This window comes from Callithrix jacchus, chromosome 7, assembly GCF_049354715.1.
Source record: "Callithrix jacchus isolate 240 chromosome 7, calJac240_pri, whole genome shotgun sequence".
Lineage (NCBI taxonomy): Eukaryota > Metazoa > Chordata > Mammalia > Primates > Cebidae > Callithrix > Callithrix jacchus.
The window spans coordinates 91,940,825-92,072,921 of NC_133508.1; the positions used below are offsets into that span (position 1 = coordinate 91,940,825).

The following is a 132,097-nucleotide window of genomic DNA, read 5'->3' on the forward strand; positions in this document are numbered from 1 at the left end:
GAGGCAAGGTGGGAGAGATGAATGCCTTTGGGGACAGGAAAGGCAAGAAAGGAAACAAAGACAGACTTCAGCAACCTGTAAGTTTTGCCAGCAGATTGCCTTAAATTCAGTTTGTTTGTTTAAGGAAGGAGAAGAAAGAAATGGGTTCCCAGGCTGGTGGGCACGGTGGCTCAAGCTTGTAATCCCAGCACTTTGGGAGGCCAAGGCAGGCAGATCACGCAGTCAGGAGTTCGAGACCAGCCTGGCCAACATAGTGAAACCCTGTCTCTACCAAAAATACAAAAAATTAGCCAGGCATGGTGCCAGGCACCTGTAATTCCAGCTACTCAGGAGACTGAGGCAGGAAAATCGCTTGAACCTGGGAGGCAGAGGTTGCAGTGAGCTGAGATTGCACCATTGCATTCCAGCCTGGTTGACAGTGCAAGACTCCATCTCAAAAAAGAAAAGAAGGGAAAGGAAAGGAAAGGAAAAAATAAGTGGGTTCCCATCCTAGGGATGATCATGGGTCACAGTCTTGGGCAGAGGAGGAATGGGGGTGGGTGGGGTGGGAGTGAACAGGGCTGTGTGTAGCCTGCTATTGAGTCACCTTCTGGCCTCTGCTGTAGTGGCCGTGAGAGGAGAAGGAGGCGAGAAAGAATGTCACCATTGAAAATGGTGAACCATGGTGAGCCATGAGGTGGAATTCAGGATCCTTAGACGGGTCTCACTGCCAGATTTCACAGGTACCCGGAATGCCACCATTAGTGTTGAAGCATTGTCCCAGTGGATCTCAGAGTGACATGTAACAAGTGACATACAAGCCTTTAACTTATAAACACTGAATACTTTAGTGTTGATCAGTTTATTAGTATTTTTCCAAACCTGAAGAAGGGTGAAAGTAAGTTGGAGGTACAGTGTGGGGAAAACAGTAAGTGTGGCTTTGGACAAGCCACTTCCCTTCTACAGCTCTGTTTTCTCCTCTGCACAGTGACGGGGTTGGAGTGTTGATGTCTATGGCACTGAATTTCAGCCTGTTCTCCATCCGTCAGTGGATATGTGGGATGCAGTGCAGGGGTGCTGGCCTGTCCATGGTATGAGTGAGGGTATGAACAAAGCAGGGAGTACAGCCTGGAATCGCAGCTACTCGGGAGGCCGAGGTACAAGAATCGCTTGAACTTGGGAGGCTGACGTTTCAGTGAGCTGAGATCTGGCCACTGCTCTCCAGCCTGGGCAACAGAGTGAGGCTCTGCCTCAAAAAAAAAAAAAATTCTATATGACTATGATTCCAAAAGTGTAAAATTCCAAGAATTTCTTTAGAATTAGTAGAATGGTCAAGATTGGGGCAGGGCTGGGCGTGGTGGCTCACACCTGTAATTCCAGCACTTAGGGAGGCCGAGGGGGGTGGACCACTTGAGGTCAGGAGTTCGAGGCAGCCTGACAAACATGGTGAAACCCCATCTCTACTAAATATACAAAATTAGCCAGGTGTGGTGGTGCATGTCTGTAATCCCAGCTACTTGGGAGGCTGAGGCAGGAGAATCGCTTGAACCCAGGAGAGCTGAGATAATGCCACTGCACTCCAGCTTGGGCAACAAGAGCAAAACTCTGTTTCAAAAAAAAAAAAAAAAGATTGGGGGTAGGTGGCACCTCTTAATGGGTGGGTCCCCCAGGTTCCCCTAAGAACAGAGAAGTCAAGTGAAGATTCTGTTGATGGGCTGTGTTTCAAGCGTTTGGGAGGCCTTTCCGGCCAAACTGACCAAGGAGGAGGCCTGCTGGAAGAGTGGCAGAGAGGCAGGAATGAGCCCTGAGCACCAGGCTTAGGCTAGGGCCCTGTCCGCTAACTCACTAGCGGTGCAATCTCGCCCTCTGCTTTAGCCATAGCTTTTCTGGCCGCGGGAGCTGAGACGCCACTCCAGTCAACTAAAGTAAAGGGGCTTTCACATAAGGACAGAGTGTGGCCCACGGGAGTCCAAGGACAGGCGCTCAGACCTGAGGGACAGAGCGCCTGGACTAGAAAACGGCCAGTTACACTGAGGTAACTGTCTTGTGTTTCTCTCGAGGGCCTCACAACCCTGTTGTCTAGAAGATTCTGTCCCTCAATTGGCAGCTTCGCGGTGTTCTCTAACCTCTGCTCCCAGCCTCTTCTGCTCTGGCGAATCAGGCCTCCAGTCTGGGTGGTCATATTTCAAACCGCCCGGTGTGGCAACACCCCCATTCACAGTTCGACAGAGAATCGAACTGGCTCCTCTCCCCCGCCAGCGAAGGCAGGGGGGCCCTCCGGACCAGGCTGCATCAGCCTCGGGGGCCGCGGCGGGGTACCTGGGAGCCTCCGGCCTGGGCGCCCACGCCCTATATGGAGACCGCCCGGCGGTCCCGCGGCGCGCTGGCGCCCTCGCCCTCGCGCTCCATGGTCTCGAAGAGCAGCCGCACCAGCGCGGGCCGTCCCTGGGCCACCAGGGCCCGGGCCAGCCCCAGCACCTCGTCCGTATGCCCGCGCCACACGCGCTGCAGCTCCTGGCGCAAGCGCGCCGCGGGGTACTTGTCCTGGGCGCGGCGCAGCCAGGCGTCCACCTCGCGGCCCAGCTCGGCGTCGCTCAGCTGTGCCTGGCTCCACTGCGCCAGCAGCGCCTCCAGCAGGCAGCCGAAGCCCTCGGTGTGGCTGGAGCCCGCGTCGTCCAGCTCCACCGCGCGCTTGAAGCAGGCCGCCGCGTTGGCATCCTCGCCCTTGATGCGCAGGCACTTGCCCCGCAGCAGCTGCAGCTCCGGCAGAGTGGCGCCCAGCTCTGACTCGCCCGCCTTGGCCAGGAACACCAGCGCCTGGTTGAGCGCCGCCTCGTCCACCGCCAGCAGCTCCTGCACCGCGTCCACGCCCATGTAGTAGTAGACCTGGGGTGGGGGACAAGGTGTGAGCCCTTCACCTTAGGCGCGGTCCCCAGCTCATTCCCGCCCCACGCTTGCTTTAAAACAAATTGCACTCCTTCGTTCATTCCCACCCTCCCTCCATCGACAATGATGAATCACACGTTTTATTCCTGCGCCTCTAGAAAAGGGTACACTGATTCCAGTTGCAGCCCCTTCACACCTAGCCGTGTAACCTTGAGTGAGTCGGTCTCTGGATCTCGGCTTTCTTGTATCTAAAATTATGATATTGTCACTCGTTGGTGGTCATTCCCAGAATACAGATAGAGAATAGACATCATCTAGATAAAGAATAATGCCCACACTTCCTGAGTGCTTATGAAGAGCAAGGCCTTATTCAGTCCTCACCATGGCTGAAGGAGGTGGGTGCTGTTACGAGGGGTGCATCTTTTTCCTCTGTGTCCTTGGTGCCCAGGCCTAGCCTGGCAGGGAGTAAACAGATTCTTGCTCAGCCATTGGCTAAGCCAAGAGACTGCCTTACCTGGCCGATGTCCAGGTATGTCCTGAAGCCTGGGCACACCCTGACCACTTCCTCGAGGTCAGCTTTGGCACAGGCCAGGTGGTTCCTGTCAGGCATGCCCCCGAGACCCATCTTGGCCCGCTCCAGGTCGTGCAGGTATGTTCTGATGTGGATCTGCCAACAGAGAGCCAGTGTAGGAAGGATGATCCAGGCACGGGCCTCTGCCCTCCTCTCTGCTCTAAATGAACCCAGTCCGTTTTTCAACAGCAACCAGGGAGGTTCTGCGATGCAGTAGAAAGACCCTGAGGCCAGGACCCAGGAGTCCTAGGTCCTACTCTTGGACCAAGTTGGGCTAGCCACACCCCCTTTCTGGTCCTTAGTTTCCCTGTCTGTGCAATGAGTGGGTAGGACGAAGAAAGAGCCCCTCACTCATTCAACAGATATATATTGAGTGCCCACCATGTGCCAGTCCTATGCTGGGTACAGGAGGTACCGTGGTAACAAGATAGATAAGGTCCCTGCTCTGGTAGAACTTAACATTCTGGTAGGGGGCAGTCAGTAGTAAGCGGTGCCATTTCAAGTGGCAAGTGCTACGACAAAATAAGCAGGACAACAGGATAGAGGTGATTGGGGAGGGTTCTTTTAGGTAGGATGGCAGCACCTATTTTGTGAGTTTATGTCGACAAGCAGTTTGGGCAGAATGGCAGGCAGCCCCAACTGACAAGTGTCACAAGTGATTTCAGACCGTTGCTTTCCCGACTTCCTCCATTTTCCCCACACTTAGAGGATTTACAAAGTTTGGAGGTTTAGGAGGGGTGGGGTTGGGTGGGTAGGAGGAAGCAAGGGAAAGGGGTCATTGTTGTTGAAGGTATTAATGCTTTATAGTCATCAGAAGGGCTCTGGTTACAAGGCAGCATCATGGGGGCAGGAAGAGATGAATCTCTGGATTTGGGGTCAGTTGGACTAGGGTTTGAATTCCAGTCCTCCCTTTAACCCCTGGCTGTTGGTCATGTCATCTGGAGGGAGTTCCGCAACTTCTACGAATCTCATTTCTATAAGTGAAAAATTAGTACATGAATGTCTTCCTTGCGGAATTACCATGATGACTGAAGGAACATATTCTAGCCAGGACCTAGCATATGGTAGGTGCTCAGTTCATTCATTCCTTCAGCAAATGTTCACTAAGAGCCTTCTCTGTGCCAGACACTGTTGCAGGCACTGAGAATACAGTAGACAGCAAAACCACAAAAAATCCCTGGCCTCAAGAGGCTTCTGTGCTTTGCGGGAGAGAGACAATGAACATGATAAAGATGTGAATAGTGTGTCAGGGAATGATTAGTGCTAAGAAGAAAACCAAACCAGGAAAGGAGAACATAAAATGTTGACGGTGGCTAGGTGTGGTGGCTCACGCTTATAATCCCAACACTTTGGGAGGCTGAGGCTAGAGGACTGCTTGAGCCCAGAATTTGAGACCAGCCTGGATAACATAGAGAGAACCCTGTCTCTACAACAAATAATTTTTTAAAAATTACTGGGCAGGTATGGTGATACACCCCTGTGGTCCCAGTTACTTGGGAGGCTGAGATAGGAGGATCACTTGATCCCAGGAGTTCGAGGCTGCAGTGAGCCATGATCACGCCACTCCACTATAGCCTGGGTGACAGGGTGAGACCCTGTCTCTAAAAGAATTTTTAAAAGAAATAAATTAATAAATTAAATGTTGGCCAGGCTTTAACAAGACCAGAAGGAAGTGACGGAGGAAGCCAATCAGATATCTGGGAGAAGAGCATTCCAGGCAGAGGCCCAGGCCTGTAGGGTTGGAAGGCTGAGTGAGGCATGAGCAGAGGGAGGTACCGTAGAGAGGTCATGGGCCAGGGCCGTGCTTATGGGCCGCAGCGTGGACGGAAGTACTGAAGCTTTTACAAAGATAATGTGAGTTCCCTCCTCCTCACCATCTCTTTTCCACCATCCTGTGCTCCTCTGGTCATCTGAGTAGTATGTATGACCTTTGGAGCCACAGAGAGGCCAGGATCATATGACACCAGATAGTGATGGAGGGAGGAGGGTAAAGTTGGAGTTTCTGATAATTAAATGCAGTTGCTAGTGGAAGTTCACTGCCTCCCTTGTCCTCTGTGGCCTCATTTGCAGAATGGCACATGTCTGGCCTCTCTCACAGGATTCTTGTGAATATTAAATCAGACCATGAACATGAAAAGTGCTTGGTGAAATGCAGAGTTTTACAGAAATATTTTATTATTTACTATTATTGTTAGTATCATTAGTGTCTATAATAATGACCACATCAACAACAGTGAAGGAATTTCACTCCTGCCTTGTACCTGCTGGCAAAGTAATGAAGCCACTGAGACCAAGACTGGGATCAGATTTGCCACCAGGTCATGTGGAAGGTAGAAGAGAAGATGAGGGCATGGGGGGACTCTTCGGCTTGCAGCGAACTAACCTTGGAGATCTGAGTCTGCTTCCTCAAGCATATGGGCTCTGTGTGGGCTCTAGCAGGAAGGTCTGGGACTAGTATGGGAAGCTAGCGGGAGGCAACGCCCACCTAAGTGTGTAACTTGCAGAGCTAAATAACTATGTGGTGGGCGCATCAAGAGACACTGAGACAATTAAAAAATATACCTAATATTAGAATAGTTGCAGTCAGTCTCCTATGAGATCTTACTGTGTGCTTGATGCTGAGTTTTACATAATCTAAGTCTCTAAGAGATTAACAGCTCTACGAGATGTATTATCTTCTCCAGTCTACAGATAAAGAAACTGAGGCTCAGAATCTGGGCAAGAGTATTTTGCCAAAGGTCCCATAGCATGTGGTGTTGTGGGATGTGAATCAAGGCTGTCTGTGTTCAGAGCCAGAGCTCTGATCCACTGTATTAAACAATCTCTACTGCCTTTCAGAAAAGCACCTCCTATATCCAAGGCACTGTGCTTTAGATGCCACCTCACTGAGTCTGTTGACAACATTTTAAGGAAAGTGTTGTTATTGATATTTTACAGATTTGGGAGCTGAGGTTTGGAGGAGTAAGTGGCTTGCTGCAAGTTCCACAAGGCGGAGATTTCAACTCTGGTCAGTCTGATTCCACTTGTGCCAGTACAGAAGTCTGGTGGCTCACTGACCAGGCACTGTAGAAGGGATTCCTGCAGTGACTGGCGGCTCCTGCATTCTTTCACTCAAAAACCTTACAGGGCTGAGTGCAGTGGCTCACACCTAAAATCCCAGAATTTTGGGAGACCGAAGTGAGAGTACTGCTTGAGCCCAGGAGTTTGAGACCAGCCTGAGCAACATAGCGAGACCTCATCTCTACAAAACAAAATGAAAATTAGCCAGGTGTGGTGGTGTGCGCCTGTAGTCCCAGCTACTTGGGAGGCTGAGGTGGGAGGATTGCTTGCACTTAGGAGATCTAGGCTGCAGTGAACCATGATGGCACCACCATGCTCCAGCTGGGCAACAGAGCGAGGCCCTGTCTCAAAACAAACCAAAAACTTTATAGAACCCAACTATGTTTTCTAATGGCTCCTAAGCTCCCTTCCACCATGGGGACTCCCTGACCTTTGGGCCCTGGCAACAGGGTCTTGGCCTCTGGCCCTTGTTCTCTGATTCCCGATGGCAGGGTAGGGTTGGCTTCAGGTTGACCCACCTTGGCCCGTGTGCAGTACGCCTGCCAGTTGAGCTCTGGATCTCGTAGGGCATCCAGGGCCATGTTGCAGATTCCAATGGCCATATCCTGCTTTCCTAGGAAGTGGAAGATTTTGGCCAGGCGATTGAGGATGGGCGGTTGGTTCTTGGCAATCTCGATGGCCTAGGTGAGGCAGGAGTGAAAAAGCAAACCACTTGCCTGGCTGTCAGCCACAGCGGGCTAAATGGTGCTGAACCATAGGAACCCCATCTCTGGATACGGCCATATCACCATGGTGCCTTTCCCCATATCCACCTTATCCACCTGCCAGTAAATTGTCCTATCATGGAACCCAACATCTTGGGGCACAACCCATTGGCACTCAACTCCTCAGAGCCCGACCCATGACATCACCCGTCACATCCAGTAAAGCCTTCCAGACTCCAGTCAGACCCCTCCTTCCCAGTGTATGCTCCCCCGTCTTCCTGGGGCACATGAGAGGAAGCGCCAGAGGCATTCTCCATCCCCCATCCTTACAAAGTACAGGGTTTCTACCTAGGTGATAGCAGTTACCCCTACTATTGTCATTGACTGCTTCCCGTTGTAAGCAACTTGCCTTAGTGTCACACAGCCTATGGGGAGGGCTGGCAGGGAGACCCCAGCTAAACCCGTCTTTCTACTATGCCATTGGGGGTGGGGAGGTAGGGAACTCCTGGCAGAGGGAATACTGTGAATGAAGGTCTTGAGGGAAAAAGTCTAAGGGTCTATTTCAAGGCTGGAGAAATGGGGTGGGGCCAGATTGGATATGGGGAGGGTCTCTTTTGTATTGAATGAAGAGAGGATGGAGAGAAGTCTGGAGTAGGTGTACTTCCTGGGCAGGCCACAAGGTGGGGGATGATACCCAGAGAAGCCTGTGTTCTGGGCAGAGAGGCTAGGGCACCAGGGTCCATCTCAGTTTAGAGGGCAGGTGTGGCTAGGGGCACGTACCTTGCCGAAGCAGTCCAGAGGGTCGGTCCCCGAGTACCCACAGTCGTGGATGCCCATGGGGGTGGTGGAGAAGGTGTCCTTCCGCTCCAGCAGCATCCCGAGGTAGCACCAGGCCAGGGCTGGGGGTGAAGGGTGGGAGAGGGTCTCTAGGAGGCAGCAGGGTGGAGAGAGGGAAGGGGCCATCTCCATCCTAGGTGTCGCCCATGAAGACAAAGCAAGGGACAGTAGTGTGAGATCACTGAGGGCAAACCCGGGACAGAAAGAAGCAACGGTGGAGAGAAAGGGCATGTGAGGGGTGAGTGAACCTATTTTTAGCGCTTATTCTGTGTTCAGTGTGTCATTGGGGGGACCTCTTTTCAGGTACGTAGGTCTCTTCTGACTTCAGCTCTCACTGGCTCTGGTGGTTCTACTCCTGGCTGTGCAAAAACAAAAATGACTCCTCTCCAACAGAGGATTCAATCTCCTGACCATAAGTAGGTGGAAATGGGGTAAACTGCCGCTCACCCTCCAGGTCTCAAGCGGCAGAGGGGAAGCCTGCAGTCACAGTGACTTGTAGTTGGCATGTTCACTTGGGCAAGGCTCCTTGTGGTGCACAGATGAGTGTAGGTAACAGGGTGAGGGGGAAAGAAAAAGGAGCCAAGAGGGGGAGGTAGTGCCAGAGGTGGGTGGCGGGGGCAGAGGATGCTGTCCCGCCCTCCCCTGGGCCCTACCTCGGTGGTGGGGGTCCTCAGACTTGAGCACTTGCCGGAGCAGGGCCAGTGTGCGGTTAAAGGTGGGCAGCCTCTTCTGCTCCTCACTGCCCAGCTCCAGGAAGATGCCATCTAGCCTGTGGCCGAGAAGGAGATGTGGTTGGGTGGCACGCCCTGCCGGTTGTCCTGTGTACTGCCAGCTCTGCCCAGTCCCATGGCAGGTGGGGAGGCCTTGAGGATCCCTTTCCAGTAGGATGGGCCCAGCCACCTCTGCCCTTGCCCTGCTGGCTGTGTGCCAGGCCACACCTCTCCCTCCCCCATCCCGTACCCCCCGCCCCCCTCTTGCCTGACCTGATGTAGAGTGTTGCCATGGTGAAATACCAGCCCCTTTTCTCCTCCATCGGGATCTAGGGAAGCAGAGAACAGCCCTCACTGCCATTACTGAGGTACTCTGGCCATGGTCCTTAAACCCCCCCTCTCCCTGAACTCCAAGAGGCAGCAAGCACAGTGGGAAAGGCTTTGACCTTAAACACCCTTGATTACAGTCCTGGCTCTGACGTGACTGGCTGGGTGGCCTTGGGCAAGTCACTTCACTCCTCTGACTACAGAGGCTTTGTGAAAGCCCCCAGTGAGATGGTCATCCTAGAGCAGGTATGGTGAGCATTTTCTCCCCACCTTCCACAGGCCCCCCAATGCCAGGGCGCACAGCTGACTGCCCACCCTGTCTGCATGCCCACCTGCCTCCCCCTTTGGTGCCATCCCTGCAGCCTTCACTTCCTGAGAAAGCCCCTTTGGGCATGTTAAGTGAGCCCAGCTCAGCTGAAGCCCAACCCCCCCCGAACTGTTTTGCCATTATTATTCCTGCCAACCTTGCTGTGTGACTTGGGCACCAGATAAAATATTTATGCTGTTATTTATGGGAGTAGCTGCTCCAGCTTCGGGAAGGAATTTTAATGAAAACCAATAAAACCCCCAGTGCATATCAGCAGCTCTCCTTCAGGCTCCAGCCCCTCCCTCCACATTCATCTCCTGTCCCCGACTGGAGGCTTCACTCCACTCGATAACCCCCGCCCCCCCACCCCCCGTGGCCTCCTCAGCTGTGGGGGAGGGGGACCCATCATCTCTCTACCCCATCCTCAGCAGCTGGGGTGAATGCATTTGTGAGCACCTACGGCATAAGGCTCTGTGTGGGGTGCTCTGGGAATGTGGTACTGAATGGGACCTGCACTCTGACCCAAACACGCTCAAACCTGGCTGGGGAAGCAGACTCAGGCTTAAGTAACGGGACACGACTGAGTGCCTGCGTGTGCCGGGATCCTGACCCCCATCCTCTCCATCTCACAACAAACCTATCAGGCAGTGGTCACCTGCCTGATAGAGGAACATATTTTATAGAGGAACATATTGAAGCTCAGAAACATAAAGTGACTTGCCTGAGGTCACACAGCTTTTGAGGGCCAGAGCTGGGATTCAGTCCCATCTGTCAGCCTCCAAAGCCCATGCTTCTTCCCCACAGTGGGTTGCCAGTAGCTGTGGTAGGAAGCCAGGTCTGATCGAGGCCGTGTGAATGGTACAGAGGAAGTACTGGGCATGGGCAGGCTACTCCCAGCCAGGGAATGGGGGATTACGGAGGGTCTTGAGTCACATTGGCACTACAGAGGGTGGGCTCCAGATGTAGGGCTCCGGGAACAGAGGCCTGGAGATGTGGGGGATGGGCAGCTGATGGGTATGCAGCACAGTGTGTGTCTGAATGGGGAGCTGGGGGGAGCCAACGCTGGCAGGTTAGGCTGTGGCTGCTCTGAGGATACCCTTGATGAATGTTGAGGGAGGAAGGGTGGGAGGGAGGGGTCCTTGTGAGTCAGATCCCACCAACTGGTGTGACCACCCATCAAGACAGGGTCTGGAACCCAGGTCCCAGTCAGACCACCCAGAGGGGGCCCCACTAATTGCATTTCTCAGTCAGTAATCCCTGAGTATCTTCTCTGTGTGGCTCTTGGCTGGGCAATAAGGACAGGCGAGGAAAGGCAGGTCCCACCTTTAGGGCTCTGGGTCCTGCAGGAAGGCCAGCCCCAAACACACAATTAGAGTAGAAGGAACACTAGGAACACTGGGACTATGTGAGTCGGAGGAGGTATCCTATACAATCCAGGAGTATCCCCAAGGCTTTCTAGAGGAGGAGGTACTAAGGCAGGGTCCTCAAGGACAAGTAGGAATCACCCAGGTGGATACAGTGAGAAGAGGCACTCTAGGAGGATGGGACATCAAGTGCAAAAGCTCAGAGATGAGTGAGCAATGCATGCTGGGGTCTGCATGCAGCCCTAGGGCTGGAACCCTGGTGGTAAGGGGTGGAGGGAGGAGCCAGCAAGGGCATACCAGGAGGGGCCCCTGAGGGCCAGGGTCAGGACTTACAGCTCATCTGCAGGGTAGTGGGTAGAAGGAGACAGAGCTAGGGGGTTGGGTACAGTGGCTCATGCCTGAAACCCCAGCACTTTGGCAAGCTGAGGCAGGAGGATCTCTGGAGCCCAGCAGCAGTTCAAGGCCAGCCTATGCAACACAGCAGTCCTGTCTCCTCAAAAATCAAAATTAAAATAGCCAGGCATGGTGGTACACATCTATAGTCACAGCTATTCTAAAGCCTGAGATGGGAGGATGGCTTGAGCCCAGGAGTCTGAGGCTGCAGTGAGCTATGATAGTACCACTGTTCTCCAGCCTGGGCAACAAAGTGAGATGCTGTCTCTTTAAAAAAAAAAAAAAAAAAAAAAAAGAGGCTAGAGTTCAGAAATAACAAGATCTGACTGATGTGTGTTTTGACATTTATATCACCTTGAAAGGTAATCCTGTTTCTTAGGTGGGAATATGTATATTGGGACATTAGCTGAGGAATAGGACTGTCTGGAGGGATGAGAGGATTGCCTCAAGGCTTAAAGTGCATCCCTGAGAAGTGGGGAGCATTTCCCACAGCAAAAGACGGGGATAGGGCTTTGGATACCCTTATCTGCTTTACTTACACTGGACCTAGGAAGGAAGAAGGAGACTGGGATTTAGGGAGCACCTAGTGTGGGCCAAGCTGGCAAAAGCCTGACCACGTGAAGGGTTAAGAGTACATGGTTCTCGGCTTCCTGGCTGCTGCTGCTTTTTTTGTTGTTGTTGGATGTTGTTGTTGAGATGGAGTCTTGCTCTGTCGCCCAAGCTGGAGTGCAATGGCATGATCTCAGCTCACTGCTACCTCCACCTCCTGAGTTCAAGTGATTCTCCTGCCTCGGCCTCCTGAGAAGCTGGGATTACAGGTACAGGCCATGACACCTGACTAGTTTTTGTATTTCTAGTAGAGATGGGGTTTCACCATGTTGACCGGGCTGGTCTCAAACTCCTGACCTCAAGTGATTTGCCCGCCTCAGCCTCCCATGCTGGGATTACAGGCATGAGTCACCGTGCCCGGCCCCCCGATTGCTTCTATGTGAACAATCCCATGACCTCTGGTCCCGCTCCTGCTTTGTGGTTGGCTCAACTGAGTCATGGTGGGGAGAAAGAGAACCCACTCTCCCTGCCTTGCTCCTGGCAAGGGAGCCTAGCGTCCAGTGAGAACAGGTGTAGTAGACTTGTCGGGTGGGAATGTGAAGAGCTGAGGCTTGTGTGCCTGGCAGGTCTGGCTGTATGAGATGGGTTACCTTGGGGGTTGAGTTAACCCTGGCAGGCTGTGTCCTTGTCTGAAAAGGAGAATAATCATATGAGCCTCTCAGGAGTTGTGAGGGCAGTGCCTGGCCCAAAATAGATGTCTGTTCCCTTCCTCTTGGTCTAGGTAGAGCTGAGTGGGGTTAGAGTTCTCTAGGAGGCTGCTTTGCCCACTGTGTCATGTTTCAGTGCCCAATGGGGCAATGTGGCCTTTGGCCCTGGAGTCTGAAGCTATCCCGTGGTACCCTGCTGTCGTCTCCCCACGATGCTCCCAAGACCTCAGGACCTCCGGTCCCCAGGCACCTTTCTTGCCTCCACAAGTCCCCAGTGTTGCAGACTAATATGTTGTCCTCAGGGCTCTCTCAGCCATTCTCTTGTTTGGTATTTAAGTGGCAAGAAATCAAATTATATGTCCAAACCACACAGTTAGTACATGATAGAGCTGGGACTTGAACTCATACCTCTATGATCCTATTCTCAAGCCTTGTCCACAACACTCAGTCATCCTGATCAATCTCCTTGCTAGATATCTGAGGACACCGAGACCAGAGAGGCCAAGTGGCTTACCTAGGGTTCCACACTAGTTAGCATCAGAGCTTACCGCCCAGTGGTTTCACTACCACTCTGTGTATTGTTGAATATTACTGGTTATGGTTTTCACTAAGCAAGCAATACCACCACCTGGTGGCAGTATGCCTGAATTACAGGGGCAACTCCTGAGGGTCAACTCTCTCCTCCCTTTCAACCTGATGACTAAAATTGATTTTCGAAAAAGTACCTAGCTGGGTGACATCTGTGTGACAAATTCCTAAAGTTGTCCTTCATCAGATCCCGCTTGAGAGCAGCATTTGTAGGAGGGCTTGTGGGGTTGCAGATGGGGTCAGTGGATACGGAACAGAGTTAATGGGATGCACAGATCTAGTCAAAAGCCTCATTGTGCCTGGACCTTACCCCTCTATCCCTGTGGCGAAACCCGTTTTGGCTGTTCACTCTGCGGTGCAATGCTGGCTCTAAAATGGACTGTCTCTCCTTTTTTAAAATTTTTCTTGAGACCAAGTTTTGTTCTTGTTGCCCAGGCTGGAGTGCAATAGCGTGATCTCGGCTTGCTACAACCTCCGCCTCTCTGGTTCAAGCTATTCTCCTGCCTCAGACTTCTGAGTAGCTGGGATTACAGGCATGTGCCACCATGCCCAACTAATTTTGTATTAGTAGAGATGGGGTTCCTCCATGTTGGCCAGGCTGGTCTCAAGGTTCCAACCTCAGGTGATCTGCCCACCTCAACCTCCCAAAGTTGGGATTACAGGCACGAGCCATCGTACCTGGCCCTGGACTGTCTCTTTAAAAATCTTTCTGGTTGTAACTGAAGCGGTAACCGAAGCAACCGCTGAGGCTGTTACCAAGGGCAACCTGGCAAGCCAGAGTGCGTTAAATTAAATTAAACAGGCTTGTGAGTGCCCCTCCCCTCCTGGAGAAGGGAGGGGTGTTCCACCTCTCTCCCGGAGAATAAAGTTGCTGTGAAACCTCTTATGGCTGCAAGGAATTCAGTTACAGAGTTTACGACTCCCAGAGGCAAGATGTTTGGAGGCAGCCTGGGAGGAGGCTCACAGGACTTCTGCCAGAAGAGGAGTATTTACAGTGAGCCTGCCTGGGGTGGGGGGCTCCGGTGAGGACACCCCCTCTTTCTCTCCTTATCACAATCCCATGGGCTGGAGATTCCATGGTCTGTGAGAGAGGCTGGCCAGTGAGTCCAGGCTTTATGCCGGAGGAACTTACATCAGGCTGCTGTTCTGTGGCAGGTTCATGGGAGGAAACTAGGCAAGGCCCATGCTGTCAATAAATGAAGTTCCTAGACCCTGGTATGGGCTGAAGGTGAGAGTGAGAGACAGACCTCAGGTGAGGTGTTCTCAGCACACTTCCCAGCTCTTCTGAGGCCCTGGCTATTACTTTCCTCACTATATTAGGGATGGGGAAACCGAGGCTGACAGAAGCAGAGACTTGCCTACTTAACCTGGTCCTTCAGGCCTGGTCTCTCTGACTTCAGTGCTCTTCCCACAAGATCTAGTTGCAAGGAGCTAGTGTTTGTACAGTGTTTACCATTTACAAAGGGCTTTCACACAGATTCCATGTGATCCTAGAGCAGTCTCATGGAATGTATCATTATCCTCTTCACACAGATGGGAAGACTGAGGCAAGATGCTATTTTCAGAGTCACACATCCAGTGTGAAAGCCTCAACTGAAGCCTGGAGGCGATGCTCTTTTGCTATACTAATAACAGCAATTTTTATTGAACACCTACTATGCACGGGCACTTGGTTTGCATGTGTTACCCCATTACACTTTATCAAGGGTTACCTATGGGGTAGTGATTGTTATTCTCCCAAGTTTACAGATGAGGCAACTGTGGCACAGAGTGGTTAGGGGCATGTGCCCAGAATGACACAGGTTGCAGGGCTGAGAACTCTGCGACAGCTCCAGAGTCTTTGCCTCCAACTACCCTAGATAGTCGTTCTCAAAGTGTGGCCCCGGGGCCAGCAACCTCAGCAGCATCGCCTGGGAATTTAATAGAAATGCAAATTCTTGACCCACTGGATCTAACACTCTGGGAGTGGGAGCCCAGCAACCTGTGTTTTAACAGACCCTCTCCTGCATGCTGAAGTTTCAGAACCGTTATGCGAGGCTCTCGCTGTACTGCCCTAAGGTGGAGCAAAAATGGGCTAGCAGTTTTCTCTCTTTTTTTAGTGAGTAAAAGGATGAGAAATTGTGATCCTCAGCTGGGTGCGGTGGCTCACGCCTATAATCCCAGCACTTTGGGAGGCCAAGGTGGGCAGATCATGAGGTCGAGAAATCGAGACCAGCCTGGCCAACATGGTGAAACCCTGTCTCTACTAAATATACAAAAATTAGCTGGGCGTGGTGATGTCCTTTTCTGCCTCAGCCCGCCTGCACCCAGGTGAATAAACAGCCATGTTTCTCATGCAAAGTCTGTTTGCTGGTCTCTTCATTCAGAGCGCACATTTCAGCACTTGGGAGGCCGAGGCAGGAGAATCTCTTGAACCTAGGAGGTGAAGGTTGCAGTGAGCGGAGATCGTGCTACTGCACTCCAGCCTGGTGACAGAACAAGACTCCGTCACTAAAAAAAACGAAGAAGGGCTGGGCACGGTGGCTCATGCCTGTAATCCCAGCACTTTGGGAGGCCGAGGTGGGTGGATCACGAGGTCAAGAGATCGAGATCATCCTGGTCAACATGTGAAACCCCGTCTCTACTAAAAATACAAAAAATTAGCTGGGCATGGTGGCGCGTGCCTGTAATCCCAGCTACTCAGGAGGCTGAGGCAGGAGAATTGCTTGAACCCAGGAGGCAGAGGTTGCATTGAGCCGAGATCGCGCCATTGCACTCCAGCCTGGGTAACAAAAACGAAACTCCGTCTCAAAAAAAAAAGAAGAAGAAGAAGAAAAGAAATTGTGATCCTCAGGGAAGCATGAAGATCGAAGCTCCTGTGGGCTGGGTGAGTAAGCAACAAAGGTTAGCGAGCTGGCAGAAACTGTAGGAAATGGTAGGATTAGGATAAGCCATTACCGGAGTAGGTATGTCTTAACTCGGTTGCGGTACAAGGTTGGATCTCAGCATCCCATTTATTTCAAAAGATGGCCCCAAAAGAAGGAAATGTTGGGGTGCTCGGCTATTTTAAGTGATTCCAGTAGAAGATCTTTTACTACACCAATGACTTTCAAATTTGTACGCATTTGAATAGGTCATGCAGAGCTCTTGCTGGTTCTTAAAGAAAATATTTGCTTTGCGGTTTGCACTTTGCTCCTGATGAAGGGCTGTCCTCTAGATTCAGAGTCAGTTCCTGAAAGCTGACAAATTTTCTTTCTGGGGAGGAGGAATGACAAGCAGGAAAGAGAATGAACATTTCTGCAGTGTCATTGGGATCCTCAGTGCATTGTGGCACTGGGTTCTCACAGCAGCGTTGGAAAGTATAATGCATCTTCCTCCTTTTGCAGACCAGGAAACAGAGACTACAGAAAAAGCCACCGGCCCGGCCACATAGCTCAGGGCAGAAGCGCCAGGATTCCAGTTCACATCTGCCTCCCTCCAGTGCCCCTGCTGTTTCCACCTCATCGTGCTGACTCTGTGAAGGCTGACACTGCAGGAATAAAAGTCACAAGGTGGCAGGCCTGTGGACGTGTCCTTCCTGCACAACTGGAATGTCCTCTGTGATGACACGGAACAGCCTTTCTGCTCCTGCAAACCCAGCCCCACCCCATCTGGCCCCAGCCTACTGCCTGTGGGGCATGCACAACACAGGCAGGGAAGGGGGTGTCTCTTCCCCACACCCAGCTGCCAGTGGCGATGCGTCGTGCTCCTGCCTTGTCAGCTGTGGGGAGGAAACACAGGATGGGATTGGAGTCCCACCCCTGCCTCTCACTCCTCCAGGGGTCCTGGAGAGCCCACTGGCTTGGCTCAACTTCTACATCTGCAAACAGGGGTGACCCCACGTGCTCTGCCGGTGCCACAGGCATGTTGGTGGGGTGGTGTGCGCACAGGCGGGGAGAATTTGGGGGTTGGGTGTTATGCCATGGAAGCAAATATTCAGCCCTGTCTTGGACTCTCTGGGCAGTTCCCTGTGGATTTGAAGCTTTGAGCAGCTCCCTGTTGCCACCTCCCTTCTGGTCCTAGGCCTGTCATGCAAACACTGGCCCTGTGAATCAACTTTGCTATGTGCGGGGACCCATACTTGCTGGACTGTGTTGAGCCACTTCTCAGTTTCATTGTCCCTAGTGAGAGGGCCATCCCTTCCTGGTCCAGAGTCCAAATCCAACTCTAGCACTGATAGTAGCTGAGTGGCTCTGCAGAGCTCTTTCCCTCCGTGTAACAACAGTGATGCCTGAATTTGCTCAGCTTCTCCCGTGGGTCTGTGCCGTGCTGCACTCTAATACACATCATCTTTCTCCTGTAGAAGAGGTGGTTGGGCTGGATGATGCTAAAAGCAGCTTTGGCTCTGGGCTTCTGGGAACCCAGTTCTCAAACTTCCCAGCTAAGTGGGGAGAGAAGCCAGTAACAAGCCTAGAAGACACTGATAGGCAAAGGTGAGTGCCCCAAGGCCACGGAAGTCTGGAGCCAGACCCTGAGGAAAGCTGTCCTTCCGCCTGGGCTTTGATATCCCGCAGACCTGAGTTCAGTTCCTGCCAGCCACATGCGCCCTTGGGCAAGTCACAGCACCTCTCCAGCCTTAGTTTGCCATCTATAGAATGGGGTTAATAACAATGTGGATTTGGCAGCATTTCTGTGAAGATCAAATGAGATCATTGATGAAAAGCACTGTGTGCACAGTGCCTGAGATCTCATCCAGCTTCATCTACCTCCTCTTGTAGCTAACCAAGTCAAACCATTCAGAATTGTGGACTCGTGTGTGTGTGTGTCTGTGTGTGCGTGCACACTCATGCATGCATGCATGCATACCAGGGATCCTGGGGTTGCTTACCTATGGCACTTTCTTGGCCCTTCCTGCCAGGTCCCCACCCCGCTGGGAGGAGTGATAGACTGGAATGCCCACACCTTTGTTCGTGAGACTAGCCACCTCCCTCCCCAGCTGCCTCAGCTGGCTGGTGAAGTGTGGACAGCCCTGGGTGCACTGGGACAACCTGGACAAACTTCCCCTCCCTGAGCCTGTTATGCCCAGGGTATGAGGAGGAACCACAATACCTGGCAGTGTGTCTGTGAGGTTTGAATAAACATAAAATGGGCCGGGTGCAGTGGCTCACACCTGTAATCCTAGCACTTTGGGAGGCTGAGGCAGGTGGATCACAAGGTCAGGAGTTCAAGACTAGCCTGGCCAAGATGGTGAAACCCTGTCTCTAAAAATTAAAAAAAAATTAGCCAGGAGTGGTGGCAGGTGGCTATAATCCCAGCTACTTGGGAGACTGAGCTGAGATAGCAGCACTGCATTCCAGCCTGGGTGACAGGGCGAGACTCCACCTCAAAATAATAATAATAATAATAAATAAAATGCACGAAGGCAGGTGAGAGCCTGAGCTCAATGCACAATGCACAGACACCATTGCAGGTGTGGCTTCTGTCATCACTCAGGGCCTGCCCTGGTGTGTGTGAGTGACTGCATGTGTGTGTTAAGGCACCAGTGTTTTGGGAAAATGGGAAGAAAATAACATAACTGAGTTGGCTTGGGACAGGTATATTATTTTTTTTTTTGTTTTAGACAAATACAAACTTAAGTTACCCGATTTTTAAAAAATAGGGATTTTAAAGACAAAATCTAGTTATTCGACTAAATTAAATTTCACGATGGTTGCAAACTCCTCCTGGGTGTTCAGCTGTATGTCAGACATTGAGGAAGGTGGATGGGGAAGAGAGAGAAAAGCCCAAGACAGAGTGCTCACACTCCAGGGGCAAGAAAGAAACCATGTGGTGGTAAGCCAGAGGCTGGGAAGGCTCTGCTGAAGAGCAGCGGCAAAGCGCTGTGGGCCAGGCAGGGAGAAGCCCGGGCGGAACCTCATGTGCCCCTGCCTGGAGCTTTTTCATGTTCTCTCAATCCTCACAGCCACCATGTGAAGTTCATGTTAGAATCCCATTTTACAGAGGAGGAAACTGAGGCTCAGAGGAATAAAGACTTGCCTATAGCCAGCTAGTGATGAGGCAGAATTCTAACCAGGTCTAACTCCAAAGCTTATACTCTTAATAGCTATTCAGTCTAGAGATTTGCCACCGAGAGTCCATCTGTGAGTGTATATATGTGTGGGAGATGGCGTGTGTATACACGTGTGTGTATATTTAGAGGGGTGGTGGGAGGAGGCGGGGGAGTGATCAAAGCAATCTGCCTCCTCATATTTTTTGTAATTTAGGAAAGAGAAACGTGGCTGGGTGTGGTGGCTCACACCTGTAATCCCAACACTTTGGGAGGCCGAGGCAGGTGGATCACCTGAGGTCAGGAGTTCAAGACCGACCTGGCCAACATGGTGAAAACCACTCTCTACAAAAATACAAAAATTAGCCAGGCATGATGGCGGGTTCTATAATCCCAGCTACTCAGGAGGCTGAGGCAGGAGAATTGCTTGAACCTGGGAGGCAGAGGTTGCAGTGAGCTGAGATCACACCATTGCACTCCAGACTGTCTCAGAAACAAAGAAGAAGAAGAAGAAAGAAAAATGGTAGGGAATGAAGAGTAAAGAGAGGAAGTCACAGAGACACACCCCTCCATACAGACACTGATTATTTTTGGATTACAGGCTGAATGATTAACTTTTATAATTTATCTTTTTTTTGTAGTTTAGGTTAGCAGATGAGCAGCTCTTCACGGTTCTTCAGCAGCTCTTTGTCCTTCGAGATTCAGAGGTTCTTCCCCACCTGGGAGAGTCCCAGCCCCACGAGGATGGAAAATCTCTCAATGCAGCGCAGGCTGGCCCAGATCACTGGCTGCCCACCCCTGCTGTGTGCCTGCGGGTGGCTACTCTCTCAGTTGGGGACCCTCCTCCTCCGCCTTCCCTGGCCTGACTCTGACTTCACCTTCTGCCTCATCCTCATGTCCTGCCGGACACATGGCAACCTACCTACCTCCTCTCTCTCCATACTCCTCTGCCTTAGATTTCCAGGAGGACGCCTGCGAGGGGTCTCCCCTCACCATCCTGCTAGCCATCAGCATTATACCCCACTTCTCTGAACTCTCCAGAAAAAGCAAAGGCTTTGCAGTCAACCAGAATAGCATGAATTTAACTGCCATTTACTCGCTCTGTGACCATGGGCAAGTCTCATTCCTTGCCCCAGTTCAGCCGGCGCTCAAGCTCCCGTGCTCTGCAGGTTCCACCATGGGACCTTCGCATGCACTATGCCCCTTCGAGGTGTGTTCCCCTCATTCCTGCCTGGGAACTCCTTCTGAAGGGGCATGTTTCCTCCCTGACTCAGTCACTCCCACTGAATCCACAGGGCCCGGACTTCCCGGGTCACTGTTGATGCCAATCTTTCTTCCCCACATCCCGAGCGTGTACTTTCATTATCAGCCCTTGGGGCCCTGTTTTAGGTTCAGAAAGTGTGACCTCTGGGTGTACAGTACTTAGAGATGACTGTCAATGACAGGCCTGTGATGAATGCCTGTGTCCTCAGCCAGTTGTAGACAGGACCCTGATTTGTCCCTTTGCCCCCCCGCCCCCAGAAGAGGGGCTCAGGTAAGCACAGTTAATGTGCAAATTAACTGTAATGTGCAAATTAAAAGTAATGAAGGAGCAAATGTTTGCTTCTCCTTTTGTTCAAGAGTTTCTTTAAGAAAACAGAGCCTGGCACATAGTAGGTATTCAGTTAATGTGAAGATGCTCAGTAAACGCCTCTCAGACATGCCCAGACTTTTCCAGTTTGTGGGCATTTTACTCCTATCATTTGCTGCATCATCCCAATGCACCTGGAGCTGATCAATATTTATGAAGCAGATACTCAGGCAAGTGACAAGATATAACACGGGACTTGTCCACAGCCATACAGCACAAAATAATAACAGAGTTAGGTGTTCAGAACCGAACCTCTGGACTATGAAAATGATGCAACCACCGTTATTATCATCCTGCCTTCAACTCTTTCTTGAGCTCCTACTCTGTGCCAACTACTTTATAAGCATAATGTCACCTAATCCTCAGATGATAAATGGGGTCTCCAAATCCCCACTTCTCTCTGGAGGTTTGTGTAGGGGGCTGACTACAGCTGCTCTGTGCAGAACTATGGAGCAGCTGCTGGGCCAGGCCCCGGGACACAGCACAGGACTGGCAGCCACACTCCCATGAAGCAATCAGCTCCCTCCCTGGAGTGCTGGCCACATTGCTTAACACTCTGTCATCTGGATGTTCACTCACTGAGAAGTCCCTACTGTAGCCATGTTCCCAGAGAAGGAAGAGCCAGCCTCTGTTTGATAGCTATTCCTGAATCTCTGCCTCCCTGATCATCTCCTCCAGGAAGCCTTCCCCTAGTGAATGGCCTCCTAAGAGCAAGAAAGTGTCTCAGAGACCATATAGTTCCCACTTCCTGCACCCATTTCACAGATGAAGAAACCACAGCCCGGGGAGAAGAAGGCGCCACTGTAGGGACTGTTGCAGCTGAGACAAGAACCTAAGCTTCTAGCCCAGGGCTCTTCAGGCCCCTCTCTGCTGCCATGACCACACTCAACACATCAGTGTTGGCTGTGCCTTCCACTGAGGGCAGCTGCCATTCAGGACTACAGGCTCGGGATTGAAACAAGAGACCTGGGTCCTTGTTGACCTCATCAACATGGCCCTTGTTGGCCATCAATGGTCACGTCCGCACCCAGCTTAGGAGCAGAGGAAGCATTCCCAGCAGGGAGAGGGAGGGGTCATCTGTGACCCTACTCATCCCTGTGCAAGCTCTTTCTAGGTGCTTTACAAATAGTAACGCTTAATTATGACATCAGCCAAATGAGGGATATCCCCATATTACAGATGAGGAAGCCTATGACATGTGTAACATTATTATCTCCATTTGACAGGGACAGAAAAGGAGCTCGGTGGTGCTAAGCACTGATTTGAAGTGAGTGAGCATCGGGGAGCTGGAATTTGGACTCAGACCATCTGACTCAGAGTCAACTGTCTTAACCTCTATCCTGCAGGCTGGCCTTCAGTCAGGCCCATGCCCTCCAACCTGTGCTCTCTGAGGTCTTGACTCTCACATCTTCTCTTACAGAAGCCATGAGCATTTGTGGAAAAGGCACTGAGGGGAGTGTGCGGAGCCTTTGTGAAGGGTGCTGTGCTACCCATGTGTGAAGGCTTGTTATTTACATATCACAAATCTGAAACATTATAAGACATCATTGTCGTCAACTTAACCCTGTCTGTGCTGTGCCTTCATAGATCACCTCCAAACCGTGGTTTCCTCTTCTGTAAAAGAGAATAATGCTCTCCCACATCATTTGTCTGTCATCCAGTGCCTAGTGTGGCAGGCTGCCTCTGAGAGAGCCCCAGTGATCCCCACTCTTAGGTATTCATGTCCTTGTGTAATCCTCCCCTTTTGAGTGTGGGATGAACCTCTGACTTGCTGCTAATGAGCAGAAAATGGCAAAAGTGATGAAATGTCCATGAGGCAAGAAAAAGAGGGAAGCTATTGGCAGGAGCCAGTGAGGAACTGAATCCTGCCACCAGCAGGTGAGTGAGCCTGGAAGCAGATCCTCCAGTCAGGCAAGCCTTCAGATGAGACCACCATCCAGAGGCACTGAGTGAAGCCATGCCTGGATTCCTGACTCACAAAAACTGGGCCATAATATATACTTATTATTTTAAGCTGCTACATTTTGGGGGTATTTGTTATGCAGCAGTAGATAATATACCTAGTATTTGGCTATTGAGTGCTAGGCCCTCTGCTGCACATAGATCCATTCATTTATTAGATACATTTATTGGGTGCCACTGTGTGCCAGGTGCTGTGCCAGTGTGTATTGGGTTTACAGTGGTAAACCAGACAGACATTGTCTCCACTCTCAGAGACCTCATGGTTGAACTGGAGACTTGGAAATGGACAGTGTGAGCAGTGCTATGGGAGCCCAGAGGAGGCACCTGACCCAGCCTGGGGAGTTAGTGGAGGCTTCCTAGAGCAGGGGATATCTGGGACCAACCTGAGACTGAAGAGAACCTTCCAGGCAAAGGTGGAGCCAAAGGGCACCCCGGGAAGGGGCCAAGAAAGGGACAAGGTGAGCTGTAAGGAGACCTGGCCCATGGATGAACAAGGGGAGGTAGAGTGTGACAAAAACCTAGCGTGGAAGGGGGAATGTGGCAGAGGAAGGACAGAGAGGTAGATCATGGAGTTTGTCAGATGCCCACCAAAGAGCCTAGGGCGTATCTGCCAGGCAGCGGGGACATGGCTAGCAAGATGGAGCACCACCACATTGGCAGCAGACAGGAAGATGAGGCAGAAGGGTCAAGCTGGAGGGCAGGACCCCAAGGGTGGGTGACAGCAGCTGCACTGGTGCAGGCAGGAAGGTATGGAGGCTGGGCTGGCAGAGGAAGACTGGAGAAGTGTGGAGAGACCAGAGATAAGAGGAGGTTGAGGGGACGAGATTTGGGGACTGAATAGGTGGGGATGGAGGTGGGAGGGGAGAGAAGAGGTGGGAATGCTACCCACGTTTCTGGCAGGATGCCCGATTGTCCCTTTTACTTAGGTGGGTGTGCACAGGCGCAGGAACAGGCACTTGCTGGGTGGAGCAAGATAAAAAGGATGAATCGTCCAGGTTGGACTTGGACGTGTGCTGTTTCCAAAAGAGAGGCTTGGGCTGGCAGTCCCTCTAGGAAGTGGTTCCACTCCCTAGACCAGGAGACAGCTACAGGCCTAGCCTGGGGCGGGCGGAGATGCACATTGGTAAAGTATTCGGAACCTGGCTGAAAGACCAGGGTTGAGGGAGAATCAAGGGTACCGGCCCATCTCTGCAGACAGAAGGGAGCATGATCACAGTAGGGAGACAGGAGTCTACCAACCTGCTGCCCGTAGCCCAGCGCCTTGTCGTAGAGTGCGATGCCCGCCGCCAGTCCTCTCGCGCGCTCCTCTGGGCTGACGCAGCCCACGTCGAAACCGTGAGCGTAGCCCTGCTCTGCCAGGCAGCGAGCGGCGCGGAGCTGGGGGTCCCCGGCGGCCTCGGGCTCCCCAGCCAGGCCCATGAGGCCCGCCAGCCGCGCAGCGCACGCCTCCTCCTCTTCCTCCTGGCCCAGCCGCCCGTACACGTGTGCCAGATTGGCCCAGGCATTGAGGTTGCCCGGGTGCTCGTGGGCCACCTCGAGGAAGCGCTCGCGGGCCTCGTCCAGCTCCTCCAGGTAGAAGGCGAAAGCGCCCAGGAGGTGATGCACTGCGGGGCGCTGCGGGGCGGCCGCCAGCTCGAGCTCCTGCCGCAGACCCTCCCGCTGCAGCTTCAGGTCCCGGGCGCGCTGCGGGGTCGGCGAGCGTGGCTCGAAGTTCAACTGCATCTCCAGGTGAAAGTGGCCCGGGAGGTAGTCCAGGTCGTCGATGAGGGCGTCTAGGTCGTCGGCCGCGGCCTCCGGCTCCGCCATGGCGGCTCCCTCTGCTCCCTTGGCCTCGCCCTGATCCCTGAGGCTGCGGAGAGCAGTGGATGGCGCCCTCCGAGCGAGCTCCGTGCGGGAGGCCAGGGGCAGCGCGCAGAGGCCCCGGGCGCGGCCGCCTCTTGGTCTCGGGGCGCCTCCCGCAGGTGGGTGGGCCCGAAGAGCGCCCTGTGGGTGTTTCCGCTTTCGCTGCTCAGCGGCTTCTAGACGCTGACATTGCACAACCAGGTGTGCCAGAAAAACAGGCGCATTGTCAAATACGGGGCGCACAAACCTTGGTGCAAGGCAAAAGGCGTGTTTTTAACTCTGCTAAGCAGAGGAGGAAACCGAGGCTCGGAGGAGAAAACTGAGGCTCAGAGGAGGAAGAGAACTTGCCCAGGTCACAGAACCGAGGCGTACCCAAATAGGTAGGGCCGGGACCCCAGTTTGCTGAAGGCCGGGCCCTGCCTCCAGGGACGCTGCTCCGCCGTGTCTGCTTGAGCTGAGTCAGGACTGGCTGTTCCAGCTGCGGCAGCCACCCTCACTCCTGCCGGTGTCCCATCTTCTCCGCAGGTCCTCAGTGCCCTTCCTCTTAATGGAGCCTGCCACTTCCCTCCTCTCTTCCTTCGGCCATTACTTAGGCTTCCTACCTGGGATTTCTCTGAGCCCTCTCTGCTCAGCAGTGAGCTCCTGTGCAAAGACCATGGGCTGCATGTGCTGGTTCTAATCCCGCTTCTCCACCCCTAATAAAGTATGACCCGCCTTTCATCAGCTGTGACATGAGGATGACAGCCCTTCCTCATTTATCAGGTAAGCCTGAAAAATTGCCACTCTGGATAAATGTCAACTGCCACTCCTCCAGCTTGGATCCCATCCCATCCTGCACTCCACCTGTGCTCCCAGCTTTCTTGCTCTGGCCAGCTTCCCTCCCAGGTCTAGAGTGGTCCCCTAACCTCTAGCCTGGAGGCTGGATGGCAGTGCTCCCTGTGGCAGGAGCTGGTTCCTCCCGCTCCTCCTTCCACCTGGGCCTGGCTCCCGCCATCCCTGTTGTTTCATCTTGATAGATAGATGAAATATAAATCTAGATGAAATCTAGGTGCAATATGTATACATGTCTATAAAGATATAGATGTAAATATCTATATTTCACATAGATGAAATGTAGATATATTTCAGGACGAAGCAACAGAGAGCAGCATTTCAAGACCGAACAACAGAGACCAAAAGAGGAAATAGAACCAATTAGTAAACTTGGAAAAATATTTGACATTATTGAAAAAAGAGTTAAATTAAAACAACATCCTGGTGATATGTTTCACCTGTCAATTTTTAAATATAAAATTAATTTTAATAATTTGTCATTGAAAAATTTGCTATATATGGCTGGTGATCCTGAGATGAAACTTGTTCTCTTCCCTGCTTGAGAGTGTCAGGGACGGATTCCCAGAGGGTATGGCTTTGAAAAAAAAATTGCGACAACATATAGTTAACAAAAAATGTATGCTGTTAACCATTTTTAAGTGTACAGCTCAGTGGCCTTAGGGTCATGAATGCTCTGCTGGCCTCGCCCTTGTCCCTGAGGGCACTGTTGAACCACTGTTCCTGCTTTCCATCTCCAGAACTTCTTCATCTTCCCAAATGGAAACTCCATACCCATAAAACAATAACTCTCATTCCCTCCCCACCCAGCACCTGGTACCCACCATTCTATTTCTGTTTCAGCGAGTTCAACTACTCTAGTTACCCTACATAAGTGGAATCATATAACATTTGTCCTTTTGCAACTGGCTTATTTCCCTTAACATAATGTCTTCAAGATTCATCCATGTGGTAGCATGTGTTAGAATTTCCTTCCTTTTAGCCAGGCCAGTGGCTCATGCCTGTAATCCCAGCACTTTGGGAGGCTGAGGCGGGCAGATCACGAGGTCAAGAGATTGAGACCATCTTAGCCAACATGGTAAAACCCCGTCTTTACTAAACATACAAAAATTAGTTGGGTGTGGTGGTGCGTGCCTGTAGTCCCAGCTACTCGGGAGGCTGAAGGAGGAGAATTGCTTGAACCCAGGAGGGGGAGGTTGCAGTGAGCTGAGATTGCACCACTGCAGTCCAGCCTGGTGCTTGGTGACAGAGTGAGACTCTGTTTCAAAAAAAAAAAAAAAAAAAAAGAATTTCCTTCCTTTTAAAGGCTGAATAATGTTCCATTGTGTGACTATATCACATTTTGTTTATCTGTGTATCTGTCGATGCGCACTTGTGTTGCTTCTACCTTTTAGTTGTTGTGAGCAATGCTGCTATGAACGTGGGCGTACAAATGTCCGTTTGAGTTCCTCCCACCTTTCATTCTTCTGGGTATATGCCCAGAAGTGGAATTGTTGGATCATATGGTAATTCTATGTTTAATTCTTTGAGAAACTGCCATACTGTCTTTCACAGAAGCTGGACTATTTTACTTTCCTCCCAGCAATGGCCAAAGGTTCCAATTTCTCTACAGCCTCACCCACACATATTATTTGCTAATTTATTTTAAATAATAGCCATCCTAATGGGTGTGATGGTGATTTGACTCTGAACAAGATGAGTAGGAGTTGGGTGGGAAGGGTAGGTTGGTAGGGGGTGCATATCATCATCAGCAAATACATGAAAAAGCCAGAGGTTCTCTAGTGGGGGGGGGTATACTAGGGACAGAGCACCTTGTGGCTGAAGCTTATAGAGCATGGGGCAGAGATGGTAGGAGATGAAAACTGAAGGCAGTGGCCATAGCCCCTTCACAGAGGCCCAAGACCTGGCTGAGAAGCTTGACTTGACTCCACTGACAACAGGTGGCTCTGGAGTCTGGATGGGTTAGACGCTCTTGCAGCCAGGGAGCTCTTAAATGTCTTTATGAGTCCCACATTTGTGGTATGATCCTACAGCTCTTGGGAAGTGCAGGTCAAGTTATCCTCCCCGTCTGAGCCTTAGTTTCCTCCTGTGTACACTGAACGTGTAATGGTGCCTATAAAAGAAAATGGGTGAGGTGCTACGACAAGGAAGCTGCTGTAATGGGAGACCTTGGACTCACCAGGGCAGTGGACTTGCTGCAGAGCTGACTCACTTGGCCTTTTCTGGCCTCCCTGGCAGCCAGGACTCCCAGCCCAGTGGACCTTGGCTTATAGCCTTTGGTCACTCCTCCATGAGTCCTGGAGCCAGGAGGCTCAGGCCAGAAGACAAGCAGCAATGTAGCTGCAGGCATGTCTGGGCCACCCTGAGAATACCCAAGCAGATCCAGGGCTGGCTGAATTGCAGGGACTGGAGCGTGTGCATGTCCACACCTCACTGACACCTCGAAACAGCCCTCCTGGGAAGCTACAGTCATATGTCCATGTCACATTACTTTCAGGGTAGGGACCACATCTGGGTCCCAGGCACTCTGCACGATATCTGCCCAGAGTGGGTGGCAGAGGTGTTCCAGTTGAGTCCTGACTATCCCTGTCACAGAAGAGGAAATCCAAGTTGGCAAGGGTAACTTGCCCAGGGCCAACAGCCAGGAAGTGGCAGAGCCGGATTTAAATGTCTCTTCAAGGATTTATGTGTTATTGGGTAGTTGGACTAGATGCATGTATTCATTCACTTGTCATTCAACAAATATTTCCTGAACATTTACTATGTGCTGGATGCTGCACCAGGAGGAAATGAGACAAGTCTCTGTCCTCAGGCCTCTGTAAGGTCCCTATCCAAGGGCTAGGAATGACCTTCAGTTGAGCTCCTGCTGTGTGCAAAGGGTATTACCTAAATCAGGTCATTTCATCCTCCCAGCAGCCTGGGAGACAGAGATGATTAGTTTCACTTCATAGAATGAAACTGATAATGCTGAGACTCAAAGAAAGAAATGGCTTGCTCAAGGTCCCATGGCTGGGAAAGGCAGAGTCTGCTTAGATGACCCAGGCTGCCTGTTCCTGAGGCCTGACACCTCTGACCATCAGCTCAGTGGTGTAGTGCAGACGCTCTGCCAGCTGTGGCCACGTGCCCATCAGGCCATGTTCCCAAGAGTCCAGCTCTTAGCTGTGCTGGGGAGCCACCCTTCTTATTTAGTTACTGGCTTGCGATGTCAGAAGGGCATTGGGTGGGGCCTGGCAGAAGACCCACTGTGCCTCTGATCCAGCTTCACCATGGGCCAGAAGCAGGACCTCTGGTACAACTTACACCTTTCTGGCTTCAATGCTGTCACCATGGAATGGGGTATGGATCTCTGCCCCACCTTTGCCTAAGACCTTTGGGAAGATCACAGGCCATCATGGGAGAAATTAGGCAATCTCAGAGCATGGCTGTGGAGCACTGGTGGAGGGGGTAAGGAAGGAGGGAAGAGAGAGCTGACTACTGAATTGCAGGTATATGTGGGGCACATACCCTCAATTCCTTTCTTTACTTGGAAAGTTATCCATATGCTTTAATATTGAGTTTGGAATTCTCCTCCAGGAAGCCTTTCCTGACCAACCTACCCACAAGCTGGGTTAGAGGCCTCCCTCTCTCATAGACCTGACCACAGTATGTGGTCATTGCTTCCCCCATTACTTTCAAGGCAGGGGCCACATCTGGGTCCCAGGCACTCTTGCACGATGTCTTCCCAGATTGGGTGCCAGGGGTGTCTAGGGCCGGGTTGAGCCCTGGCTATCCCTGCAGTCTTGCCCAGCCTTCCACCCTCTGGCTTTCCTTGCCCCGTCCCTCTTACTTCTACTTCCCTGACTCCCGGAGTAGAGAAGGAGCTGGATGTCCTCTCTGTGGGCCTCAGTTTACCATCAGCACGAGGTGAACATTAAGAGGTTCTTTCAGAGCCTAGGCAGGCTCCATGCAGGGCTCTGGGACAAAGCCAGAAATCGGAAACACTTCCTCAACAAACAACCCCACTCGATGACATCCATGTTATTATTATTTTTTTTTTTTTGAGACGGAGTTTTGCTCTTATTACCCAGGCTGGAGTGCAATGGCGCGATCTCGGCTCACCGCAACCTCCGCCTCCTGGGTTCAAGCAATTCTCCTACCTCAGCCTCCTGAGTAGCTGAGACTATGCGCCACCATGCCCAGCTAAGTTTTGTATTTTTAGTAGAGACGGGGTTTCACCATGTTGACCAGGATGGTCTCGATCTCTTGACCTAGTGATCCACCCGACCCGGCCTCCCAAAGTGCTGGGATTATAGGCGTGAAACACCGCGCCCGGCATCCATGTTAAATACAAGAAGGTCCATTACATCTGCAGGGGCCAGGGAAAGCCCCTGGAAATGTGCATGGACAAGTGAAAAATCAGCAGGCTACGTGTGCACGCTGGTGCGGGGAGGGGGGGGGAAGGGGGCGGGGCCACGTGGGTGAGGGCGTGGCCCACTGCTCCGAGGTGCATCACAAGGCCTGGTCACCGTGGCAGCGGCAGAGGCGGTCGCGGAGGCCGGCGGTGTGGGAAGGCCAGGACCCCGCAGGAACTAGTGGCTAGTGGCTGGAACAGCACCGGCGCCATGGCCACCAAGTGGTTCACTGGTGCGCCCTTCGGGGTGCAGAGCCACAGGTGGGGTCTGTTTGTGTCCTGGGCTCATGCCTGCGGTCCAAGGCAGCCACTGCCCACCCCGAAGGCACCCTTGACCTCGGGAGAGAGGGTGTCCACTTACACAGGGCTGAGCCTGGCAGGGAGGGGAATAAGGGGAGAAGGGTCTGGCAGTGAGAAGGGGCTGGACTTACTCTTCTCCCCATACTTACTGCTCTTCCCTGCCCAGGGTTCTTTTACCATCTCGGTGAGTTCTTTAAAACCATTTCCAGAGCAGCTACTCTGTGCCAGGTTTAGAGAGGCCACATGGCCTGGTCCATAGTAGGCCACTCAGCTCAAACGTGGTGGGTGAGATTTCAGCCCAGGTGTCTGTCTCCCATTCATTCATATTCCACTCTGTCTCTCTCTCTCACCTACTAGGATCCAGGCACTGTTCTAGGATCTGGGGCTACAGCAGTGAACACAACAGCAAACTTCTGTACTCACGGAGTTTGCTTTCTTCTGTGGGGGTGGGGGTGGATAATAAAGAAAAGTATGTATATTTGTAAAATGATATTGATAAGGGTTGTGGAAAAACATGAAGCTGGGGGGAGGAGCTGGCGGGTAGGGTGGGGTGGGAGTGACCTGGAACATTTGAAGCCACTGCAACTCTGCTACTTTTCCTTCATGGGCTTGTTCCAAAGTCACCTCCATGGGCAACCAACTCCCCCATGCTCCAGGACTGCTCAAGTCAGGGCCTGGGGCCAGGCACAGGCTCTCACTGGGCCACTGGCCCCTCAGGTTTGACATCTCTGCTGTTTATCCCAACCGGAAAAAGCTCTGCACCTTCACTGAGGCCCCGTACTCCACGCGTTATTCTGTGGAAGTGGTAAGTTTGCACAGCTTTCCCGATTCCTCCCACAGCGTCTGGCCGCTGTCCCTCTGAGCCCCCTGCTGTGGTGGATGAGCTGAGCTGTAGAAGGAGCATACCTTCTGCATTCTTCCAGCACAGAGCTGGCCCGCTGGGGGCTTCCAGTGTGTTTGATAAGCGAGGGACTGCGTCACTCCCAGCTTGTGCACTGACTAGCTGTGGGCTCTTGAAGGAGCTGTTCTACCTCCCTGCAGTGTGAGGAGCAGTGATAGAGGATGTGATGATTGCACCTTGAGTGCCAAGCCTGTTGGTGTCAGCCGCGGTGTTGAGGATGGGAGCCACAGGGGAGATTGCCTCCGGGCCAGGGTGGTGGCTTGGTAAAGACCTGCTCTGTGGAGCAGTCCTCTATGGAGGACTGCAGGTGTGGTGGTCACAGCTCTGACCACACTCTGACTCAGTCCCACATAGGCCCTGGGACCTACAGCTCCAAGGAGACCTGCTTCAGCAAGAAGAAGCTGATGAAGGAGGTGGACACAGGCTCGGCTAAGGCCCAGGAAGCCACGCGGCTGACCCAGCTACCCCACTTCCAGTACCAGCCCATCATGAAAGAGAAGCGGCTGCAGGTGAGGCCTCTGGGGCCAGGCCTCTCCCTCTCTGGTGCCAGGTCTTCCTGTCCATTGCAGCTGCTCTGTGTGGCCGTCAGTGTCCTCCCAGGGCCAGATGGAGACTATCCTTTAAGGAACACCATCATGCCTTGGGCTTCTTTCTGTGTGGACTTTCCCAAGTTTAAGGCTCTTATCTTCTGCTCTTTTCTCTTGGCACAGGAGCAAAAGCTGGGGCCTGGCTCCTACAACCTCAAAGACTTCTTAGAACAGCTGCAGGAGAAACCATGTAGCACCCGGGGGCTGCTCAGCTCTGGGGAGGTTCGCTTCCGAGGACTCATTGGGGTAGGTTCTCATGTCTGGAGTCCTGAGCAGAGATCCTGGCATACATGGGGTGCCCAACAAATTCATTCACTTGTACATCCATCCAGCAAGCCAGGAATAAGGGTGAAGTACCTCCTAAGTGGCATATGCTGACCTAGGCCTTGGGGATCTAGCAGTGACAAAGACAAGGTCCCTGCTCTCATGAAGTAGATGTCCTAGTGGGGGAAACAGTGGTACAAAGAAGGAAATAGAATACATATATAAGCAGGGCTGTGAGCAGAACTGAGACAGGGAAGAGACAGACAGCGATGGTGGTGCAATTGATAGAGGGTAGTCAGGGCTCTGGGAGGAGGTAACATTTGAGCAGACCTGCAGGTCATGAGCAACGGAGACTTGCAGTGTCTGGTAGAGCATTCTAGGCATTGGAGCAGCAGAGGCTAAGGCCCTGAGGCGGGAACATGCCTGTCGAATCAGACCTGCAGGCAGGAGGCCAGTGTGGCTGGAGGGCACTGGGTGAGGGTGAGAGGAGGAGAGTGACAGGGCAGAGGAGTGAAGGGCTGGGTCATGAGGACCCTGCAGCTGACGTGGAGCTTTGGTGTTATTCCAGGTGCTGCCGGGGGGGCAGGCAGTGGAGGGCTTTGACAGGGGGACCTGACTTACCTTTTTAGAGGAATACCCTCATGAGGGCTAGGGTTGGGAGGAGGCAATGGTGCTGAGAGGTGGGGGTGACAGCACTGGGGGATGATGATCCCATCAGGAAGACACTGAGTGATGCTGAGGCTCAGTAAGGGCACAAGGGAGAAGGCAGGAGTCACCCCCTTCCAAGGGAGCCAGCGCTGCAGTTTTTAGCCTGGACCTCTCTGTGATGGATGCTGGTATCCTTCTCCCAGCCCCTCACACAGGCCATGCCATTTCACACGGGACTTTGCTCCTGCTGTTCCCTCTGCTTGGAATGCCCTTCTTCTCTCAGCAGCCTTTTCTCCTAGGGCACGCCTACTCATCCTGCAGCTCTCAGCTTCCAGAAGCCTTCCTCGGTGCTGCTAGGTGGCGTCTCAACTCCCTAGGCGTCTCAATTGTGGTTGTGTGTTTATTGTCCCTCCCCACTGGATAGCAGCCCCTGAGGGTGGACCACATCTGCTTGGTTCCTTCACTGCAGCATTCTGGGGTTCTAGCAGTGCCTGGCACACATAGGCACGCAGGAAATATTTGTGGACTGAATAAGTGCATGCATCCGAAGTATCAGGTGCTCCAAAACATTCTCTTTAATTCTTTGCAACCACTCCAGATGAGGCCCTGGCCACTCAGAAAAGATAAGCAGCTTGCCCCAGCTGCTGACATGCAGACATGGCAATGTCCAGTCCCAGAGCCGGGGCCTTTCTCCTACACCTCAACACTGGGAATGCTTCTGTGAAGGCTGGAAATTCCTCCTGACATGATCGGGGGATGAGCAGATGCATCTTCAGGTGCAGAAGCTGTACTGTAACTTAGGGAGAGGGGATGCCTGGAACATTTAAAAATGCCATTACTGTCCAATCCAAAGTACTAATAGTGGACATGTAGCATAGCACTTACCATGTACTAATTAATTTCATGTTCATGACAGCCCTGTGAAGTAGGCCCTATCATTACGTCCATTCTACAGATGAGAAAAATGGAGTATAAAGTGGCTAAGTAACCGACCGCCCAAGGTCACGAAGCTACCGGCTTGCAGAAGCAGACTTCAATCCCAGGTGTCCAACACGTACCTGGCATTTCACCCACAGGCTTGGCCCCCACAGTTCTTGGACTTTGCTCCCTGAGTCTCTGTGGAGGCCAGGGTCTGGGTGTGGGAACTTAGCCTCGCTGATGGCAGGGAACTGGGGGGACAAGCTGACTGTCTTTCCTTCCTGCCTTTGCTTTTTTCCACTGGGGGACCTTCCCACCCTCCCTCCTACCTGTCTTTGGGAATCCTTCTCATTCTTCAAAGTCCAGCCTGGAAAAAAAAAAAAAAGAACAACTTAAAAGTGATGATTCATTCATTCCCACACTCCCCCTCTCTAAGTCCCCAAAGCTCTGGCAACATAACGTTCTAGTTAAAACCATGGGCTTTCCCATCAGCCCAAGTGTGGAACTGAACGTCTGAACCTGAAGGTTTTAAGGAAGAAATGGGATTATCCTGACGAAGTGCCCAGCACTGCGCTTGCCCCTGGGCTCCAGGAGCAGGGCGACTCTGACCCTTGGCATAAACCTCATCTTCAAAGTCTCCCAGGACCTGTGGTGACCACTGCTAACCCACCCAGTGCCTTCCACGGTGCCTGGCAAACAGTAGAGGCTCAGAAAGGTTATGGACTTTGGAGTTGAAACCCTCATGCTGTCCCTTTCTGGAGGTGGGACGTGGGACATGCAGTTTGCCTCTCTGAGACTCAGTTTCCCCATCTGTTAGTTGTGGATGGTGCTGACTTGATCTCCCTCAGTCACTGCCAGGACCAAGATGCTGAGGCTTGTGAAGCACCTAACACACCATGCAACTATCCTTGGGAGTTTTCTCCAGAACATACATGGGAACCACGGAAGGAGACTTGTAGTCCCATTCCTCTGGGAGCGAACAAATTGGATGCCTTTAGTGGTCTGACTCCCCATGCAGAGGTCCCTGCCCTCTCTGCCCCATCATGCTTCCCCAGGGTCAGATGCCAGGTTCAGAGGTGGGTACGGCTGAGCCATCTATGGAGCAGCAGTGACCCCACGTGGCTAAAAGGTGCAGAGCAGCAGAAAGTGTCCTGCCAGGTGGCTACCCAAGGTGGACTTCTCTCCTCACTCTGCTTACAAAATCACGATTCTGACCCTGGCAGCCCAGGTCCCAGATGGTCATTCCAATCAGTTCTTAACCTCTCCTCCTGCCCCCCAAGACCTTCAGCCACCCCAGCCTGACTTATCACGTGTCGGTGTCTCTATGTGCCAGGCACCTGTGAGCCTCCACTACTGCTCGCACCTTTACTTCCAAGTTCAGCCTCTCCTGCAGGGCCCCACTGGCCCGTCCATGCTGTCTCACTGCTGCCTCCCTGTATCCCATGCTGCTACTCCTGAAGCACACATCATTCCGCCCAGCCCCCTTCCCTTGCTTGCAGACATTATCTTACAGACACTCTTTAACTTCATCGTCATCACCTGGAAGAAAACATTCCTATCCCGTGGTACCAGTATGGACCATGAGACTCAGAAGGCCCGCGGTCACTCAGCTAGGAGCCGGGATCTGAACTCAGAACGGCAGTCCTTCCCTGAAACAGCACACTGAGAAAGCCCTCATGTCACACAGGGCTGTGGTGCAGGGGTGTGAAGACTGGAATTGCCAGATCCACCAAAGCAGGCAACAGTCTCAGGTGTTAAGGCAGGAAGGCTTCATTTCCAGGAGAGATGACGTTTGAGCTGGCTTCACAGGAACAGTGGAATTGTCCAAGGCAAAGAGGGCAGGAAGGGCATTTGGCATAGTGGTTACAGCACGAGCCAACGAGGGAAGGTTGGGCAGAATGGTGTGTGCTTGGGGAGCAGCAAGGAGCCCACTGTGTTGGCCAGAGTGTGTGATATGAGGAGGAAGCAGGGAGATGTAACTTGGACAGGCCATCGGAGCCCAGGGAAGAGGCTGAGCTTGGAGGTGAAGGTGTGAGCAGTGGTGGAGGCTCATGGGCAACAATGTTGTGTGTCGGAGGGCAAGTAACAAAGGGTCACCCTGAAAACCCCGTTCCCTTCTTGGGGATGGCAATCCCAGATGTCTCTCAGGAGCATGCTCAGCACAAGGAGTGGGTCTGACGGCCTCTATGCCCCTACCCCGCCCCACAGAACTACTATCCGGGCCCTGGAAATTATGGGGAGAAGGGCAACCCATACACCAAGCTGGAGGAGAATGCCTGGAACCGGTCCCATTCCGAGGGCCTCATGTGCAGGATGAGCAACAAGCCGCACCCCCGGGCTCATCAGGTACCCCCTTGGCTGGCCAGACCCAGCCTGCCTTCCCGTCCTGGAGGGGCATTCCCAGGGCAAAGGGAGAAGCTGAGCTGTCCTGCAGGCCTCATTGCCTCTGCTGTGCTCTAGGGCAGTGGTCTGGCACCTGGCACCTACTCCATCAAAAGCGGCATTGATACGTATGTGGCACAATCTGTTGGCACTCGTGGTCCCTATGACACTTTCTCTGGTGATCGGAGCAAGCCGCTGCCCTATGGGCACTACTCCATGCAGGTGTGTACCTGGGGGGTGGAGGGTGTTCGCCCATGCCCCAGCAGGATGACAGGCCCCACTAGTCAGCACCAGGAACACCAGCCTGTGCACCAGGCTCTGCACCGGGCTGTTTCCACACACCCTCACTTCACCCTCACAGCCAGGCGCATCCGGCTTCCTGTGCTAGGTAAGGGAAGGCTGGCCACATGGCTGGAAGGAGCAGAGCTGGGATTTGAACCCAAGGACGTCTTTCTGACTTTACTGCCAGCTCTCGCCTCTGCATTGGCTTGACGTGCCCAAGAGGCGAAGATGGTCCACAGTGCCAGGGGAGGTTGGCCATGAGGAACCTTGATGACACAAGGCGGGGCGCCCTCCTATTTTGGAGACAGCAGGCATTGTAGACCAAGCTGGCTGGGTTAGTGCCAGTGCTTTGTTAACAAAGCAGAGAACAAAGAGGCCCAGGGGGAGAAACTGAGGTAGAATTTTATCTTGATGGGCTCCTTTCTGCCCCTGTGATGTGATCTCATAGTGCGCTGCACTTTGCTTGTTTTGTGCTCATAGCCGATGGAATTAAGTTTTGTCTAACTGCCTGTTTGTCTTGTCTCCATTTTGCATCTCGCAGTGGGTATCATCAGGCCAGGTAGTAGGCGAGGTGCAGGGGAAAGCAACCTTGTGGAACTTACATTCTGTGGGAAAAGAAACTCAGTTATCAATGAATTAAAAAAAAAATTCTCGAGTGTGAGCAGGTGATGAGTGCCATGGCAGAGCTCAGGAGCGCTTAGCAGGGTGGTGGTTAATGCAGAAGGACTTTGGGGCTATAGCTAGTAGGTAGCCATTGAGCTAAGGCCTCGACCTGGCTGCTCCCTGGAGCCTCCCAGACTTCTCCATGACCAGCTACAGCAGGGATCGAGGGACCCTCCACAGGCACTGCGACCAGTGCTCAGGCCACGCTGTTTGCTTTTGTTTGTAAAACCTTTTTTTTTTCGGGGCAGTTTTGCTCTTGTTGCCCAGGCTGGAGTACAGTGACATGATCTCGGCTCACCACAACCTCCACCTCCTGGGTTCAAGGGATTCTCCTGCCGCAGTCTCCTGAGTAGCTGGGATTACAGGCATGTACCACCACACCCAGCTAATTTTGTATTTTTAATAGAGATGGGGTTGGTTTCTCCATGTTGGTCTGGCTGGTCTCGAACTCCTGACTTCAGATGATCCACCTGCCTTGGCCTCCCAAAGTGCTGGGATTACAGGCGTGAGCCACCGTGCCTGGCCAAACTTTTTTTTTTTTTTTAAGATCAGTTTTAGGTTCACAGCAAAATTGAGTGGGAAGTACAAGGAGTTCCCATATACCCACTGCCCTCCCCATAACATGTACAGCCTCCCTGACCATCAACATCCCACAGCATCCTGGTTCGTTTGCTGCAGTTGAACAACCTACACTAATATGTCATTATCACCCCACCTCCGTGGCGTGCCTTAGGGTTCACTCAGGTGGTGTACATCCTGTGGGTTTGGACAAATGTGTGACATGCAGCCACCATTTTAGTATCATATAGAATAGTTTCACTGCCCTCCAAATCTGCTGTGCTCCTCCAGTCGTGCTGGTTTTAAATATTTAAGGTATCATTCCTGCTCAGAACAGTGCCAGACTTAGTACATGTCCAACAAATGAAAGAAAGAAATGGATGAAAAGGAGCCAGGCTGTAGGGTGCAGCAGGTACAGGGTGCAAGAGACTAACTCTGCCCCGGCCTGATGGTTGGGGGAAGGCTGGCTGTTTCCACCAGCCCAGGTCAAGGGGCCCTTGAGACTGGCCTGGCCTCCGGGATGTCTGCACAGCAGGGTAGTAAGTGATGTCCCATAGCTTTTCTCTGGTTGCAGGGGAGGGTTGAGAAAGAAGCTCTTGATTTTCTTGGCATAACAGATTCCTCTTTCTCTCTTTTTCTCAGAAAGAAAAGCCCAGGGAACTGATGAACTTCAAGAGCTTCGTAGAAGAACTTAACTCACGTCACAATAAGAAGCGTGGGGTTTTTTCTAAACTTCCCCGCAACCCGAAAATCCCTACAGAGAGGATTTACTGGTCTAACCCTAGCCAGTGCCCCCGCCTTCTGGTCAGTTCACTGCTATGGCTGGCCTTCCTCTCTTGGAGGGCAGCTGTCCTTCTGGGGCTTGGCATGGGGCAGGGTGGTTAATTTCATGGGGAATAGCTCAGTCTTGGGATCAGACTGACTTGATTTCTAGTCCTGGTCTTGGACATTGGGACACTTCAGATGAGACCCTGTTCAGGCTTCGGTTTACACCCCTGTCCTATGAAGATGGTGAAGTGGTTATGAGAATTAGATGGGGCTGTGTACTCAGAGCTTGTAGCATGGTGTGTGGTGCCCAGGAAGGGCCTACCCAGTGCTGACCTTCCCCTTCCTCTGGCCTCAGAGTGCTGGAGGATGGGCAGAGGAAACTGGAGCAGGGCAGAGTACAGCTCCCTACTGGAGGGCCTGCCCACCTGCTCCACCCAAAGGAGTGGTGCGCTTGGCCCTGGTGTCAAAGCAGCCCTCTGGGGGTCTGAGCAGGCCCCCCAAGCAGGGTTTGCCCCTGTGAGGCACTTTCCAACCCTCACCCCAACCCGCTGAGGTAGGCATTATCATTTGCATTTCACTAAAGGAAACTGAAGCCCAGATCTGGAAAAGGATTTGCCAAAATTCTCCCAACAAGGGTGAGAAGGGGCTGGGATTGGAACCCAGCTCATCTGGCTCCAAGTCTGGTGTGGCCTCTTTCCTCAGAAATGGGGCCTTCAGCTGTCTGGGCCCCACTAGACCATGAAGGCCCTTGGGCACCTGAAAAGAGGCGTCAGGATGTGGTGGGGGGTGCTAGAGTGGGTAGCATGGGTCATGAGGGCCCCTTTGCTGGGAGGTAGCTGGGTGCCTCCCACCATCCTTGGCTCAAGACCCAGGGCTGCTGAATGGGCAGAGTCAGCTGCCAGGAGCCCTCACCTGCCCTGGGCCCAGGCTGACACTGCCACAGCCTTCCAGATTTCAGCCTTCCTTCCTTACTCACAGGCCACATCTGGCCCTGGTTTCTGGCTTCCACAAGAGAAGAAATGCAAATCTGTCAACCAGCCACCATTCCTATTCTCCTCCAAGGGGTCAGGTGCAAAGGCCTGCCAGATGATTTTGGGAAGCTGGGTGAGTGGGTCTGGGGTGGGGGATACGTGGGAATGCTCTTCTGCCTCTACAGCCAACACTAAAGCCTCTTTGTCCCCTGCAACCCATGCTTTGAGTGAGCCACATGCCTCCCCTTTCTTTTCCCCAAGGGGCCCGAGATCCACTCCCACTCTTCTTTTCCTAAGGCATTGGTTCTCAGACTTGAGCTGGTATCAGCCTCACCTGCAGGGCTTGTTAAAACAGATGGCTGGGCCCCATGTCAGAGCTTCTAATACAGTAGGCCTGGGTTGGGACCTGGGAATTCGCATTTCCAACAAGTTCAGGTGATGGGGATGATGCTATTCCAGGGACCACACTTTGAGAGCCAGTGAGCTAAGGAACATCACACGGCAGCCATGCCATTCTCTTATTTTCCCAGAGAAACGCTCCTTCCCTTTGCTCTTTGTGTTTGTCTTGGGTTTCAAGGGCAGCTGGTGAAGCTGGTCCATTTCCCATCCTTTTCCTAGCAAGGCCCCCTTCCGGCCCCTTGCCTTTCCCATTCTCTTCCTTCTCTCCAGAGGCATCCCCAAGTGTGCACTGTAACCTTTAGTGTCTTGTAAACCAGCTAAATTCTTGGCCTTGGGCTTTGACCTCATTCTGTTTCTTATTCCACCCCCTCTTCAGTTTGTAAACGCACCTTTTACTGGAGTCTAATAATCATAGAGAAAGGTGCTGAATCCTAAGTGCACAGCTCCATGAATGGTCACATAATGGCCTGTAGCTAACCCCCAGAGAGTTTAACAGCTCTCATTTCCAGCACCCCAAGAGCCCCTGCAGTTCCCACCCCACCCGCAATTAGCCTGTTGTCCTGTCTTCCAGTAGCACAGGTTAGTTTTGCCTGGTTTTGAACAGTTCCGTTTTTAAGGTCTCTCCTGGGTAGGCCTTGCTTGTAACTTACCTGCCTTCCCATCGTGCTCCATCCTACTGCCCCATCCTGCACCCCAACATCTGAGCTTTTCCTCTGGGGAACATGCCAGCCACCTCACCTCCCTACATGGTGGCAGGGTCCTCAGCATGCCCAGACCCCAATGACTAATTCTTGTAAGGACCAGCTGGTTGTCTCCGAATCCTTCCTTTTTTCACCTCTAGCCTGCACCCCACAGGGGAGTAGTCTTTACCTGAGAGCCCCCTAATAAAATCTTTAGACCAGAGCCAAATGACCCTGCTGCTACCACAGGGCCAGCCACCATGAAGTGGGAAGGACTGATGTGAGGTCCGGGTTCTGGTGGCTCAGCTGGCCGCACCCCACAGGGTGGGAGAGCCCCTTTGCTTGCACCCCCAAACCTGATGCCTCCTGAAACAGACTTCTCCCTTGTGGGAGGCAATTTCTGTTTGGCATGGGACTAGCTTCTGGGTCCTAACATCTCCCCAGCCCAGCCTTGGGACTGCTTCTCCGCAGATGGCTGGGTTCTTGTCCTGCCTTTATTCTGCCCTTGCTACGTCACCTGGGGCAAGTTGCATCTCCTTTCCCAACCTCTCTGTTGCTATCTCGAGGATCTGCGACCCAGACAGCCGGGTGGGATGCTGTATTCCCTTCCTAGGGCTGCCACAAACTAGGTGGCTTAAAGCAACAGATATATATTCTCTGACAGTTCTGGAGGCGAGAAGTCTAATGAAGGTGTCTGCAGGTCTGTGCTCCCTCCAAAACCTGTTGAGAAGAATCCTTCCTTGCCTCTCATAGCTTCTCATAGGTGGCCAGCAACCCTTGGTGTTCCCTGGCTTGTAGCCATCTCTCCAGTCTGTCTTTCTGCTTGGCTGTCTTCCTGTGTGTCTCTTCTTATGAGGACACCAGTCACATTGGATGAAGGACCCACCTTACTACAGTGTGGCTTCACCTTCACTAATGATGTCCTTAGCAACCTTATTTCACATTCTGAGGTACTGGGGTTACTCGGGGTGGGGACCTCAACATCTCCTTTTGGGGGATGCAATTCAGTTCATAACAGATGGAGTAGGGAAGAGTCTGAGGGGAGGAGAGGAGCTGTCTCCAAGCCAGGCTTGCTACTGGCCTGCCACCATCTCCCTGTTGCAGAACCCCGTAGGTGTGGGCCGCTACCTCAACACCTGGCTGATGGAGACAAAGGACAGGCGGCAGCGGTATCGGTCCTTATACCTGCCTGGATCCAAACGCTACCTCTCAGACCTGGCCCGGGACAGGCTCATGCAGTGAGTGCACTGGAGCTGCAGGAGAAGCGGGGAGGGCAGTGGTGGGGGTCTTACTCTGGGGTGGGCTGGTGGTGTCCCATGTTTGGTTCCCACGGGAACACAGCTTTGGCCCCTGAGGCCAGCCAAACAGCAGAGGCAGTGGAGGGATGTTCGCATTCAGATCCTGGCTCTGCCGCTTACTGGATGTGTGGGGTGGGGCATGTTGCCAAACTCCGCAGAGCCTCATTTCCTTCAGCTGTCAAAAGAGCAGATGGTGGAGGAGACCCAAATGAAGTGATCTGTTGAAAACACTTGGTAAGGAAAAGGTACTCCATCAACCCTAAATCCGTCGCCCGCAGCCCATGCGGCCGTCGGCCCTCAGTGGCTTCACCACATGGAATCTCTTTCTTGGTGTTCATAATGGGGTTGGTAAAACTCATTTCAGGAGATTGCGAAGCCTAAGAAGGAAAAGGTACGTGAAATACTGTGGCAAACTATACAACAGCCTGCAAATGTAAGCTGCTGCCATATTTTATTGACCTAAGAGGCCATCAATTGCAATGTCCACGAAGCCCTTGCCCTCCTTGGGCTCCTGGCTCAGAAGAATTATGCCAGGAGGCACAGAGAACAGATAACAGGAATGAAGGATTTTTTAATGCACTATTTCATTGACTGATTCATTTGAAAAACCTGCCTTGTGCTTGGTTCTGTGCTGAGCGTGTCTGAGCTGCTAATTGTTTTCAGGTGACCAGAAATAGTCTGCCATTCCCTCGGTGAAAATTTCATTTCTGCATTCATATTTTTAACTTTTTGTTTTTTTGCATGTTCCTTTGATAACAATATGCTCTAGTTTCATGGAGGCAGCACTTCCTCATCTTTTGAAGATACTAAGACACATGTCTTCAAAGGATTAAAGCTTAATGTCTTCCTTTTGAAGACGTTAAGACTGTTTGCTTGGCATTGTTACCACTTTTTTCCAAATCTCATTTTTCTGCATTTTGGCCTCAGTCTTCCACATCAGAGGTTTTTCCTCAAATGTCTGGTGATCCTTGGCTATGCACCCCTGTCCAGCTGTAAACGCTTCTGAAGGCTCGGGGGCACTTGTTGATTATTCATGGACTACCACGGTACGATCAAGCTGGGAGTTGTCACTGGGTGAACTGCCAATGTCACTATTGTCAGAGCTTTCCTCTTGGCCTTGGTCAGAGCGAGCTTCTCTGGGGGATGTAAGCTTGGCTGTCCAAGCTCTAGAATCTAAGTGGAAGGGAAGAGGCTAGAGTTCTCAATATTTAGTAATTAAACTTCTACTTAATTCCATTTTTTTTTTTTTTTTTTTTTGCGGTGGAGTTTCACTCTTGTTGCCCAGGCTGGAACTGCAATGGCACAATCTTGGCTCACCACAACCTCCACCTCTCAGGTTCAAGTGATTCTCCAGCCTTAGCCTCCCAAGTAGCTGGGATTATAGGCAGGCACCACCATGCCCAGCTAATTTTGTATTTTTAGTAGAGACGGGGTTTCTCCATGTTGGTCAGGCTGGCTTTCAACACCCGACCTCAGGTGATCTGCCTGCCTCAGCCTTCCCAAGTGTTGGGATTATAGGTGTGAGCCCCTGCACCTGGCAAGGCTTCTAAGAGAGAGTCCACCATGTTGGCCAGGCTGGTCTCAAACTCCTGACCTCAGGTGATCTGCCTGCCTTGGCCACCCAAAGTTCTGGGATTACAGGCATGAACCACATGCCCAGCTCAATTCCCTGTTTTAAATATGGTACTCATGATTTCAACTATGCCTGGTGCCATCCTGAACAGAAATCTGTCTCCAGAGAATAAATCTCCAGGCTAAATGAAGGGCACTCATCTGACTGCAGTCATTGGGCAGGGGCGGGGGTGGTGAGAAACTGAGATACAGACTTTCAAACTGATATTCAAACCCCGTTTTTGGTTTCACCTTCATTCTCATTTCCAGAGGTACCTGGTGCTGCCAATTCCTTAGTCTTTTGGAGTTGGGGGGAATCTTAGCTTTGCCCTCTACTGATTTAGGGGTCAGCTTTCTTGGGTCTATGAGGTTAGTTACCATTCTTCCATCTGCTTTTCAACTTCTAAAATATTTTTTCTTTCTGCTGCTGCTTCTGTTCTTTTTGCCTTTGTGGGTATATGCCTTATCATTTTTATTCCTTTATTTTGTTTTAGTGAGGTTTCAGGAGGGAGAGAGATTAATGTAACCATTCAATCCATGAAAAGTGTGGTGAAATTTCTGGGTTTTAAAAGGCAAAATAAAAATCTTGCAATCTGTAAGATTTTGATTTAGATTGCAATCTGCAATCTTAATCAAAGACAGGCATATTTCATACTTCTCTTCTGAAACACAAATGATAGAAAACACTGTTTACAGAATTCTCAAGAAAAATAATTGGGACAATGTAGAGACAATGTAGGTAGCTAACCAATCATTCATGTGCAAGGCAAATGAGAGATGCATAAGTGTTGGGATTTATACCAAATGCATGTTTTCTGAAAATATTACTGGAGGATATACTCCAGTCAAATGAAAAATGAATTAACATGGAGAGCTTAAGAAAGGTGAAGACATGGCCAGGTGCAGTGGCTCACTCCTGTAATCCCAGCACTTTGGGAGGCCTAACGGGGGGATCACCTCAGGTCAGAAATTCGAGACCAGTCTGGCCACCATGGTGAAACCCCCATCTCTACTAAAAATACAAAAAAATTTTGCTGGGCGTGGTGGTGCACACCTGTAATCCCAGCTACTGGGAAGGATGAGGTAGGAGAATTGCTTGAACCCAGGAGGCAGGGGGTGCAGTGAACTGACATCGTGCCATTGCACTCTAGCCTAGATGACAAGTGAAACTACATCTCCAAATATATATATATATCTGGCTATTGTATAAATGGGCTCCTGGCCATATATATGTAACCAACAATGAAAAGAAAGAGTAGTAATATACAAACACTAAGCAAAATAGAATTCAAGGCAAAAATGTTAAGTGGAACATAGATGAGTATTTAATCATGATAAACAATAAAATCCATGAAGAAATTATAATAACCATGAACTTTTTGTTTTTTTTGATGAAGGGTCGAGCTGGAGGCTGGAGCGCAGTGGCACAATCACGGCTCACTGCAACCTTGACCTCCCAGGCTCAACCATCCTCCCACCTCAGACTTCCAAGTAGCTGGAACTTCAGACACATGTCACCACACCCAGCTCATTTTTGTATTTTTTGTGGAAAGGGTTTTAGCACATTGCCCAGGCTGGTCTCAAACTCCTGGGCTCAAGTAATCCACCCACGTTTGCCTTCCAAAGTGTTGGGGTTACTGGCATGAGCCACCATGCCCAGCCTAACTATAAACTTTTACACACCCAAAATAACAGTAACAAAATCCCATAGTAATAATGAGAATTCTTAATAGACCTGTCTGAAAATTTGACAGCAGGGCACTGCTGGCCTGTGGGAGGGGTGAGGTGCCTCTTCTTCATGGCGAAAGACTCTCCTGTCCAGTAGGATGGTTAGTGTTCCAGGTGCCTGCCCACTGGCTGGGGAGTAGTGGCTCCCAGTCTTTGGGACAATTCCCAAACCCTCCTGCATGTTTTCACGGCCCTCGAAGTAGAAAATGCCACCCCCAACTTAGCTGATTCAATTCAGGATATATTTATTGAGCGCCAAGGATGTGCAAGAAAGTCTGCTTAGATCTCCCTTGAAGGGGGCTGTGTGTAATGTTGGATGGAGCAGAGGCCTGGGAGGCAGGAGAACAGACTTTCTCTCCCTCTCCTATACAGATCATTTCATCTTTTTCTGGCTTTGAGTATACATCTGTAATGGATACCTACGTTTAAGGCTATGGCTGTTTTTCCAAATTGCTTCTAGTTGAGGATAGAGTGTATTGGATGGGGAGAGGGCAAGTACTGTGGGAGTTCAGAGGAGGTAAGTATTACATTGAATTTGGAGCCTTCCAAGCAGGGAAGGCTGCTTGGAAGAAGTGGCATTTGATCTGGTTCTCAAAAGCTGGATAAGAGGTGGGCTTGGAAGGGCAATAATGACTGTTAATCAAAGGTTGACTGTGTGCCAGGAACTATACGCAGGTCCATATAAACATCATCTCTTGGCCAGGTGCGGTGGCTTACACTGGTAATCCCAGCACTTTGGTAGCCTGAGGCAGGCAGATCAACTGAGGTGTGGAGTTCAAGACCAGCCTGGCCAACATGGCAAAACCCTGTCTCTACTAAAAATACAAAAATTAGCTGGGCATGGTGGCAAGTGCCTGTAATCCCAGCTACTAGGGTGGCTGAGGCGGGAGAATCACTTGAACCCAGGCAGCAAGGGTTGCAGTGAGCTGAGATTGCACCACTGCACTGGTGACAGACAGAGTGAGACTCCATCTCACTCTGACAGACAGCCTGGGTGACAGACAGAGTGAGACTCCATCTCAATTAAAAAAAAATTAAAAAAATAAATTTAAAAAAATCATCTCTCATGGACATCACAAAGCCATGTGAAGTATGTAGTATTGCCTTTATTATCTAGACGAGGACACTGAGTAACGTTCTAGGGCCACAGCGAGTTACTGACTGTAGCAGTTAGCTATTGCTACATAACAAACCACCCAAAAACTCAGTGGCTTAAAACAATAGCCATTTGTTATTGTTCATGAGTCTGTGGGTTGGCTGGAGGCTGGCTGGTCTGGGATGTTCTTGGATGGAACAACCAGACTCTCTTCCACATGGACTCCAGCCTTCAGCAGGGTAGCCCAGGCTTGTCGCCATGGAGGAGGCTGGAGTTTGAGTGAGGAAGTGTGCAAAGCCTTTTGCAGCCCAGGCTCAGAATGCCACACCATTATTTCTACCACATTCTGTTGGCCAAAGGAAGTTCCACGGCCAGCCCAGATTCAAGGGGAGGGGAAGTGGACTCTGCCTTGTGATGGGAGAGGCTGAGAAGTTACATTGGAAAGGGCTCCAATACAAGGAGCTGCGGAGGCCTGGGCCATTTTTGCTCTCTGTCTAGTACAGTCTCAGAATAGGATTGGATCTCTAGTCCAACTGGCTCCAAGCTGTGTTCTTTCCTCAAGGGTTTTCTTCTTCCAGGGAGGAGAAAAAAAATAGGACAGAAGGAAGAGCATGAGTGAAGGAAAGGAAGCAAAAAGTTCAGGGCATATCTGGGAAATACTGAATGGCCCATTTTGAATGATATGTGTGGGGTGTAGAAGGGAATAGTGGAGAATAAGGCAGGAGAGGTGGTTCCGTCAGTCCTTAGAGGCCTGGAATGCATAGCTAAACTGCTTAGACTGAATGTGAGAAGCCACAGTATTCTTTAAAAGTTCAATTTATTTATGAACATATTTTTTCGAGATGGAGTTTTTTTTTTTTTTTTCTCTGCTGCCCAGGCTGGAGTGCAATGGCACGATCTAGGTTCACTGCAACCTCTGCCTCCTGGGTTCAAGTGATTCTCCTGCCTCAGCCTCCCTAGTAGCTGGGATTACAGTCATGCACTGCCATGCCCGGCTAATTTCGTATTTTTTTAGTAGAGATGAGTTTTCACCATGTTGGCCAGGCTGGTCTCAAACTCATGACCTCAGGTGATCCACCCTCCTTAGTCTCTCAGAGTGCTAGGATTACAGGCATGAGCCACTGTGCCTGGCTTAAAGTTGAATTTATTATAGTATAACTCACATGCAGTAAAAGTCATTCTCTTTAGGTATACAATTCTATGAGGTCTTGTTGTTTTTTGAGATAGGGTGAACACTCTTATCACCCAAGCTAGAGTGCAGGGGTGTGAACACGGCTCACGGCAGCCTCCACCTTCTGGGCTCAAGCAGTTCTCCTACCTCAGCCTCCCAAGTACTGAGACAACAGTTGTGCACCACCACGCCCAACTAATTTTTAAATTTTTGTAGAAAATTGCTTCTGCCATTCTGCCCAGGCCGGTCTTGAGCACCTGAGTTCAAGCAATCCACCAACCTCAGCCACCCAGAGTGCTGGAATTACAGGCATGAGCCACCATGCCCAGCCCGATTCTATGACAAATGCATGTAGTTGTCATGCATATCACCACAGGCAAGATCTAGAATATTCTTATCCCCTTTGTGCTATCTGTAGTCAGTCCACTCCTCCCACTGGCCCCTGGCAACTTTACCATCCCTGGAGTTATGGCTTTTCCAGAATGTTATATAAGTGGAGTCATCTGTGTGTAGAATTTTGTATCTTTTACTTTTTTGTTACATGATGCTCTTGAGATTTGGCCATGCTGTTGTGCGTATCTGTAGTTCGTTCCTTTTTAACACTGAGTTGGACTGCATTGTAAGGTTGTGACACAGTTTGTTTATCCATTCTCAAGTTGAGGGACCTTTGGATTGTTTCCAGTTTGGGGAATTTTTAATTAAGCTGCTATAAACAGTTACGTTACAGGTCTTCACGTAGACATGTATTTATTTCTCTCCTGTAAATATCTAGGAATAGGATTTCTAGGTCATTTTGTGGGTGTGTATATAACTTTATAAGAAGCTGCTGAACTATCTCGAAATGGCTGGCCCATTTTGTACTCCCACCAGCAATGTGTGAGGGGTCTAATGGTTCTGCATCCTTACCAGCACTTGGTATTGTCAGGGTTTTTTTCTTTTCTACTTTTAGCCATTCTAATAGTATATTTCATCATGGTTTGAATTTGCATTTCTCTAGTGACAAGATTTTGAGGATCTTTTCATATGCATCCTCTGATGTCTTCTTTTGGTGAAGTGTTTTCAAATCTTTTGCACATTTTAAACAAATGGGCTGCTTGGTTTCTTATATTCAGCTCTGAGTTCTTTAGATATTCTAGGCATAAGTCCTTTATCAGATATGTGTTTTGCAAGTATTTTATCCCAGATATCCAGAAGGATTTTAATGGGAAGTAATTCTGATGTTTAAAAAAAAAAGCATGCTTATGGTATTATGGATTTTTATGGGGACAGAGACAAGGAGGCTGCCTCAATGGTGGAGATGAGAAATGAGGCACAGTGCCAGGCCAGGGGCCATGGGCATGGCAAGGAGTAGAGAGACAGGAGGCATGGAAACCCACTGGATGGTGGGAAAGACCCCTTTCACCCTGGTGAGTCCGCCCTCCTTTGACAAATATTTGTTAAGCACAGGTAACGATCTAGGTGTAGGGGAAATACTGATGAAGAAATCCAAGTTGTGCATTCATGGAGTTCACGTCTTGTTGGGAAGGACAGACAACAAGCAGATACATAAAGTGTGTAATGTAAGGGCTGGCAGATGCTCTTTGACACACACAGCAAAGGGTTCTTAGGGAAGTGCCATCTTCAAAGGGCTCATGGGATGGGAGGCTGAGGCCTTGATGCTGGCCTTCAGGTGCCCTCAGGTAGGTTCCCTCCTCTCTCTGACCCTTGGTCTTCCTCTCAGGGTTGGGTTAGATGATCTTCTAGGCACTATGATTTTATACCTGAAGTGCTTACAAGCCAACTTGGGTGCTTTAATGAGCTGAACTGGGTGTGAATTGGTGGAATCTCATCTTTAGAATCTGTTTTGTTGTAAAGGTCTAGAGGTCATCAATTTTGGCCTCTCACCAATGTAGGATCTTCTGTGAAGCATAACCAACAGGTACCTGTTCATCCCCTATGGGTGTCCCTCCAGGGATAAGGAGGCTGCTCCCCTCCAAAGGATCATTTCCATATTTAATTTCTCTCTCTTTTTAAAGGGAAAGGATCACACCAATTGCTAAGGGGAAGTGCCCTCCAACTGTGGATTACAATTCAGATCCCACTCCTTAAAGCCACATGTGAAGGACAGCTCGCAGTGACCAGAGAACCCAAAGGCCTGAAAACAATTCTGGGGGTGAGAGTATGGGCATGGGAAAGCATGGGTGTGGGAGTGGGGGGTTTTAGGGAAAGGAGACACAAGAGTGCCTGGGAGAGGGGAGAGACTTGTGGAGATCACCTTTGCTGGAGCTGTATACCTGAAGGTCACAGTGTCTTCCGGGACAGCTGGGGGCAGATATCTTGTTGCAGGAGATCAATTATCCTGAGAACTCAACTCAGCCAGTGACGTGAACATGGGGGCCAGATAGCAGCTGGACTGAAGGGATGGGATGTGGTGGACACTTGTGGGACCCTTTCTATTCTAAAGCCAGAGTGCTTGGCTCCTTGTTTATTAAAGTTCAGAAAGTGGTGGGAGAGTGTAGCATTTATTATACAGCAGTTCTAGGACTCTCCAGGAGCCCCCCATCACCATCCCAGGATGCTTCTGGATGCTTCGCAGGGCCTCACTGATGAGGAAACTGCTGATCTCAAGCAATGTCCAGCCATGGGGAACATTGGCTTCATCCCTGAGTCAGCCCTTGTAGGCCCCCTTCCCTCACTGTTTTATGTCAGTGAGAATGGGAGCAGGTTGTCCCTAGAGGACACTGGGATACTACAACCTCGTCCACAAAGCTCACATAATGGTAAAAAAAAAATACTTGAAACACTTTCTTCAGTGCACGAGTGTCTTACAAAAAGCAGTTTTTCAAAAGGCGGGGCACAGTGGCTCATGCCTATAATCCCAGCACTTTGGGAGACCAAGGTGGGTGGATCACCTGAAGTCGGGAGTTCGAGACCAGCCTGACCAAACATGGAGAAACCCCATCTCTACTAAAAATACAAAATTAGCCGGGCATGGTGGCGCATGCCTGTAATCCCAGCTACTTGGGACACTGAGGCAGGAGAATCCCTTGAAACCTGGGAGGCTGAGGTTGCGGCAAGTCAATATTACACTATTGCACTCCAGCCTGGGCAACAAGACCAAAACTCTGTCTCAAAAAACCCCCAAAAACCCCAAAAAGCAGTTTTTCACCTGTGTCAAAACAATAGTTTCTGAAGAAGAAAAACCATCTTTATTCACCTTGCCAACATATTGCAGACAACCAGCTGCCCATGCCCACTAGCTGATCCTCAGAACCTGGTTGCAGCAGGACTGCCTACGTGTGACGCCCACTCACTTCTGTTACTTGTGGTCCTTGTTTCAAGGGGGTGCTGAAGACACACTGAGAACCTGACGTTAAGATTGGGAAAAATCACTCCCTCCTGAGCGACCAGAAAGGTACTGAGAACCTGATGCTACTTTTTTCAGATTTACGTGCCAGAGTGTTCAACCCAATCACCTGCAGGACCACTTCAAGAAACTGAAGTGGAATTTGGTGGTTATGAAGCATTTATTATTATTTTTTTTGGCTGTGGAACTCTTTTTTTCTTTTTCCTCAAACAAAAGCTTTTAGGGAAAGTCCAATATAAAACATGGAGCTACTTTGAATCAAGCTGGGTGAGGCTGGAGTCCAGCCCTCTGGCCAGCCCCTGTGCCCTCCTTCCCCAGAGATTGTTTGGAACCAGGCGGCACAGTAGAAGGTGGGCAGTGGGTGAGCTCCGCCCCCTGTCAGATCAGCCTTGGCATTGGATTCTCACAGGAGCCAAACCCGATTGTGAACGGCAAATGTGAGGGATCCAGGTTGCGTGCTCCTTATGAGAATATAACTAATGCCTGATGAGCTGAGGTAGAACAGTTTCATCCTGAAACCATACTTCCCTGCTGCCCCGTCCCACCCCACCCTGATCTGTGGAAAAACTGTCTTCCATGAAACCAGTCTCTGGTGCCAAAAAGGCTGGGACCGCTGTAATAAAGGAGTTATGTCCAGAATATATATGTGAATTCATATATATCTCAATAAGAAACATCAAAATAAAAAATGTATAAAAGATGTAACAGACACTTTACCAAGAATATATACGGATGCAAATAAGCACATGAAAATAAACTCAATGTCATTAGTCATTAAAGAAATGCAAATTAAAGCCACAATGAGAGACCACTACCCACCTATTAGGATAGCTAAAATTAAAAAGACTGACCATACCAAGTGTTGGTGAGGATGTGGAACTCTCATACACTGCTGGTGGAAATGTAAAATGGTACAACTATCTCAGTTCATGTAGAAGATGTTAACATCAGGGGAAGGCAGGTGACGGGAATTGCTGTACTACCACTGCAACTTTTCTGTAGAATTAATTACAAATAAATATAAAAGTAATTAAACAAGTTAAAATATATGCAATACAACTTTTTAGAGAGACCGTTTATCTTCCAAAATAAATACATTTGCTCAAATATGTCTGTCGGCTGTTATAGACAGTCACTTTCACTGCAGAGAAGGTCAGCAAGGCCAGGCATGGTGGCTCACACCTGTAATTCCAGCACTTTGGGAGGCCAAGGCAGGCAGATCACCTGAGGTCAGGGGTTCGAGACCAGCCTTGCCAACATGGTGAAACCCCATCTCTACTAAACATACAAAAGAAAAATTAAACCCCGTCTCTACTGAAAATACAAACAAACAAAAATTAACCAGGCGTGGTGGCAGGCACCTGTAATTCCAGCTACTCAGGAGGCTGAGGCAGGAGAATCGCTTGAACCCAGGAGGCGGAGGTTGCAGTGAGCCGAGATTGAGCCATTACACTGCAGCCCAGCCTGGGTGATAGAGCGAGACTCCATCTCAAAAAACAAAACAAACAAAAAAAAAAAACAAAAAAAGAGAGAAGGTCAGCAAATTTGTAATGCTTGCATTTTTATAAGAGAAACCTGTGTAACCACTTTGTTTATTTATTGAGACAGGGTCTTGCTGTGTCCAGCCCAGGCAGGAGTGCAGTGGCGTGATCATGGCTAAGTACAGTCTCATCTCCTGGGCTCAAACAATGCTCACACCTCTCAGCCTCTCAAGTAGCTGGGACTATAGGCTGCACCACCATGCCTGGCTAATGTTTTTGTATTTTTAAGAGATGGGGTCTTGCTATGTTAACCAGGTTGGTCTCAAACTCCTGGGCTCAAGCAGTCTTCCCACCCTGGCCTCCTTAAGTGCTGGGATTATAGGCATGAACCACTGAGGCTGGCCACAACTTATTTTTTTTGAGACAAAGTCTTGCTTTGTCCCCCAGGCTGGAGTGTAGTGGCACGTTGTTGGCTCACTGCAACCTCTGCCTCCCAGATCCAATCAATTCTCATGCCTCAGTCCCCCAAGCAACTGGGACTACAGGGATGAGCCACCACGCCCAGTTATATTTGTATTTTTAGTAGAGATGGGGTTTTGGCTGGCCTCAAACTCCTACCAGCCTCAGCCTCTCAAAGTGCTAGGATTACAGGTATGAGGCACCACTCTGGCCCCTGGCCACAACTTTAAATTAAGTAATTCTTTTAAAATATTTTGCCATGAGATAAGAATGAGTTCATGTGTGTTACAAAAATAATGTGTGCTGAGGAGGGACACTCATCTATAATGGAGCAAAAGGCTCTCTGGATACCACAGCCGGCTTTGCTGCCTTTGGAGGGCTAGAAGTGCTAGGGACTCCACAGCGCTCTCACTGAGGGAAGTTGGTATATATCCCTCACCCCTTGTGGGAGGTACCTTTGAAATGCATGTTTTACACTGGTTTCCAGTTTTCCCAGTGCAGTTATACTTCAGTGGCCCCCAGTGGTAACCTGCTTGAGAATGAACCCATTACTGGCTATCATCCCTTCCCCATCCCCTACTGGTGCTTTCTTCACCTCCCAAATAAACTGCTTGCATTCAAACCCTTGTCTTAGGGTTGGCTTCTAGGAAAACCCAAACCAAGACAAACACTAACATTTTTTCAGGCATCCCGATGGATCATCGTGCTGTTACACCCTGGGCTTTGGAACCTCATTTGGTGACCACCGCTCTGCTCTGTGACAGTAACTACATCTGTCTAGCCTCTCCTTGCACACCTTCCCAGTGGCAGGCAGTGCCCTCCCAGTGCAGGGCAGCTATGATTGATTGTAAAAGGGTCCTTTGGATGTTGAGCTGAAATCTAGCTTGTTTTGACCTTTGTCCTCCTGGCTGGGCAGGGCTGTAAGAGGTCATGGAGTTCTGCAGTTTGTTAGCAGGGCTCTGCTGGGGCTTCCAGCAATCCCTGGGGAAGGAGGGCACAGGGGTGGGCCAGGAGGCTGGACTCCTGGCCTCATCCAGCTTGTCTCAAAGTAGCTACATGTTCATTATATATTGGACTTTCCCTAAAAGCTTTGTTTGCGGAAAAAGAGCTCTACAGCCAAAAATTAAATGAATATTTAATCACCACCACATTCTCCTTCAGTCTCTTGAAGTGGTCCTGCAGGTGACTGGGATGAACACTCCAGCACATAAATCTTATAAAAGTAAAACATCAGGCTCTAGCACCCCCCTGCTTGCTCAGGAGGGTAGTGATCTCTCCCACTCCAGTGTGAGATGCTGCCAGGTTGTGGGAAGCCCTGAGCAGGCCAAAGATAGCCTTTTATAAGCCATGCCACCAGACTTAACATCCAGGTTCTTACTATGCCTTCAGCGCCACCTTGCAACATGGACCACAGGTAACGAGTGGGCATCACAGGTAGGCAGTCTTGCTGCAACCAGGTTCTGAAGATCAGCTAGTGGGCACGGGCGGCGGGTCATCTGCAATGCCTTGGCAAGGTGAAGCATGGCTGGCATAGCTGCTCACTTTACAAGAAGCTGAAGCCCATAGGAGGAACAAGTTTACACTAGTTGCACGGTGGTTGTTTTAGCAAACATTGTTAAAGAATGGGACTTTGCTGTGTTAGGTTCTTATCAATACCTAAGGGTGATGGTTCTGACCACCATGAATAGGGTACTGTGCTGTCTTTGGCTTTTTACCTTGAGGCCACAACATCCCTGGTCACAGCTCTGGGAAGCTCCCCTTGTTCAAAGCTCAGGTCCTCCCATCCTCATCGCTGTGGGTTGCTCGATGCCTGTCCTGGGCCTGAGCAAGCCCAGGTCCCATGGGCTCAGACCCTGCCACAGTCCTTTGGCCCTGAAGGCAGTTTCACCTTCTCCAGCTTGACCCTTGGAGCTCCTCCTTCTCAGAAAGTTTATACCTGTTTCCAGGTTTGGTGGACCCACTCCCTTTTCCTGGACCTGCTGCAGCATTAGCCAGGGAATGGGGGTTCACTAATAATGAGAATGGATGAACAAGGAAGTGGGGAATAATTGTAGAGATGTAGAAGGTTCAGAAGCCTGAGAGGTGAATATACTGAGGCCAGAGCCAGGGTGCAGGAGCCATCTTTCCTACTAAGCTTGGATTTGGAGGGCTTATTAGGAGAGGTCTCTGCTAGGTGGTATGCTGGTAAATGTTTGTCTCTCAAAACAAAACAAAGCCTGTGATGGTTAATTTTATGTGTCAATTTGACAGGGCTATGGGGTGCCCAGACATGTGACCAAATATTATCTTGGGTGTGTCTGTGAGGGTGTTTCTGGAAGAAATTAACATTGAATCAGACTGAGCAAAGCAGGTTGCCCTTCCTAATGCAGGTGGGCCTCATCCAATCAACTGAAGACCCGAACAGAACAAAAGGACTGAATGAGAGGAAACTCCTCCTGCCTGAGTGCTTAAACTGGGACATCAGGCTTTTCCTGCCTTCAGACTTCAACTCAAAGATGGGCTTTTCTAGGGTCTGGAGCCTACCAGCTTTTGGACTGGAACCTGCACCATTGGCTCTCCTGGTTCTCAGCCCTTTGGACTCAGATTGGAACTACATCGCTGGGTTTCCTGGGTATCTACTTGACTACTGTAGATCTTGGGACTTCTTATCCTCCATAATCACATGAACCAGTACTTTGTAATAAGTCTATTTCTCTGTCTCTGCAGGTGTCTGCCTTTCCATACAGTCATGTGATGCACAACATTTTAGTCAATGACAGATGGCACATACAATGGTGAACCCATAAGATTATAATGCTGTATTTTCACTGTACCTTTTCTACGTTTAGATATACAAGTGCTTACCATTGTCTTATAATTGCTCACAGTATTCAGTACTGTACCATGGTTTACAGGTCTGCAGCCTAGAAGCTATAAGCTATCCCATATAGCCTAGGTGCGTAGTGGGCTGTACCATCTAGGTTTGTGTAACTACACTGTATGATATTCACACAATAATGAAATTACCTAACGAAACATTTCTCAGAACTTATCCTCGGTGTTAAGTGATGCATGCCTGTGTGTGTGTATCTCCTACTAGTTCTGTTTCTCTGGAGAACACCGATTAATGCAACAGACAACAAAACAAGCCCTGATTTGTAGTGCTGCTAATTTCTGTGGTGAAAATGCTCCTGCTGTGGGTAATTTCAGGCTGCCAATGTCACTGAACATGGAAGTGGAAGGCGTGCATGATGACCCCTGTAAGCTGGTACAAGCCAGACACAGCACACCACTGACCCCCTCCCATAAACACCTTTCTCACCCCTCCTCCAAGATAGATCAGACTTCAGGTCTGCCGGTGAGATTACTACAAGTTCCAAGGACACACATGTGAGTTCTCTTCTACTTTCAGCTTCCAAGAGGTCAGGCAGTGAACAGATTCCTGACACCCTCTTGTAAGAAAGTTGCTAAACCAAGCCATGGCCCCTCAGGTGGCCCTCTTGCTTCCTCTCATAGATGCCAGGCCCATGGCTTGAGGCTTGTAAGGCAGCTGCTGCTAAGATTCAGATTTAGAATTGGGAGCAGCAACATACAGATTGTCCAGTCTAGAACCTAAGCCCAGCAAAACAAGGAGCTCTGGGTTGGGCTCTCAGGAACCAGCCCAGATAATGCCTTATATGTTGAGACAGGGTCTCGTTTGGTGTCACCCCAGCTGGAGTGCAGTGGAACGATCCTAGCTGACCTTGGCCTCAAATTCCTAGACTGGAGCAATCTTCCTGTCTCAGCCTCCAGAGTAGCTGGGCCTACAGATACTTGCCATCATTCTTAGTTAATTTTCTAAAAATTTTTTATAGACGGGTCTCACTATGTTGTTCAGGCTTGGTCTTGAACTGGCCATAAGCACTCCTCCTGCAGCGACTGAGCAATCCAGGTTCCTTCTGATGTAAGACTCTCCTACCACCTATGGCTTGTCATTTGCACTGAGGGGAGGGGAGTGCCAGGAGACCTCATATAGATTTTTATGACTTTTGTTTACATTCCACTGGAAAACTCCCAACACAAGGACACAACTGACTGTAAGGAAGGCTAGGAAAGGCTAGTAGTCTGTGTGTCCAAAGAAGGGAAGAATGCATTTTAGTGGATAGCTAGTGGGTCCACCAGTTTGTAGATGAGGACAGTAGTCTCAACAGGATTTACTAACTTGCTGAAATTGGCCACAACCAAGTGACAAAGCCAGGCCTCTGCCACTATCATCTATCACCTGGACTTCAGTGGTGGCCTTCTCACTGGTCTGCTTACCACTGTGCACATAGAGGGGTCCTTTCGACACATCCTCTAATCACACCCTGATGGTGATAGAAACAAACTTGTTCTTCTAGCCCTTGCCCCTGGGCTCATGGGTTCAGTGAGAGCAACTCAGTTGGGGAATGGCACAGCCTGCATTGGAGCCCATATTTGACAACACATTTTGGTCCCCCAAACAAGAAATGACAAACACCAGCTTCCAGGCCATACTTTTATTTTAACAGAAGCAGCAGCCTCACAGTCATGAGGTCCTGTGTTCCAGACAGTAGACACAGTGCCTGTGGCTGCAAGAGCCTAATAGGGGAGACTCATGCCTTTCTCCTTGGTCCCCATGACCAAAGAAGAAAACAAAAGCACACACCATACACTGCCACACCCATCCCCACCCCTCCTTTCAGTAATATCCAATTATTCATCCTTCTGGCCAAATAAACTGGCTACAATTCTGATTTTACAGAAAACCTTCATGCAGCCAAGAAACTCAGGGCTCTGGAGGGGAGAGGTTTACTCTGATACTTTCCACATGCACTGCCCCCTGGGACAAGTTTAACTCCACCCAAAACTATCACATGGATGGCTAGTGACAGGACTGGCGACAAAAAAAAAAAAAACAAAGCCATGAACTCAGCTCACCATGCTAAGACTGCCTCTTTCCAGGCAAGACTTTACTGGAGCAACATTAACCTGAGGGTGTGACTCCAAAATACCTTCCCTTCCAAGCCCCAGGTTGTGGGTAAGGTCTGGATTTTGGTTACATGACTAAGAGTGACTGAGGTTGCTGGCATCTCTGGCCACAGTCCCAGTGGCTTAGGGATGGGGGCTCCACTGGCAAAACAATGGCACTGTTGGATTAACTAGCTCGTGTTAACCATTCATCCATAACAAGTAGAATCATCAGTTTTGCACCGAGCAAGGAAGCACATGGGTCTCCTATGAGAACTAATGCCAGAATTCACATGCTTTGCAAAATAGAGAATGAGGTTTGCTTTTTCCTTCTGCTTCCTCCAGAAGCCAAATGGGTTGGGTGGTTCCTTTGCCTTCTGAGTGCCTTAATGCCCCCAGCCCTCACAGGACTGTGCTCAGACACTAGCAGTGTGCCAAGCCTTGGGAAGGATGGGTGAACACTATTCAGTCAAAGCGTGACTCTAAGAGGATTGTGGGAATGACAAGGCAGATGCTTCCCTGCAAGCCAGGTATAAGCCTTTCTGAAAACGAGATGGGAGCTGGCCTTGGGGCTGAAGGATGGATCTCGAATGACAGATAACCCCCAAGTGTTCACTGGATCATTTATTTTTCCTCTGACTGTCCACCCAAATGAGGCTTTCCATAGGTTTTGCAACCACAGTATCTAAGACAATCAGAAGGGTTCCAGGGAGGTCTTGTCTGCAGCAATGTGATAGATGAGGAAACCGCAGCTCAGAGGACAAAGGACTTGCCCACCTTGCACAGCTCGCTGACGGTAGGGAGGGACTGAAACCTAGGTCTTCCGACTCACACCTCACAACCATGACTGGCTCAGCTCCCTTAATTCCAGCTTCCCTTACATGACAATTCCTTCTCAAATTCGGGTTTTCAGCTGAGGCTGGGCAGTTCTTAAGACGGAGTTGCATAAACAACCAAGCTTTCAGTTATAACAAGCAGGGGAAGGACCTAGGGAGGTTCCTTTACCTCTAGAACGGAAATGGAACTTTTCTCTGAGCTTAGGATTTGTAAGGCACTGAAATTAACTACAGCTGGGGTGGGGAGTGGTGGGAGAAAGAAAAAAGAGAGATGAGTGGTTGGAGAAATCAAGCTGATGCTCTTTTCTTCCAGCCCCACAGTGAGAATCCCACAGAAACATGATGGTGGACTCCATTTTCCTACTTGATGCTGTCCACTCCCCAGCCCCCATGCTGCAGAGCAGCATAGACCCATTCCCACCAAGACAAAGTGGGTTTTGGTACAAGATGAGGCCAGCAGCGTTGGTGAGCCAAGAATGAGCCCAGGTCCCCTGGATCCAATTCAGAGCGCAGACCACTCTCTCCACTTAGGTGTCCCAGACTGAGGCTAGGGCAGGATTCAACCCTGGAATGCCTTCTCCAGGAACACAGGCCCCTCCGAGTGGACTCAGTGGTGGTTGGGTTGGGCCTGCAGGCTGCGGCATAGAGTAGGAAGGGGCAGGATGGCACCAAGGCGAGGAGAACTTTGGCCTCAGACCTGGCTTTGGCACAGCACATCTTGGGCCTCCCTGCCCCATGGCTGCCCTCCTGAGACTCCAGGGTGGGGAATAGCTGTCCTCCTCCTGTGAAGGCTCGTCTGGCTGATGGAGGCGATGGCAGGGAAACTCCAGGGCATCCCCTTCATCATTCCAGCCATGGCCCATGGCTGTGCACAGGTGACCTGACGTGGAGCCTTTTCAGACTCCACTGCAGATGTGAAGCTGAATGGGAAGCAACAAGAGCTAGCACTTACCCAGCACCTGCAATTGAGTTGACTGGTGCTCAACTCAGATGACAACCTGCAGGTAGGTATTACTATCCCCTTCAACTGATGGAGAGACCCAGGCTCAGAGGGTTTAAGGGACTCACCCAGAGTTACACAGCTGAGTTCTAAACGGGGAACTGGACTCAGGCTTGTCTGCCTCCAAACCCCACATTCTTTCCATTCCACTGGGCTGCCCCTGGAAGCCAGGAGGAAGGTGGTGTTGGGCTGTCATGGGGGGATTTCTGGAGGGGTTTCTCTCTGAAGGCGTGGATCTGGGAAAGCAGCCAATCTCCAGTGAAAGGAAGATGCCTGACCACTCACATGTATCGGTCTCTCCAGGCGGCCTCCAGCTCAGTGCCTGGCGGCCTTGCAGATCTTGTCATACACCTCGGGGAAGGCGTCCTGGCAACCAAGCTTCTCTCGCAGCTTGTGGTACAAGGAGCCATCAAACATCTCCCAGAATTCCTCCCGGTCCATGTAGCAGTCGGCATACAGCATCTGGAAGCTGCAGAGGCAGAGAAGCAGGTGAGGACGTCAGGAGACGCGTGGAGCGTGAGGTGTAAGAGAAACCCTCCGCTCGCTCTGAAGCTCAGAAAGGGGTTTTGGAAGTTTCCCTTGTTTAACCCCCTTAACCTGGTGAAGAAGATGGTGCAGGAATTCTTATCCCCCTTTTGCAGGTAGGGAATTGGGGCTTGGGGGTTAGGTAGCTTAGCAGTGGAGGCAGAGTCAGGAGTAGAACTCAGACTGCTGGGCTTCTGCCCCTCTGCTTGGCCAAAGGCAAAGGTGCCTCCCTGATGGGGCTGTTTTCCTTTCATTGTTATTGACTTTCAATAAGCTACACACATTTAAAGTGTACAACTGGATAAGCTCGACACAGGTAAGCAGTCACTGCAGTCCAGATCGTGGCTATATCCATCAGCCCCACACTTGGTTATCCATCTTCCTCTGCTACCACCAAGGCAACTACTAATGTGCTTTCTGTTAGTATGGATTCAGGTGTGTTTTTGGGAATCTTTTATCAAAGGAATCATACGGTATTCTTTTCTCCTGGCTTTGTCTGTGTTCCACTCCATAGTTTATTCAGGCTGTTTCTGGGCAAGCCTCTGTCCTGGGCCTCTCCGTGGTTTTCACAGTCAGGAATCCCACTCTCCTTAGCCTTGGCCTTTCCATCTGGAGCAGTCGGCCCTGGACACAGCTAAGCCCACACCTATGACCTGTCCCATGGGGGTGAGTGGGGTGACTCCCATTTCTGGCTTGAGCCGCTGGGAGGGGTGATGTGTTCACTGGAGGAGGGGGTGCAGGGAAAAGAGGGCAAGTGGTCCTGCAAGTCCACCCTGCCCAGCTTTCACAACTCACCTCCTGACCCAGAGGCTGCCACAGCTCCAGGGGCCCTGAGGAAGCAGTTCATTAGGCCTGGGGCTCCTATTCTTGACAGAGCTGGCCTCACTCCCCTGGGGCTCTCAGTTAGAGGGACCACACTACACTCTGGGCCACTCACCCATGCACGCTGCGAACAAACTTCTCCAACTGCCTCATGCAGGGCCTGGCTTCAAAGTGTTTCACACGCGGCTCCCCATATGCTCCAATGTCAATGTACAGCTCTGCCTCATTTCCCTTGGGGTGCACCAGGCCTGGCTGGCTGGGTAGGATGAATGGACACAGCCAGATGGGGTAGACCTGGGTAGACCAAGGAGATAGGTATTGGTACTTTTTCTCCAACAGGTAACAGGCTCATGGCTGGCCCGCTCATACCCACCCAAATGGTTTTGCAGCATTCTCAAGACCACCCCCACAAGGTGCTCTTGGCTTCACTCCCTACCCCCCAGCCCTGGCTAAAAACACCCTGACTCCACTACCCTGGAGGACACAACTGGAGCAGGTCATGGGAGTGCTCGCTGTCAGGCCCTATGACTCTTCTCCCGGGGGGCCATCGCTGAGTGGGCTGAGGCCTCAGTAGGGATAGGGACAAGGGTCTCATCTTAAAGTTGGAAAAACTGTGGCCCAGAGGGCAGGTGTGCCCAAGGTCAGTCACACGTTTCAGGGGAGGAGACCATGGATTCCAAGGGAATGTGCCTGATGCGCCCTCCCTGCCCTGCCCCACTCACGTGGATGTCGTTTTGGAAGGTGTGCAGGGCCTGCTGCAGGCACTTCATGGGCACCAGCATGTCCTGCACCACGTGGTGCTGCTCGTACAGCTTGCGCAGGGTCTCACCCTGGGTCAGCTTCAGGAGGGAGATCTTGGGAGGCACCAGCCAGCCAAAGAGGTAGCGGAAGATGGGGTTGTTGCCAAAGGGGATGATGTCCTGGAAAACACAGATTAGGGATGGAGAGAAAAAACAACAAGGGTTGAATGTCTCCAAGTGCAAGGGGTTGGGGACCAGGTCCCCATTCTGTGCTCAATAGAAGCATGGCAGAGTCCCATTCCCCTCTTTGGAGGGGGCGTGATGGTACCTAGGACTTTACCAGTTGGATCTAGGTTTGCTTCTCAGCTCTGGCATTTACCAGCAATGATGACCCTGGGCTAGTTACTTATTTGAGTTCAGTTTTCATATCTGTAAAATGGGACTTGTGAGGATAATGAGATATTAATACCAAATGGAAGGCATGCAACCCCGTGGCTGGAGTCCAATGATGAGGTAAATATCATTCCTGGTCTAGCTGATGGCATTCCATAAATGTTTGAGAAATGAATGCTGTTGAATGAGCACAGTGATACTCAGGGAACTAACGCAATCTCCCTAAGGGCACACAGCCAGAGATAGCTCTCACGGGGCCGGTGTAGTCAGGCTCAGGTTCGACAAGGAGCCCACTGGTTTGTAGCATCCCTTGCTCACAGCCTGGCCACTCGCCTGACTCCCCCAGTTTGGTCTCCTTGGAAACCCTCTCGGGCAGAGGCTGTTCTTCTCTTCCATGCCTCAAACTGTCACGCAGCAGAGGCTGCCTCACTCAGCACTGCTGCCTCCTGACAATGCCCTACACAACCCCCCCAGCTCTGCCCATCTCCAACAGAGACTCTGGCCCCCGGCTCACAACCATCTTCCCTGCTTGAGTCCTGCCATGTTCCTGAGGGTCCCCAGTATCTGCGGATCCCTGATTGTCACAGCTCCGGGAGCCCTTGAAGTCAGGGCCGCTCCTCCATTCATTAGATAGTTTTGAGGGGCCTCTGAGATCAGGAACTAGGTTCTATGCTGGGTGCTGGGGAACCAAAATAACTGAGACATGGTCTCTGTCCATAAGACGCCCACTCCCCCAGGTGTGGAAGACATAGGCCACTGGATGACAATGTAGGAAAAATGGGGACAAACAGAGGCTGGGGCAGCTCATGCAAAGGTCCACATCAGACTAGGAGGCACAGAGACTCCCCAAAGCAGTCACGTGTGTACGTGTTGAAGGCTGAGTGACCCTTTCCCTCACTTCCCTGGAACTGCCAGACCACTCCCACAAAGTTAGGAACCTGCCTGCTTTCTTCTGTTAGATCCCCACGCCTTTGCCAATGTCTGGCACACAGCAGGAGCTCAATAAATAGCATGGCTTTTATTGTTTCCTTGGTTACCTTTGGAAGATCTACACACGCCCACAGCAGAAATCCCAGTAGTACAAAGGTTGAGCCTCCCTGCACATTCCTGACCCTGTTTCCCTCACAGCAATAACCTGACCTCACTCACCGCCCACCCTCAACTCCCCTCCCACTCCCTAATGGCAAGCATTGGTATGAATGACTTGCTTACCCTTCAGGAAACAACTGATACACAGAGAAGCAGAAGAGCTTTAAGAAAATAGAAAGCAAAAAACTTCACAAATATGGCATCTTAGCATACCTGCTCATCACTGTACCCTGTGTACCAATGCAGCGAGCACTACTGCCTTCGGTTGTGGGTGCCTAATGTGTGCTGCAGGGGTCCACAAATTCGGCCCGCTCTCTGGTTGTGTTCCTTTACAAATTGTCCATGGCTGCCTCCAGGCTACAAGGAAGAGCAGTTACTAGAAAGTTCAAAAGACCTGGATCATATACTGTCTGGCCCATTGTATAAAATGCTTATTGGGTCGGGCATGGTGGCTCATGCCTGTAATCCCAGCACTTTGAGAGGCCGAGGAGGGTGGATCGCTTGAGGTCAGGAGTTTGAGACTAGCCTGGCCAACATGGTAAAACCCCATCTCTATAAAATATACAAAAAAAAATTGGCTGGTGTGGTGGTGGGTGCCTGTAAACCCAGCAACTCAGGAGGCTAAAGCAGGAGAATCATTTGAACTGGGAGGTAGAGGTTGCAGTCATCTGAGATCAAGCTACTGTACTCTAGCCTGGGTGACTCAGCGAGACTCCGTCTCAAAAAAAAAAAAAAAAAAAGGTAATTGACACCTGCACAATTATGGGGATGTATCATAATTTATTTAATCACTTCTCTACTGGCAGATGTTTAGATTATTTCCAGATTGTTCCAACGAATATCCTTTGTATTTGTTGCCCATTTGTATGTGTCAGAAAGATAAACTCCTAGAAGTGGAAGATTTTGGCTTAAACAGTCTAGGTAATTTTAATGGATGCCATTTCAGAGACTGTACCATTTTATACTCTCCCAGACAATAGACAAGGCAGGAGAACAGTTTCCCTGCTCCCCTGCCAGCACGATGTGGTATCGAACTTCTAGATCACCGTCATTCATTCTGATAGGTGAAAAACGGGACTCCTGGATTTCTGTTTTGCTTGTCTCTAATTCTGAGTTAGACTGTGTCACTTTGATGTTTAAAAACCATTTGTGTTTTTTCCTAAAAATAGTCCATTGTTAACCAAATACATCAGCTGAAACCATTCATTTTCCAGTCTTAGCCTCAGAAAGTTCAAGTTCTACCTTTGGCAAAGATGCCCACCACCTGCTGTGGGCCTGGACATCGCCCAAGATTAAGACTAATGGGTGTGGGGGAGACCCCATAGTCCCCCAGGCCATGATGAGACCCTCACCCCTATACTCTTCTACCCCTACCACCACCTATCACATTCTGCTTAAGGTACCTATTCCAACGTCAGAAATGACCAATCACCCTCTCCCAGGGGCCCACCAGCTGTAATTCAGTCATGCCTTACCTTCAGTTGTCCTTAGTCACCATGGCCTTCCAGGGGCCTTGCTACCTGTGATCTTCACCTGCCACAGCAATGCAGCATCTCTTAATCTGACCTCATCTGCCACTGCCCCACTGCCTTTCCTCTCAGGCCCTCCCTCTGTGCTCTCATGGTCTGACAGTAGCAAAACCCTCTCTACCTTCAGTCTATTCTCTGAACATTCCTTTCCCCTCCTTGTTCTTAACTAGAACCCTGAAGCTCTCTTTAAGTGGTATCATTGTCTCCCCTACGACCCTCCTGCCACTGGGCTAGATGGAGGTGAGGCAGAGTCCTCCTGACCCCTCATTCCTGCTTCCAGATCTCTGTTCCTCCCCTGTGCCCAGAAACCAACCTCAGAAACTTGGAAACATGTGCCCAATACCTGCCCTGATAACCACGGTTCTCTTCACTAGAGTGTGGATCACTGGATTCCCAACTCCAACATCTTTGGTTCCTTTCACCGGATCCTGGAAAACTGTCACCTTCTTCAACATTAACTTTCAGTGATTTAATACCGACAGAGATGGTTCTGCCCACGCCTGGCCTCTATGCCCCTGGCCTCCCTGACCTTGGCCTTCTTTCTTTATATTCTAGTGACCTTATCTTCCACATGTGCTTGGCCACTGACTCTCACGACATACTCTAGCGAAGGGGACAGAAATTAACACTCATCGAGATCCAGTGTGGGAGTGGAAGTGAGCCCACTGGTAAATGTGGCATAGCTGCTATTTTTGTAAATTTGATCTTACTGGAGCCAGTCATCCCTATCCATTTATGTACTGTCCTTGGCTGTTTCCGTGTGGCAGATCTGAGGAGCTGTGATAGACTCCATGGCTTGCAATGCCTAACATATTTGTCGTTTGGCCTTTACGAAAGATTGCCACGATGTCTACATTCACTGTCTCCATAGCTTCAATTGCAAGTGTTTGCTCTCAGCCATCACCGCCTCTCTTACTAGCCTATGCCCTCTAGTCCCCTGGCTTTAATGCTTCATTCCACCCAGGGCACCCCGTCCACCATATCAGTCCCTTGTCAGTTCCTGGGGGCCTCTCACATCCTGCCTCCCCGCTGTGGCTGGCTTAGATGTCATTGTAAACACACCCTTGGGTCCTCACTCTTGTCTACACATCACACTCCCTGCAAAACCTCAGCCATGGTTAAATATAACTCTGCCTACTCTGTACCCCACCCACACAGATTCCTGGGTTAAAAACCACAACCACACTGATCTTACTGTAAATTCATGAGCACAAACCCCTGGTAGGACCAATGCTGCCTGGCAGTGCCACAGCGTTCCCTTGTTAATTCATTTCCCACTCTCTGAGGGACAGCTTCACATTTCTTCTCTCCTCAAACCATCAACATCCTCTCCCCTTTCATCTCAGCTGAAATCCTTATTTCACTGAGAAAACAGAAGCAATCAGAAGAGAACTCCTACACCCTCCTACCACCCTACGATCCTCCCATTTGTAGCAACTGTAGCCATGAGTCCGGCTTCCCTCCTGACAACTGGATGAACTTTCCATGTGCCCATCAAAAGGCAGCCTCTCCACCCGAGCTCAGGAGCCACTCCACGTCCCAACTGAAGACTTCCACTATCAATCTACCCTCTCTTGCATTGTCCTTTTCCCCTCCACTGGACCACTGTCATGACTGCCATCTCTCCCATCTTAAAAGCAATCACACAGACAAGGTACCTTCACCTTTCCCCATACCCGCTCCAGCCGTCACCCTGTTTCTCCACCTCTCTTGACAGTGAGCCTCTCAGGTTTGTTTTCACTGTCTCCACTGCCTCTGGTTCTCTCTCGCACTCACTGGTCAAGGTTTCACCCCTATTGCTTAAAGTCAGTGATGACATTCCCACAGCCAAATCCAGAGGTCTTTGTCTTCATCTCCCTCAGGAGCATGTGGTACAGTTGCTGGTCTTCCTTCTAAAACAGTCTTCCCTTGGCATCTGGGATGCCACGTCCTCCTGGTTTTGTTCCCCTGCCCTGGTTGACAGCACCTCCTCCTGTCCTTGGCTGGTTCCTCCTCCCCTAACCTGCAGGGTGTCCCAGGGTCTTCTCTAGCCACCCTTACTCATTTACCTCCATGGCTTTAGAAAACATTTCTCTGAGGCTAAGAAATATGTATGTGGGGCTCCAATCTGCACTGAACTCCTTAAGTCCTGACACATGTCACTGGCTCCTGCTGTCGTCCCACCTGGACATCTGAATGGCTTCTGATTCCCCTTTCCAGTCCCCTCCCCCTGTTTAAAATGGCAGTCGACCTTGGCCCCAAACTTTGGAATCACGTCCATAGCCAATCTGTCTGGAAATCCTGTTGGTGGTTCAACCCGCACTGCATCTTCCAGATCTGACACTTCTCCTCTGTGCTGCCCAGACAGGTGTCTTCTTTCTTCCACTCTTGCCCACTCCCGCCCCCATCCACTCCATCCAGCTGTCACAGTTACTCTTTTAAAACAAAAATCAGGCCATGCCACTTTCCTGTTCAAAGCCCTCGCTGGCTTCCTATTATACTTAGAATAAGATATAAAGTCCTTCTTAACCGACAAGGAGCCATATGATCTAGCCTCTGGCGGCTGTTTGACCTCATTCCTCACCATGGCTCAGCGTGGGAATGCTACTCCACAGCCCTCGTGCTGTTTTTCAAACACATGCAGTCTTGCTGGGACACCTGGATAGCTATATGCAAAAGAATGGAATTGGACTCCTACCCCACTCAACAACCTAAATATAAGAGCCACAACCATAAAGGTCTTTGAAGAAAACACAGGGATAAATCTTCATGACCTTGGGTTTGGCAATAAATTCTTATATATGGCACTAAAAGCAGAAATGACAAAAGGGAAAATAGATAAATTAGAATTTATCTAAATTCAAAACTTCTGTGCATCAGAGGACTTTACCAAGACATGAAAAAAACTCTGCAGAATGGGAGAAAAGATTTGCAAATCACATATCTGATGAGGGTCTAGTATCCAGAATATATAAGAAACTCTTACCTCTCAACAAAAAAGACAAATGACCAAATTTAAAAATGGTAAAGGGTTCAAACAGACCTTTCACCAAAGACAAACAAAATAGCTGACATGCATATAAAAAGATGCTCGACACGATTAGTTCCAAGGAAAATGCAAATTAATACCACAAACCCACCAGAATGGCTATAACAATACTAATAATTTAAAAACCAGAAAATAACAAGTGTTGGTAAGAATGTTGAAAAACTAGGACACTCATACATTGCTGGTGGGAATGTAAAATGGCACAGCCTCAGTGGAAAAGAGTTTGGTTGTTTCTCAGAAAGTTAGACCCAGAATTAGTATCTGACCCAGCAATTCCACTCCTAGTTCTATATCCCGAAGAACTGAAAACAGGTATTCAAACAAATATATGCACATGAATGTTCATGGCAGCACTGTTCACAGTAGCCAAAAGGTTGAAACAACATGTCCATCAATAAATGAGTGAAAAAACCAAATGTGGTCTCTCATAAAATGAACTACTGTCCTGTCATAAAAAGAAATGAAATATTGATACTGAAAACACTCTGCTAAGTGAAAGAAGGCAGTTACAAAAGGCACATACCATATGATTCCGTATATGTGAAATATCTGGAATCAGTAAGTCTATAGAGACAGAAGACGAATTGGCTGTTGCCACAGGCTGGGGCCGGGGAGAGAATAGGGAGTGACTGCTTAATGGGTATAGGGTTTCCTTTTAGGTGATGAAAATGTTTGGAACTACATAAAGGGAATGGCTGCACAACACTGTGAATGCACTAAACTACCCTGAACTGTCTGTCCATTTTGTAACAGTTAATTTCTTGTTAGCCCAGCTCAAGCCCTGGGCTCTGGCTGTCCCTCTGCCTGGGAACAGAGTTCCAGAGTCCTCCCGAGTTGTTCCTGGCCTGCCCTCCCTATGTTCAGGTCCCTGCTCACAAAGTCATCTCCTGAGGGGCTCTTCCTGACCTTCCCCCACTTAAAGTGTCACTGCTCCTCATCCACCCACCCATCTACACAGGCAACAGCAAATTCTCACTCACCTTTCACAGCCAGGCTTGGCTGCCACCCCGAGCCCTAGGCAGAACTAGCCACTTCCTCCTTTTGTTTCTGTGGCCCTTTACAGTGCAGGGATCTGTCTGCTCACCGTGGCTAGAGGCTAACCCTTCCTCAAGAGCAGAACAGGTCTGTGTTCTCCAAAGTACCGGCCCAGGGGCCCACTCCCCAGCACCAAGCAAATGCTTGCTGAAAGCCTGCTGCTTAAACTGGAGGTAGCTGGTTCCTTCAAAAGGAAACGGCTGTGTTGCTGCTTGAGAAGGCATCACAGGTTACTTAGGACAAAGCCACTCTTTCCCCTGAAGGGAGAGAGTATGGCTACAGTGTTAACTGTCTGGGATCCCTGCCCGGCTGGCCAGGAGGAGCCAGGGCTACAGAAACCCAAGCCTCACCTGGAGCTCCCAGAAGATGCTGCGCGTGTGGCGGTGGTAGTAGTGTCTCAAGGGAATGTACTCCAGGCCCTCTTGGTTTGTCTTCAGATAGTTCTCCACATGCTTAAAGAACCACGGCTTGTAGTAATTGCCAATGCTATTCAGCTGAAATGACAGAGGGCACTGTGATCAGCCTGCAGACAAGCGCCCAGCGCCATCAGGGCGTAACAGTGATACCCGGCTTCTGTTCAGCACTCCCGGCCTTTTCAAAGCTCTCTGATGTCTATTATCGCCTTTGAGACTCTTGAAAGCTGGTGAGGTTATGCACAGTGGGTATCCTCTAGCAGAGAGAGCAGAAGCTCAAAAGAGGTTAAGTGGTATGTGCCCAGGGCCACACAGTGAGTCCCCGACAGTCTAGAGAACTCAGTGACCCCAGCCTAGCCTGGTGCAAATGTTTAATAGTGTCTGCCCTGATGCAGTGCTCCAGGCAGGGGAATTCCCTCCCTCCCTCTGCTCCCACCCTCCTTGAGGCCAGTGAAGCTCGAACTCTGGGCATGGGTCAGCCTGCCAATGCAATCCAGGGCTCAAAGCATTAATTGGTCATGGCACTTTCCCTGCTGTCCCTGGACCAAGCTCCACAGTCCTCTGGGCACAGCACTCCCCAGGGAGCCATTGTCTGGAGGATGCTCACATCAATAAACCTCACACCTCTCCCTGGCCCTGACCCTGGCTCTGGGGGCTCTCACACCCAAATCTTCTATTGAGCTGGTGTCTCCTTCAGCTCTAAAGGGGCAGGACTCAATGTGCTGTGTGCACTAGGATGGCTGAGCTTCTCCCAGCCTCAGCTTCCTCATCCATAAATGAATTCTGGCAGATGCTCATAGGGAGGCAGGGGGGATCCTGGAAAGAGCACAAGCTTCAGGATGGGCAGCTGGGGACACACCCAGTTCCCCACCAGCTGTGTGACCTCAGGCAGATCATCTCTGAGCCTGTTTCTTCACATATAACATGACAATAAAAATACATACTTTGTGGCAGTTCTTTGCCTATTAGAAATTACATAGACATGCCCATTGTATTTATAAAAATGGGATTATCTTTTACTTATTGTTTGCCAATTTGCTTTTTCCACTTATAACACATTCGGCAGAGCCTGGGCAGGTTACTTAGCATCTCTGGAAGACTAAAAGAGATGTAGGAAGTGCCAAGCATAGTGCCTGACTCACAGGGGGCTGGAGTCTCAGTCCCCACCCACCCCCATTGCTGACCTTTTCTACCCTAGAGCCAGGCAACACTTTGCCCTGGATCTCTGGCCTCCAGCACTTGCAGCTTCTGTGTGTTCACCTGCTTGTGCAGGCCCACCCTGCTTCTCACAACACTGCAGGGTCAGGAAACTAGGACTAAAGAGCCTCTTTGCCCAAATTAGTTTTGGTGGGGATGGTATGGGGCAGGGCAAAAAACACTCATGCTGGCCTCTGCCTGCTCATGTGAAAAGGGGAACCCAGAAGGAAACAGAGCAACCTGATCTAACCCCAGGTGAGGCGTGGCATATACGTGGCAGTGGCACCACAGTTGCATAATGAAAGTGAGACTTAGGGCTACCTGGATACAGGTGCTCCTGGCGCACGCTGATGCATCAGAAGCCATGCAGAGCAGCTCAGGATATGGAAAAGAACCTAGATAGTATGTCTCTTCCAGGCACACACCAGCTGAGGAGGCCAGTGGCTGCACGAGCTCCAGGCCACCTCAGTCCTTGATTGCAAGCCACTTCTCACTGGATTGTCGCAAGCTTTACATATGGCAGTGCCTGCAGAGGGCCCATAACAGGGCCTGGCACACAGGGACAACTTCCTGAATGCTTGGAAACAGAACTGTTTGGAAGAAATGCTTCTAAAATGAAGTGCCCAGACGTCTAATGGCATCTACCACTCTGCCCCAGCCCTGTTCCCATCGGGTATCAAGGTCTTGCTCACTGGGGCACTTGGCAAATATTCCTCTGCTGCTGCCTCTGGGTAAGGCCCTCTGGGCCTCACGGTCTTCTCCTTGGGAAGTAAAGGAATCAGATCAGGTCTCCAAATATTTTAAAAGCAGTGCAAACCCCTCTGCCAAATCATAATCTTAGGTGGCATCTAACAGAAGACAGCAGTGCTACTTTGGGTACAGTGGGGGTGGTAACTCCCCTTGGTCCCATCCCTCAGCTTTTCTACCCTATTGCCTCAAGGGAATGCCTCAGAGTAGTTGGAAACCTCTTGTCTAGATGTCCTTGCTTGGTGACTTGGTGTAGGTGACACATACTGTCTGGGCTTTGGCCTGGGTCAGGCAGATCCAGGGGCCCAGGAGGGCCATACACTTCAGCTCGATATGCTGTATTGCCACTGCTGCTCCAGGACCTCCGCACTTACCACAGAGTCCCACAGGGAGCAATGTTTGCATGATACTAAAGTCTGCAGGCGGATATGTTGGAGAACTGACTAAACCAGGAGTCAGAAGCTGGAATTTAAATCTGTTCTGTGCTACCTGTGTGTCCTCAGATAAGTCTCTTTCCCTTTCTGGGCCTCATTTTCTTATTTGTGGAGAGGATTGTACCAGGTGATTTTCCAGCCCTTTTCAACTTTAAAATGTTTGAAGTATATATGTAGGTATAGATTAAGAGTCTGAAGGGATGCTATCCTTTGATCTGCGATTTCTATGTTAAGACATTATTTGAATTACAGACAAAAGTTGTTCATTGCTCCATTAATTAAAATAACAAAAGAATCAGAAACAACTTAAATTTTCAACTCTGGGCAGTGATAGGGCATTCATTCGTTTGCTCTATGCAATGTTCTGCAGGTGGACGTTAACAGCAATAGTTATGAAGGCAATATAACAACATGGGGAAATGCTCATTACAATAAACAAGAAAAAGGCTGGGTGCAGTGACTCACGCCTGTAATCCCAGCACTTTGGGAGGCCGAGGCAGGAGGATCATCTGAGCTCAGAAGTTTGAGACCAACCTGGGCAACATGGTGAAACCCTGTCTCTACTAAAAACACCAAAATTAGCCAGGTGCAGTGGTGTGTCCCTGTACTCCCAGCTACTAGGGAGGCTGAGACAGGAGAATTGCTTGAGCCTGGGAGGCAGAGACTGCAGTGAGCTGAGATGGCACCATTGCATCCCGTCTGGGCAACAGAGCGAGACCTAGTCTCAAAACAAAACAAAAAAACAATAAACAAGAAAAGACAAATGTGAACAGGTGATCACAGCTGAAGACAAACAAAACTGCAAAGAGATGCTCACCCTCATGAGTGATCCAAGGACTGCAAAATAAAACGAGATACTATTTTTAACCCTATCAGATTGGCAAAAATGAAAGAGTGATCCTATTTAGTGTTGGCAAGAATGTAGGGAAAAAGGTGTTCTCACACACCACTGCTGCAAGTAGGCATAAGCACAGCTCTTCTTGAGGGTTGTTTGGTTTTATCTATTAACATTTAAAGTGCTCAAACCTTTGTGTAATGAGTTCCATTTTTCTGATTCAATCCAACACAAATATTTGTACAGAAGGACAGGATAAATATAAGACAGTCTTAAATCTTTAATGCAATATTATTTGTAAGAGCAAAAGTTTATGCAACATAAATGTCAGTAAGGACTAAATTAAGCCAATTATTTACATGCAAAAATGGGATGTTATAGAATGAAATGAAGACATGCACACATACACACACATACACACACGGAAATAGGTCTTGGCTGGGTTTGGTGGCTCACACCTATAACCCTACTACTTTGGGAGGCTGAGGTGGGAAGATTGCTTAAGGCCAAGAGTTCAAGACTAGCCTGGGCAACATAGCAAGACCCCACCCCTACAAAAAATTAACCAGGCTGGGCACAGTGGCTCACACCTATAATTCCAGCACTTGGCTTGGAAGGCCAAAGTGGGTGGATCACCTGAGGTCAGCAGTTTGAGACCCACCTGGTCAACATGGTGAAACTCCATCTCTAGTAAAATTGCAAAACTTAGGCAGGCATGGTGTGGTGGCACATGCCTGTTAATTCCAGCTTGGGAAGCTAAGGCACAAGAATTGCTTGACCCTGGGAGGCAGAAGTTGCAGTGAGCCAAGATCACACCACTGCACTCCAGCCTGGGCAACAGAGTGAGAGACTCTATCTCAAAAAAAAATTAAAAACTAACCAGACATGGTGGCACACGCCTGTAGTGCCAGCTACTTAGAAGGCTAAGGCGGGAGGATTGCTTGCTTGAGCCCTGGAGTTCAAGGCTATAGTGAGCTATGACTGCACCACTGTACTCCAGCCTGGGTGACAGAGACCCTCTCTCTCAAAAAAAAAGAAAACGAAAAAAATAGGTCTTGAAGAATGCACACAAAACTGTTATACGTAAGTGGTTACATGCTGGCTGTAAGGAGATGTACCTTAACTTTTTCTTTATGTATTTTGGCATTGTTCCATTACATTTATAATTTAAAATCTTTAAAAAAGTCCATACACAGGAAGAGGAGATAAATACAGTTGTCCCTCAGTATCCATGGGGGATTTGTTCCAGGATCCCCCCAAATCCATGAATGCGTAAGTCCCGTACATAAAATGATGTAGTATGTGCATATAACTCTACACACATCCTCCTGTACACTTTAAATCATCTCTAGATTTCTTATAATACCTAATACAATGTAAATGCTATATAATAGTTAAGGAATTGACAAGAAAAAAAAAGTGTCCGTGTCCAGCTCAGATGAAACCATCCATTTTTGCCCGCTGAACATTTTCAATCTGCAGTTGGTTGAATCCACTGATGTGAAACCCAGAGACACAAGGACCAACTGTATACCAAATACATTGGCAATACTGGCTTTGGGTCATATTTACAGGTGGAGTCTTTTCTTTCCTCTTTACTTGTTTGTACCTTCCAAGTCTCTTACAATAAGCACAAATCCTTTCTAAAGGCAGAAAAAACTGCTAGTAAAAATTACATGGCATACGTGGAAGGAATGTCAATCTAGATTCCAAGGCATCAAATCAATTTACTCAAATCTTGTGGAAGTTTACATTATCTCTTTTAAATGTTGGGATTACGGGTGTGAGCCACTATGCCCAGCCTACATTACCTCTTAAAGATTCAGTTTCCTAATCTGTAAAATGGGGTTGCTATGAGGACCAAAGATTGCATCCACTAAGAGACAAGCACATCACAGGCAGGTGGTAGGGAATAGGTGGAAGCTTCCATCACTGTCTAAGACATCTCTGACGACAGATCCTGTTGTCTGTATCCCAGGTGGGCTGACCCAGCCTTGAGGAGGTGGCTACCAGGGTCAGGATGGGGGAACGGGCTCAGTCTCAGTACATTCATGCCTCTCAAGTCTTGGTCTGCAAGCAGCTGACACCCTGGCTTACCTTGCTGGGCTCTAACTCATCTGTCATGACTCCTGTCATAATGACAGCCTCATCCAGGGAGTAGAGCAGCCCTTCCACGAAGTGGTTCTCCTGCCTCTGGGACTCATGGGTGAACTTGGCACAGATAGCCTCCAGGCCCCGCACCGGCTCGAAACGCAGCTTGACGTACTTCTTGGCAGGGATGATGCGGATCTCGGCGGCCACCAGGAAACCCAATGTCCCGCAGGACCAGGGTACGGCATAGAATAGGTCTGAGTTTTCGGACTGTGAGACAGAATTGACATGTTGAGAGCTGGAATCTTGGGTCCCATATTGTGGCACGCAGTCAGTCAGGGAGCAAAGCCTGGGAGAGTCCCTATTCTCTCAATGTCTCGTGTAAACCCAAACAATGAACTGTACACACTGAGCTTATGGGCTTTAGTTTTCTCTCTGCAGCTTCAACACGATATGGAACATAATGCTGCCCGCTGTTTCAAGGATGCTCACTAGAGAGCATCCTCCTTCTCTCATCTAAGCACAGCCCCTGACCAGAGGCTATTCAGGAAAAAGCTGGGACCAGCACTGCCCCCCGCTGACAACCCACAATGGGTGACTCAGGGGCAGGGGTCCAAGGCCTAAAACAGAGCTGAACCCTTACTGGGTGTCACACAGTGTAGCTGGGGAACATTAAATTTCCTCACTTCTGAACCATCACTAAAATTTACATGGCCTTTCCCAGTCCACTGGCCTGTGGGATCCATCCACAACAAAGCCCAGGGAGGATGCTGGCACCCCCTTATTACAAGGAAAGAAATTGAGTCTCTGAGAGCTGCCATGACCCAGTCAAGGCTTCCCAGAAAAGTCAACTGCAGCAATGCCAAGGCCCAGGCAAGTTCACCTATCTCCCCAGCCAGCGTTTCCTACAACACCTCATCTGCTTCCGTAAATCCATGTCCAATCTCACCATTTTATTGTTTTGACATATGTCTTCCACATAGATAACTGACTTTTCCTTGGCCATTCTAATTGGGATTCTTTGGTTCTAATAAAGCTCCTTCTGAAAAAGTCCAGCCTTGTCCTGCCTTTACTAAGAGGACAGCCCTGTGCAGTTTCCACGAAACCTGAATGCTCTGGGTGGTGGGAACAGTGAATGTAGTGGGCAGGAGAGCTGGAGCACAGAGGCTCTGCAGCAGGCTGGCAGAAGCCTCAGGAATAGCAGCACTGAGCCCACCGACTCCCCCTCGGGCCTACAGCTAATCACATTCTCCTGGTCATGGCAGTGACAATGACACACTGCTGCATGCTCAGCTCTATGCAAGGAGCTTCCCATACAGGACCTACTTATTCCTCTCGACCACATTATTTGTCAGTGAGGAACCTGGGCCTCAGAGAAGGGAAGGAATTCACAAATGTCTGTCTCCTTTCTCTGCCAATAATAAATAAGTCAAAAGACAGGGCCCCAGCAAGCGTTCAGGAAAATAGAATGAACTGGTCTGAATCTTGCTAGGGGTATCTCTCATCTAAGAACAGTACTGTCAAGCTGGGAGTCTTTCCCTTGGCCCTCTTCTGTGAGGTGAACGACTCTGGTGGCTCCCTGAAATACCCACTTCAACCAGACTGACTGTCTCTCTCATGCCAGGAGCCCCCTCATACCTGCCAGGACAGAGTCAAGGTTATTTAAAGTTTCAATCCTATCCCACCTCTTAGGTAAAATGCTTTACATGTTTGTATCCCAGTTTGGGTGGTAGAATTGCCTTTTATTTTTCTAAAACAGACTCTCTAATCACTTAGTTACATGATCACGTGCTGCATAAAGACATTTCAGTCAACAATGGGCCGCAGATACGATGGTGGTCTCATAAGATTATAATGGAGCTGAAAAAGTGCTATTGCCTAGTGATATCATAGCTAACACAGCTGTCCTAATGTCATACTCGTGTGTTTATGGTGACACTGGTGTAAGCAAATCTGTACTGCCAGTTGTATAAAAGTATAGCACATATAATTATGTACACCACATAATACTTCATAACGACTCTGTCATTGGTTTATGTATTTACTACACTATACTTTTAATTGTTATTTTAGAGTGCACTCTTTCTGCTTATTAAAAAGAAGTTAAGGCTGGGTGCAAGCACCCAAGTCCAAGCACTTTGGGAGGCCAAGGTGGGCAGATCATCAGGTCAGGAGTTGGAGACCAGCCTGGGCAACATGGTGATACCCCATCTCTACTAAAAATACAAAAATTAGTTGGGCGTGGTAGCAGGCTCCTGTAATCCCAGCTACTCAGGAGGCTAAGGCAGGATAATCATTTGAACCCGGGAGGCAGAGGCTGCAGGGAGCGGAGATCATGCCATTGCTCTCCAGCCTGGGAAACAGGGTGAGACTCTGTCTCAAAAAGAAAAAGAAGGTAACTGTAAACAGCCACAGGCAGGTCCTTCAGGAGGTACTGCAGAAGAAGGCACTGTTGTCATAGGAGATGGCAGCTCCATGTGTGTTTTGCCCCTGAAGACTTTCAAGTGGGGCAAGATGTGGAAGTGGAAGCGACTCTGGGCAGGCCTAACTACCGTGTGTTAGTGTTTTAACATTTTTTTCTTTGAGACAGGGTCTCACTCTGGTGTAATCAGGGCTGACTGCAATTAGCCAGGCGTGGTGGTGCACGCCTGTAGTCCCAGCCACTAAGGAGGCTGAGGCAGAAGTATCACTTGAACCTGGGAGGCTGAGGGTTCAGTGAGCCAAGATTGTGTCACTGCACAACAGAGACTCCATCTCAGGAAAAGAAAATTAAAAAAAGAAGAAAAAAAGCTTATAAAATAAGGATATAAAGAAGGAAAATATTTTTGTACTCCTGCACAATATGTTTGCATTTAAAGCTTGGTGTTATGATAAGAGTCAAAAGTTTTTAAAGAGTTTATAAAGTAAAAACGTTATAGTAAGCTAACAGTAATTTGTTATTGAAGAAAGAAAATTTTGAAAAATAAATTTGGTATAGCCTAAGTGCACCGTATTTCTAAAGTCTACAGTAGTGTACAGTAATCTCCTAGGCCTTCGCATGCACTCACTGACTCACCAAGAGCAACCTCCAGTCCTGCAAGCTCCATTCACGGTAGGTACACTATCTAGGTGCACCATTTTTTATCTTTTATGTTTAGATACATAAGTACCATATGTTACCGCAGCCTACAGTACTGAGTACAGGACCATTGCTGTACAGGTCTGCAGCCAAGGAGCAGTAGGCTGTCCCATGTAGCCTAGGTGTGAAGTAGGTTTTCTCATCTAAGTTTATGTAAGTATACTCCATGATGTTTGCACAATGACAAAATTGCCTACAACTTGTTTCTCATAACTCATCCCTATTGTTATGTGACACACAACCGCACCTCACAATGTAAGACACCCAGCTTTGATGCCAAGGCCTGACTTCCTCCAAAGAGGCAGGATGGCATAAGGAATGGCTAGGGGGAAGGGATCTGGGAGGCTGATTACTGGGGTATGAGTCCCAGCTGTGTGATCTATGACAAGTTTATTAACCTCTCTGAGCTTTAGTTTCCTATCTATAAAATAGAGATAATAATAGTATCTTCCTCATAAGGTTGTTGAAGGATTACATGCCTTAATATATATAATGTATTTACAACATCGCCCAAGCACATATAAGGGGCTATACAAATTTTTATTATGGATATAGCCCCAGACTGAACAGGTGTATTTGAAATGAGGCACATCCAGAGAAGCCCCCTCCCTGACCTTAGGATCCTTAATGCCCAGAGCAGGCTGGCATGGATGTTCCCCATCGCTGAACTCACCGGAGTGCATCGCACAAAGCTGCCATCAGCCAGGACCAGCTCGTAGGCAGTGCAGATGTGTTGGAACAGGCCGTATTTGTGGGATGACGACTCTATGCCTGTGCCCATGATCAAGCCCCCTGCAGAGACATCACACAAAGTGTCAGCAGGGAGAGCTTCAGGTACAGGGTTGGGGTGGGTTGGAGCTGGGGACCTCCTAGTATGAGGGAGGGATGGCAGGCTAGCAGAAATGGGGTTGTTGACTTAGGGGAGATTTCCCACCTGTCAATCTAGAGAGCAGAAGAGGGAAGGAGGGGCTCAGATGGAAGCCTGAGGTCATCCTTAAAGGCAAAGGGTGGTAAGCAGATTTTATCAAGGATAGTCACACCTCACCTCTGGCCAGCCTCAACCTAGAAATCTGTATGCATTGATTTTGAGAGGGACTTTAATGAAAAGGGGGGCTGAAGGGATGACAGGAAGCCCTGTCCCATGGGAATAGTTAAAAGAACCAAAGATGTTTTTCTTGGAGAAGAAGAGGCTTTGGGGGCTATGAATCCTATGAGAGAAAAAGAGAGACTAGACTTATTCTGTGTGTTCCATGGAGTGGAACTGGAGCAATGGGAATAAGTCACAGGGAAGCAGATTCAAACCAGAAATTAAAAGTGCCATCTGATAACTTGAACTGCTCAGAAATGAACAGCAGGCAGTGAACATCCCTGTCATTGGAGCAGGCAAGTAAGAGACAGTGACTTCTGTCACAGATGGAATAGTGGCAATTCCAGGACTAGATGGAGGGTGGCCAAGGCCCATCAGCTCTGATCCTAGGACCATCTGTCTCCTATCGCCAATTAACATGGGGTCCTTACCCACTGTGAGGTCATCAAGCTCAGGCAACACAGGCAGAGTCCAGCCAATGGAGTTCAGCAGGGCAGTCACTTGGCCCATGGTCACCAAGGGCTCTACACGAACAATCTGTTGACACAAGAAAACAGATCCTGGGTCAAAAGGAGGCAGCCAGGCCCAAGGCGGTGGGGGCTCCTGCACACAGAAGGTATCATCTCAAACCTTCCCAAACACCCCCTGCAGGGAAATCCCAATACAGCCTTTACAGGCTCTCTAGAACTCTGCCTTTAATTACAGGGAATGGGATTTCTGGCTCTCTGTTAGCTAGCGTTTAACCTTGCCCTTCAAGTATATTTATACTAAATATTTGACTTATCCTTTTCTAAATTACAGGAGAAATACTCATTCACTTAGAAGATATAGCAAAAGTAAAAAAGAAAACAAATATCACTCATCCTGGCTGGGCAAGGTGGCTCACGCCTGTAATCCCAGCAGTTTGGGAGGCTGAGGTAGGCGGATCACCTGAGGTCAAGAGTTGGAGAACAGCATGGCCAACTTGGTGAAACCCTGTCTCTACTAAAAATGCAAAAATTAGCCAGCCATGATAGTAAGCACCGGTAGTCCCAGCTGCTTGGGAGGCTGAGGCAGGAGAATTGCTTGAACCCAGGAGACAGAGGCTGCAGTGAGCCAAGATTGGTGCCACTGCACTCCAGCCTGGGCAACAGAACGAGACTCCATCTCAAAAAAAAAAAAATCACCTATCCTAGTTCTTCAGAGTTACCAATGTTAATAACAGTGTGTACACTATGTATTTACTTTGTTTTTTTCCCCCCCCACACACTATATTGCTATTGTGAACCCTGAATATAAGAGACAGGTCTCAGTTAATTTAGAAAGTTTATTTTGCCAAGCTTAAGGATTCGTGCCCATGATACAGCCTCAGGCAGTCCTGTGACATGTGCCCAAGGAGGCTGGGGCACAGCTCGGTCTTATACATTTTAGGGAGACAGGAGACATCAATCAATATATGTAAGAAGTGTACTGCTTCTGTCCAGGAAGGCGGGGACAACTTGAAGCAGGGTGGGGTCTTCCAGGTCACAGGTAGATAAAAGACAAACGGCTGCATTCTTTTCAGTTTCTGACAGGCCCTTCAAAGGAGGCAACCAGACTATGCATCTATCTCAGTGAGCAGAGGGATGACTCTGAAGAGAATGGGAGGCAGGTTTGTCCCGAGCAGTTCTGTTCGACTTTTCTCTTAGTTTAGTAATTTTGGGGCACCAAGATTTTCCTTTCACACTATTTTATATGTTTTAACACAACACACACAAACAGCCTGTCTCATTTTCTGTCTTGCCTTTTTAAAATTTAATATTACACTATGACCATTACCCCTTATCATTACACATTCCTGGACCACGCAATTTTTAATGTATACATCAGTTGGACTTCTACTTCTAGCTGAGGTGGGACACTAGGGACCAGGTTTACCCTGCTGCCTGAAGAAAAAAAAACTGACAAAATATATGAAATAAGGGTTTTCAATGTAATGGACATAAACAATCAAAGTTAGTGATCCCTCAGAGAATAGAAAATAAACAAGGTGAGCTCTGAGGCAGGAGGGCTGCTTGAGGCCAGGGGTTCGAGACCAGCCAAGGCAACAAGCAAGGAGTAAAATAAAGAAATAAAAAAGTATTTTTTTTTTAAAAAGTGAGCTCTAGGGATGGCCCATGTAACTGACTGGAGTGAGGCAGTACAGGGAAGGAGACCCAGGTGGGGTCCACGGGGGACTTTGGATTTTCTAAGAGTTAAAAAGATGGAGGGTGAGGCTGGGCATGGTGGCACATGCCTGTAATCTCAGCACTTCGGGAGGCTGAGGTGGACGGATCAACAAAGACCAGCCCGACAACATGGCAAAAACCTGCCTCTACTAAAAATACAAAAAATTAGCTGGGTGTGGTGGCGGGTGTCTGTAATCCCAGCTACTCAGGAGGTTGAGGTTACAGTGAGCCAGGATCCTGCCATCGCACTCCAGCCTGGACAATAGAGCGAGACTTTCCCCCCTTCCCCCGCCAAAAAAAAAAGATGAAGGTGAGAACTCTAGAAGACCAAGTGAATAGAGTTTGCAGGATAGAGTACTGGAAAGAAGAGAGTTACACAGAGACAAAACTGAAGAAATGCAAAAGGCGTCCTTGGGAATTCAACTGAGTACTAATAGGTATATACACGTGAGGCTATTACCTGAGGCTAAAGCCAGGGAAAAAAATTGTCAGAAAAGATAACAGGTTTTAGTATCAGGGGCTCACACAGAGCAGGAGGCAGTGTCTGTTCCCATAAGCCAGACCGGAAAACCTGACAATTCACAAAGCACTGCGTAGAATATTCAAAATGATCTTGCCTCATAATTAACTCGAGATGAAATACTGCCCTGGCCCCATCTAAAAAATCAAGACCCAATGGCATCAAACTATTTCCAAGTAGCTTAGCTGCCTCCTAGAGCAAAACTCAAAATTTATAGGAACACAAAAACACCCAGCTCCCCAAAAGGTAAAATGTCAGAAAGTCACAATATCAGAATCCAATAGAATTTTACCAGGCATACAAAGAGGCAGGAAAGGAGAAAACTCAATCAAGCAAACAAAACCTAGAACTGACATAGATATCAGAATTAGCAAACAGGAACATCAAAACATTGATAATAATCATATTCTCTACATTCAAAAATTTAAGTAGAGACATTAGGAATATATTAAAAAGAACGGCCAGGCATGGTGGCTTACACCTGTAATCCCAGCATTTTGGGAGGCCAAGGCAGGCGATTCACCTGAGATAAGAAGTTTGAGACCAGCCTGGCCAACATGGTGAAACCCTGTCTCTATTAAAAATACAAAAAAAATTATCCAGGCGTGGTAACAGGCATCTGTAATCCCAGCTACTTCGGAGGCTGAGACAAGAGGATCCATTGAACTCAGTAGGCAGAAGTTGCAGTGAGCCGAGATCATACCACTGCACCAGTCCAGCCTAGGCGACAGAGTGAGATTCCACTTAAAAAAAAAAAAAAAATCCAAATCAAACTTCTGGATATGAAAACCACAATGCCTGAAATAAAAGACACACTGGATGGCACTAACAGCAAATTAGAAAATGCAGAAGAAAAGAATAGTTAACTTAAATACATAGCAACAGAAACCATCTAAAATGAAACACCAGAGAAAAAAAATGTTTTAATGAACACTGTCTCAGTAACCTGAGCTGTAGAACAACTTGAAATGCCCTCTAATATATACCCTAGCAGTCCCCAAACTAGGGGGAAAAAAAGGGGGACAGAAAAACAGATAAAGAAATAATGGCCCCCAAATTTCCTAATTTGATGAAAAATTATGATAAATTCCAAACAAGAATTATGAAGAAAACTATACCAAGGTGCATGTTAATAAAATTGCTGAAAACTAGTTATAAAAATCAACATGCTTTTAATGAATCCATGGGGTAAAGCAGACATCAAAAGGGAAATCAGAAAGCATTTTAAACTGAAACAAGAAAAGGAAAAATACAGAAATGTGCGAGCTGCCTCTAAAACAGTGCTTAGGGAAAAATTTATAGCACTAAACATCTATATTAAAAAAAAAAAAAGGTCTAAGTCAATGACTTAAACTTTAACCTTAAAAAACTAGAAAAAGAGTAAAATTAAACCCAAAGTAAGAAAAGAAAGGAAATAATATAGACCAAATCAGAGGCTGAGCATGGTGGCACACACCTGTAATCCCAGTACTTTGGGAGGTCAAGGTGGGCGGATCACTTGAGGTCAAGAGTTCAAGAACAGCCTGGCCAACACGGTGAAACCTGTCTTTACTGAAAATACAAAAATTAAGCAGGCGTGGTGGCATATGCCTGCAATCCCACTACTCAGGAGGCTGAGGCAGGAAAACTGCTGGAACCCAGGAGGAGGAGGAGGCTGCAGTGAGCCAAGATCACACCACTGCACTCCAGCCTGGATGTCAGAGCAAGACTCCATCTCAAAAAAAAAAAAAAAAAAAAAAAAAAAAACCAAGATCAAGGCAGAAATCAATGAAATTGCAAACAAAACACACACATGAAAAGACAAAAATCAATGAAATCAAAGCTAGTTTTTGAGATCAGTAAAATTCAATAGCCTTTAGTCAGATTGTTCAGGAGGAAGAGAACAGAAACAAAATGCCAATATCAACAACGAAACACTTGACAAAGCTCCAGATGTCTACAGGAAGTACTGTGAACAACTTTATGTCAATAACTTATACAACTTAGCGAAATGGAGAAATACCTTTGAGACACAAAGCTAACCCAAGAAGAAATAAACTACAGAGTCCAATATCTATTAAAGAAATTGAATTTATACTTAAAAACTTACTCACAAAGAAAACCTCAGGCCCAGAGAGCATCACTTTAAGGTTTCTATAAAACTTCTAGAAGAAAATATAGAAGAAAGCCTTTCTGACACTGGATTAGGCAAAGATTTCCTAAACAAGACATCAAAAACACAACGTAGGCCAGGCACAGTGACTCATACCTATAATCCCAGCACTTTGGGAAGCCAAGATAGGTGCATCATTTGAGGCCAGGAGTTTGAAACCAGCCTGGCCGATGCAGTAAAGCCCCCTCTCTATTAGAAATACAAAAATTAGCCAGGTGTGGTGGTGTGCACCTGTAATCCCAGCTACTCGGGAGGCTGAGGCACAAGAATTGCTTGAAACTGGTAGGAGGAGGTTGTTGAGAGCTGAGACAGCACCACTGCACTCCATCCTGGGTGACGGAGCAAGACTCTGTCTCAAAAAACAAAAATGTAAACAAACCAAAAAAACCCCACAATGTATAACAATTAGACTTTAAAAATGAAAACTTTTGGCTTGGCCAGGCACAGTGGCCCATGCCTTTAATCCCAGCACTTTGGGAGGCCAATGTGGGCAGGGTCACCTGAGGTTTGAAAGCAGGAGACTCAGGAGGCTGAGTCAGGAGACTCGCTGGAACCTGGGAGGTGGAGGCTGCAGTGAACTGAGATTGCACCACTGCGCTCCAGCCTGGGCGACAGAGTGAAACTCTGCCATAAAAAGAAAAAATAAATAAAACTTCTTGTTTTCAAAGAGAAGCCACAGACTGGGAGAAAATATTTGCAAATCATGAATCTAATAAAGGGTATTGTTTCAAGGTATAATATCCAGCATTGCCCATTAAAAAGTGGGCAAAGGACATGAACAGACACTTTTGAAAAGACAAGCATGTGGCCAAGAAGCACATGAAAAAAACTCAACATTACTGGTAATTAAAGAAATGCCAATCAGAACCACAATGAAATACCATCTCACACAGTCAGAGTGGCCATTATTAAAACGTCAAAAAATAACAGATGGTGGCAAGGTCGCAGAGAAAAAGGAACATTTATACACAGTGGTTGGTGGGAGTGTAAATTAGTTCAACCATGTAGAAGACAGTGTGGTGATACCTTCAAGACCAAAAAACAGAAATTGCATTCAACCCAGCAATCTCATTACTGGGTACATACCCAAAGTAATATAAATCATCCTATCATAAAGACACATGCATGTGTAAGTTCACTGCAGCACAATTCACAATAGCAAAGACATGGAATCAACCTAAATGCCCATCAATGGTAAACTGGATAAAGAAAATGTGGTATATATGTACCATGGAATACTATGCAGCCATGTTCCTTTGTAAGAACACGGATGAAGCTTGAAGCCATTATCCTTAGCAAACTAACGTAGGAACAGAAAACCAAATACCGCATGTTCTCACTTATAAGTGGGAGCTAAGTGATGAGAACACATGGACATATACAGGGGAACAACAGACACTGGGGCCTATCAGAGGTTGGAGGGAGGCAGGAGGAAGAGGATCAGGAAAAATAACTAATAGGTAATAGGCTTAATACCTGGGCGGTGAAATAATCTGTACAACAAACCCCATGACACAAGTTTACCTATGTAACAAACCTGCACAGGTACCACTGAACTGAAAAGTTAAAAAAAAAAAAAAAGATGTTTTCAGAATATATAAAAAAAATCTGATATTTTTTTTAATTGGCAAAAGATTCGATCAGGCTTCACCAAAGAAGATATACAAATAGCAAACATGCATGTGAAAAGATCATTAGTCACTAGGGAAATGCAAATTAAAATTACAATGAAAAACTACTACACGCCTGTTAGAATGGCTAAAATTAAGACTAACCATACCAAGTTTATTACAATGTGGAACAAGAACACTCACACTGCTGGTGGAAATGTAAAATGCTACAAGTACTTTGAAAAATAACTTTTGGTAGTTACTTAAAAAGTTAAATGTACACCTACCATATGATCTAGTCATTCCACTCCTAGATATTTGCCCAAGAGAAAGGAAGACATATGTCCACACAAGGACTGCTCACAAATGTTCCACTTTATTTGTAATTGACCCTAACTGGAGCCAGCCAAAATGTCCATCAGTAGGTGAATGGATAAACCAACTGCACACAATAGAATATGACTCAGCAGGGAAAGAGAACGCTCTATTGATACACGCTTCAACAAGGATGAATCTCCAAATAAAGATGTTGAGTGAAAAAAGCTAGACAAACAAAAAGTACTATATGATTCCATTTATATAAAACTCTAGAATTAAACTAATTTATAGTGGCAGAAAGGTCATCATTTGCCTAAGGCTGTGGGGGCAGGTAGGAGAAGAGGCAGGGCTAGAGGCTGAAGGAAGGGATACTCAGGAGCATGAGGAAATTTTGGGGTGTGATGGATATGTTTGTTGTCTTGATTGTGGTAATAGTTTTATCACACTTTTTTTTTTTGAGACAGAGTCTCACTCTGTCACCCAGGCTGGAGTGTAATGGCATGGTATCGGCTCACTGCCACTTCTGCCTCCCAGGTTCAAACAATTCACCCACCTCAGCCTTCCAAGTAGCTACAGGTATGTGCCACCACACCCAGCTAATTTTTTTTTTTTTTTTTTTTTAAGTAGAGATAGGGTTTTGCTACGTTGGCCAGGCTGGTCTTGAACTCCTGACCTTGTGATCTGCCCGCCTCAGCCTCCCAAAGTGCTGGAATTACAGGCATGAGCCACTGTGCCCAGCCTTTTTACCACACCTTAAATACATCAATAAAGCTATTTTAAAAAAATGGCACAGAGAGTTTAAGTAACTTGGCCAAGGTCCCACAAAAACAAGAAAATGATATCAAGTAGATATGCATATTTAATGACTCTCCTATCATTGGATATTGTGTTGTTGTCAATTAGAAATAAAGCTGTGATACAATCTCTGTGTGTTGGGTATCTTTAATTATATTGAAGTCGATTTCCTTTTTCCTTAGGCCAGGTTTCAAGAAGTAAAATTACTAGATGGGCCCAAAAGTATGCACATCTTGAAGGCTATTAAACAGGAGGGTCTCCAGGAAGGTTGGAACCAGACCCACGCCTCCCAGTCACTTCTGTAGCCCATTTTTCACCAGCACACTTCCTTATCAGGAAGGGGTAAGTAGGTTCCTTTTTTGTCTCTCATTTTTGCCCATGAGTTCCCCATTCCTGACTTCCTGTGGAAACACAGACAATTGAAGGGTCCCCTGAGCTCTTGGTTTGTCCACCTCTGAGATGGGGTTATGACCCATCTCTCCCCCAGGCCTGTGAGGCCTGAGGACAGCAATGGCAGGTAGAATCTTCTATGACTGTGGGCATTGGTCCTATCCACTCTGGGATGCCCTTGGCTAAAATCATCTCCGTATGAGTCACTTGCACGAGGGGCAGTCCCCTACCTGCTCCAGAGCCCAGAACAATGCTATTCTCACCTGTTTCTTGGTGTCGACTTCCAGAATGTCCATCAGGTTGATCATGATGTTTTTGTGTGTCTTCTTGTACTTCCCGACACGCAGCGAGACGGTGAGCCAGCCAGGGCGTCCTGTGCACATGAAGGTCTTGCTGCCCTGCTCCTTCCATTCCCGCACCTGCAACCACAGGACAGAGACTGAGCTGGCCCCACTGGGGATCCCCAGAGCAGCGGAGCTGGGAATGACACCTCCATCAGGCACAGGAGAAACAGAATGATGAAAAGGCTTGCTGGCCCTACCCTCTGGCACCTCCTTGGCTAGAAAGGCTGACAGAAAAGCCAACATACTGCTGTAGCACAAGGCAGAATGAAGAAAGAGCTAGAATAGAGGATCAAAGCATTCTGAAAACATATATTCTAACTGGGAAGTTCAGAGAAGGTGTTGTCATGGTGATAACAGCAATTAGAAAAATGATGATCATTTACTGGGTATTCCCAATACACTAGGCATCTACTGCCCACTGTCTTGTTTAATTCCTACAACAGTCCCAGGAAGTTAGGATGACGACACCCTTCTGCAGATGAGGAAACTCAAAAGCAAAAGAACTTGTCCAAAGTCACACAATTGGTAAATGGCAGAGCTCAGATTCATAGACAGGGCTTGTCTGACTTCAGGACAAGAAGGATAGATGGGGTTGTGGTAACAGTCCACAGGGTAACAGCTAATGGGTATGGCAGCTTATCACATGCCAAGGCCTCTTTAAACATTTGTATATGTTAACTCATTTATCACTTTGGAGAGGAGGAGCAGGGAAGGACCACCAAGCTAATGGAAGGAAGAGGTTTTACAAAACCTCTAAGGTAACTGACCAGACCACAAAACACAGAACACATGGCCCACAGATAATAAGCCCATCAGAAACACAGGAGGAAGTGTTTCCCTTTCTCCTGAGATAAACTAATGCAATGGAGGTAGATATTTGTTGTTTTGACCTGTGACTATCCACTTCCTCTTCATCTGCTTCTAACAATCCCAATCTTCCTCTGGTCCAAGTGAGACTGATTCTATTCCCCTAACCCAGGAGATGGGCACATGACTGAGGTCTGATTCTATCCTTCTGGCCAAAGAGACATGTTAAAGGATGGACCTATGACCCAAGTCAAGACAATGGGACCAGTTCCAGGATGGCCACTCTCTCTTTAGTGGGGTCACTAAGCTGGCTGGATATGAGCAAGAAACTGTTGGGGCCTCTGCAGGAAGAGAGGCTACAGAGAATGAAGTCGACCTAGAAAAGCAAGGCCAAGGCCAGGCGCGGTGGCTCACGCCTGTAATCCCAGCACTTTGGGAGGCCAAGGTGAGTGGATCAGAAGGTCAGCAGTTCAAGACCAGCCTGGCTAAGCGGGTGAAACCCCATCTCTACTAAAAATACAAAAATTAGCCAGGCATGGTGGCAGGTGCCTGTAACCCTAGCTATTCAGGAGGCTGAGGCAGAGAACTGCTTGAACCTGGAAGGTGAAGGTTGCAGTGAGCCAAGATCATGCCACTGCACTCCAGCCTGGGCAACAGAGCAAGACTGTCTCAAGAAGAAGAAAAGAGAAAGAGTAGGGCCAAGAGATGGCAGAGGGATGGACACATGGAGATGGGAGGCAGAGGATCCTGGATCCAGCCATGCCTGATCCAGTTATACTCCCAGACTTTCCAGGACATGATCCAATAAAATCTCTTTTTGCTCAAGTCAGTTTGAATTGAGCTTCTTACATTTGCAACCAAAGATCTGGTCAAATACTCTCAGGTCACCTGGAGAAGGCTGCACTGGAGCTGGCCAGCAAACAGCGCAACACCGGGAAGGACTTTCCTTTGATCAGAGGCCACGGAGCCCGGAGGGAGCAGGTATTAAGAGATTCCTGTGATCTGGGGGGAAAGGGATGAGAGGTAGGATTCCCTGACCAACCAGGTCTTGTCCCTGCCTGAATCTACAGCCACGGAGTTTGACACAAGCGCAAAGATAGGAGGGATTGATTAGGGGTGCCACATTTGAGCTGGAGGTCAAAGGGAGGGCCTGGAAAAAAGGGCAACTGGGTCGGACAGCTATTACAAGCTAGGTGTGAGGCAACTGAACCAGACCTAGCAGGGGAAGGGAAAGAGTGGAAAAGAAGAAATGTCAGAATTCAGGCTCTGAAATCAAGCTAATCTGGGTTCCAGTCCCATTTACTGACTACATCTTCCTGGGCACATGACTCACACTGTGAAACTCAATTTTCTCTGTTTGTAAAATAGGCACAAGATCTACCAGGGTTGGTGTGAGGATGGCAATGGCACATGGCAGGTCGGGGGTAGAGGCTAGTCCACCTGGGCCCTTGTCTTCCTGCTCACAGTGAATATTGTGGCTTAGCTGAGATTAATAAACACTCGATAGGCTGTTTTGAGCCAGGCCCTGTGGGCCAGAGGCGAGTCACATAACAGTCCCTGCATTCTAGGAACTCACAGTCTGATGGGGGAGACAAGCAGGTAAATGGAGAATCTGAACTCGAGAAAAGAGCTAGGAAGCAGGGTGCAGGCGGGGAGGGAGGACAGGCAGAGGCTCTGAAGCCATGACTGTGACCAGCAAAACCCAGAGCTATAGGGCAAAGCACTTCCAGACACTGCGTTCCCCATCGGGCCAAGGTCTTCTGCCTCATGGGAACATCTCTCCGCATCCATCTTCATGCTCTTCACAAAGCAGCGCAAGCAGAATATGGAGGCTGCTACACCTACGGGAGGGCGGCAGCAGTTAACAGAAGCTCTCTGCAACCTGATGCCAGCAAGAGAGGAACATCAAGAGGGGAAGAGGGAGTCAAGAAACCGCCCAGGCCCCAGGCCCATGCCAGCCCTGGATGCGGAGGAGACTCCACTGTGAGCCACAGCAGGTCACTGGTTCCGTGGGTGGCTGAGGAATTGGGAGATGGACAGACTGCCTTTGTCAAGACAGTGAGCCCTCCGTCACCAGAGGCAGTGAGGCTTCTGGGCTGGGTTTACCTTCTTGTTTTAGTCTTCTAACCTAAATCCAATCAAAAGCGTCTTGCTGCTACAAAATAAATTCCAAACTCGGCCTTGGCGTCAGGCCCCTCTCCAGCCTGGCACAAGACTGTCCGACCTTCTCCCGCTTCTGTCCTGCACTTGCCGGCTTCCCAACCTTTGCTCACACCAGTCCCTCCACCCAAACACCTTCCCCCAGTCACTTCCCCAACTTCCCAATCTCTAGACTCAGCTCCACCTCCCGGAAGCCCTTCCTCCTCGGAAATGCTTGGGCCGGGTGAGAGTGCCCCAGAGTTGCCTCCCCTCTTCTCCTTCTTCATCTCCCTCCACGTACCCTAATATACCCTGCACACAGTAGGTACTTTGGCTATTCTGTTCCCCCGCCCCCATCACAATTTTGTCTGGTTCCAACCCCCTTCCAACGCCAGCTCCCCAAAGCCCCCGGGAATGCTCGCACCGCTGCTCCCGTCGCCGCCTCGCGTCCCGCTATCCCCGCGCACGCCGCCCCCGGGAGCCGGCGGCTTTGCGCCCCGGCCGCGCCGGGCACCGCTCACCTGCTTCTGGATGTCCCGCACGCGCTCCTCGTGTAGGCGCGGCGCGCTGTTGAGCTTGAACACCACCCAGGCGCGCACGTAGTAGTAGATATCGAAGATGAGCGACAGCGGCAAGAGGAAGAGGCATACGAACACCCAGCGCTGGTGGATGAGCACGAACTCCAGTCCTTTCACGCGCACCCACAGCAAGAAGAGCAGCGCGCACACGGCCAGCGAAACTGTGGGCTCCATGGTGGGACGCCGCGCCGGGAGGGCTGCAGGCTCACGCCGCCAGTCACCGCAGCCAGCTCCGCGCTTGGCCCGCTCTGCGCCCGCCGCCCGCCGCCAGGGGAGCGGTTATCGCCCGCCGCCTCGCGATTGGCTCAGGTCGCCGAGGTTCGGTGGGCCGAGACCCGCGAGGCGACCAATGGCGAGCCGCGCTGGGGATCGGACCAGGAACCCGCGGTTTTCATTGGCTGAGGGAGTCGCGTCGCTCCACCCTTTTCTCCCCGCCGCCGCGCAAGGCGGGGGTGCCCGGGTGGGTTCTGGTGGGGTCTGCTGCGTTCTGCGGCGCCGGGGTTTCCGGGCGCGGGCGGTGGGGACTCAGAGCTCCCGGTCCTCGGGGCTGCGGGGCCGTCCGCTCCACTCTTCCTTAGGGGACGCCTCCTCCAGACGCGCCTTAAGCGGTTTTCATTGGGTTTCCGCCCGAGGGCTAGTAGGCGCTCCGGCCCTAAATCAGTTACCCTGTGGCCCAGCTGGCGGTTCCCAGGGGCGGAGAGTGGAAACCTGACACTCGGTGTGCACAAGGCAAGCAGGGCCACCTTTTCATTTTGGGAGGCGCTTTCCACGAATTCATTTGAACTACACAACAGTCCTGGACAGTAGGGAGTGGTGAGCTTCATTGTAAACACTTGGAAGCAGCTCAGAAAGGTGAAGACCTTTTTGTGAACTCCAGAGGCCAGTTTTTTCCACTTTTTCCAGTTCACTGAGGCAGATGGGAGGCCCGGAGGAGAAAGAATGAAGGCAAGTATTTCAGCCCGAGTAAACCCTCCAGGCCCGCTCTGTGACTCGAGTAGGGTGGTGAGCAAAACATGGCCTTGCCCTCATTCAGCTGCCACGGTTACCAGCAAAAGCTGAAATACAGCGCCATTTGCATTTCATCTGGAATTTTAGGAAGTTTTCAAGATGTTTTAGTTTAGAAAGTAAACATGGCATACCAGGCTCTTCTCTGGCCTTGCATATCTATCCAGTTTGCTCTCCATTCATCTCTGCCCTGACATGCACTTTTTTTTTTTGAGTCGGAGTCTTGCTCTGTCGCCCAGGCTGGAGTGCAGTGGCGCGATCTCGGCTCACTGCAACCTCCGCCTCCCAGGTTTAGCGATTCTCCTGCCTGAGCTTCACGAGTAGCTGGGACTGCAGGCACAAACCACCACGCCCGGCTGATTTTGTGTTTGTGTGTTTTTAGTAGAGACGGGGTTTCACCATGTTAGTTAGGATGGTCTCGGTTTCCTGACCTCGTGATCCTCCCAAACAAAGTGCTGGGATTACAGGCATGAGCCACCTCACCCGGCTGACATGCATTAGGAGGCTCCCTGAGCCTTACCATTTCTCATTTACGTGCTGCTGGTCAAGCTAGTACCTCTGAATGCCCTTTCCATCCCCTTCTCAGAGTTCACGTCACACATTTTGAAGGCAGCTCAGGGCCACCTCTAAAAGATTTATAGCACTTCCCTCCCCATCCCGGTTCTCATTAAATAGTGTGCTTCTCTGTCACCATTCTTTCATGTTATTTTATAATTGTCTCTTTATGTGCCTCTCACCCCCACAGACTGAGCCTTAGGGCAAACAATGTCTTGTTCACTTTTGTCCTTCTAGCTTCTGAAAGCACAGTGCTTTGTGAACAGTAAACACTCCAGTGGCTGTTGACCAATGACCGAATGAAGATTGTAGGCTCGAATATTCAAGTTATCAAAGTGCGAAGAATGAGAGGTTGTTTGTACTGGACTTCAAAAGTAAATAGCCTGGACCTGTACTGTCTTATGCAACAGCTATGAGCTAATGGTATGTGGCTAGTCCAAACTGAAATGCCCTTTAAGAGTAAAACACACTTACTAAGTCTGGATTTCAAAGACTTAGTACAAAGAAAGAACGCAAAATAGCTCATTAGTAATTTTTATGTTAATGACATGTTGAAATAACATTTTGAGATATGGGGTTAAATAAAATATAGTGTTAGAATTAATTTCACCTGGTTTATTTACTTTTTAAATTACAGATTTAAATTACAGATTTGTCTTGTGTTACATCTCTAGACGATCCGATCAACAGGGGGATGGTGAAGTATGAAGAGGAAAGCTGATGTGAAAATGCCTCTCCCAGGTTCTGTCTGAATCTGTTAGAGAGGGCTTTGCTTTAGAAGCTTAACCGTTCTGATTATTTTGGGGGTATGAGATAATCTGGAAAGTGAAATTCAACCTAAACATTAACTGAAGTATTGCGTGTTGTGTAGGAGAAACAGTAGAAATTACTGATTAATCAGAATAGTTTTATACTTCAGAATAGAAGGAGGAAGTACCAAAAAGTAGATAAAACTGATCTTTAGGAAACAGCTCCCCCAAAAGGAAAGGAATAAAAAAGTACTCAGGGCCGGGCGCGGTGGCTCAAGCCTGTAATCCCAGCACTTTGGAGGCCGAGGGGGTGGATCACGAGGTCAACAAATAGAGACCAACATGGTGAAGCCCCGTCTCTACTAAAAATACAAAAAATTAGCTGGTCATGGTGGCGCGTGCCTGTAATCCCAGGTACTTGGGAGGTTGAGGCAGGAGAGTTGCCTGAACTGAGGAGGCGGAGGTTGCAGTAAGCCGAGATCGCACCATTGCACTCCAGCCTGGGTAACTAGTGAAACTCCCTCTCAAAAAAAAAAAAAAAAGTACTTGGGCTGAGTGTGGTGGTTCATGCCTGTAATCTCAGCACTTTGAGAGGCCAATAGGGGCAGAATTGCTTGAGCTCAGGAGTTTAAGACTGGCTTGGGCAACATAGCAAGACCCTGTGTCTACAAAAAACAAACAAACAAGAAAAAGGAGGGAAAAAAAAGGCCAGGCGCGGTGGCTCATGCCTATAATGCCAGCACTTTGGGAGGCCAAGGCGGGTGGATCACAAGGTCGAGAGATCGAGACCATCCTGGTCAACAAGGTGAAACCCCGTCTCTACTAAAAATACAAAAATTAGCTGGGCACGGTGGCGCATGCCTGTAGTCCCAGCTACTCAGGAGGCTGAGGCAGGAGAATTGCTTGAACCCAGGAGGCAGAGGTTGTGGTGAGCTGAGGTTGCGCCATTGTACTCCAGCCTGGGTAACAAGAGTGAAACTCCATCTCAAAAAAAAAAAAAAAAAAAAAGCTGGGCATGGTGGCATGCACTTGCAGTCTTAGCTACTCAGGAGGTTGAGATGGGAGGGCCACTTGAGCCTGGGAGGTCAAGGCTGCAGTGAGCCATGATCACACCACTGCATACTAGCCTCAGCAATAGGCTATCTCAACAATAACAACTAAAGTGAAAAAGTACTCAGAACAACAGTGTGCACATTTCTCATTCTGTCTTCCTGCCTACCCTCTTCATATTTCTGATTCTTCTTTTCTCTCTCCACAACTCTAATCCTTTATGTTGCTTTTATCCAGGTAAGGAAAACAGTCACTTTGAGTTGGGCCTATTAATTAATTTTTTAAAGTTAACATATAGTAAAACTGCTTAATCTTTGTATAGTTGATGAATTTTAGCATGATGAGGATTCCTGTAACTACTACCACAATGAGGATACAGAATAGTTCCACCACCCCAAAAAATGGCCTCTGCTGCCCCTTTGCAGTCATACTCTCCCCCACCTCCTAGCCCCTGGCAAGCACTGCCCTTTTCTGTCACTATAGTTTTGTTTTTTTCTAGGTTATATGAATGGACAACATATGACATATAACCTTAGACCCACTCATTTTTGCTGGAGTCAAAGCAGCTCCCTTTGTCAGGGAATCTACTCATACATTACTTACACGGTTGATGAAACATGCAAACAGAATGCTTAGGAAGAGGATGTCTAGACAACAACTTTTAGGTTAACTAGAGATTAAGCAAAACCACTTTTATAGTTTGACCATGTAGCAATCTTTCCACAATATAAGTCTCTATTTCTTAATAAACAGAGTCTAAAGAACACAGTTTTTTTTTCTTCAATTAAAGAGCACAATAAACACCAGAGTCCTGATAAATTGCATTTTCTTATATTTGTACAGTGCAGCTACTGAGATCATTTGATCTTTACAACCAATCTGAGGAGTGGCAATGCAGGGAATTATTATTATGTGTTATTTTTAATAAATGGGGACATTTAGACTCAGTTTAAATGACTTATCTAATCAATGTCTTATTCTGGTGAATAGAGAATTCTGATGCAGTTGGTCTGCAGGCCACACTTCACACAATAATCAAGGGAGCAGATTCAAATGATGGAAAGATCCAGAAGATGGGAGCCATTCATGTAGTTCCATTCCATAGATATGAAGTAGAAGTTTTAGAGTAGGGTTTGTTGAAGTGTGGTTTGCAGACCAGCTGCATCAGAATGCTTGCTAAAATGCAGAGTCCTAGACTCTACCATATCCCACTGAATCTAAATCTCCAGAGGTGGGGCCAGGAATCTACTTTTTAAGAAGGTGTCTAAGTTACTCTTATGCATGCTAAAACTTAGGAGATTGGACTGAGTATTAACCCTGGAACTTCTTTAAGAATATTACCTTTGTTCTTATAATAAAGCCCTAACAGGCCAGCTCAGTGGCTCATACCTGTAATCCTGGCACTTTGGGAGGCCCAGGCAGGCGGGCCACTTGAGGTCAGGAGTTTGAGACCGGCCTGGCCGACATGGTGAAACCCCATCTCTACTAAAAATACAAAAATTAGCTGGGCATGGCGGTATACGCCTATAATCCCAGCTACTTGGGAGGCTAAAACAGGAGAATTGCTTGAACCTGGGAGGCAGAGGTTGCAGTGAGCTGAGATCTTGCCATTGCACTCTAGCCTGGATGACAGAGTGAGACTCCATTTCAAAAAAATAAATAATAGCTTTCAGCTACACTTTGTAATTTTCTGAATAAAGCCAATTATTCAGAAAATTATATTAAAGAAACTTACAGATAATTAAGGTTTTATTGTCTTGTTGCCTTGAGTTTCTCAAGGAGTTTAAAAAGTCTCCCAGGCAGGACTTTAAGTTGATTCTAAGGGAGTTAGCTTCCTTATGCTAGTGGGGTGTCATTCATTCGTTACTCATTTTCTCATGTATGATGATTCTGACTGCATGTAACAGAAAACCCTGACTCAAACAGCTACGACAAAAAAGGTGCTTGTTATCTCATACAACGAGAAGCCTGGGCTGGGCACAGTGGCTCATACCTGAACTCCCAGCATATTGGGAGGCCAAGGCGGGAGAATTACTTGAGCCCAGGAATTCAAGACCAGCCTGGACAAAGTGGTGAACCCCTGTCTCTACAAAAAATAAAAATTAGCTGGGTGTGATGGCACGCACCTGCATTTCTAGCTACTCAGGAGGCTGAGGTGGGAAGATTGCTTTAACCCAGGAGGTTGAGGCTGCAGTGAGCTGTGGATAGCACCACTATTCTCCAGCCTGGGTGATAGAGAGACCCTGTCCAAGACAAAAAAGAAGTCTGAATGCAGATTGACCAAGAGTTGGTTAATTCATTGGCTCAGTGACAATTTGAAAGACCCAGTTCTTTTTATCTTTTGCCTACTCTGTCTTCTCAGGTGAACTCCCCTGATGATGGCAGAGCAGCCATGGCTCCAGGTGCTACATCAGATATAGCAACATCTAGCAAAATAACAGGAACCAATTTTGGATGGAAATTAACCATTTCTGTAGCACATTCATTCAGTGATTTTAAATGTGCAGGAATTGTGCAAAACGCTGGGGACACAGCGGTGAATAAGACACAATTCTTGTCCTGACAGATCATGTGTGGATCTAGGCAATCAACATAGTAAGTACTATAAGGGTACTATGGAAGCACATGAAGATATCCATCGATAGGTAGCTAGATACAGTTATATGACGCTCCGAAGGACTTCTGAGAGGAACTGATGGCTAAGCAGATGCTGCAGGATAAGTGAAAGTTAGCCAGGTGAAGTATCGGGTCTACAGGAATAAAAGCATTCCAGAAAAGGGATGCCATGTGCAGAAAGCTCAGAAGCGGGTGAGTGGATGTGGTATTGGGGAGTACTGAAAGTTTATCCTGTGCAGCACGGAAAATAGAGAACTACTGGCAGATTTTTGAAGACAGAGTGCCACCACTATCACAATATTTAGGACAATTGCTTTGACTGCAGGAAGGGAGACCAACCAGTGGTGAGCAGGAGTGAGGCCAGGTAGGATGCCGACAAAAATCAAGGCGAGAAGTGATGAGGTTACAAAGCTAAGTTAGTATCAGTAAAAATGGAAAGTAGATGAAAAGTTGGAGACAGACTGAAGGAGAAGGTAGGAAAAAAGAAAAGGAGTCAAAGATGATTTCCGGCCATTTTCTTGGATGACAAAGATGTTTACCAGCATGGCAGAGAATGTAGGTTTTGAATCAGTTTTGGGGTTAGAATGGGAGGGAAGACGAGTTAAAATGATTGCTGGACATCTTCAGGCTGTGTGTAGCAAAGCCACAGAGGATGTCTCCTGTATCCTTTCCCTTTGGGTTGCTGATGTCTTCCTTCCAAGATGTCAGTGGGTCAATCTGACTAATTTGCCCTTACCAAAGCATGGCTGTCTTTGCAGCAATACTATTTTCTTGAAAGGAGATTAATAACAGATATAACATTATATTTTATGTAAAAATTGTTGTATTGCTTCTGTAAACATGCCATATGCTTCTTTAAACAATTCAAACTATACAGGGAAGTACAGAGAAGAAACTAAAAATTGACTCATTCTGTGATGCAGAGCTAACTGAAGTTCACATTGTCATGACATGCCTTTTAGACATAGCTTTAGGCCTATATGCACATATGTATAGTATTTAATAAAATAAGATCAACTCTACAGGAGCTTTACAATTTGTTTTTTAAAAACTTAACAATATACTATAGACATATGGTTTCTTTGTATTTCAGTGTGTGTTCATCTGTATGTATATAGGTGTGTGCAAACCCATATGTGTGTAGCTCAATTTATTCCAAGAGTCTATTCTTGAAAGACATTTAAATGTTTCTAAAGTTTTGTTATAATGAGCAAAAGTTTCACTGACTTTTCCTTATTATCCACATTTTCAAACTGTCAACCTAAATAACAAAGAGAGGCTCTCTACAAAAAATATATTTGGTAATAAAACATTACAACAGGAATACGTGAGTCATATAAAGTAAACTATGTGCATTTTCAGGGAGGTGAAGGAAGACAAATATTTTTAAAGGAAAAAATTACATAATTGTTTTGAAATAATTATCATTGGCTGCAAAGATTAATAACAAGGGTTATGCCTCATCAAGAGTACACAGGAAGTTGCTGGGTAGATGTCCTTGCAGAAGTACTTTACGTAAGGTTGTGATGGCCTTTAGTCCAAGGTTGTGGTTTTTGTTGTCTTTGTTTTGCTATCAGGCATACATGATAGCCCTCTTTTCATGGCCTTCCCCAGCTCTGTTTATCAGGGTTTTCTTGACATTAGTGACTCCATTTTGATGTTGACAACTGTTACAAAACTTATAACATTTTCTTAAAATAAATTTATATTTTAAAACCTAGGCCAGGCATGATGGCTCACACCTAGAATCCCAGCAATTTGGGAAGCTGAGGTAGGAGGATAGCTTGAGCTCAGGAGTTTGAGAACAGCCTGGGCAATATAGAGAGACCCCATCTCTATAAAACAAACAAACAAAATAACCTATTACAAAATGACTCTCTAAAAATGCTCCCCAGAGAATATAAGAATACCAATGTCTCCACACCTTTATCACCATTATAAATCAACAGACAATTATAAAACAATGATCTCTTTGTGGTTAAATGGTAGAAATTTCAGATATTTAGCTGGTTGCTCCATCTGGCCTTTCAGTATCTCTCATGTCACACATCAAAGGAGTTTGCTTAAGATCAGCCCACCACAGGGGAAATTCGTCCACCAGTCTCCTTTTCCAGACTACCAAAATGTCCAGTTCTCAAACTTTATAAACAAGAAAGACAAGTGAATGTCCCAGGCTGACCAGTCATAGTGATCCAAAGGCAGTCAGCAGAAATCAGTGTCATTACCATTTCCATTGTTGGTGTTGTGGCAGCTCAGAGTGTTTTCACCCTTCGTGATTATTCTCAAGAGCAGTTAGTTCTTAGGCCAGGCAGGGTGACTCACACCTGTAATCTTAGAACTTTGGGAGGCCAAGGTGGGCGGATCACCTGAGGTTGGGAGTTTGAGACCAGCCTGACCAATATGGAGAGACCCCATCTCTACTAAAAATACAAAATTAGCCAGGCATGGTGGTGCATGCCTGTAATCCCAGCTACTCTGGAGGCTGAGGCAGGAGAATCACTTGAACCTGGGAAGTGGAGGTTGTAGTGAGCCAAGATTGCGCTATTGTACTCCAGCCTGGGCAATAAGAGTGAAACTCTATCTCAAAAACAAAACAAAACAAACAAAAAAAAACAGTTCTTGCTCTTGCCATTCCTTTGTGACTACAACCTTCTTTGTGCTCAGGTCAGTGACAAACTTTCTGACCAATGTTCTTGAGTCAACATTCATCTAAGAAAGAATCAGTAAATCCTTGAGTATCCATTAAATACTCGTATTTCCTCTCAACCCGTGCCCACCAGTGCCAGGCACATAATATCACACGTATGTGATATGCCCAGCATTTTTAGTGGAAGCTGTATTTGTCGTAAAGTTTTTTAGTGCTTACCCACTGCCTGTTTTTTCCTCATGTAGTGAACATTCTCTGCCTTCTGAATTGAGTATACTCATTAACCAGGGCTTCAGGAGATGGTCTTTCAAGTGAGTAGCTCTGAAGTTGAAGTACCATTAATTTTATATAAATACTTGTCTGTGTATGCGGTTTCAACTACAGACAATAAACTGAGCTGGGTCTTAGATGACAGAGACTCAGTCCTTGCCAAAAGGACAGCCATGGACCAATGGGAAAGATATGAAAATAGCTAGCTATAAAACAGGCAGTAGGTAAGCACTAAAAAACTTTATGACAAATACAGCTTTCACTAAAAATGCTGGGCATATCACATACATGTTCATAATGATATAAGGTAGGCAATAATCCTTTTCATAAGCTCAAGTGACTATTATGTGCCTAGCACTGGTGGGCACAGGTTGAGAGGAAATAGTATATAGAGCAGGCCCTCTGTCCGATGGATCTTAATTTAGTAGGTAAGATGTGAATGCAGAAAAAGTGATGTCCATTACAGTAGTGGTAATAGCTGATATTTATTGAACATGTATTATTTGTCAGGCACTGTGATGATTAATTTTAGGTGTCAACTTGACTAGGTTAGGTGATACCCAGATGGCTGAGAAAGCAGAAGAGAACTGGCATTTGAATCAGTGGACTGAGCAAGGAAGAGCCTCAGTGTGGTTGGGCAACTCCCAACTGCTTGAGGTCCTGGATAGAACAAAAAAGAAGAGGAAAGATAGCTTTGCTCTCTCTTCTGGAGCTGGGACACCTATCTTCTCCTACTCTAGGTCCTCCGAAATTCAAGATCTTCAGTTTTCAGATTGGGAAACTTGCTGTGGTCCCCTGAGGTCCTTGAGCCTTTGATTTTGGCTGGAGAGTTACAATGTCAACTCCCCTGGTTCTCAGGCTTTCAGACTTGGAATGAGTGAAGTCACTGGCTTCCCTGGTTCTCCATCTTGTGGACGGCATATCATGGGACTTCTCAGCTTCCATAATTGCATGAGCCAATTCCCATAATAAGTCTCCTTTTATCTGTCTATCTATCTGTCTATCTGTCTATCATCTATCTATCTATCTATTATCTATCTATCTATCTATCATCTGTCTGTCTATGTCTGTCTGTCTACCATCTGTCTGTCTATCTGTCCATCCATCCGTCTATCCATCCTATTGGTTCTGTTTCTCTAGTGAACTCTAACTAATACAGGCACAGTTCTAAATGCTTTACATTTAAATATAATACAATAATGTGATTAAATACAACAGTACAAAGTAGAATGTGCTAAATATTATACTTTGCAAGTGGTCCAATACTGAGTATGTACTTAAGAAGAGGAGAAATCTTCTGACTCAATAATAATAGATATTGAGCACCTCTTGTTTACCAGGCTTCACATACTCATCATCTTAATATAACCCTTAACACATCTCTACCATGTGGACATGCCTGTGGGAATTCATTCAGGGTGGTGGCAAAAATATTAGGGGAAAAATATTAGAGAAAGCTATAGAATATAGTCTCAAACCCTCTTGGAAGGCCTAAATATTTTTCTGTAGTGCTTGGCTGAAGGCAGCCTAAATCCCCTTTACATTTAGTTAATAAGTAAAGCAAATAGCTAGGGTATGTGGGGGAGTTTACCTAACTTGTTTACTCATATGGCCTTAAAACTAACCTTTGAGCTGGAGGGCCCTCTTGGGGGGAGGTTGACCAGGGAGATGACACGTTAATGGTGTTTGCTTTGGGCATCAGAACCTGTGCTTTAATCTTTAACCTCTAGCCATGCTGACTGAAGCCTTCGTCAATTAAACTTTACTAAATAAATGCAAGTCTCTCTGGCTGATGGGGGGCCAGTGGCTGCTATCTCTTTACAGCACTCTCCAGGGTGCCTGTAAAGCCATAGACTCTCAGCAGAACTGGCAAAGCATAATGTCTGCATGTCAGTGTACTTTATTCATCCGTTGCTGAGTCAGGGTCTGCAGGACAGACCCCTGCAGGTGGTGACCCCGACACATGCCCTCCCTATATCAGTGTTCAGAGAAGTTAGGGAGCTGGTTCAAGGAGAGTAAGTGGTGGAACCAGGTGCTGGACACTGGACTTCTTAGGAGATATGTCACAAATCAGACACTGATGGCCAGAATGTGTTTCAGTTTTGTTCAACTTAAACATAGGATACAAGCCTGTAGTCCAACAGAACAAAGAAAAGTAAAAGTATTTCAACAAAAATAGCAGCCTCCTGCTCCTTTCTCCCATATACCAGCCTGCTTTTTTCTCTTTCAGCTGGTTCCATTTGGCAGGACAGCTCCTTGAGGGCAAGGACTGTCCCTTAATCTCTGTGTGCCCAGTGCCCAGTACAGGCCAGTGTTCTGAAGTCAACTGCTCCTTAGCTTTATCCTTTTGTTTTTGTTTTTGTTTTTTGTCTTGCACTATTGCCCAGCTGAAGTGCAGTGGCATGATCATAGCTCACTTGCAGCCTCAAACTCCTGGGCTCCAGTGATCCTCTCACCTTAATAGGTATGCAGCACGACACTCAGCTAATTTATTTATTTTTTGTACAGATGGGGTCAGGCTATGTTGCCCCAGTCTGCTCTCAAACTCCTGGCCTTAAGTGACCTTCCCACCTTGGCCTCCCAAAGTGCTGGGAGTACACATGTGAGCCACAGTCCTTGGCCCCAGCTTGACTCTTGAGTCAGAATCATTTCAGTTTCTCCTCACAAAGTCGGAACATTCCTTAGAAAAAAACTAGTGAGTAAGCATAATATACAAAAATATTTCTGCTTAGTGGTCAGACTAACAGTAGCTTACTGTTGAAAACACCAACAATACCAGGTGAAAACCGTACTCATTTCATTCAGACAGTCCCAGCTAGAATCCCGGCTCTTGTCTCCATTATCCTTGAGCGAGTTATTCAGCCACTCCAGATAAGTTCTGGCATGTGTTAATTCTCATGAATATGTGTCATTGCCATTTCCTAATAGAAAGGAGCAAATGCCTTTGATCCTTTACCAAGCCTATGCCCACATTTCTTGGCAGGGATAAGCTATCCAAAAGTCACAGACTATTGACTTAAATGGATGTATGGAATGAAAGTACTGATATAATAAGCTTTGCGGCATGACATTCTTGGGGCATGGGTGAGGAGGAAGCTGACACAGGAGCAGAGATGCTAATGGGGGTGAGAGCAACCTGCAGAGGCAGCAGGATGGCTGTGCATACAACAGAAAAGCAGCCTGGACGTCTAATGAGGGACACACAGTCCTCTTTTTTAAGTAGGCGCCTGGAGGGCATGACCATGAGTTTGACACCTCTTTATAGCAGTAGGTGAAGATAATGATCACTTGAATTAGCAATAAAAGTGTCAATCAAAAAAACATGTTCAGAGAAGCATCCAGCCAGGCAAAAAAATAAAATAAAACAAAAAAACAAAATAAATAAATAAATAAAAAAGGTGTAGAACCTGTTTGACTTTAAGAGAGCTTTTTTTAGAGAAACCGCTCAGTCCAAAGTCTTACACGCTAAGAAGCAGTGCTTTCTAGATTTTAGGAGTTCATGATCCCAAAAAGAACTTTAAAAAATTAAGGCCCACCAGAGGGTGCGAAATTGTTATCGTGGTATGTAAAGACACTAAGAAACAATCAACAAAAGAATCACCACCTACTCTTGTCATACTTTCAAAAAAGGAAATTTTAATGTCAGAAACAGTAGGAAGATCCCAATCTTAGAATAAACGATAGTCCTTCAAATGGAAGACATGTAGCATTATGAAAGGCTTGCTGCATTTCATAATTTTTCTGACTGCAGCAATTTCCGGAAGCATTGTCACAAACCAACCAAATGGACCCTGCCTTTAAAAACTATCATTCTCTATTGCTGTGGTTTTCAAAGAATCGGCCAGCAGCGTCAGCATAACATGGGAACATCTCGGAGACACAAATTATCAGGCCCCATCCCAGGCTGAAGCAAACATTCTGAAAGTGGGCCCAGCAACCTGTGTTTTAACAAGTTTTCCAGATAGTTCTGATGTGTCCAAGTTTAAGAATTACTGTTGTGAAAGGAAAATATCTTGGGCTCCCAAAATCACTAAGGTAAAAAGAAAACTCAAGCCAGAAACTGCTCAGGACAAACCTGCCTCCCGTTTTCTTCAAAGTTATCTCTCTGCTCACTGAGATAAATGCATATCTGATTGTCTCCTTTGGAAAGGCTAATCAGAAACTCAAAAGAATTCAACCCTTTGTCTCTCACCTATCTGTGAGCTGGAAACCCCCTCCCCGCTTGAGTCTTGCTGCCTTTGCTTCAAGTTGTCCTGCCTTTCCTGAACGAACCCATGTACTTCTTACATATGTTGGCTGATACCTCATGTCTCCCTGAAATGTGTAAAACCAAGCCGTGCCCTGACTGCCTTGGGCTCATGTCATCAGGACTTCCTGAGGCTGTATAATGGGTGTGTGTCCTCAACCTTGACAAAATAAACTTTCTTTTCTTTTTCTTTTTTTTTTTTTTGTGAGGCGAAGTCTTGCTCTGTCACCCAGGCTGGAGTGCAATGGTGCAGTCTTGGCTCACTGCAACCTCCACCTCCTGGGTTTAAGCGATTCTCCTGCCTCAGCCTCCCAAGTAGCTGGGATTACAGGCATGCACTACCATACCCAGCTAATTTTTGTGTTTCTGGTAGAGACGGGGTTTCATCATGTTGGCCAGGCTAGTCTCTAATTCCTGACCTCATGATCTACCTGCCTCGGCCTCCCAAAATGCTGGGATTACAGGCATGAACCACCACACCTGTCCAACAAAATAAACTTTCTAAATTAACTGAGACCTGACCGTGTGCGGTGGCTCATGCTTGTAATTCCCGCACTTTGGGAGGATGAGGCAGGCGGATCATCTGAAGTCAGGGGTTTGAGACCAATCTGGTGAACATGGAGAAATCCCATCTCTACTAAAAATACAAAAATTAGCCAAGCACGGTGGTGGGTGCCTGTAATCACAGCTACTTGTCAGGGTTGCGGGGGAGGTACTGAGGCAGGAGAATTGAATCTGGAAAGCAGAGGCTGCAGTGGGGAGAGGTTGCAGTGAGCGAAGATCATGCCACTGCACTCCAGCCTGGGCAACAGAGTGAGACTCTGTCTCAATAGATAGATAGATAGATAGATAGATAGATAGATAGATAGATAGATAGATAGATATTAACTAAGACCTGTCTCAAATTTGTAGGGTTCACACTATTGTAGCCCAGGTGTGGTAGCTCACACCTGTAACCCCAGCACTTTGGGAGGCCAAGGCTGGAGGATCCCTTGAGTCCAAGAGTTTGAAACCAGCCTGAGCAACATGGTGAAACCTCATCTACACACACACACACACACACACACAAACCCAAAAAAACAAAAAACAAAAATTACTGAGCAAGGTGGCCCACGCTTATAGTCATAGCTACTAGGGAGGCTGAGGCAGGAAAATTGCTTGAGCTCAGGAGGTGAAGGTTGCAGCGAGCCGAGATCGTGCCACTGCACTCCAGCTTGGGCCACAGAGCGAGACTCTGTCTCAAAAAAACAAATAAAAGAATTACTGTTGTAGTTCCTTCTTTCTAGAGGGATTGCACAGTCTTTCTCTGGAAAAATTCCAGTAACAGGATCCCACTAACTTCCAAAGAAACTTGTTTCCATGTGAGTTACCTCAGATGGCTGGAAACTGCCAGACTAATCTCCTTAGTCCCAGTTCTGCCCTCCTGAGCCACAGTCTCCCCCGCTTGCCAATGCTGTATACATTTGAAGATGACTATTCCATCTCCCTTCTCTCACGTGGCTTGACCTCCCGTTCTCCTGTCAGCCTGGTCTGGATGCCTTTTTATTATTAATCTGCAACTGCCACTTATTGCACGTTAGTTACCGTGTGCCACATTGCCTAGGAATGTTCCATATGTTCTTACTTTAAATCTTTACAACAGCCCTGGGAAGTAGGTCTGGTCTTTCCATTTTACAGAAAGAAAATCAGCTCAGGGAGGCCAAGTAACATACCCAGTATCACTTGGCTTGTGAGTAACTGAGCCGGGATCCCACACTCAGGTCTGTGGCATTCCAGAGCTCATGCTATTTCCATGATCTCAGAATGCTCTGAAATTTCCATATAAACATTGTTAATTTGGAGGAGGCTGAGCCAAGTAGAGGTGGCCACGAGGGGTGAATAGGTAATGTGGTGGGTATGACAGACTTGGAGTCAGACAAATCTGGGTTGAGCTCTGTCTATGCAATTACTAATTATATTAACTTGTGTGTATTTCTACTCTCTCTAAGCCTCAACTTCCTCATCTGTCCAATGGGTATAATAATAGCATCCACTTCATGAGGCTGCTATTAGTAGAAAATAAATTAGTGCTTATAAAGCACTTAGCAAAGTGCCGGGTACAGCAAGTACTCAATAAATATCCCTGTTATTACTACTAAACATGTGCTCAGCAATTATGTAATTGTAATATAGATGGGTTGCGTCTAGACACATGTACATTATAGCAATGTACATTATTGTCACCTTTCCAATCCCACTGCACACCTCCCTGTTTCTGGCCCTGGACTACACTGGCAACTTCTTAATAGATTCCTGGCCTCCAATTCCTCTGCCCTTGGTAAGCCAGCCTACATATACTACAGGCTGATCTTCCTAAAACCCAGCTCTAATTATGCATTATGATGCATCATCCCCCTGCTGAAATACTGTCTTCAAATAAGTCCAAGTTTCTCTTCTTGGCCTTCAGGGATTTGTATATGATATAGTCCCAAATTCCTGCCCCCATCTTGTCCCCACTATTGACCTATGTAGACTCTGGTTCCAGTTGAACTGAGCTGTAGACCTTTATTTATAGACGCAGTTCCTCCTGCATTTTCTTCCTCCAAAAATGGCCACCCATCTTTACACACCTGCCCTCAAACTGGCTTGCTGTCAAAACATATTCAGTGACCCTATACTACTTCTCTCGTGCAACGTTTCCTGCCATCCCAAGAGATGGGAGCGACTTATTCCTTTGAACTCATTTGGCCTTTCTTTCTTCAGTTATAATAGTGTTATGAAAAGAGCTTAGGTTTTTCCACCAGAGAGACCTGGGTTCAACTTCTGACATATTGTGTCCCTGAGATTGAATTCCTTGTTTGTATGTTGGGGATAATAAAATCCTTTTCCTAGGGTGTCTGTGGAGACTGAGACAAAGGCAGAGAAGGCCCCCTGCTTAGAGCCTTCAGTGTCTGTCTCGTTCCTCTCCCCTGCGTGGGTAACATGATTTATGTCCCCTATTTGTTGAGAGTAGGGACTTCACCTTAATCATCTTTGTATTTCTTTCTTTCTTTTCTTTTCTTCTTTTTTTTTTTTAGACATGATCTCACTCTGTTGCCTAGGATGGAGTGCAGTGGCACAGTCTCAGCTCACTGCAACCTCTGCCCCCTGGGTTCAAGCGATTCTCCTGCCTCAGCCTCCTGAGTAGCTGGGATTACAGGCACCCACCACCATGCCTGGCTAATTTTTGTATTTTTGATAGAGATGGGGTTTTGCCACGTTGGCCAGGCTGGTCTCAAACTCCTGACTTCAGGTGATCCACCCACCTTGGCCTCCCAAAGTGCTGGGATTATAGGCGTAAGCCACTGCACCTGGCCTACCTTTGTATTTCTCACAGTGCTTAAAATAGTACTTTCTTTCTCTTTTTAAGATGAAGTTTCACTCTTATTGCCCAGGCTGGAGTGCAATGGTGTGATATCAGCCCACCACAACCTCTACCTCCCAGGTTCAAGCTGTTCTACCTCAGCCTCCTGAGTAGCTGGTATTACAGGCACCTGACACCATACCTGGCTAATTTTTGTATTTTTGGTAGAGATGGGTTTTGCTATGTTGGCCAGGCTGGTCTCAAACTCCCAACCTCATGTGATCTGCCCACCTCAGCCTCCCAAAGTGCTGGGATTACAGGCATCAGCCACTGCACTTGGCCCTAGAATAGTACTTTCTACCCAGATGCTCAGTAAATACATATTGGACTGAACCAACTACCACTTACTTGCTAAGTGCACTCTGTTTGCTTAACCTCTTCCAGAATTCCTTTTCTTGTTCTTAGAGCTAGTGACATTAAATATAAATCTTTATCTTTTCCAGCTGTGTCATTTTTTTCTTTCACATGTTAGGTGGTCTCCTAGATGCCGGGCATGCAATGGTGAGTAAGTCAGGTACTCTATAACTAGAACTTTATTCCGTAGCAATGAAGACTCAGCCTAGCCCTGGTCCCAGAGCATGAACTAACAGGCTAGTAGAGGCAGATGTTGGCATTAGTGAGAATGCGTGTAGCAGTTTGGGAGAGTTAGAGCCTCTAGGAAGAAAGCATTATTTCATTGTGGGTGGAAAACCAATGGTTACCCTTGGCTTAGTGTGTCACATTGTACAGGCTGTTTTCAAAACCTGTATTAAGATAGAATTTATATATCACAAAATTTACCTATTCAAAGCGTACAAGTCAATAGTTCTTTAGTATATTTACAGAGTTGTGCAACCATCACCGTATCTAATTTTAGGACAGTTTTATCCCGCAAAGAAACCAGCATGTTTTTTTAACTTTCAAGTTCAGGGGTACAGGTGCAGGTTTGTTACACAGGTAACCTTGTGTCATGGGGTTTGTCGTACAGATTATTTCATCACCCAGGCATTAAGCCTAGTACCCATTAGTCATTTTTCCTGATCCTCTCCCTCCTCTCAGCCACCAACAGGCCCATGTGCGTCGTTTCCCTCTAAGTGTCCGTGTGTTCTCATTATTTAGCTCTCACTTATAAGTGAGAGCCTGCAGTATTCAGTTTTCTGTTTCTGTGTTATTTTGGCGGATAGTGGTCTCTAGCTCCATCCATGTCCCTGCAAAGGACATGCTGTCATTCTTTTATATGGCTGTATAGTATTCCATGGTGTATATTTTCCTTATTCAGTCTATCATCGATGGGCATTTAGGTTGATTCCATGTCTTTGCTATTGTGAATAGCAGCATATTTGTCTTTGTGACATAGGCTGAGTTAATACCTTTGCCCAAATTAAGTCCTAGCTTGCTTCTCCAGCACAGTAATGTTGCTCAGCTAGTTATGAAGATGATAGGGTTGAGCAATCATAGTATGATTCTCAAGTAAGTGGGTTTGAAGCTTAATGTCCACCCAAGATCCTCTGGGCACACTCCCCAGCTAATTTAAAGGCAGACACCCCAGCAAAATTAATCTTCATTACATGCAGCAACAATCCTCTCAGCCTCTTGGCCAACTAGCTTCAGTGTTCTTTGCCAAGGACAAATTCCTTCTGCTGGCAGTCACAGGCTAACCTGACTGCGGCCCGACCTGTCCTCTCATTATTCCTCACATGTGCTTCTACATGCCTTCCCCCGCCCACTCCACTCACGCCAATTATCCCTCTGTTCTTTCTTCCAATGTGCTTTTGCAACAACAAAACCCTCTCCTGATCCTGCCTGCCTCCCTCCCTATCCCAGTCTTTGCCCTCGTGTGTCACTTTCTCTTTACACAATAAGCACCTTTGCAAAATGATACCTTTGCCTAAGTCAGGTCCTGCTTTTCCTCACCAGCACTGTAATGTTGCTCAGCTAGTTAGTGAAGACCACAGGGTTGAGAAATCATGATGTGGAAATACACCTTAATTCGACCTTTGAGATTCATTTGGTAAGTTGACCTGAACACATGATAACCCCGGAGGTCTCCTGGGAAGATTCTGTTAAAGGCAAACACCTCAGCTAAGTCAGCCTTCTGCAGGTGCCTCAAAAATCCTATCAGCCCCTTGCTCAGCCAGCATCTCTTACCTTCTCTTAAAGACAAGTTCTTGGCTGGTCATGATGGCTTACACCTGTAATCCCAGAATTTTGGGAGGCTGAGGCAGGAGGATCACTTGAGGGCAGGAATTCGAGACTAGCCTGGTCAACATGGTGAAACCCCATCTCTATTAAAAATACTAAAATTAGCCAGGTGTGGTAGTGCATGTCTATAGTCCCAGTAACTAGGGAAGCTCAATCAGGAGAATTGCTTGAACCTGGGAGGCAGATGTTGCAGTGAGCCAAGATTGCACCACATTGCACCCAGCTAGGCAACACAGTGAGACTTTGTTTAAAAAGAAAAGAAAAGAAAAGGCAAGTTCTTTGGCTAAGGGGTGGCCATACTGGCTGCTCCCACTTCGTTGCTCCTATACCCACAGCAACCTCGCTTTGGCTCCTGTGACTCTGTGCTAATCACTGGCTTCTAGGCCCCCAATGGCTTTAGAATTGCCACATCCAGTGGGCTCTTGTCAGTCCTTCCACCTGCCCTCTCAGTCCCCTCCTTCCTCCTGAAACCCTGTCCTCCCATGGCTCTGTGATCAGAAGCCTCCTTCCATCAGTCTGATCCCTCAGATCCATGTCTGGCTCTGTCCCTACCCCTGCTCCAGCCTTGGTGTGACTCAGGGACCCCTCCTTGACCATTGCCCTCTGAAAACTCAACATCTTCCACTCCTAGTGTGACCTCACTCATCACCTACATGCAGAAGCTCCCAAACCTGTCTGTGAAGCAAGTCTGGCAGGCAGAAATGCAGTTTTCAAACAAGATGCCTTGGCACTGATCTTCTCAGTTCTGTGAAGGGTCTCAAGAGTCATCCACACTGTCCTGGGAAAAGAAGGTCTTATTCAACGTTGCCTCTGTCCTTGGTGAGTAGAGGATCTAGGGGGAGCATGGGCGAATTTATGTAAGAATCCCAGCACTCCTAGAAAGAAGAGGGCCTGAGACACCCCACCCCCACTTTTCCTCCCTGAGATCTGAAGCAGATGGATCACTGTGATTTTGTCTGTGGTCCCCAAGCGGGTGGAAAGGCATCAAAAGCCTCAAAGCACAGCATGCCACAGCAGCCTGGTGCATGAGCTTCCACACAGCATTGGTGGAAGAGGACTGGCTCCCTGGCTGTGCTGAGCTAAGGTTGAATGCTCCTCCAGACTCAGCTACCCTGACAGGCTGTTCTGTTTTAGGAACTGAAGGAGTGGGCTGGCATTTGTGAGTGGTAGCAGGAATGCACGGTGCTGAACCGTGACACCTCTTGACAGTGGTAATTGCAATAGTGAACTGAGGACTTTTTAGTCCTTGGAGCTCTCAGAGTTCTTGGATAGCTGGGAAGAAGGCATGTCTTTTAAGAGAGAGAAATAGTAAACTTTCTGTTAACAAGGGCATGTGGGGACTTAAACAGTTAATTTGAAAACAAGGATGTGACCATATTTGTACAGAGTGGGTGAAGTGGAACATATCCGGTACACATACACAAATATACTCTGCTCTCATCCTACATAAGTCATGCCCGCTAGACATCTCCACTTGGAGTCCTGCGTGAACCTCAACTCAGCAGGACTGATGTTCCTGCTGCGGGCTAGTTTGTCTTCCTCAAAGTCCTAACCTGGATCATGGTGCAATCAGTAGTCGCCCAAGCCAGAAGCACTGGAGCAACTCTTTAACAAACAAACCATTGTCATGGGATCTTTGGGGTGTTGCTTTGCCGGCTGGGAACCTCTGTGGCAGGCAGCACCGTCTGCCTGAGTATTGCCTGTGCTTGCTGTGCTTGCTCTGCCCACTCGGCCCAGCAGGCTGTGCTCAGCTTGCACCACTGGCCCAGATCCCACACCTAGCAAGGGTGAGCCAAGCACAGAGCGGCCAGGGGTGTGTGGGCAAGTAAGCGTGGGGTCCAGCCACTGTGCACAGCCAGGTATGCTGCGGCAGGGCAGGAAGCTCCAGATGCCAGCACAAATGTTGGCTCCATTCAAGGCTGTGGCTGGACCAGATGTACCAGATACACGGCTTCTGCTGTAGGCACCTACTTCTGGATGAGGGGAATGTGGTGGCACCTGGAAGCTTGGAGACACCCTGAACTGCAAAGCCCCAAAGAGGGTGTCACAACCCTGGCTCAGGACCCCCTAGGTCTCCCTGAAGGGCTGCAGCTCTTCTCTCCTTCTTTTTGCCCACAATGTGGTGAGTGGCGGCAGTGAGGATGTTTCAACCCTGTTTGTGTTATAGTTCTTTCAGTCCTGCCATTCGATGGGTCCTGAGCTCTCGTCCCACATCTAGGAAGAATGAGGTATGTGGACAACTGGAGGGTGAGCAACGTGGAGAGGAGCTTCATTGAGTGACAGAACAGCTCTCAGGAGACTCGAAGTGGGTAGCTCCTTTCTGCAGACGGGTTGTCTAGATAAGTGTCCGGCTCTCAGAAGAGAGATGACCTGATGTGGGTAGCTCCCTTCCACAGGCAGGTCATCCCAATAGGTGGAGAAACCCAAAGTGGATAGCTCCTTCTTGCAGCTGGTAGTCCTGAGTCTGTCCAAATCTGGCTGAATCCAGGGATTTTTATGGGAGGAAATGAGTGCTGATTGGTCCATGAGTGGGTGGCCATGGGCGGACCTAGAAAAAGCACCATAAGTTCTCACTCTAGACTGAAGACTCTACCTGGAACTGGCAGCTGGGCCCCCAAGCTCAGGCCATCCATGGGTTGAAGGTGGGGTTTCAGCGAGGACCCATCTTTTCGCCCAAGAGCCTGTCTGCCTCCTGCTGCTGTCAGTGTGCCATCCATGGCGCCTGGGCTGTTTGACCTGAGGGGCAACTGCCAAGCCACCTTCAACTGCCCTCAGCACCCCCTTGGCCTCCTTCCCAAGCTCGTCAGCACCCAAAGTCTGGATGGGGCTGAGGTGGCCGGGGGCTGGCGTGTCAGCACTGCCCCACACATGTGCACACGCAGTCAGGTCATGATAGTGCCTGGGTCTGGCTTCAACTTTGCTCTGAAATTGGAGCTGGAGCCAGGAGCAGGGAGAGGACAGGGAGTAGGGGCAGGTACTTCCAAATATGCGGGGGGGGGCTTCCCACACCCCCAAGAGTTCAGGGATACCCAGGTCCAGAACCACAGCTGGACAGCTGCAGCTGTGCTCAGAAGCTTGGAGTTCCTGCCCCGCCAACTCAGTAGGGTACAGGGTTCCCACCTGTTCCTGGCCCCAGTGGGCTCTGTGGAGCACACAGCCTCAGCCATGCCTCCCCCGCTGCAGCGGGTGTTCCCCCAGAGGCTCCTCCAGACAGGCCGCTGCTGCCATCACCATGACCCAAACAGCTTTTCATCACATGAGTAGTGTTCCCCGTGGGAATATTACAAAACCGTTCCACTTTGCAGATGTGAAAACTGATGCTGGAAGAGTCATGATGACACTAAATTCACATGACCAATGCAAAACAGTCCAAGGATCTCCCTTCCTGCCACACTGCCTGTTTGACAGAAAAGAGCACATGTTTGACATTTCCACCTTTTACAAACGTCCCTTCAATTCCAGTTCCCTTCGGAGTGTGGTTTGTCTCTTCACATCCTGTGAATTCTTTGAGACCCAGCTTCAGTGTTGCTCTCAGGAAGCCTGCCCTGATGTCCTGACCCACACGGATTCTACAATAGAGTCTACAAAATGATCTTGAGTCCCTGCTGGTGCTGGGAGTATCTGCCCTTCATTTCATCCTTACCGCAATCCTGTGAGTCATGTAATTCCCCTCCTCTCGTGGTTTTTTTTTTTTTTTTTCTGGTGAGGAAATTAAAGTTGAGAGACACTAACTAACTGGCCCAGACTTCCACGGCAGAATGAGGATTCAGGTTGAGCCTGTCTAACTGTAAACCCCATCCCCTTCCATCACATTGTTATGCCCGCCTAGCATGGGCCTGGCCAGCAGGTGCTCTTGAAGTAGAGCTTCTCAAATGCAACTGCACCTGTGCATTTTGCTAAGCTGTGGATGCTGATGCAGGGCATCTGGGTGGGGGCTGAGATTCCGAGTTTCTAACAAGTCCCTGGTTCATTCCAATGCTGCTGGTCTGAGAAGCACAACGTGAGAAGCAGGAGTTCAGTCAGCACCCCCACCTTCTCATTTTGCAGCAGAAGAAATTGAGGCTGTCAAGTGACTTACTTCAAGTCACATGGCACGTTAGTGGAAGAGGCAGGATACAGACATGGGAACGCTGATTTACAGTCCAGAGCCTTGCCTTTACTACGTGTGCCAGTTACCAGGCTATTGTCTCTTTGCTCCAACCCCACTCTTCTACACTCGGCTTTGGATGCTGGGTTGTGCGATGGACTGAATGTTTGTGTCCCTCCCCAAAGTCCTGTGTTGAAACCTAATCCTCGGTGGGATGGCATTAGGAGGTGGGGAGGTAATTAGGTCAGGAGGGTGGCGCCCTCCTTAGTGGGATCAGTGCCTTTGCAAGAGACTAGAGAGAGCTTGCCATCCTCTTGCTCCTCAATCCACTGCATGAGGATACAACGAGAAGACGGCTGTCTGCAAACAAAGAAGGGTGCCCTCATCGGACACTAGATCAGTCGGCACCTTGATTTTGGACTTCTCAGCCTCTGTAACTGTGAAAAATAAATGTTATTGGAGGCACCTATTCTGTGGTATTTTGTTATAGTAGCCCAAAGAGACTAAGACAGGCTGGGACTATGTAAACCATGTTTTCCTGCTCACTGGCCCCATGTTAGGATCTGTGCATGTGCTCAAGGACGGGCGGAGGGTGGAGAGAGAGAGAGAGAGAGAGAGAGAGAGAGAGAGAGAGAGAGAGAGAGAGAGAGAGAGAGAGAGAGAGACTACTCAGCTACCTGCTAGAGAAGGGAGGAGGGATGTCTAGCTTCCTCTTCCAGGGTGCATCACCGAGCCACTCGCCATTGCGGTAGCCTTGCCTTTCTGTAGCAGCAGCTGGATCCACTTTGCAGTTTTCCCTGTCCTTGCAGAACCATCCTCATCGCCCTCAGCCTCACAGACACCAGCACCAGCCAACCAGGACCCCTTTCCCAGAGGTTGGGTTCCAGACCCAGAAGACGCTCCTTTAGCACTTACTTTTAATAATTCCAACCTCTTCCCTTTGTTCCCCAAACCTAGGAGTGGAGACAGTTTCTTGCACTTGCCACCTCCATGATATTTAAATGTTTAATTCTTGACTTTTCTGCTACTGGGTCAGCAACTTCAACCTTGCTTACATTTCTCTATACTCTTCTGTTAAAACAACTGAGCTTTGACTAACACACTCTATGATCTGTTAATTTAAAAATAAACAAAATATGCCCACTGCACTCTGAATTACTGGAGGGCAGCCACTGGGTCACTGTGATGAGCCCAGCCTCTGTCAGAGTGAGAGCCTGGTATATAGTAGCAAATACACACACACACACATGCGTGCACACACACATGCACGTGCGTACACACACACACCCCACCCCAGAATCAGTGACGCTATTACATGCTTTTCCCTTAATGATAGGTCCATAGAAAGGCCTTATTATTAAATATGTGCTAGTTGAATTGAAAATAAATTTTTAGTTTCCTAGAGGTGGTGAGGAATGAAAAAGAGTCCAGGTCTTAGAATAAACAGGACTTGGGCTTCTAACTGTCGTTCTTCCACTTGTTAGGCAAATTGCTTGCACTTCCTTTCCATTTCCTCCTCTGGAAGATGGAGTTAATAATCCCTTCCTTCTGGCTGTTGTTAGAAGTAGTGGCACTGAAAGGCGGAATCCTGTGGTTGGAGCCTCCTTTGGAGAGCTGCCAGGGTGCAACATGTTAAAAGGAGATGAAGTCAATGTTTGAGTCAGAACAAGAAGAACAAGAAGCACATGGGGAATCAGGAAACTTAAGTTGTCCATGAAGATGAGATAAGTGGGAGATAATTTTCTGATGAAGTAACAATAGGAAGGAAGTTGAGGCCTAAAGGCTTCTCGGAGAAGATTGTGGGTTTATCAAGAATTTTTGGATTTATGAGGAGCCTGGGGTCCACAGAGGGGCCATTCAGTTCATAAACACGAGGACCCTCTAGATGCCAGGCCCTGTGCTGGGCACTAGGGGGCAAAGATGAATGGGACAGGGTTGTTTGTATTTGAGGCACCCAGGACGTTCATTTCATTCATTCAACCCACATTCACTGAAGGACTACAGCAGGCCAGGGGCTGGGGCTACAAAGATGAGTTAGAGTAGGCTCTGATCTCAGGAATTCAGAATGTAATAAGGGGCAAGTGAGAACAAAAGAATGGCAGGCACCTAAAGCTTGGAGGGTGCCCTTCTATTTTTTATTTTATTTTTTCAAGATAGGGTCTTGCTCTGTCACCCAGGCTAAAATGTAGTGATGCCATCTCGGCTCACTGCAGCTTCAACATCCTGGGCTCATATGATCCTCTCTCCTCAGCCTCCCCCAAATGCTAGGATTACAGACGTGAGTGACAGCACCTGGCTGATGCCTTGCTATATAAACTGTGGCCTGCTGGCACTCCCTCTCCAACACAGCCTGCTAACTCACCACTGTTCCATTCATATCCCTAAAGCTCAGCTGCACCCTGAAAATGAGCTTAGCAGTTGAGAACTTTGGTTTAGGGGACAGACATATCTGGGTTCAAATCCTAGTTCTTCACTTGTTACTCTTGAGCAAGTCTGAGCCAGATTTCATCTCTAAACTTGGATATTATATAACCTCATAAGGTTGCCGTGAGGATTAAACAAGATAATGTGTGCAAAGTGCCCAGCACAGTGACTGGCACAGAATTAAGTGCTCCATCAATGCTAGTTATTGTTAACTACCATTCACTAAAGGCTGCTTATGGGGTGGGTGCTTTGCATACTTTATCTCATTTGCTATTCAGATAATCCTGCAAGGTAAGAATTACGTGACCTTTTGAGTGTGAATTCATGTCCTGTATCTTGTTTCTGTGGAGGAGTAGAAGCTTCCATCTCACTCCCCAGGGGACTGTCTTAGCACATGGAGAGGTTTTAGAGAAGAAGGTGAGGGCGGGACCCTCTCTTTTTGTAGGAAAGCCTGCCCTTGGCATGCAGAGCTGTTCAATTTTAGTACCCAGACCTTCCATCACCCAGCACTGTTTCTCTCTATTCAGTGCCAACTCGTGTATGACACAGCTGCTGGGAAACCTTCAATGGTCCCATTGCCTACAGAATAAAGCTCCAACTCCTTATCCTGGCATTGAAGGCACTCCAGGTGTGGCCTACCCTACCTTTCCAGTCTCTATTCTAATTCACTCCATTGCATGCCCCACAAGCCCAGGGCCAGCCACAGGGGACCCCATGTTCTCTGAGCTCTTCCCTGCTGTGGCACAAGTGCCTGGCCTGCTCCCTAAAACTGGAATTCTCTCAATACTGATAGAATACCCACTGCTGAATTCTTTCTACATCTGGGGAAACCCCAAAATTGAGTCTTGGAGGGAGGTAAGAGCCAAAAATAGAAACCAAAGAAGGCCAGATTCTTATCTTCTCAGCCTCCCTTGCTGCTAGGAATTTGCCAGCAGAAGCATCTGGCCCAGCAGCTAGAGTGATCACGTGGATGCTGTTGTGGTGAGGGTCGGGCAGCACCAGGTTTCCAGAGGCAGCACCAGGGCCAGGTCATAACATTGGCTCTGCAAGCTGCACAGGCAATGCCCAGTGGCAGCAGCAGGATCTTTATAACTCTTTTCGCCGCCTCGTTTGAAGCTATGTGGCCTCTCAGTCTGGTTGTCCAGTCTTCCCAGAGATGCTGTGAGATACCCAAGCTCCTTTAACTCATTGCTTTTCAGCTTGAGTATCAGGTATTGGGTTATGTTGCTTGCAAATAAACCTCATTGCTGCTGCATTGGATACTGTGCTGGCAGCTGGGATATGGACATGAATAAGGCTTGATTCCTGCTCTCGAGGACTCTGTTTAGTGGTGGTAGTGAGGCAACATTTAAACAAAGTCACCTTACATTTACCTATTCAACTAACTTTTGAACTTAGGCTTCCAAGAGAATAGATGGTAAATGTCTCTTCTAGGACCCTAAAAGGTGTCAGACTCTTGGTTAAACCTTTCCTGGATCAGGAAAAGACCTAGAAAGGGAAAGAAATTCTCTACAGAATGTGTTTCCCCAACAAAAGACGGCTTTGCAGGGCCATTTCAAACTATGTCAAAGAAATTTATTTTGGGGTGAAATACTTTGGTGTCCTTCAGGGCCTGCTAACTATTATGTGATGCTATACGTGTCAGCTTGGAATTTGGTATCTTATAGCTATAGAGAGTCTGTGTTGTCAGTCTTATGATCTCTGTTTTAAGTTAGTGCTGGTCAGTTATGCCTAATCTCCAAAGGGAGCCGGTCCCACTCCCTTCCCATCATGGCCTGAACTAGTTTTTCAGGCTTATTTGGGATCTTCTTGGCCAAGGCAGGGGAGGGGGTGAGGTCTGTTCCATCGGTTAAGGGGCTTAGGAATTTACTTTTGGTTTATAGCAACAGTGGGGTTAGCTGAGGCAGTGGTAAAGATGGAGGTGGTGGTGTTGAAGCTGGTGGTGATGTCAGTATTGTTGGTGGGCTGCTGCTGATTGGTGGTGAGGGCTGTGCTAGTGACAATGGTGTTAGCAGTGATGGTGGTGGTGCTGATGAGAATGACAGTAATAGTGGTTGTGGTTGTGATGCTGGTGGTAATGGTAGAGGAGATGGTGATTATGGTGATGGTGGGATGGTGGCAGTGGTGATGATGATAATGGTGATGGTGTTGATGGTAATAATGATGGTGACAGTTGAGGTTGTGGTAAAAGTGAGGTTGATGGTGGTGATTGTTGGTGGTGTTGGTGGTGATGACAGTGGTTACAATGGTGGTGAAGGTGGTGATATGTTCATAGGAATCACACTGATGATGATGATGATCACGGTGAAGGCACAGAAGTGGAAGAAGCATCTGACTCTGGATTTGAGCAGACTTGAGTTCAAATCCTAACTTCACCATTTACTTGCTCTAATGCCTGGACAAGTTAATTTTTTTCTTTGAGCCCCAGTTTCTTCATATGTCAAATGAGAGAACTGGATTGAATTCATGAATTTATTCAGTCATCAAACATTTACTGATCATTAGGCAATCAGTGCTGTGTAGCTGCTAGGGATTCAATGAACTTGTAGTTTAATAAAACTATCAGATGGTATAGAAATGGTGGCATGCATAACCAGCATCAAAACACTAAAACAGAATACAAGACTGAGTCATAAATATTAGTTCTGGAATTGAGGATGAGTGGTGTTTCACAGGGTTGACCTAGACCTTTTAGATCTAGTAAAATCATGTTAGACAGAAGAGGGGGAAAGGCTTCCAGGGAGCCCTACCTGAGCAAAGGCACAGAGGTGTGAAGGAGCATGGGGAGCTGGTGAACTTTTCAGATCGAGTGAAGAGAGGGGTGAAGTAGGAGAGGAGACTAAAACCTTGATTGGCCTTATATAATCGATTTAGCACTTCTCTATGTTAGCAGTCTATGATAGTGTTCATCTCAGCAAGTTGAGTTCCTGATGTCCTGAAGGCATAAATACAGTTTGCACCTGAAAATAGAATGTCACCCATTATCAGATAACATATCTGGGTCTTCCAGAAAGCTCTTGGTGAGACACCAGGACATACCCAAAGTTGATGCTGCTGTTGATCTCCATTGAAGAGAGAGAGAGAGAGATAGACAGAGAGAGAGAGGGCACTCACACTCAACCTTTCAATTTTACAGCTGGCTTGAGATTGTAATCATAGGCATTCAACAGCAAATTAAATTCAGCTGTGCCTGGAAGATTTATTTTTCTAACTCAGAAATGGATTCTGGATAATCCTAGGGAAAAAATAGTCTATTGGAAGATATCAGTATGTCCCCAGATGTGATGGGATGGCTCAGGAGCAAAATTTCAACCAGTAAGGGAGGGCAGGCACAGCCGAAACCCTGCCCACAAAGGGCCTGCTTAGGAAGAAAATCATTCTGGCATTGCCACCCGGATACTTGCTGCCAGGCCACTGAGGACCTGACACCAGGGTACATGAATGTGCTTTGGTCAAGCATAGGCCGAGGCAGACATCAGGGCAGTGTGACTCAGTGAGTTTGGAGTGCAGATGCATAACTCCACTTGTTATATAACCTGTTTGTGTAAGCTCATACTTGGCTCGAAGCCACTATTTTCTGTAAAAGCTATAACTGCCTTACTAACACTGTCACAGGGCTCAGTGCGGCTGGGCTTGACATGACTTCTGCTCAGAGGGAGAGAGTGAAACTGCTGACCCTGTAAGGCAGAGCTGGCCTTGCGGGTCAGGGAATGCAGTTGTAGTGTGGGAGAAGCAGGAGCCGCAGAGCCGGAGCATGCAGCTAAGATAAAGGCGAATAGTGTAAGAAAGCCGCTGATGAGAGAGCTGCTGAGGAGGGAGCTGCAGAATAAAAGCCATACTTCGCCTGCCTATGGCCCCCCACGTATTCTGTCAGCTATTTACCACCCATCCCCCCACTCCACTCAGACCTCAGCTTGGGCTGGAACACAACACTTAGTGTGACACCTAGTGACCAGGCATCTTTGTGTCACTCTTCTAGGCTTTAAGGATCAAAGCCTGCAAGAAGCAGCCAATTGGCTATACTTGGGTGTGCTCATACTTGAGCTGCCAGGGGATGGAGGGGGATTCACTTTCCTCCTCAGATTTCCTGTCTATTTCCCCCTGTTTGGAGGTTCCCACAATACCGTGTCAACTCCTCGCTGAAAAACAAGGTGTCTATGCAATAACACACACCACGTGGTGTACCTATTAAATCCTCAGGAGAACTAGAAACTAAATTAGAAAAGCTAACTCAGAAGGCTAAATGGCTACAAAATATAAGAAAAGCTGAAATAATCAAAATGATCAGAACCTAGTTTTAAAGACTATTCGAACACAAAGCTGAGAATAGTCATACGGGTAACACAGACTCCAAAGGAATGGAGTTGGTGTTCTGAAGCTGAAAAGTTCTAAGGTCTTGTTTATATAGGCAAAAAAACAAACAAAAAAAGTGAAAGGATTACAACACTTTCCACATAAGAACTGTTTATGAACTATAGCAGTTTGAGTAGTTTTTTTTTCTTTTCCTTTGCCAATTTAAATGAGCATATTTAACATTCCATCTTAGGCTATGACAGTCATGAGGCCTTTGTTTAAGAGAAGTAAGAGGGCAGTTAATCTACAGTGAAGATCAACAGTGTGGAGGAAAGGTGTCTTCCGCGGTGCCTGCTAGCTTTTTGTAACATTTTGCTGTACAATGTAGGTAAATAAAAGACTCATCTGTAACAGAGGAAGAAAGGCTGCAGCTGTCTAGGTTACAGCTGCCTAAGTTATAGCTGCCTGTCACATGATTCAGGGCCCATAATCATGTTCCTTTAAGGTTCAAAATAAAGTTCTAACAGATTTGATTTTGATTTACTTGTTTGTACATTTCCCACTTTTCAGCAAGATCTTTTGAAGAAAGTATTGTAGATGAATTCAATAGTTTGGACTCCTTTTATGTTTAGGGATTTTGGTCCCATGTTATTAGGAAGGCTAATTCCTAGGACATCATGTCCCACAGCTGGAGATGTTGGACAAGTTGACATTGATGGAGTATAGGCTGAATTTAAGAGTAACAGGAAAGAGGTGATTTTGTGAGTTGAGTCAGGCTACAGGGCCGTCCCTTCGATTAATGCAATTCTGTAAGCAATCGTTATTTTAGTTTTTGTTGTTGATTTTAATCAAGTAGCAAAAAAATCATGATGAACTTAATAACCAGAAAAATAAAAATTATGTTTATGATTACAATAACAACTTGAAAACTAGAATGAAATAGAGAACTTAGTCCCAAGAGCAACTGTGTGTGAGGATTGACTAATAAAGATAGTACCTGAGACTAGGTAATTTATAAACAAAGTAGGTTTAATTGACCCACAGCTCCACCTGGCTGGGGAGACCTTAGGAAACTTACAATCATGGTGGAAGGGGAAGCAGGCACCTTCTTCACCAGGTGTCAGGAGAGACTGTGAGATCACTGGAAAGACTACCATTTATAAAACCATCAGATCTCGTGAGATTTCGCTCACTATCATGAGAACAGCATGGGGGACTGCCCCCAAAATCCAATTACTTCCGTTCCTCAAGGGAATCGGGGATTACAATTTGAGATGAGATTTGGGTGGGGCCACAGAGCCAAGCCCCATCATTAACTAAACAAGTCATTTAAGGGATCAGTTTTTTTTTTTACATTTTATAGCCATTTAGCCTTCTGAGTTACCTTTTCTAGTTTAGTTTCTAGTTCTGCTGACAATAATAGGTATAACAGGTGGTGTGTGTTATTGCACGGACACCCTGCTTTTCTGCCGACAAGAAATCTAAGGCAATTCTGTTGTCCAGTACTACCTGGGCTAAAGCATTTTTGTTGAGCTACAAAATTTTTGGAGTGTTTTTTCTTTTTTTTTGAGATGGAGTTTCACTCTTGATGCCCAAGCTGGAGCGCAATGGCACCGTCTTGGCTCACTGCAACCTCTGCCTGCCGGGTTCAAGCGATTCTCCTGCCTCAGCCTCCTGAGTAGCTGGGATTACAAGTGCGCACCACCATACCTGGCTAATTTTTGTATTTTTAGTAGAGATGGGGTTTCACCATGTTGGCCAGGCTGGTCTCGAACTCCTGACCTCAGGTGATCTGCTCACCTTGGCCTCCCAAAATGCTGGGATTGTAGACGTGAGCCACCGCACCTGGCCTACAGTGACTTAAACATTCTGGCTAATAGTGGTGAATAGGTTTTAAATAATATCTCTGTTGACATAAATTCTAGCACTTGGAATAGGTATTCTCAGGATGTTTTCACTTATATTATCATATCTTATCAACATACACCTTTTAGCTCTATAATGAAGAGAAAAGGGGGTCCCTCTGTATGTTTGTATTGGGGTAAACGGGTTTCCAAAATGTTCCAGCAAGCATAAACTTTCTATTTGTAATCTGTTGAGGCAATGATTTGTTCATCTTCGTGTAGGTAATTCAGACCATATGTCACACACACACACACTCACACACACACACACACACACTGGGGGAGCACAGGGGATACCTCTGAGGGTGTGCTCACTAATAGATTCATTCATGAGGAATGCTGACACCACCAAATTGAACCCTGGGTTCTTTTCTTTGCAAGCTTTTCAGAATTTGTTTATATAATAGCCTATATGTGGGTGTTGTTGGCATAGTAAGGACTTATCTTTAACTTTGCTCATATCATCTAGAATGTATTTGTTTACCCAGTAGCACATGGATTGAGGAGGTCCCATAATATAGAAGGGATTTCTACCATTAAAAACAAGGGACAAATTCAAACAACGGGCAGCAGTATTTGGGTTATAAAGTAGTAGACTTGGTAAGTTAATCCAGCAGGAGGTCGGTCCAAATAACTGGTGGCTTTAGCTTTGGGACATCTGAGAAGTCAGTGACAGGTGTTACTAATGGCACATATTGGTCGTGAATGAAGCTAGGAATTATATAACAAATCCAACAATCTGATGGATTTTCTCCAGTGGTGATACTTTGGGATAACTTAACCAAAGTGTTATCATGCCATCCTTTGCACTGGGACAGAGGGACAACTATAAAGAAAAATTGGCTAATTTAAGGAAGCTAGTTAAAGTAAACAAGGCAAATGTCCTACTTTACACAGGGTGGTAACAATATGTAAGACAACAATAACAGCTACTGTAAAGGAAGTATCAGCATTCATTAGGCACAGGACTGGTCTCAAGTCTTGGGAAACCTGACCGTCTCTTGTATTGTTGCTTTTTTGTCCAGGCATTAGCTTAAATTGAAGATCACCTTCTGGTGAAATAGTCCATTCAGGAGGTTTGGCTTTCTTTAGACAAGAGATATAAATCCAGGAGTCTATACCTTTTAATTTAGCAGCACAAGGATTAGAAAGGAGTACTTGGCAATGAGAACACATGAACACAGGGAGGGGAGCATCACGCACCGGGGTCTGTCAGGGGGAAATAGGGGAGGGACAGCAGGGGGTGGGGAGTTGGGGAGAGATAGCATGGGGAGAAATGTCAGATATATGTGAAGGGGAGGAAGGCAGCAAATCACACTGCCATGTGTGTACCTATGCAACAATCTTGCATGCTCTTCACATGTACCCCAAAACCTAAAATGCAATTAAAAAAAAAAGAAAAAAAGAAAGGAGTACTTGGTAGGATCCATTCCACCACAGTTGGAGAGTCCTTGAAAAGATGTTGTTTTCAATGATAAAATCTCCAGGTTGAGGTCTGTGGTTCTTGAGATTTTCATCTCTTGGGAGCTCAATGTGAAATACTTCACCAATTTTTTTAGTTAGTTGTTTCGTAAGATCATTATAAGTGAATACATCCACTTTTATTATTAAAGAAGCACAATTTCCAGGAGATAGTTTTGTAAGTCTGTCTAATTTGAAATAGAGATAACTGGTATATACTGAAAAAAGTCAGTTTAAGGTTTAGTATCACCAATGGAAGAGCTTTTGGCCAATGTGTTGGTCTGTTTTGCATTGCTATAAAGGAATACCTGAGACTGGGTAATTTATAAAGAAAAGAGATTTATTTGGCTCACAGTTGTATAGGATGTACAAGAAGCTCAATCCCAGCATCAACTCTGGTGAAGCCTCAGGAAGCCTACAGTCATGGCAGAAAGTGAAACGGGGAGCAGGTATATGCCACATGGCAACAGAGGAAGCAAAAGAGAGGGAGGAGGTGCCAGGCTGATTTAAACAACCAGCTTCGGCTGGGTGTGGTGGCTCACACCTGTAATCCCAGCACTTTGAGAGGCCGAGGTGGGTGGATCGCTTGAGGCCAGGAGTTTGAGACCAGCCTGGCCAACATGGTGAAACCCTGTCTCTACTAAAAATACAAAAATAAGCTAGGCATGGTGGCATGTACCTGTAGTCCCAGCTACTCAGGAGGCTGAGGCAGGAGAATCACTTGAACTCAGGAGGTAAAGGTTGGGTTCCAGCCTGGGTGACAGAGTGAGACTCCGTCTCAACAAAAAACAAAAAAGCCAGCTCTCATGTGAACTCATTACCATGAGGAAAGACCAAGGAATCTGCCCCCAAGACCCAAGCACCTACCACCAGGCCCTACCTCTAACACTGAGGATCACATTTCAACATGAGATTTGGAGGGAACAAATATCCAAACCGTATCAGCCAAATAATTTTAAAAGCCTTCATTAATTTTGTTAACTGGGTTTTTATTATTTCACATGTGTGTTTCACTAATGCAGATAGCTAGGGTGACAAGCACAATGGAAATGTTGAAAAATAGGCCAGATTCTATGTACTGATTGAATTATTTGTCCAGTCAAAGTGAGTGTCTCTGTTGCTATGAAGTTCCAGAGGAACTCCCAGGTTGGAATAATCTTTTTAAAGACAATTTTACTTACTGCTAAAGCTGTTGCTCTTTTGCATGGAAATACCTCTCTCAATGAGAAAACATGCAGAAAATTACCAGAACATATCTGTAGCCCTGTGATATGAAGGTGGCTGCTGGATAAAGTCCATTTGCCATATTTCAGAGGGAGACTTGGGTAAAGGAAAATGTCTTTGGGAGCCAGGTAATGGTTTTCCCTGACTGTACCTTATGCAAATGTGACAGGAGTTGTATGCCTTATGAGCTATACTCAGAGAAGGCTTTAATAATATTGTTTTCCCCAAGCAACCATCTGTCAGGACTCTAGTGAGTTAGATCATATACACAAGTAAAAAATAATTGTAATTCAGCTGGAAGTACGGGCAAGTCATTTGGCACATACCCTGTCTCATGTTTTGAAGAGTATATTTCACCCTTTTGTTTCCCAGCCTTTTTGTTTTGATTTCGGGGTTCTGACTTGAGCTAATTTTTTCTCAAATTCAGGTGCATCCTCAAAAGTTAACATAGGTTGGTTTTTGTTTGTTTGTTTGGATGTGTTTAGAGAAGTTCTCTTTGTTACTTCATCAGCTAGCTGATTTCCTCTGCTTTCTGGAGTATCTGATTTGGAATTATCTGGAATTTTACTAATGGCCAGTGACTGTGGTAATCATGTGGCTTCTAGTGTTGTGAAATAAGGTGGCCACTTTTTATGGATTGATCCGGAGAGGTCAAGATCCCTTTTTGTTCCCATAACCTTTCAAAATCATAGGCTACTCTAAAAGTGTATCTACTGTCTGTATAAATATCAGTGGATATTTCTTTTGCCAACTGACAGGCCCTAATTAATGCTACGACTTCCGCTTGCTGAGCTGAGATGGCTTCCAGAAGATAGGCACTTTCCATTTCTTCAGCCGCTATAGTGTAATGTGCTCCGGAGAGTCTAGATTCATCCTTCAAGTAAGATCTATCTGTAAACGAAACAACATCAGCATTTGTAAGGGGGAGTGTCTTGTAGGTCTGACCTGAGAGAAAGAAGTTGATCAGTTGTAGTTAGGCAGTCACGTGGCACTTCATCTGAAAATGAAGGCAATAGAGTTGCAGGGTTTTAATCATTACACCAGAGATGGTGATCTGACAGAAGCAGGACCTCATGTGAAGCCCGTCTGCTAACCAAGTAATGTCAAGTGTGATATGAACTCAGCAATGCTTCCACAGAATGAGGGACAAAGATAGTAAGGGGTGTCTCCATTATAATTTCTTCAGTTGTCTTAACACAGCAGTGGCTGTTATGGTTCTCATAGGAGGTGGCAATCCTCTTGCCACAGGTCTAATTTGTTGGCTATGATATGCTATGGGTCTGTTTTCATCTCTATGTTTTTGAGTTAGGTCCCTGAAAACATTTCCATCACTTCTATGTACAAATAAGGAAAACGGAAGGTTATAATTTGGATGTCCCAAGGCTGGGGCATTAACTTTTTTTTTTTGAGATGAAGTTTCACTCTGTTGCCCAGGGTGGAATGCAGTTGTGTGATCTTTGTTCACTGCAATCTCTACCTCCTGGATTCAAGTGATTCTCCTACCTCAGCCTCCTGAGAAGCTGGGATTACAGGCATGTGCCAGCACACCTGGATAATTTTTTATAGTTTTAGGAGAGATGAAGTTTCACCATGTTGACCAGGCTGGTCCTAAACTCAAGACCTCAAGTGATCCACCCACCTCTGCCTCCCAAAGTGCTGGTATTACAAGTGTGAGCCACTGCACCAAGCCAACAAGATCATTTTTGATCATGTATAACATTAGCTCATTTTCTTCTGTCCCATCTAGAGGGTCAGGTATATCCTGTTTTAAGACTGCATATAAGGGCTGGGCTTTTGAAGAAGTTTGGAATGTAATTTCTGCAATATTCTTTTGGTCTCCAAAACCCTCTTAACAATTTATTGGTTCTTGATGGAAGAAAAGCTAAAATTCCTTTAAATCTATCTGGAATAACAGAAAAATCCTTCCTTGGATATTAGGTAGCCAAGGTACTTCATTTGTTTTTGATGAAATTGAAGCTTTTCTTTAGAAACTGTATTAGTCTGTCTTCACACTGATGATAAAGACATACCTGAAACTGAGCAATTTAAAAAGAAAGAGAGGTTTAATGGACTTACAGTTCCACATGACTGGGGAGGCCTCACAATCGTGGCAGAAGGCAAGGAGGGGCAAGTCACGTCTCACATGGAAGGTAGCAGGCAAAGAGAGAGCTTGTGCAGGGAAACTCCTGTTTTTAAAACTGTCGGATCTCATGAGACTTATTCACTGTCATGAGAATAGCATGGGAAAGACCTGCCCTCACGATTCAGTTACCTCCCACTGGGTCCCTTCCACAACATGAGGGAATTATGGGAGCTACAAGATGAGATTTGGGTGGGGACACAGAGCCAAACCATATCAGAAACCTTATGACCCTTTAGGACCAATTGTTCTGATAGGTATATTCCATTTGCTGTGGAAGCTTGTTTGTTCTCCGAGCAAAGAAGCAAATTATCTGTATATTGTATTAAGACAGACTTCTCAGCTGGGCATGGTGGCTCATGCCTGTAATCCCAGCATTTTGGAGGCCGAGGCGGGCAGATCACTTGAGGCCAGGAGTTCAAGACCAGCCTGGCCTTTAGTAGAGATGGAGATTTTATTTTTTTTTTGAGATAGAGTTTCTGTCATTACCCAGGCTGGAGTGCAATGGTGCAATCTCAGCTCACTGCAACCTCCACCTCCTAGGTTCAGGCAATTCTCCTGCCTCAGCCTCCTGAGTAGCTGGGATTACAGGCATGTGCCACTATGCCCAGCTAATTTTTTGTATTTTTAGTAGAGACGGGGTTTCACCATGTTGAGCAGGATGGTCTTGATCTCTTGACCTCGTGATCCACCCGCCTTGGCCTCCCAAAGTGCTGGGATTACAGACTTGAGCCACTGCGCCTGGCCGAGATGGAGATTTTTATAGTAGAGACGAGGTTTATTCTCTACTAAAGAAATGCTGTCTCTACTAAAAATACAAAAATTAGCTGGGCTAATGGTGGCACATGCCTGTAATCCCACCTACTTGGGAGGCTGAAGTATGAGAATCATTTGAACCTGGGAGGTGGAGGTTGCAGTGAGCCGAGATCACATCACTGCCTTCTGGCTTGGGCTATAGAGTGAGACTCTGTCAAAAAAAAAAAAAAAAAAAAAAGACAGACTTCTCCATGAAGTCAACATTTGAAATGTCTGTTCTTAGTATTTGTGAAAAGTAAGTCAGGCTTTCAGTGTATCCTTGGGGCATGAGTGAAGCCAAAGAGAAATGAACTGTATCTACAAGAATGAGCACTAATGAATGCTAAAGAATGCACTGCATAAGTTTATGACTGTAAAAAACATCTGCATTTGATGGAATAGCTGTGAGAAATGTATGAGGATTAGGACTATGCATTCTGTGGAATTACTATGTTGTTTACTGTTCTTAAATCCTGTACTAACCTTCCTTCTTTACCATTTGGTTTTCTTTCTTTATCTTTTCTTCTTTCTTTTTTCCTTCCTTTCTTTCTTTCTTTCCCTCCCTCCCTCCCTCCCTTCCTCCCTTCCTCCCTCCCTCCCTCCCTTCCTTCCTTCCTTCTTCCTTTTTTCCTTCCTTCCTTCCTTCCGTTCTTTCCTTTTGTTTTGCCACATTGCCCAGGCTGGTCTCAAACTCCTGGGCTCAGGAGATCCTTCTGCCTCAGCCTCCCAAAGTGCTGAAATTGCCTGAGCCACTGCACCTTGCTCCATTTGGTTTTCTTACCAGAAGGATTGGTATATTACAAGGGCTTGTACACGGAATGATGAATCATCTTTCTTTCTTTTTCTTTTTTCTTTTGAGATGGAGTCTCACTCTGTTTCCCAGGCTGGAGTGCAGTGGCATGATCTTGGCTCACTGCAACCTCTGCCTCCCAGGTTCAAGTATTTTCCTGCCTCAGCCACCCTAGTAGCTGGGATTACAGGCACTTGCCACCATGCCCAGCTAATTTTTGTTTTTTTAGTAGAGATGGGGTTTCAGGCTGTTGGCCAGGCTGGTCTCAAACTCCTGACCTCAAGTGATCCACCTGCCTCAGCCTCCCAAAGTGCTGGGATTACATGCATGAGCTACTGTGCCCAGTCAGAAGACTCTTTCTATTCAATGAACAAGGTCTGATAAAACCAAAAGGAAAACATGAATTTTCCTGTAAAGGACCTAGTTGAAAAGTTACAGGTTGAGACTTCCATGCTGATACAGTAGAATCTGTGACAGCCATTGTTTGGACCAAGATTTTACTTCAAAGAATGGGACCTTGTAATAAGTTAGATTTACTACAGATAAAGTGGCTCTAGTGTCAATGAGGGCTTGGGATTGTTCTCCACTTAAAATAATTTCTGTTCCTTCCAGAATGTCAGTAAGGAAAAAGGAAAGGTCCCTTTAAGTTCCTCGGAGCACCCCTGTTCTATCTTTTCCTCCTTTGTCTGTTGCTGTTCCCCTGTTTTAGTTTTTGGCAATCTTTTTTTTAAGTGGCCAGTTCTTTTGCGGTAATTGTATATTGGAGGGTTAGATCGGTTCAAAGATTTGTCAGGATATTTCGGCAGTTTAGACAGAGTGGATAATTTAGTTGAAAATTCATAACATTAGCTTTATTCTTTGGTCTGGCCTTTTTTCTTCTTTAAAGTATAAGACAACTGGTCAGCAGGGTTAAGGAAATTGTGAGTTTGAGAAATGCCCCAACTAGGGCATTATCGCTTTACTATTAGTGCTGATACTTCATGCACCCTTTTATAAAATTGGAGTGTAGGAGAGTATCATTCTGATGGTTCACATTCTTATGTGAACCTCAGATAAGCCTGACTAGTGCCTAAAAGTCTTTTCAAACCTTTCAAAGCATGACACGACTGACTCATCGGGTTTTGCTGACATTGTTGTATTGTGTTCAGCTGACCACCTATCGGAAGTCGAAAGGCATGGCTGCTCGCAGAGCCCTTGCAGTTTCACAGGCATTCCTGCAGTCTTCTTATGAACGGTGATCCTTTTGATTATTTCTCGTTGACATTCTGATGATTCAGATGGGACCCAAAGTGGTATCTTTCCATTGATGCCTAATGCTTCACAGACAGATCAGGGCCCTGGTACCTGCACACACTGTTTCTATCCAACCAACTTTTGCCAGTGAATCAGTTCACTTAAATAATATCTGAATTCACCTAAGCCAGGGAGAATCGAAACCCAAGAGGGACTCTGCCAAGAACTTTTACAAACTCTGGCAAAAGTTGGTTGGATAGAAACAGAATCCTCTAGGGGGTTTCTCCAATGGGCTTTATCTAGCCAATCTTTAGCATTACTTTCTGAAACTAACACGTGAACTAGTTGCTATCAATCAGAAAACCAAGGTCATAAGCTTGAACATTTAGTTCAAATTCCCTGGCAAAACCAGTAGGGTCCCGATGGGGGTCAGGAATTTCCTTAATTATGCCTTTAGGTTCTGCCTTTGATCATGGTTATTAAGCTAAGCCAGGCTCTCCCCTACCAGACACTGGCTGCTTGTTGAACAGAGCCAGAACAACATGGGCTGGAGGAGGTGGAGGAAGGAAAAGAAGGGAAAGGAGGAAGGAAAGGCAGGTCAAGGTGAAGCTTCTGAGGGAGGAGGAGAAGATTCAGCAGCCTTTTAAAATTCAGAAATTGTTTGACAATCTTTTTCTTTCTGCAAAGAAATAACTTTATCAGAGCTTCTTTTAGATACCTTCAAATACCACTGGAAATAACTCTCCCAATTATTCTATTTAATCCTAGAGCAAGCTTTCGCTAATTGAGCATGCAAATACATTAGTTTAAGCATTCAAAGGCACTCCATTTTGGTCATTGCAATTTTTTTGTGTGTGTGAGTTATGTGAGACCGTTTTTCTAAATAAGGACAAGAGATAGTGCCGTAAGTATGGTTCATGAATCCAGCTGGAGCAAAAGGTCAATCTCTCCTTAAGGAAGACTTGGTATTAGATGGCAGATTGCCTGTTATTTCTTTTCTCCTCTTAAGGGACCAAAAGCTGAAAGGGAAAGATATTTTTAACCCTGTGTACTGCTTATGGGAATGACTTCCCTGAGGGGTCACCCTTAGGTTGATTCTTCCCTCTTACGTGTCTTGGTAAAGCCCAGGAATCCCAGGCACTTAAAGCACTGGGAGATCAGTCCCTTGTGTGTGCCCATCTATTTAAGCAAATTTCTCTGTTTGCTATTCTTTGGGGACTCCTTATGGGACCATTTCTCATCATAAGCAATAAACTCTGACACTCCTATGAGACCTTAGTTGCTTAAGGTGCCTTTTGGCCAGAAGGAACTGTGTCCTGCATCTTTGTGACTTATCATGTCCTCATAAAGGTCTTTTATAAATTTTTCTGTTCTTTCTTTTTATGTAAGAAGAATCTAAATGTGGCAATTTGAACTGACCTTCAAAGTCTAGCCAGCTTAACATCACAATTTTGCTTAAGCCACAGACATCTACTTCTTGTTAAAGAGAAACTGCTTTCTCTTTAACCAAATTTCAATTGTGACAAAAGTTCATAAATTGTATTAGTCTATTCTCACATCGCTATGAAGAAGTACCTGAGATTTGGTAATTTATAAAGAAAAGAGATTTAATTAACTCACAGTTCTCTATGGCTGGGGAGGCCTCAGGAAATTTACAATCATGGCAGAAGGGGAAGCAGACACCTTCTTCACCAGGTGGCAGGAGAGGGTGTGAGAGCACAGGAAAGACTACCATTTATAAAACATCAGATCTCGTGATGGTTTTACTCACTATCATGAATAAATTTACTCACTATCACGAGAACAGCATGGGGGAACCACCCTCTATGATTCAATTATCTCCATCTGGTCCCACACTTGGCACATGGGGATTATCATAAAGCAAGATGAGGTCTGGGTGGGAACACAGAGGCAAACCATATCACAAATTTTAGCAAGTAAGACACAAAACTTTAACTTCAAGGAAGAGTAAACCCGCAAACCTGCATGCAGCAAAATCTCTGAATAGGTAACAAATAGAACCCCTATTTTAAAGCTTTAAAGTTGAGCTTCAGTTCCATCCCCGTCAAGCATGGAATCAGTTCACTTAAATAATATCTGAATTCACCTAAGCCAGGGAGAATCGAAACCCAAGAGGGACTCTGCCAAGAACTTTTACAAACTCTGGCAAAAGTTGGTTGGATAGAAACAGTGTGTGCAGGTACCAGGGCCCTGATCTGTCTGTGAAGCATTAGGCATCAATGGAAAGATACCACTTTGGGTCCCATCTGAATCATCAGAATGTCAACGAGAAATAATCAAAAGGATCAGATCTAGTTTAAAAGAGTGAATTCAAGTGCAAAGCTGAGCATGACCATCTGGGAAACAGAGACTCTAAAGGAATGGGGCCAGTGGGGCCCCTTTCCCTAGGAGAATGGGGCCATTTTTCCTAAGCTGAAAAGTCAAGGTCTTATTTATGTAGGCAGAAAACAAAGAAATTAACAGGCATACAACATTTTTCACGCAAGACTGGTTTATGGGTTACAGAAATGTGTGACTAGTCATAGCTTGTTTTATTTTGCTTTTACAATTTAAACGAGTATATTTAACATCTCATTTAGACAATGCGATAGTTGTGAGATCTTTGTGTAAGAGAGGTCAAAGGTCAAAGGGAAGTTGATCTATAATGAAGATCAACAGTGAAGAGGAAAGGGTCTTCTCTGGTGCACTCTAGTTTGTTTGTTTTTTTTAAAAAATAATGTTTTACAACACAAGTTAGGTAAAGAAAAGGCTAATCTGTAACAGAAGAACAAAGGTTACAGCTGTCTAGGTTACAGCTTCCTAAGTTACAGCAACCTGTCACATGATTCAGGCCTCATAATATTATTCCTTCAAGGCTCAAAATAAAATTCCAATAGTTTTGACTTTGAATTACTTATTTTTACAATAGGAAGGTTATCCAGATGCTGAGCAGCTATTGGATTTTTAATATTCATCTTCGTTAATTTCATACTGAATGCACAAGGCAATTTAGATGAGAGGGATTATCATTATTCACTTAAAAAGCAAAGAATTATCACTTGGCTCCCTCCATCCTAATTCTTACCCCTGAGATGACACAATGACAGTCAGAAAAATCTCCTATGCATAAAAAGTCGTATCCTAGTAGAGGAATGAACTTGAGAAGAATTTCCTCTGCTTATGAAGGG

General features: G+C 47.7%; 3 protein-coding genes and 3 long non-coding RNA genes across 9 annotated transcripts; 4 read left to right on the forward strand and 2 right to left on the reverse strand.

Annotated features, from left to right (window-relative positions):
- Positions 1–825: 825 nt before the first annotated feature.
- TTC22 (tetratricopeptide repeat domain 22) lies at positions 826–24,517 on the reverse strand. The gene is made up of 7 exons (XM_002807006.6): positions 23,818–24,517; positions 9,021–9,076; positions 8,691–8,806; positions 7,981–8,099; positions 7,015–7,176; positions 3,380–3,532; positions 826–2,865 (listed from the first exon to the last, which is right to left on the reverse strand). The coding sequence occupies exons 1-7, from the start codon at positions 24,382–24,384 to the stop codon at positions 2,329–2,331; spliced, it is 1,710 nt and encodes a 569-aa protein (XP_002807052.3). The 5' UTR covers positions 24,385–24,517; the 3' UTR covers positions 826–2,328.
- LOC103794446 (uncharacterized) lies at positions 13,789–18,557 on the forward strand. Its single transcript, XR_621802.6, has 3 exons — positions 13,789–13,976; positions 15,349–15,848; positions 16,348–18,557. It is a non-coding gene; the product is annotated as an uncharacterized LOC103794446 (long non-coding RNA).
- Positions 24,518–29,768: 5,251 nt separating the features above from the next.
- Positions 29,769–51,271, forward strand: CIMAP2 (ciliary microtubule associated protein 2). The gene is made up of 10 exons (XM_009001310.5): positions 29,769–29,902; positions 30,659–30,746; positions 31,187–31,351; positions 31,553–31,675; positions 35,468–35,605; positions 35,720–35,863; positions 37,787–37,948; positions 38,891–39,016; positions 41,067–41,200; positions 48,882–51,271. The coding sequence occupies exons 1-10, from the start codon at positions 29,853–29,855 to the stop codon at positions 48,952–48,954; spliced, it is 1,203 nt and encodes a 400-aa protein (XP_008999558.2). The 5' UTR covers positions 29,769–29,852; the 3' UTR covers positions 48,955–51,271.
- A 5,362-nt stretch (positions 51,272–56,633) lies between these two features.
- Positions 56,634–90,107, reverse strand: DHCR24 (24-dehydrocholesterol reductase). Of its 3 annotated transcripts, none has more exons than XM_035251611.3 (10): positions 89,801–90,107; positions 86,253–86,408; positions 78,450–78,555; positions 77,605–77,723; positions 73,820–74,083; positions 68,447–68,590; positions 61,005–61,202; positions 60,398–60,576; positions 59,221–59,404; positions 56,634–58,855 (listed from the first exon to the last, which is right to left on the reverse strand). In XM_035251611.3, exons 1-9 carry the CDS (start codon positions 90,029–90,031, stop codon positions 59,251–59,253), a joined length of 1,551 nt encoding a protein of 516 aa, XP_035107502.1. In that variant the 5' UTR covers positions 90,032–90,107; the 3' UTR covers positions 56,634–58,855; positions 59,221–59,250. The 3 variants fall into 3 exon arrangements, with proteins under 3 accessions (XP_035107502.1, XP_035107501.1, XP_035107500.1); XM_035251610.3 differs by having other exon boundaries at positions 56,634–59,095; XM_035251609.3 differs by having other exon boundaries at positions 56,634–59,404.
- LOC118142949 (uncharacterized) lies at positions 78,518–85,419 on the forward strand. 2 transcript variants are annotated; one of them, XR_008472926.2, is made up of 4 exons: positions 78,518–78,634; positions 78,820–78,935; positions 79,562–79,648; positions 85,269–85,419. It is a non-coding gene; the product is annotated as an uncharacterized LOC118142949 (long non-coding RNA). The 2 variants fall into 2 exon arrangements; XR_008472927.2 differs by lacking the exon at positions 78,820–78,935.
- Positions 90,108–90,319: 212 nt separating the features above from the next.
- Positions 90,320–92,021, forward strand: LOC144577007 (uncharacterized). The gene is made up of 2 exons (XR_013520106.1): positions 90,320–90,802; positions 91,655–92,021. It is a non-coding gene; the product is annotated as an uncharacterized LOC144577007 (long non-coding RNA).
- The last annotated feature ends 40,076 nt before the right edge of the window (positions 92,022–132,097 follow it).

Coding starts and splice junctions, on each gene's coding strand:
- TTC22 (XM_002807006.6), bottom strand. CDS start 24,384: ATGGCGGAGCCGGAGGCCGCGGCCGACGACCTAGACGCCCTCATCGAC. Junction 9,077..23,817: donor CGCTGGGCTACGGGCAGCAG/GTTGGTAGACTC, acceptor CTGCTTCCCTAG/ATCCCGATGGAGGAGAAAAG. Junction 2,866..3,379: donor CATACCTGGACATCGGCCAG/GTAAGGCAGTCT, acceptor CCCCCACCCCAG/GTCTACTACTACATGGGCGT.
- CIMAP2 (XM_009001310.5), top strand. CDS start 29,853: ATGGCCACCAAGTGGTTCACTGGTGCGCCCTTCGGGGTGCAGAGCCAC. Junction 29,903..30,658: donor TTCGGGGTGCAGAGCCACAG/GTGGGGTCTGTT, acceptor CTGGCCCCTCAG/GTTTGACATCTCTGCTGTTT. Junction 31,352..31,552: donor TGAAAGAGAAGCGGCTGCAG/GTGAGGCCTCTG, acceptor CTCTTGGCACAG/GAGCAAAAGCTGGGGCCTGG.
- DHCR24 (XM_035251611.3), bottom strand. CDS start 90,031: ATGGAGCCCACAGTTTCGCTGGCCGTGTGCGCGCTGCTCTTCTTGCTG. Junction 86,409..89,800: donor TGCGGGACATCCAGAAGCAG/GTGAGCGGTGCC, acceptor CTGTGGTTGCAG/GTGCGGGAATGGAAGGAGCA. Junction 60,577..61,004: donor CCTTCCAAAACGACATCCAC/GTGAGTGGGGCA, acceptor TGGTCTACCCAG/GTCTACCCCATCTGGCTGTG.